The sequence below is a fragment of the Cibotium barometz genome, chromosome 16 (assembly GCF_041138505.1).
Source record: "Cibotium barometz isolate CiBa-2024 chromosome 16, ASM4113850v1, whole genome shotgun sequence".
NCBI classification, from domain to species: domain Eukaryota; kingdom Viridiplantae; phylum Streptophyta; class Polypodiopsida; order Cyatheales; family Cibotiaceae; genus Cibotium; species Cibotium barometz.
In genome coordinates, this window is record NC_141061.1 from 57,065,276 (window position 1) to 57,209,454 (window position 144,179).

The 144,179-nt window shown below is 44.5% G+C and overlaps 2 protein-coding genes across 2 annotated transcripts; both read right to left on the reverse strand.

Moving 5' to 3' along the window:
• Positions 1-19,354: 19,354 nt before the first annotated feature.
• PIFI (post-illumination chlorophyll fluorescence increase) lies at positions 19,355-110,424 on the reverse strand. Its single transcript, XM_086810759.1, has 8 exons — positions 110,125-110,424; positions 93,934-94,045; positions 66,875-66,959; positions 66,706-66,784; positions 66,480-66,593; positions 52,143-52,255; positions 19,800-19,910; positions 19,355-19,698 (listed from the first exon to the last, which is right to left on the reverse strand). The coding sequence occupies exons 1-8, from the start codon at positions 110,225-110,227 to the stop codon at positions 19,570-19,572; spliced, it is 846 nt and encodes a 281-aa protein (XP_086666885.1). The 5' UTR covers positions 110,228-110,424; the 3' UTR covers positions 19,355-19,569.
• Positions 80,445-83,606, reverse strand: LOC147630772 (uncharacterized). The gene is made up of 2 exons (XM_086810047.1): positions 83,301-83,606; positions 80,445-83,177 (listed from the first exon to the last, which is right to left on the reverse strand). The coding sequence occupies exons 1-2, from the start codon at positions 83,343-83,345 to the stop codon at positions 82,731-82,733; spliced, it is 492 nt and encodes a 163-aa protein (XP_086666173.1). The 5' UTR covers positions 83,346-83,606; the 3' UTR covers positions 80,445-82,730.
• Positions 110,425-144,179: the final 33,755 nt, after the last annotated feature.

Genomic DNA, 144,179 nt, shown 5'->3' on the forward strand with positions numbered 1-144,179 from the left:
GTCGAGACAAAAACCTCTAAAAAACACAGGTTGCTCGTCTAAAGGATTTTTCTTAAGGGCTTGCATGCTTCTAGGACTTTGCAATGCTTCTAGGACTTTGCAATGCTTTCATAGAGCTACGAATCATGATGATTGTTGGATAGACAATAGGCAATAATTATAAAGGGAATTCTATGGCTATTTTAGTGACCTTTTGCAGCCCCTAATGAACCTATTGAGGGAATTATTGATGCGCGGCCCTTGTTGTTGGAATTGTTTCCCAGCACAAGCATTTGATTTGGAAGTTGAATTCACCATGGAAGAACTACAACATGCACTACACCATTTTGGAAAATGGAAATCCCTAGGCTAACCTAATGGTAGAATTACTCAATGAAGGAAGCACTACTCAATGTATATTATGTTAAGAAAATACATGATTTGAGATGGCTATATGGAGTGTGTGAGAGTTGCAAGAGAGAGCTATGGTGGGTGAAAGATTAAAGAAGGCATCATTAGAGTATGAAGCATAACCTTAGGGGAATAGGTGCAAAGGTCGAATCTATAATCACCAGGAGTAATACTCTCAAAAGTAAAATCGGTGTAACTTGGTAGAGAATCAAGTAGGAGAGAAATTAGGGTGAGGACATGTAGCTCATTGATAGCTTAGTTTATAGGCTAGAATCATGGAGAGAATATGGGAGCATCACATTAGTATCTTAAGCAAGATTAGGGTCACCTAATTAGATGTACTCAAAGCCTATATAATGAGGCTCATAGTCATGAAAAAATAATCCTTACGCTTTATATTATTATGTTGATTCTCTGTAATTGCTTTGCTTATTGTTAATCACTAAATCATGTGCTTAGTTAGGCTTAATCCACCATGATAATGCTTGTATTTGATTCTATCATGAACTTCAACATGGTATCAGAGCCTTGTTACTCATTTGTCTTCCGCCTGCTCTACCAACTAGACCGGCGCATCACTGTTGGAGTCTCCTGCTGCGATTTGCGTCTACTTCCGCCTACAATCATTGTCGCTCTTCCCCAATGATCTCTTACAACATGCTCTATCCGCATTTACTGCTGCGCAGCACGTCACAAAGCACACCGGCTTCCTCATCATCAGCTACATCAGCACTGTACACTACAGCTACGCAAAGGCCACAGGCCCTGTTCGTCTCAATCAGAGCATCCACAACTACCGCGGCGGCAAACTGTCCTGTAGTCGACTCCGCACGTCACCTTGTCATGTCAGCTCCATGCGCTACTTTGCCTTCCAATTGGTGCGCTACTTCAGTCAACATTGCCTTCCAATTGGTGCTCTACTTCAGTCAACATCAGAGATCAAGCATATTCGCATCAGCATCATTAAGGTATAATATGAACATGGAATCAATCGATAACCTGCTATTTCTCTCTCAATGACCTGCTTAATCAATCAAATAACTTGCTGTTTGCTACTAATGGTGGTCGATGACCTGCTGCTATTGATAGAGATCGACAACCTGTTCTATTGCTACTGCTGACAATTAAATGACTTGCTCTGCTGATGGTCAACAACCTGGTGCTAACAATACAATGACCTACTGATAGTCAATGACCTGCTGGCTGATTGTCAATGACCTACTTTGCTGATTGCCATTGACCTACTACTGTGTGACTGCCAATGACTTGCTACTACTGACGGTTGCCACATGCTGACTTTCTTGGCCAGGTTTATCTAGGAGGTCTTATTACTTAAAACATTTGGAATTAATCTTTACAGTAATCATTTATTTCTTGTAGAGCGACTAGACACTGCCTCTCTAAAGTAAGACCTTCCCTAATGGTGGCCACCAAGGTAAATTTGAAGGAAAAATCTTTTATACATGGCAGAATAAGATTAAATTTACATTAATGAGAAAGGGGTTATGGAGCATTGCCAATGGAAAGGAAAAAAAGCCTACTACTAGGGAGGGGGGAGCATTGTGGGTTATTAACGATGAAAAAGCTATTGCCATCATAGCTTTGGGCTTGAGTGATCAGTTTATCCATCACATAGATGGAAGAAACAATTCAAATGCAGCTCGGGAAGAGTTGGACACATTGTTTGGTGCTCAAGCTAAGAGCTCCAAGATCAGCCTTTTAATTCGATTCTTTAAACTAAGTTAAATAGGAGTCTCTTGTCTCTCACCTAAATCTGATGAGAAGCCTAACTACACAGCTTGCACGGATTAACTTGAATATGGAAGAAGATGTATGTATTGAATTATTGTTAAACAATTTTCCCCATGAGGACTATGGTAACATAGTCACCACCCTCACCAACTTGCCTTCCCCAACATTAGGTGATATCATTCTATCTCTTCTAGAAGAGGAAAAGAAGATCAAAAGGCAAAACACCACCAGCACCACTTTCCAAGATGAGGCCTACTTCACAAAGAAGCACTTCAACAAAGGATCTACATCAAAGTCAACATTCAAAGACAAAGGAAAGAGTAAGTGCCACTTTTGTAATAATAAGCATGGACACTTCAAGAAAGATTGCTACACCAAGAAGAGGCTATCTGCAAACCTAGTGGAGGTCGAAGATGAAGAAGAACTTCATGCTCATAAGGATCCTAACTCGTATGTAAATCATATATGCCAATTGAATCCTCTCATTTTGTAAACCAATAGACCAAATTTGGAGTGAGATCATGTTGGGGCTAGGGTGCCCAAATGAGTCTATTGACTGCCAATGCAACTGGGGTGAGTACAAGGTTAGGAGCATAGGAGTTGGTATATGTGTGATCAAGCTATGTAGCTTCCCATGGTACTACTGCCAAGGTTGAGGGTCATCAATTTGAGGGAGGGATTGTTGGATAAAATTGATGTATACATGGAAATGAGGGATAATATATGAAGCATAACCTTAGGGGAATAGGTGCAAAAGGTCAAATCTATAATCACCAGAATGAAACTCTCAAAATCAAAATCGACGCAACTCGACAAAGAATCAAGTAGGAGAGAAATTAGGGTGAGGAAATGTAGCTGATTGATAGCTCAGTTTACGAGCTAGAATCATGGAGAGAATTTGGGAGCATCTCATTAGTATCTTAAAAGCAAGATTAAGATCACCTAATCAGATATACTTAAAGCCTATATAATGAGACGCATATTCATGAATAAATAATCCTCACACTTTATATTATTATGATGGTTCTCTGTTAATTGTTTTGCTTATTATTAATCATTGAATCATGACATGCATGTTAGGCTTAATCACCATGATAATGCTTGTGTTTGATCCATCATGAACTTTAACAATTCTTTTTCCTCCATTGATGGAGACACGTATACATTCACTTACCCTACATCATCAGTGTGGCTAGAGTTGATTACATCAACATGATATGAGACATAATATGATCATAGACATCATAGAACATAATCATAGACATCATCATATCTAGAAAAGATGTTCTTTTGGAGCATCATTAAGAGTTTCTTCCACCATTACATTGGATTGTTTCTTTTCCTTTGACAAACAATTCTTCTCAAAGTGACCTACCTTGCCATATGCATTACATACAAGCTTAGGCTTGTTTCGATGTGATGACATTAGGCCATTACATGCCCCATCCTTCCACAATGGTTACATTTGACATTAGTTTTGTTTAAAAATTAGTCTCTCTACTATTTGTAAGCTTTGTTGTGTACCTTTTAGCTTCTTATCCTCTTCAAACAAGGAGGATTCAACATCTTCAAGAGTAAGATTTGAAAGATAAGTAAGTGTTGTTACCACCGAAGAAAACTCTTAAGCTATTGCATCCTTCTAGGTGCCTTGACCTGCAAGTTGCATCATAATACTCTTCATCTTACCTACATGCTCCATGAAAGTCTTTGAACTCCATATCAAGCCCACAGAACTGAATTTTCAACTTTATTTCTAATTTTTTTGCCCTAGCTCCAAATAGTTTTTCTAGCTTATTCGAGGCTTCTTTGGCATGCTTTGTTGGCTGATGTGATGAATGATTAAGACTTAACCCAATGATGGCCATGGCTTTTCTATCTTTATTTATTCATGCTTTGATCTTAACCTCAGTCCCTTCATTGAGCTTATCTCCATTTACTACCACCCAAAGCTCCTTTTGCATAAGTAAATACATGACTTTTGTTTACCATGTATAAGATCTTTCACTACTAAATTTATCCACGAAGATTTGGGTAGCCATGGCTCAATGAGGGTTCTTACTAAGATTTATAGTCGTATTGCAGCAGGCAGTGTCTAGTACCTTACAATAATTTGGATAAGATTTGGCTCATATTTGGATGCTAATCAAGATTAAGATTAGTAATCACTCACTAATCCCAAGAAAAAATGTTAGTAACTTTAAGTAGTCAATCATGATAGTTGTACTCAATAATGAATGAAGACGAGGTTAAGCTTCTGGTACTTGGGATTCACACTTTTCATCAAGGATTAAGAGAGCGAGTAAAACCTCAATGGAAAGAGAGGTGCAAACCTGGATCTCCCTCTCCACGCCACCACTCAAAAAATCGAGACCAGTAGTGTGTCAAGTACCTTCGAAAACACCGGAGGATGGCTGGGATTTGACCAATTTTGTGCAGGCTTGATGTAATTTGAATTTTTTCCAATTTTCTAAGTGCCAATGACTGTAGCATCGATTTCGACCAATTTTTGATGAATTCCTTTAATTCTTTCGATGTGCATGGATGCCCTAAGGTAGAGAGAACCAAGGCGTTCAATGGCAGCCCCACTATATGAGCTAGTGGATAAGGTCGCTTGTAATTGGTGAGTAGTTTAATTGATCTTGATAATACTACTAATACTAAGACTAATTATGCAATGGTGAGCTTAGCTCTATTACCAAGTTGAGAAAATATATGATTTGAGATGGCTATGGAGTGTGTGAGAGTTGCAAGAGAGAGCTATGGTGGGTGAAAGATGAAAGAAGGCATCATTAGAGTATGATATCAACACTAATAGAGGTGATTACGGTATAAGACAAGACTAATCAAAACATCACGACTTGAATTAGTGAGAATGACATACAATGCTTCATTTTCATCAACGTGGGGTCTTACATACATATCTCCAAGAGATAAGGACACTTTTGGTCTGCATGCTTGTCCACATGCTACTTGCCTACATCTACATAAATGCTACACATGAACTTTTCCCCACATGCATTGACCCATACACATTATTCTCACATACATAGAACCATTCATAATATCCCAAATCCTAAGGTTTCTACCCCCACATAAATCATAGATAACATAAACCTACATGGCTTGACATGCACATATACAAATTACACAATGGTCTTTCAAATATTTGGTCTCTAGGTAAATCAATGGGACAAGGTTTCCCCCTAAGTGCATTGCTCTATGTAATAGCCACTCATCCCATGCTCTTAATGAATAAACAAACTCCTTGCAAAGAACAAGTTACATGGCATATAGATTTCGAATGTAAATCACTTTGTTAGCCAAGCTTATGTAGATGACTCGTTTTTATTTCCATGCAATACTCAAGATGATGTTAAAATAATTATGGATGCTCTGGATCTATATGGTCTTGCAATAGGCCTGAAAATTAATTTTGCTAAGTCCAAGCTTCTACCGCTTAAGCATTGTGATTGGCACTCTATTCTTTGGCAGGGACAGATAATCTCACCAAAACAAATGGTCAGACATCTTGGGGTATCCTCTAGGCTAAGTCCAAGCTTCTACCGCTTAAGCATTGTGATTGGCACTCTATTCTTTGGCCGGGACCAGATAATCTCACCAAGACAAATGGTCAGACATCTTGGGGTATCCTCTAGGCTGGAATGTCTCTCTGAAAGTGAAAATAACAATGGGTGTTGGACAAGCTAAATTTCAAACTTCAAAATTGGAAATTATCTACATGGTGGTTGTACATTAGATTGAGAATAGTGCAATCCATTTTAATGGCTTATATTCAGTTTCACTTGCCTCTTGTTCCTTGGTCTTTGGGGCAGATTTGGATAGTTTCATGTCTACAACATTCGCATGTTTAAGGCGTACTAACGTGGACAGAAAACCGATCAGGCTACTCAAAAAACATTTGGTATGTACTCCAAGAGTGCATGATGGCCTCAATATACTGAATTTACACTTTCATGTTATTGCCAAGAAAGCTTCTCTTCTTTTGAGTTTCTTGGAGCAAAAACAGTCATGGACTTTAATGTTATCAAATCTTGTTGCAACAATGAAAACTCTAACCTTTGGGATGATTACTCATGTTGAAGTTATATTTAGATGCTTAGAGGTGTGCAGTCCTGGATGCCCGTTTTCTACGAAATTGATTCAAGGCTAGCAAATTCTGGTGGCCTAAATGAAATATTCTTGTAGACCGCATGATCAAGGCAACTCCTTTCGCAAAGAGAGCATCTATTGGAGTCATGCATTTCTACAACCTCTTGCTCTTTTATAGCCGAGAAAGGCTTATTTCCTTTCCACCAACGCAATCAGACATGTTGAAGATGTGGTGAATGATAGGGCCTATGTACTTTCTTTCCACAAGCTATGACACTTTATAGTCTAGGTCTACATCATAGACCGATATGGCAAACCATAGCTTCTTTACTACATGATTCTCAACCTATACCTCCTCTGGAATTGAGTCATAGCCTAAAAGATTGGATATTAGTGTGTCAAAATGCAAGCTACCGTGTGATGCCCTTTCATAATCTAACTGCAACCAGTGGATACAAATTGCTTCTTCCTCCACCTTGGATACAAGCTCATGGAAATTCACTATGGCACATTAACAAGTCTTGGCGTCTCTTTCGAAGATCTAGAAGAATAAATTACCCCTCAAACAAAAAAGTCTTCTTGCCTCATTGGTGATTTATTGGTTGGTAGTTTTCTAGCCAAAAGATGTATTGCTCTTGCATCTTGTAGAAGGTGTTCACATCCACGTGAGATGGTCTGTCGTTTTCAATAGTCTTGTCCCCATTCTCGTGCTCTTCTAGACAAATTGTCAAGACACCTTTGTGTGAGATTTGTGGACAAATATTTTGGCAGATTATTTTAGCTATTTGGCAACATTGCCAGAATTTGACACTTTCATTGCGTGCACTAGATTTTGGGCCCTATGGTCCATTTACCATGCAAGAAATCACATGATCTTCACAAGTTATTTCTTGTTTAGCTTTATTCAAGAGATTCCTTCTTTCATCTCTTAGGCATTCTTTCGACCTTGGAGATCTTCCCTTGCATTAGCTCCAAGTGCTCTTTGATTGCTTTTGAATTTTATTTGTCTCATAGTTGGACAGCTAGGCTTGTAACTTACCTCATGTTTTTTGTATTTTAATTGTGGGTTCTCTCCTCCACTTGGAGGTTTCCCACTAGTACTATAATATATTATTTTAAAAAAAACTATATATGTGTACTTATATGTGTATGCATATATTTGTGTGTGTGTGTGTGTGTGTAACCGTTTAACATATATTTATGTGTATGTATGTGTGTGTGTGTGTGTGTGTGTGGCCGTTTCAATCAAGCGTTTCAGTTAGCACTTGTTGAGGGGTGAAACGTTTCAGCGTTTCTTGCTCCTTTTTAAGGTGAAACATTTTGGGACTGAAAGGTTTCGCGGTGACGCTGGTACCAATTGCTCTGTGTGTGGCAGTGGCGGCTATGATTAGTTGCTATAAGATGTGACCCGGATACATTTGTAGTTCCGCTTTGTACACGGATTGTAATTCCGATTGAAACCTACTCTTCCTTTCTACCTCTAGAACATGCATAAATAGAGACACCTCCAAAAGCACTTTCTTAAACTTGTGCACATATGCATTCACCATTTCACCTTCATTCTGATTCACCCAATCCCACTTCATTGTCATCTCATTTAATGCATTGGGAGGCAAGAACTAGGCATAAAACCTCTCCTTAAACTCGTCCCATGATCTAACAGGATTTGGAGAGAGCTTCTCAGTAAGCCACCAATGACCAGTAGTACCTTCCATAAACATGCTTACATGCCAGATCATGGACTTGTAAGTGAAATCCTCATCACTAAAAGCAATATCAAACCAAGCAATAAGAGGAAGTTTCTTTGATGCATTATATTCCCCATGATATATATCAAACTTCAGAGATTTATCTCTGACTTTGAAGTCACGAAAGTTTGATGCATTATCGTGTATCTCAACATGTTTTCCTGTATGCATGTCCATTGGGACAACCCTTGTGACTAGCATCATTTTGGGAACAAAAGGCGATGCATTGGACATATAAACATGTGCCCTATAAGCTTTAGGCATGTCTTTTCCCTCAACATACATTGGTGCATTCTCATCCATAACTTTTGTCTCACGAGTACGCTCGAGGGCATGAGTAGCATGCGAGATACACGCAATACCCACACCAACAAAAAATTACACATTTTTAGCCGGCAATGGCATTTGACATACACTATGACCACTGCCATAAACATTACATCCTCTCACCAGCTACATAAGGTACACCTGCAAGGCATAAAGTTGCGATGGTCTCTAATTACATGTGTTGCTTGTTTGTGCATGCACATTTTCAGCCCGGTAATGGCATTTGACATACATTACGACCACTTCCATAAACATTGCATCCTTCACGGGCTACATAAGGTACACCTACAAGGCACGAAGTCACCGATGGTCTCTAATTGCATCCTCTTGACATGTGCTCTTCTTCAACCACCTGTGGAGATACCAAGACATGTGGGATCGTTGCATTTTCTCCATATGCATCCTTGGTACAAGCCAAGTAACGTGCTGCAACCCTCGGTTCCAGGTGCAACACTTGAGCTATCATTGCCATGGCATGATCCATAAATGATTGAGCTTTCTTGGCCTTCAAACGATCATGTAGCAATAGATCCTTGCGATAGAACTTCAATTCTTCTTCTCGTGCGTAAAGAAGAGCTTGTATACGAGTAAGTTTAGCCCTTAAGGCTATAGACTTTTCTTCCTACATTTTCCCACATGTTTATATTCCCTAGTATGCACCACATGAGTTTGTTGTTCCTATAAAGCATTGAAGCATGCATATCATTGTCCCCGCCTCTTGTGTTGGCATCTTCAGCATTCACTGTACGGTTGTCCATAGTATTCTAAGTGTAGAGATAGCTAGTGTTCGCGCAGTGATCGTCTTTTACGATTGAAGTGAGAGAACTGTATGCTCTGATACCAATGTAATTCCACCAGTCCATGTGGAATGTTTGGTTGAACACAATGCTAATCAATACACTTAAATACATTGAGATTTAATGAACAACAAGCACAATATAAGATGTAATTTACTGAATTGACAAGAGATGCACAATTAGCCAGAGTGGCTAGACCCTCCCTCAAATAATGTATATTGATCTTGGGAGAATCAAGTAGATAGTGTCATGGGCATTTCTGACCAGAATTCAATCCCAATCATATGAATACATCATTGCAAACAATATGGTTGTCGCGGTGGTGAAGATCTTCAACTCACACTACTCTCTCAAATGCCCACGCTCCCTACCATCTGCTCACTATTGTTCCACCCACACATGGTAGAAACAATCTGCACGAGAGCACATAGGAGAAGAGAACACTACACAAGGTATGTATGTGAACATGAAGTCCTATTAATTGCTTCCATAATTGAGCATTAAAGCTTACCAGTTGCAAGTAGAGTCAATGTTAGTGGAAGTCTTCGTGATGGAAGTTTTTGGAGTGTTGAATTCTTCAATTTGTGACAATCCTTCGCGATAAAGCCTTCAAGTGGATGGAAGGAATCCTAGGAAAGCTTCCCCTCTAGTTCAACTTGAGAAAGGAAGCCTAAAATTAGGATTCTCAGCCGAAAGACCAAAACTTAACACCAAATAAAAAAGATATTTTATTAAATTTCGATCATTGGGAGTGTATAGGAGAGTGAATACGACGTGGAAACACTCTTGGAAATTTAGAAAACACACTAGCAAGCTTGGAAGGGAGGCGCTAACTTCTAGATAACGAGATGTCCACCTTGGGTGTCAAGCAGAAAGGGAAAGTGAGTTGGGAGTAAGCTGGGATAGGCACAAGGGTGGTTGCTCTCTTTGAACAAAGAGGATAACATCTAGGCGGTTGGCAATGAGTTTTGTCCACCTCGGAACATCAGTGTGTGCAAACACAAGGCTGGTCATAATTTATGAGTGAGTGTAAACACAAGGCTGGTCATAATTTATGTGTGTCCCAGGCGAGTACACGAGATACTAGACCCAATGGCACACCAATCCTCTAGGCATTTCCAAGCATGTACACACAGGCCTAAGTCGCAACGGAAAGTTAAGTCCACAATATCACATGAGTGCCATCAATTCCCTGCATAACTATCATGGACGCCAATCCAATGTATACACATGATGAAAAAGCACCAGTGGACCAATTGGGTGGCCAAATGGTGACACGAACTTGAGACATACTAATCCTCTTCCAGTCCTCTCCCTTTCGCTATGAGGAGTAGCTCAGGTAGCCCTTCATACGGAACACTCTTATCCGCCTTTAGTCCGACCATTCCCTGGGCACCCATACTCATTCATTTGGATCAGCTCTGCCTCGGCTAGGCGCAATCTATGGGTTCTTGGACTCGCTTCAGACACGTACTGCCCCAATGGTGAACCCCTCTTTTGCCTGGTTTTCATCTTCACAAACGAATTCCACAATGGCTACATCATGAAAAAAAAATCTCCAGTAGTTGAATCTATAGTGCATGGCTATAACTCCATAGTAAGCACAGGTGAGTGATATGTGACCTCCAGAACTTCTAGCAGCCATCTCATCCTCATACATACTCCATAGCATTGTTTCCTTCTGGCGTAGCTTGTATCATCTTAGGCATTAGCAACAAATCTTGTGATGCTTCAATAGTTGGGTCCCTGTAAGTCAAGCAGTGATGTAGACTTGGTTCACGGAAGCCTTGAAATGGGCATTTGGCTAGCCATTGCTGGCTGCCTAGCTGTATGCAGCCTTTGTAGCAATCGTCGGGAGACATGGAGCCACTGCCTTTGAAATTACCCGACTTCGCAATAGGTTTGTTGGATATTGTGCTTGTTCATCTTGGATCCCAACACCCAATGTTTCATCAACTAGGGGATTATTGCATTACGGAAATCCTCTATGAGGAAGGTGGTGTGGACCGAGCACTACAACTCACTCATTTCCAGATCATCCCCAAAACCAACTCCTCAGCCTTCGCAACTGTGCGGACCCTGCATACCCACAACCATCAGAGGCAGGACGCTATGTAAGCTTTTATAGAAGATTTATCAAAGATTTTGCTAAAATAGCCATTCCTTCATATGAACTTACAAAGCTTACAAAACATGATGTTAAATTTCAATGGGGACCGAGCATTAAAAGGATTATGTGATATCCTAGATCTTGAAGAGGTGGTCATTAATGCTCTTACTCTTAAGGCACTCAAGATGGGATGTAGTCTTTCATGTCCATGTAGAGCTATTGGAGTTGTACTAGCACAACCCGAAACCTTGGATGCTTCAGGTCTACATCTTGGAGTTACACTCGTGCAACCAACCAGGGGGAACCTTGGATTTCCCATTTTACTTTGCAAAGTTCTTGGATCATGATAGCAGCAACACAGCCTAGGGCAACCAGTGCAGCGATGTCATTGAGGATTCCCCTGCCTTGCCCACTGAGAGCACACCTTCATGGATAACTTAAGGGCTTGACAAAAAACTCGGAGTGCACTTGGAGCAGTGCTGGGGCACATTTCTGCACTTGGAACCTGGGTCCCTCCCACTCCCCACCCTCCCCCACCACCCCACAGCCAACCATGGACAAAGCCCCCTCCCTCCTGATATTTGTTTCTGATACCTCCTCAGAAGGTTGAAGTCCTTTCTCGAGACGATGCCTTTCTTACTTTTGGAATTTCTTTTCTTGGAAAAAAAAAAGTATAATTGCAATGAGATTATAACAACACTCAACAAGCTTTGAAAACACATGCTCAATCTGATGCATTACCCCAAACCCCACTACTGTTGCTCTCTATGACACTAACTAAGTTGGACATACTTGAGGCTCTTCACTTAATTCCAACTCCACAAGAAGTCCCAAACTTTTTCTGGTGGGCCAAAACAAAAGATTAAGCCTCACACCCAGAGACGCATTCACTTGCATGCACGTGGCATTTACACATGTGAGTAGCATCTACATGTGAATGGCATGCATTGTCAATTCCATGTAAATGATCTCAATGGCTCTCTCACTTGCATGTTTTCAAATGGCTTTCACAACTAAGGTCTTTTATGCTTATAAGGTCAAGACAAGGTGGATTCTCTGCTACATTACATTCAACATCCTAAAAACACTGGAGCAACTGCTCGCTGAAGCTTTCGCAAACCCCCCCCCCCCCCCCCCCCCCCCCCCCCCCCCCCCCCCCCCCCCCTGCTCGAGCTGCCTTCGCCCTTCCCCACCTGCTCGCACACCCCCTCCCCGCCTTCGAGCCTTCACCTCTCCCCGACTGCTTGCACCCCCCCCCGCACCCCTATGCTTTTCGCGCCCATCGCCCCCCCCTCCCCCTTTTCGCGCCCATCGCCTGCCCCCGTCTCCTTCACGCCCCCTGCTCTCCCCTTCCTCAACGTCCTGCCCACCTGCCTGCCCCCGCCCGCCCTCCCCTCTGTCTTCCGCCCCTCCCCCTCTTCCCCTCCCCGCTCCACTTTTTCGTGCAGCTTGGTTCTTGCAGCAGGACCCTCCGTCTTCGCTTCGCCCTCGACTCAGCTTCAGACTCTGATGGAGGTTCCTCCCGCCCCACCTCAGAGGGACTCTTCCGCAGCCCCCTCGCCCGCCCCTGAGGATACCCCCATCAGGCTTTCTCTTTCACCAGAAGAGGAAGCGAGCCTCGCCGCGCAGAGGTGGAACACCTCCAGGCACATTCCACCATTTGCCGTATAGTTGGCACTCGCCCTAGCAGAGGGGAGATCCGGGATCTTCTCCAGGCCCACCTTCTTGCAGATGTGGGCAAGATCCTGGACGTTCAGTTACTGGACCGCGGACACTACCAGATTGAGTTCGAGACAGCCCAGAGCGTGGCCCAGGTCCTAGCCATGAGTCCCCTTGACATCAGGGGCGCTCGGGCCTTCTTCAGACATTGGCAGCATGGTTTCGACCTAGCAACGGCCGAGCAGGGAGAGCGCTTATTCCATGTCACAGTTTGCTTTCCTGGACTTCGCTCGCGAGTACCTTCCGCTCCTTTCTAGGATAGGATCATTGGTGGGCTCGGTGCTTGAGACTGGCCCCACAGCAGCTTCAGTGGTGGCTAGAGCAGCTCGCCTTCCTTCGGTCAGAGTTTTGGTTCCTGACATCTCCTCCCTTCCGAAGGTCATTCAGTTACCTAGGATAGGGGGGGGATGGATCGATCAGAGAGTGGAGTTTTTGGGGCTCCCGACCCAGTGTTTTATATGCAGGCAGGTCGGCCACCTGGCCAAGGCCTGCCCTCGCAGGAGACCCCGACCTTCACCGCAGCAGCAGACCTCCGACGGCCCGCCCATAGATGCAGCTCGGCAGGCAGCCTCCGGGACACCTGCTCAGCCCACAGAGACCTCTGATTGGCAGCCTGGACAAGGGCGCCGTAGAGGGAGACAGCCACAGCAACATGCCCAGAGACCGACGCAGCAGCAAACATAGCCTCAGCATCATTGGGTTCCAGTGAGGAACAGCTTTGCTCCCCTCCAAGAGGAGACCCCAACGCAAACTAAGGATTAGAAGATGCCAGCACCCCCTCCTTCACCTCCACCCTCCCCTCCCCCGTCCCCCCCTCCCGCCTCGCTTCCACCCTCGCCTCCCACCGTTCCCGCTCCCGCATTTTCAACGTCTCCTTCCCCACCCCCCACCCCTCCTCCCCCTCCGCTCACCTCAGTTCCCCGGGAGGCGCTAGCAGTACCCTGGCGCTCACCTGCAGTCCGGCGGGCACTAAGCACCGACCTTGCTCGTGCACCGCAGAGGAGACCTACCATGCCGATTCGTGCTTTACGGATATGCTCTATCCGCAGTCGGCTGAGTAGTCTCGACACTAGACAGCGCTCGGAGGCCTTCGACTACTCCTTTACACGCCTTTTTGAAGCGGAGGGCCCCCATGAGCCAGCACCCATCAGAGTTCATGTGGCGATACCTCCGGCCCGAGGGGAGGAGGCACTCCTCCTCCTTCCCTCTTTGCGGCACTAGCGACCGGGAGTGGACTCTGGATCTCGCTCTTAGTATTTTGCGGACACAGGCAGTTGAGTTTTCTCACCATGTGAGCGATCTGAAGATGACAAACGTGATAGGCCGACTCTGGGAGTTGGCACATTTCTTTGATACCGGGAGTGCGGATGCCTCCGGGAATCGACATTTGGTGGTTCGCATAGTGGCAGACCTAGCGCGAGACCCTGGCTATGTATGCATACATGAGGTTTCTCTCTCCGAGCGGGAGGCAGTCCCTATGGGACACAGCCACTGGCGCCTGGTCCGAGACACTTGCAGCACACCGGGTGGGCAGATTCATAGCCGCTCGGATGTGGATTACTCTCCATCCAAGCCGCTTGAAAAGGCCCACCGTATGGCTAAGACAGCCTTCACCTCAGCAGGTCATCCATGAGGATCATCTCATGGAATGTACATGGCCTTGGCAGCGCACACTATGTGCGTTATCGTAGTTGCTTGAGGCAGGAGCTTCAGAGATGCCTGGTTGGGGGCAGTATTGATATTCTGATGATGCAGGAGCACCATTTAAGTGAGAGCAAGATTCGGAGATATGGTTCGGTGATGCCTGGTAGATGGGACACATTTTGGTCTGCAGGTTTTGGCCCCTTGGGTGGGCAGGGAGAAGTATGTATGGTCATTGCGGATGTATGGCGGCAGGCCATTGTGGATCGCGGGGTCATTGTGCCTGGTAGAGTGCAGTATGTTATTCTGAGGATGCACGATGAGCACTTTGGTGTGCTCAATGTCTATGCACCCAATCATGCTAGTGCCAGAGCAGAGTTCTGGACCCTTGTTACAGATGCATTGCCCGAGGCCGCACATTGGTGTGTCGGGGGAGACTTCAACATGCTTGAGGACCCGGCCGATAGGGTGGGAGGCAGTCATGTTACAGTGCACGGCACGGAGCTTGCAGCTTGGGAGCGATTTTGTATGACACTGCGGATCACTGATGCATGGCAGCATGAGGCTTTCTCCCGTTCTCAGGACAGTCTGAGTTTCTCTCGCTTGGATCGCCGGCAGGGAGGGACTAATCTATCACGGATTCATCGCTTCTATGTGGGCGACAGGTTCGGGGAGCGTGGTGGCTCCGTTGGCATTCTTGCTGGCACCTCCTTTTCAGACCATGCGCCAGTTATATTGACACTTGAGGAGAGGACACGGGAGACCAGCTTGCAGTTGAGGATCCCAGAGAGGATACTTACAAACCCTAGTCTTTTTGAGGGCATTGAGAGGATATGGCATGATAGCCAGAGCTCTGACCTGGATGCAGCAGGCCAATGTGCCCAGGGACTCATCGAGCTCAGCTCTTTTTTGCACGCTACAGCCTTGACACGACTGGGAGAGACACGAAAGCGGGAGCGTTGCTTGAGACGTAGCCTTGCTTCGCTCCAACGTCTTCAGGAGTAGCTGCCTACATGTGAGTGGGTGGCGTCCCAACTGAGCCAGGCACGCCAAGAGGTTAGAGAGGCAGAGGAGCAGAGACACGAGTTCTACTATCATCGCCAGACCTCTCAGTGGACGCAGCTTGGTGATAGAGTGACTGGGGAGTTTTTTGAGATCACCGGACCTCGCCATGCTTGAGCAGGAGTTCGTCAGCTCAGGAGGCAGGACGGATCATTAGCCACTGAGCCCGGGGAGATTAGAGCTATTGCCACTGAGTTCTATAGAGACCTGCTTTCAGCGAAGCCAACCACGAAGGCACGTGATGCTTGCAGACAGACTGTGTGGGACCATGTGCAGAGGAGGGTCACGGATCGTATGCGCACACTTTTGGGTGAGCCCCTTTCATAGCATGAGCTTGTTGAGGCTTTGAGGTTCCTTCCGCGTCATAGTTGCCCTGGGGAGGATGGATTGACGCCTGTCTTTTTTATGTGCTATTGGGACCTTTTGGAGTCAGGCCTCCGCAGGGGTTTTCAGCATGTTTTGGACACTGGGGTGATGCCCAAGAGTTTTTCAGAGGGCTTGATCTTTCTTATCCCCAAGGGGGAGGGAGTGTCAGATGATATTCGACAGTGCAGGCCTATTACGATCCTCAATACTGTCTACAAGGTCCTAGCAAAGGCCTTGAGTTTTAGGATCCAGCCCTTCCTTGGGAATTTGATTCATGCTACCCAGACAGGATTCGTCAAGTAGCGCAGTATCCTTGACAACATTTTCACCTTCTGGGAGGTGACGGCCTGAGCTAGATTTCTCGGTGAGGACTTGGTCGTTATGCTTCTCGATTTTGAGAAGGCATACGATAGAGTCGATGGGGTTTTCTAGAGGGCACTATGCTTCGCCTGGGTTTTGAGCCAGACTGGATTCGAGGAGTGGCGGCTCTATTCCACAGCTCGTAGCCAGGTGTTGATGGCAGGAGGACGGGGGCCGAGTTTTGAGCTAAACAGATCAGTCCGTTAGGGATGCCCTCTCGCCCCGTTCCTTTTTCTTTTCTTTGCAGAGGCTATGAGCATGTATCTGACAGCAGAGGAGGTTGGTTTGCGAGGACTCTAGTTTCCAGTCCGGGGTGAGGACCTGCTCGATTCTGAGTTTGCTGATGACACGGGATTGTTTCTGCATGGCCAGGAGGCCAATCTACAGAGGGTAGAGCAGTCGCTACACGTTTTTGGTGTGGCTTCGGGAGCATTGATCAATTGGCGCAAGACAGTGGCTTTTTGGATCAGTAGCGCTCCTGCTCCGGCATGGAGCCCAGACCCGGGTTTTAGATGGATTCCTCCTGGCACAACAGTGCGGTATCTGAGATGCCAGATTGGACTTGATTTGTCACCTGAGCAGCAGATCGCCCCGCTTCTTCTGAGCATTCAGAAGAAGCTTTTATATTGGAGTACAGCTCGGCTATCCTTGGCTGGGAGGGTGGTGGTGACAAATCAGGTGCTTTTAGCGTCTTGCTGGATTTTCTCGAGCTCTTGCATCAGCCAGGTACAGAGGCTGATTAGGAACTTTCTTTGGTCTGGGCGGGATGGTCAGCCAGCCCGGGCTAAGGTTGCTTGGGCATTTATTACTCTTCCGCTTGCCCAGGGGGGCTTGGGCATTATAGATCCAGCTGATCAGAGTAGAGCCTTGTTGCCGAAGCTTATTGTTCGGGGGCTGCTTCCAGGCGCTGAGCCTTGGAAGGAGCTTCTTTTTCAGCAGCTGCAGGCCAGAGCTCCCCCAGCAGGGGGCACTTGGGTACCAGAGATGCGGTGGATCTTCACAGAGATGAGGAGGACAGGCCTCAGTAGAGGATGGGAGGACAGATTTGCCTTGAGTAGCCTGCGAACTTGGGAGTTGCTGAGACCGGGGCTTTCCCAGAGACCTCCCACTTGTGATGAGGAGCGGGCCAGACAATCTAGAGCCCCGCGGTACGCACAGAGCAGGGTCATATGCTGGGTTCGCGGCCTCGTCTAGCCTGGGGACCATTGGCGGCAGGCCCAGCACGCAGTTTTGGAGATTGGCAGGCCTTTTGCAGTCTCCCGGAGGAGATCCAGGCGGAGAGGCTGAGTCACTTCAGAGGGGGGCTGATTATGAGGGATGACATTCAGGAGGCACTCACTGAGGAGTGGTTCACGTCTTTCGAGCCAGCGGCCCCACGGTGGATGAGAGCCTTTACACAATTGGAGATCCTGATTGTTGTCAGAGCTTGCACTGAGGATGGTAGATGCCTCTACTATGAGATACAGGATGAGGGCAGACTTCAGAGAGTTGAGGCCGAGTCGCCTTTGGTTGCAGAGTGCATCTTTAAGAGGCTACGGGTAGTGGCCGCCGCTTCTCGGAAGTGGCATATTGATCCAAACCCTGCAGATGTGGACTCCGATTGGCGCATATGGGCATATGCTGCGCGCCCCTTGGCCCGGCTTCAGTGGGACCTTGGCGAGTACGAGTGGCATGATCCTTATGCGTCCCCCGAGGCCACAGAGATCACCTTTTTCCAGTACACTGTTCGTTTGGGAAGGCATATTTTGACTGCGAGGAGGACGGTTTTTCCAGCTTCATCGGAGCACTGGCGGCTTCAGGGACTCTCACAGGAGTTCCTGGAGGATTTTTAGACCAGGCTCTGGGCTGGCAGACAGGCACGCAGGATCTTGGCTTTCCAGTGGCTGGTTGCCCACAGGGGCTCTGCAATTGGCACCTGGCTTGTCTTCAGTGGCCTTCCGCCGGCCTGCGTCCGATGCGGCCACCCATTGGAGACACAGAGACATTGCCTATGGGACTGTCCACAGGCGCAGTAGATTTGGCTGAGGATGCTGTGCATTTTGGCCCCCCTCTCTCCAGAGGGCATGTATACGTGGGGGGCCGCTGCTTGGTCGACTTCGTCAGGGCCAGCTCTAAGATACGAGACGGAGCAGGGCAGCTAGGCCATTAGATTCATTGGGGGCCAGCCTCGCCTTGTTCCTTCACCGGATTTCTCGACAACCGGCTGGACACAAGAGAGGGATTTACGATGGGAGCTCCTCAACAGATATGGTTCACCTGGAGAGCCCGTTGTTTCAGGGCTTTTGAGGGAAGACTGGAGCCACCAGCAGAGACTGTTCGGCCTATCTGGCAGGAGTTGATCCACACCCTGCGAGGACAGTTTGACCGCATCCGGGGCGACTCGGATCAAGCGATCTTGCGGTGCCAGGCCTTCCACACCATTGGCGCAGCGGCCCTTTCTATACTCTACACACGGGTACCCCCTGCTGGCACTACAGGCCACCTGTTTGGATTTTCCCCCCTCCTATTGTATGATATAGCCTCTCAGTTATTTGTACTTTTCTACACCTAGGGAGAGTCTCCCTAGCAGCCTTGATTGGATCTCTACTCTGCCTTCTTATGAGCAGGAGAGGTGTTTTAAAGCCCAGTGGGTTTTTTATAACTAACGAAAGGATCTTTTCTCGGGGGGGAAAAAAAAATCCTAAAAACACTAGCCTTCTGTCATGGATCTCGGTCGATGGAAAGCAGATCTGAACCGTGCAATCAATCTCTGCTTCTACCAAGGAAAATGAAGCAAATTTGTACACGTCAGGTTTGACAGAATTGTTCTTGTGCTAATAAGTTGTCAGAAGGTCATTTGCCTTCCGCAGAATACATTTCAGGAATTTCAAACTTTTTGCAGATTGTTGACATGACTGTCACCGGTTGTCTTGCCTAGCTCTGTTGTAGCTGTCTTCCCAAGGCCGACTTGTCACATGAAGGAGAGATTTGCATTACTTGCACTATCATGCAAAAGAATCCCACTAGAAAAATAAAAGGTTGCTGGTTAGGCTGTGATAACAGTTACAAGGATCCAATGTGCATTATAGTATCCTACTTTTTGTAGGTTAGAATTATATTACATGACGCACAGCATTGGATACAGTCCCTATCTGCAGTACAGCATCTCTTATGTACACAATGTATGCAAGCCAAAACTCAAGCCCTCTCATTCATCATCAGAGGATTCATCAGATATGTATGGGCAAGAGCCATCATCAACATTCGCTAAAGGATTGTAGAAGGGACTATCTGGGTCCGTACACCCAGGCACAATATCAAGGTCACACCGGTTGCCCTGTCAGCACATGCATTAGAAACAAAGATTGATAAAAATTTCAGCTCTGTTATGGTAGAAACCTCGTAAGCACAAAAATTTTTGTAACACTAAAACCATACCCCTTCATGAATCAAGCTTGCAGGGAACACACAGCGGTCCTCAACAAAAGCTGCATCAGGATAGATTGCATTGTCACAGGCGCCAACTTCAGACAGTTCTTTTGCAATGCCCTGCCAGTACAGGACAATTAACATCGTGCCCTCATGATTCCCATAAATATTGCCATTATACTACTACAAAACCGAACTCTGTAGATTAACTAGTCTTAAAATTCTTCAACAATAAGTTTCTCCAACTCCAGCATGTTCAAGCTCACAATTATCAGGACTCTCGCACTCATTGACCCTTTGGGTCCAGGTCCAGCAAGTTCAAGCTCAAAAACCCTTGGGGTCTTCAGTGGAAATTAACCCTCTCTCTCTCTCTCTCTCTCTCTCTCTCTCTCTCTCTCCGTGTTTAGTTTTCACGTTCTTTTTTAGTTTTTCTATTGCACTGTACACCCATGGTATCGTTGTACTATTCATGGTCTCATAGGCCCTTCGGGTGTTTTGTAGACGTTTATATATCTTTCTTTCTCTCTCTCTCTCATGGACTTGCAATTATGTATTTGACTCATAGGTCATTTTAGCATTCTGTAGGCGTCAATCTCTTTCTTTTTTTTTTCCGTGAAATGGTGTTTTATATTATATGTAAAAATGTACATCAGCCACATGGCTCACACAGAACCTATGGCCCCAAAAAAAACCCAACAAAAGATCCTCTAAAGGATCATGACCATGCAAACCTATACACTAATAAGAAAGCCTCCTAGCCAAATAAGCATCCCAGATAAAAGCATCAAAGGTGAGCCAGCCGAGCCGCCGTAGACCATAACGAAATAACATCTGCATCCAGTAGCTGAGCTGAGAGAAGAGAAGAAAACTGCCAAAGCAGCAAACCGCGGATACGTAGAATGTGCCCATGTATTCCAAACAAGGAATCAAAGATGAACCCATTCCGTGTAGTCCAAATATGCCAAAGTCCTATCCATCTAAGGAAATGGAATATCACAAGGTGATTGTCCGAAGTAATGACTTGAGGACAAATCCCAAATATCCACTGATGAGCCGAAACAGTAGACCTCTCTACTGCCTCCCAAATGCGAGAGACAAAAGACCAAATCTGACACGCCACTGGACAACTCATGAACAGATGCATAACTGTTTCAGTGCATGTCATGCAAAAGAAGCAAGAGGCCAATGTAATTTTACGACGGCTGAGCTGATCCCGTGTAGGTAACCCTCCCACCAACATCCTCCAAATGAAAACCTTACCTTGGTAAGGGAGTTTAGACTGCCAACCACGCAAAAGAGTTTTCTGCCACCATGATTTAGACTTGTGCAATCCCCACACCTTATTGGCCTTGACTGAAACCCAATCTTTCTCTGATACGAGCTTATGATAGACCTGGTTAGCTGAAAGTGATATCAAGTCACCAGATTTACATAGTGCCCAATCAAGCCAAGGCTGATCTACACATGGCCGAGGCAATGGAGTGAAAGGCTCAACTGCATGCATGATGTCAACCCATAGTGGCTGAAATGTCCAAGGAACCTTAAAGTGCTGCCGAATACGACGAAACGAATATGGCCTGTCACGACCTGGTATCACAGCATCTCGGATTCTAACCAAGCCTAACCTGACCATGCGGTTGAGTCGTATGCGTGAAGCATCTCTGTCTGGCCAAACAATGACACGCGACTCCACAAATGTTTCGAACTGCAAAGAGTTCAAAAGTAGTCTTTCATGACCAGGATCCCACCAAGTCAATAGTAGAACTTCATGCCAAGAAAGAAGAATATGTGATAAAATGTGAGATGAGCGAATACGGACAGGATGAGCCGCATTCACAATGTCCCACCATGAAGCCTGCACACGTGTCCGTCCATGTGACAATCCCTCCAACTCAATCAAGTCACGAGCCATGAATACCCAAGGCTGCTCCTGCAAACACATATCCTGAAAAAGCGCCCACCTACGCGCCACCATATGCAAGCGGACATCCAGTAAAGCAACCCCACCCATTCTTTTGGGCGTCGTAATGTGATTCCAAGCTATCCATGTTTGACCCATAATATTTCCTTGCCTCTTCCACAGCATAAACCGAATGGGAGCAACCAAACGGAGAAGAGATTTGTGTGTCCAAGGTAGCAAAGGCAAAAAATAGGAAATCATGCTAAGCATAATAACCTGAGCTACCTTAACCCTCACGTGTATAGGCCACCCTTGAGCTTTCCAATACACAAATTTATCCGAGATCCGGGCAGAAATCCAAGCAAGAAGCGCTTGGGGGTCCACATCCACACCCACCGGATACCCAAGATGACGAACAATGTCTCCTGTATGCACCACACGGCCTTGCCACCCTAATGTCTCAAGATCAAATTCCGTGCACACAATGAGGGCTGATTTTGTTGAATTTATTTTCAGCCCAGAAGCCAATGCAAAATTATTCCAAGCTTCCATTGCTCGATCTATATTGGCTTTTTCGGCCCTGAGAAACATAAAAGTATCATCCGCAAGGGCTTGAGCAACCAATTGCTTGCCATGAGGGAGATGCAAACCAACCACTTCACCATGCGATGCCATGGCATCTAGGCGAGATAACATAGGATGAGTGGCAATGGCAAAGAAAAGAGGGCTAAGAGGACAACCCTGCCGGAGAGAATGGGTGAGAGAAATACCATCCGAAAGTCCTCCATTGAGCATAATCCGCGTGATAGAGCCAGAGCCAAGTAAATGCACCAAATTAGCCATTTTGGGACCAAAGCCCATGGCTGTCATTAACTGAGAAAGGAAAGACCAGCTGACATGATCAAAAGCTTTTTCAAGATCCAGCTGCACCATCACAATCTCTTGCTTCTTTGCCTTGGCATAATCCACTCCAATTTGAACATTAAGAATATTATGCAAAATATTCCTACCATGCACAAATCCATATTGATATGGATGAATAAGAGTAGAAAGCACCTTCTACAAGCGATTGGCAAAAATCTTTGTAAAGATTTTATACATAATACCCATAAGTGAGATCGGGCGCCATTGAGCCAAAGAAGTAGGCGAAGGGACTTTGGGCAACAAACAAAGTATGCCCAACTTCCAATCAACAGACATATATCCCTCATCCCAAACCCTTTGACAAATAAGCGTCAAAGGCTTTGCTCGGCAGGCATATATCCCTCATCCCAAACCCTTTGACAAATAAGCGTCAAAGGCTCTGTAAGCTGATCAGCATATTTTCGGAAAAACTCATTTGTCAAACCATCCCAACCAGGGCTCTTTCTCATGGGAAGTTTGGAGAGAACAGCTTCCACTTCCCCTTGAGTAACAGGAGCATCAAGCTGAACCGCCACATAAGGGTCAACTTGATATCGTACTTCAGCAAACAATGACTCCCTTGCAGCCACGACAGCTGGCGAGACATCCTCTCGAGGAGCAAGCAAATCTTCATAAAACCTGATGCAATGCTGAATAACCTCAAAAGGTTGAGTAACAAGGTTGCCTTGGGCATCCATCAGCCTAACATATTCTCACGCATATGTTTTTGATGCAACTTATCATGGAAGCGATGAGATTGACAGTTAGCATCCCGCAAAGCATCAAGACGTGCAAGTAGTTTAAAGTGAACATATTGTGCTTCCTGCACCCTAGATAGCTCCTTTTTCAGCCATTCTATGGCATCCACAACTTCAGCATCCATAGAGTCAGTAAACATGAACGCCTGCAAGCCCTTTAAAAGCGACTCAAGAAGAGCCACATGCTGTTTTTGTATAGAGACATTAGCAAGACCATAATGCCGCGCTAATTTCCGAGTGTTGGTAAGGAACACTGGCCAAGCATGATAATCAGCCATGGACACTCTTGTGGAGAAATGTCGTATCAACTAACGCATATAAACATCAAAAACTTCATGCTCCAAAAAAGTGTGATTTAAGCGCAAAGGCAAGCGTCCCAACAAGCCTCTATATGCATCCACAGGATGATAGACCATTTCAAACACAAGCGGCCAATGATCCGAGAAAACTTGTTGCTGATCAACCATCATAGTAAGAACCTCTGGCAAAAAGAGATCTTGATGTAAAATATACATCCTATCCAATCTAGCATAAGTGCCCCGAAACTGTTGTGAGGCATAAGTGTAACCCCTTTCATCTCGATGCAACCAAGACCACATGTCTTGTTTTAGCGACCTTGCTGCAAAAGCTTCCCACGCCATTCTCTCCGGGCCATTCATTACAGAATGAGGCGACGTGGCTTGCTCCCTGGAGACACATATTAAAGTCTCCCATCACAAAGCCAGGATGAGAGATTGAAAGAGCACACAAGTCATTCCACAGCAAACGGCGTGCACAAGCATTATTTGGAGCATACAACCCTAACAACCATAAAGGCGTATCATCCCAAACAATCTGTATCACTAGAAATCTTCCATGAACATCTTGAATCACAAGAGAAGACTGAAACTGCAAACGAACAGCAAACATAACACCTGACTGCGAAGCAGGATGTCCGCTGTAGAAAACATGAAACCCTTTATATACATAGGCTTTGCCAGCCAACTTATGCTGCTTATGTTCAACTGCACACAAAACATCCCAACCATGACAAAAAGTTGTACGCCAAAGCCTGAACTGCTTTTGGCGCGAAGAAATACCCTTTACATTCCATTGTACAATTTTCATAAGCCTTCCCAGAAAAGGAATCAACAAGGCCGTGTACTAGGCCCAGGACAATCTGCCAAATCACGAACCTTTTGAAGCATTGCATTTTTAGACATGGTATTTGTGATCTCAGACTGCCCTTGGAGTTCTCGAGCACGTGCCGAAGGGTAATGACCATCCCATGGCGAGATGACCTCACCCTTCGAACCAAACACAAGAGGCAATTGTTGTTGTGCTTCTTTTGTTAGGCGACTTCTAATAGGATAGAGTTCTACTCTATCCACCCCAAGAGCCCCTGTACCCTGAGAAAGTTGGCCTCCCGGCCTCTCAATCCTGGTCTGTTGCTGGGCACCTAAACCCAAAGGGTGACGAGCATATGTATGTAAGGGCCCCTGATGAGTACGCAAAGGCCCCCACCAAACAGCATCTGAGAAACCCCCCCGTGGGGCAACAAATCGTGTCTTTTTACCACGTACTTCCACCCATGGCTGCTCAACCTCATTCTGAACATCCACATGTACATCCATGTGCTGGGCATCATGTAAAGGAGCATCATGCACGGGCAACTGCCCATCAACGATATCCTTGGTAGCAACAACTTGTTCTTTCTTAGGACATTCGGAGACAAAGTGGCCCATCTCACCACATGTGAAACAATGGCCAGCAAATGTATCCCACCTCAATTCATACATTAAAGGTTGCAGCCCAGCCATATTGACACGCAAATGTGTCAGCCTAGGTCTCCCAGTATCCCACAACATGCATAGACGATTTCGGTTTCTAGATGTCATTCGAGGCACCACCAAGACATCACCGATACCTCGAATGAAACCTGGTAAAACACGCCAAAACATTGGTGGAAATTGTTTCACTTCAACCCAAACTGGGCAAGCCTGGCGCAACATATCTTGTACTCTGCCATAGGCTTCCACGGAACCACATGAACCAACTGCCTATCCAAAAAGAGTGGCACCTGCTCCAAGACTGCCCTACGGGCTTCCGAAGTGTGAAAAAGTATTTCATAAAAGCCTCTCGGACCATCATAAATCTCCTCAAGTACCTCAAGCGACACCAAGCGGCTCAACCATGCTCTAAGACGACGCAACGACGGCATACGCCCAATAAAGAAGCAGATAGCAGCACGATCATGAAAATCTGCTAGCTGTTGTAGCAACAAAGGAGTCTCCATGCATACATCAGCCACACCACCATTATCTACTGCAACCATTTGCACGCTATTTGCCTTCACATATTCTTGCAGAAGCTCACCAGTGATCTGCAGCAAACGTGCAAACTCCGGAGAAGGTACCTGAGAACTTTCCTCTGCATTCTCTCCAACATTCACCGGAGTGTAGCTTGCATCAACATCAAGCCTTTGACGTTTTTGTTGCTCCGAGGCATCTAAAGCATAACCCACATCCTTCTCGATCATCTCCTCAATAAGATCCATGTTAAGGCTATTGGCAGCCATGCCACCAACAGCAGCAACGGGGTCATCCAAATCCATGTACAAAAGCAAAGAAAACCCGTTCTCTCAAACCCTAATTCAGCACTTGAAAACCATGTTAAGGCTATTGGCAGCCATGCCACCAACAGCAGCAGCGGGGTCATCCAAATCCATGTACAAAAGCAAAGAAAACCCGTTCTCTCAAACCCTAATTCAGCGGCTGCAAACCCTAATTCAGCAGCTACAAACCCTAAATCCAACTCTCTCTCTCTCTCTCTCTCTCTCTCTCTCTCTCTCTCTCTCGTTCACAAAACAGGGGATATGCTCGATCCGAGCAACTACAGGACGGTTATGGTTGGCCACGTGCTGGCCAAACTCTATGGTGCAGTGCTGGAGCAAGAGCTTAGCTTATATGCTGAGCGAGCAGGTTTACGCTCATCAGGGCACGCAGGCTTCAAGAGAGCTTTCTCTACCACTGACCATGCATTCACTTTGAGATGTATGATTGATCAGGCCAGAGTGAGGAAGAGAAAGCTCTATTGCTGCTTTGTGGATTTCCGCAAGGCATTTGACACAGTACCACGAGAGAGGCTCTTTCAGCGCCTGCAGTCTCTTGGCATACCAGCAGATATGACATGGGGCATCTATGCATTATATGAGCAGGTTTTTGGGCGAGTCAGATGTCCAAGAGGTATGTCCGAGACTATTGCTAGCACCATTGGTGTGAAGCAAGGATGCCCACTTTCCCCCACGCTATTTGGGTTATACATTGATGAGGTGGCTGACTTCATTACACGGGGAGGCGGAGATGGAGTTGATTTAGCAGGTACCTCAGTACATATTATGCTCTATGCTGATGATATTGTATTAGTGTCTGAGTCTCCAGGTGGTCTACAGCAGCATCTACATGCACTCGATGATTTCTGCACACAGAGGGGTCTTACTGTGAACCTTGGGAAAACCAAGGTTATGGTCTTTCATACATCGAGACAGGGCAGGAGTCAGCTGACATTCACTCTCGCAGGATGCCAGGTGGAGGTGGTGACATCATACGTGTACCTAGGGGTTACCTTCTCTGCACAGCAGCCACACGCTTCACCATGGGTTCAGCAGCTAAAGCTAGATTGACACGGGGATATGCAGCATTGGCTATGCTAGAGACACAGTGCCACCAGGCGCATTTTCAGGAGCCCCGGACGAAGGGGTGGCTATTTGACACATTAGTCACACCGGCATTGATGTATGGAGCAACAGTATGGGCGCCAGGCCTTGCTACCCATTGGTGGACACAGATAGAGAGACCACAGGCCCTCATGATGGCACGCATGATACGCAGCAAACCATCAGTACCTCATGACATTATCCGAGCAGAGTTTGCAACGCCTCCTATGATGGTAGAGGCCATATTTCAGACTATATGCCTGCTAGACAGATTCAGAGAGATGCCACAGGACAGATTGTCATACAGAGCTTTTGAGGCATCTAGACAGTTGGCTGAGGCAGGAGACAGAGGATCATGGTATGCACAGGTCACACATTGGTTCTCACAGCATGGCCTAGACATGGATCATCTACCACCATTCCAGTATGACAGGGATGCACCACATATCCGTCTTTCTCATAGTGAGAGGAACAGAATATTGAGACAGGATCTATGGAAGCTCTATACACGAGAGACATGGATATCGCCTACACAGCCTCTTCCACCGAAGATGCTATACTACAGAGATCACTCCATGAGTATCACTGATGATGGATTTATAGAGAGGCCTAGATACATGGAGGGCTTTTTACCACACGGCTCCCGAGTGGCTATTGCTAAGCTCAGAGTTTCATCACACCGATTGGAGATTGAGACTGGCAGAGCAGCACGGATCCCCCGAGAGGAGAGGGTATGCAGATTGTGCAGAGAGGAGGTGGAGAGTGAGGAGCATTATGTATGCAGATGCAGAGCATATACAGCCGTCACAGAGAGAGATCCCATTTTATTCAGAGAGCCACATTCCCTACGCCAGATCTTTGAGGCAGCAGACCAGCGCATACTCGGGAGATACATTCTAGACATACAGCGCCACAGAGAGACATTATTACAGGCTCAGACAGCTCCAAAGGGGGGGCGACAGACACAGATTACTACATTTTTTCAGAGATCCATCCCCCTCCCAGCCCCTACACGGCAGGGAATTACTCTCCAGAGAGCAGAGCCCGCAGGAGACAGAGGACACCTGGCTTTCGGACACCACGCCTATACCAGAGAGAGATGACAGAGATCAGAGCTCAGTTTCACAGAGAGGGTGCGGAGCGACTGGCTCGCTTCAGAGCACACCCAGGCATGTTCTTCAGGGAGCTGTGGACACCCCCTTCATTGATGTATACCATTTTATACCCCAGTATGGTACAGGATGGAGCTAGCTAGGTTGCATATCATGATTGTATACTCCATGCATATAGCTTTGCATTCTCCTAGTAGTAGAGCTCCATCCCCTGCACACCCATATTCAGCTTTTTTGTTCAGTACTTTTTCATTTTGTTGGGATGACAGAGGATACCCCATACAGGTACTCCGATTTGTCTCATAGGTCGAGTTCGGTCTTTTGGAAGACGTTAATAAAATCTCAATCTCTCTCTCTCTCTCTCTCTCTCTCTCTCTCTCTCTCTCTCTCTCTCTCAGGAGAGAGAGAGAGAGACGAAGGGGTGGTTATTTGACACATTAGTCACACCGGCATTGATGTATGGAGCAGCGGTATGGGCGCCAGGCCTTGCTACCCATTGGTGGACACAGACAGAGAGACCACAAGCCCTCATGATGGCACGCATGATACGCAGCAAACCGTCAGTGCCTCATGACATTATCCGAGCAGAGTTTGTTGCGCCTCCTATGATGGTAGAGGCCATATTTCAGACTATATGCCAGCTAGACAGATTCAGAGAGATGCCACGGGACAGATTGTCATACAGAGCTTTTGAGGCATCTAGACAGCTGGCTGAGGCAGGAGACCGCGGATCATGGTATGCACAAGTCACACATTGGTTCTCACAGCATGGCCTAGACATGGATCATCTACCACCATTCCAGTATGACATGGATGCACCACATATCCGTCTCTCTCATAGTGAGACGAACAGAATATTGAGACAGGATCTATGGAAGCTCTATACACGAGAGACATGGATATCGCCTACACAGCCTCTTCCACCGAAGATGCTATACTACAGAGATCACTTCATGAGTATCACTGGGGATGGATTTATAGAGAGGCCTAGATACATGGAGGGCTTTTTACCACACGGCTCCCGAGTGGCTATTGGTCAGCTCAGAGTTTCATCACACCGATTGGAGATTGAGACTGGCAGAGCAGCACGGATCCCCCGAGAGGAGAGGGTATGCAGATTGTGCAGAGAGGAGGTGGAGAGTGAGGAGCATTATGTATGCAGATGCAGAGCATATACAGCCATCACATAGTGATATCCCATTTTATTTAGAGAGCCACATTCCCTACGCCAGATCTTTGAGGCAGCAGACCAGCGCATACTGGGGAGATACATTCTAGACATACATCACCACAGAGAGACATTATTACAGGCTCAGACAGCTCCAGAGGGGGGGCGACAGACACAGATTACTACATTTTTTCATAGATCCATCCCCCCTCCCAGCCCCTACACGGCAGGGAATTACTCTCCAGAGAGCAGAGACACTTAGAGCCCGCAGGAGACAGAGGACACCTGGCTTTCGGACACCACACCTATACCAGAGAGAGATGACAGAGATCAGAGCTCAGTTTCACAGAGAGGGTGCGGAGCGACTGGCTCGCTTCAGAGCACACCCAGGCATGTTCTTCAGGGAGCTGTGGACACCCCCTTCACTGATGTATACCATTTTATACCCCCAGTATGGTACAGGATGGAGCTAGCTAGGTTGCATATCATGATTGTATACTCCATGCATATAGCTTTGCATTCTCCTAGTAGTAGAGCTCCATCCCCTGCACACCGAGATTCAGCTTTTTTGTTCAATACTTTTTCATTTTGTTGGGATGACAGAGCATACCCCATACAAGTACTCCGATTTGTCTCATAGGCCGAGTTCAGTCTTTTGGAAGACGGTAATAAAATCTCAATCTCTCTCTCTCTCTCTCTCTCTCTCTCTCTCTCTCTCTCTCTTTCAGGAGAGAGAGAGAGAGACGAAGGGGTGGTTATTTGACACATTAGTCACACCGGCATTGATGTATGGAGCAGCGGTATGGGCGCCAGGCCTTGCTACCCATTGGTGGACACAGATAGAGAGACCACAAGCCCTCATGATGGCACGCATGATACGCAGCAAACCGTCAGTGCCTCATGACATTATCCGAGCAGAGTTTGCTGCACCTCCTATGATGGTAGAGGCCATATTTCAGACTATATGCCTGCTAGACAGATTCAGAGAGATGCCACAGGACAGATTGTCATACAGAGCTTTTGAGGCATCTAGAGAGCTGGCTGAGGCAGGAGACAGAGGATCATGGTATGCACAGGTCACACATTGGTTCTCACAGCATGGCCTAGACATGGATCATCTACCACCATTCCAGTATGAAAGGGATGCACCACATATCCGTCTCTCTCATAGTGAGAGGAACAGAATATTGAGACAGGATCTATGGAAGCTCTATACACGAGAGACATGGATATCGCCTACACAGCCTCTTCCACCGAAGATGCTATACTACAGATATCACTTCATGAGTATCACTGATGATGGATTTATAGAGAGGCCTAGATACATGGAGGGCTTTTTACCACACGGCTCCCGAGTGGCTATTGCTTAGCTCAGAGTTTCATCACACCGATTGGAGATTGAGACTGGCAGAGCAGCACGGATCCCCCGAGAGGAGAGGGTATGCAGATTGTGTAGAGAGGAGGTGGAGAGTGAGGAGCATTACGTATGCAGATGCAGAGCATATACAGCCATCACAGAGAGATATCCCATTTTATTCAGAGAGCCACATTCCCTACGCCAGATCTTTGAGGCAGCAAACCAGCGCATACTCGGGAGATACATTCTAGACATACAGCGCCACAGAGAGACATTATTACAGGCTCAGACAGCTCCAGAGGGGGGGCGACAGACACAGATTACTACATTTTTTCAGAGATCCATCCCCCTCCCAGCCCCTACACGGCAGGGAATTACTCTCCAGAGAGCAGAGCCCGCAGGAGACAAAGGACACCTGGCTTTCGGACACCACGCCTATACCAGAGAGAGATGACAGAGATCAGAGCTCAGTTTCACAGAGAGGGTGCGGAGCGACTGGCTCGCTTCAGAGCACACCCAGGCATGTTCTTCAGGGAGCTGTGGACACCCCCTTCATTGATGTATACCATTTTATACCCCAGTATGGTACAGGATGGAGCTAGCTAGGTTGCATATCATGATTGTATACTCCATGCATATAGCTTTGCATTCTCCTAGTAGTAGAGCTCCATCCCCTGCACACCCATATTCAGCTTTTTTGTTCAGTACTTTTTCATTTTGTTGGGATTACAGAGGATACCCCATACAAGTACTCCGATTTGTTTCATAGGTCGAGTTCGGTCTTTTGGAAGACGTTAATAAAATCTCAATCTCTCTCTCTCTCTCTCTCTCTCTCAGGAGAGAGAGAGAGAGACGAAGGGGTGGTTATTTGACACATTAGTCACACCGGCATTGATGTATGGAGCAGCGATATGGGCGCCAGGCCTTGCTACCCATTGGTGGACACAGGGTGGACACAGACAGAGAGACCACAAGCCCTCATGATGGCACGCATGATACGCAGCAAACCGTCAGTGCCTCATGCAATTATCCGAGCAGAGTTTGCTGCGCCTCCTATGATGGTAGAGGCCATATTTCAGACTATATGCCTGCTAGACAGATTCAGAGAGATGCCACAGGACAGATTGTCATACAGAGCTTTTGAGGCATCTAAAGAGCTGGCTGAGGCAGGAGACAGAGGATCATGGTATGCACAGGTCACACATTGGTTCTCACAGCATGGCCTAGACATGGATCATCTACCACCATTCCAGTATGACAGGGATGCACCACATATCCGTCTCTCTCATAGTGAGACACGATCTATGGCAACTCTATACACGAGAGACATGGATATCGCCTACACAGCCTCTTCCACCGAAGATGCTATACTACAGAGATCACTTCATGAGTATCACTGATGATGGATTTATAGAGAGGCCTAGATACATGGAGGGCTTTTTACCACACGGCTCCCGAGTGGCTATTGGTCAGCTCAGAGTTTCATCACACCGATTGGAGATTGAGACTGGCAGAGCAGCACGGATCCCCCAAGAGGAGAGGGTATGCAGATTGTGCAGAGAGGAGGTGGAGGGTGAGGAGCATTATGTATGCAGATGCAGAGCATATACAGCCATCACAGAGAGAGATCCCATTTTATTCAGAGAGCCACATTCCCTACGCCAGATCTTTGAGGCAGCAGACCAGCGCATACTCGGGAGATACATTCTAGACATACAGCGCCACAGAGAGACATTATTACAGGCTCAGCCAGCTCCAGAGGGGGGGGCGACAGACACAGATTACTACATTTTTTCAGAGATCGATCCCCCTCCCAGCCCCTACACGGCAGGGAATTACTCTCCAGAGAGCAGAGACACTTAGAGCCCGCAGGAGACAGAGGACACCTGGCTTTCGGACACCGCGCCTATACCAGAGAGAGATGACAGAGATCAGAGCTCAGTTTCACAGAGAGGGTGCGAAGCGACTGGCTCGTTTCAGAGCACACCCAGGCATGTTCTTCAGGGAGCTGTGGACACCCCCTTCACTGATGTATACCATTTTATACCCCCAGTATGGTACAGGATGGAGCTAGCTAGGTTGCATATCATGATTGTATACTCCATGCATATAGCTTTGCATTCTCCTAGTAGTAGAGCTCCATCCCCTGCACACCGAGATTCAGCTTTTTTTGTTTAGTACTTTTTCATTTTGTTGGGATGACAGAGGATACCCCATACAGGTACTCCGATTTCTCTCATAGGCCGAGTTCGGTCTTCTGGAAGACGTTAATAAAATCTCTCTCTCTCTCTCTCTCTCTCTCTCTCTCTCTCTCTCTCTCTCTCTCTCTCTCTCTCTCTCTCGTACACGACATTTTGGTCTCATAGACCCTTTGGGTCTTTTTGAAGACGTTAAACTCTCTCTCTCTCTCTCTCTCTCTCTCTCTCTCATGGACACTGTACACGACATTTTGGTCTCATAGACCCTTTGGGTCTTTTTGAAGACGTTAATATAACTCTCTCTCTCTCTCATGATGGATTTATAGAGAGGCCTAGATACATGGAGGGCTTTTTACCACATGGCTCCCGAGTGGCTATTGGTCAGCTTAGAGTTTCATCACACCGATTGGAGATTGAGACTGGCAGAGCAGCACGGATCCCCGGAGAGGAGAGGGTATGCAGATTGTGCAGAGTGCAGATGCAGAGCATATACAGCCATCAAAGAGAGATATCCCATTTTATTCAGAGAGCCACATTCCCTACGCCAGATCTTTGAGGCAACAGACCAGCACATACTGGGGAGATACATTCTAGACATACAGCGCCACAGAGAGACATTATTACAGGCTCAGACAGCTCCAGAGGGGGGGCGACAGACACAGATTACTACATTTTTTCAGAGATCCATCCCCTTCCCAGTCCCTACACGGCAGGGAATTACTCTCCAAAGAGCAGAGACACTTAGAGCCCGCAGGAGACAGAGGACACCTGGCTTTCGGACACCACACCTATACCAGAGAGAGATGACAGAGATCAGAGCTCAGTTTCACAGAGAGGGTGCGGAGCGACTGGCTCGCTTCAGAGCACACCCAGGTATGTTCTTCAGGGAGCTGTGGACACCCCCTTCATTGATGTATACCATTTTATACCTCAGTATGGTACAGGATGGAGCTAGCTAGGTTGCATATCATGATTGTATACTCCATGCATATAGCTTTGCATTCTCCTAGTAGTAGAGCTCCATCCCCTGCACACCCAGATTTAGTTTTTTTGTTCAGTACATTTTCATTTTGTTGGGATGACAGAGGATACCCCATACAGATACTCCGATTTGTCTCATAGGCCGAGTTCGGTCTTTTGGAAGACGTTAATAAAATCTTTCTTTCTTTCTTTCTTTCTCTCTCTCTCTCTTTGTTTGCAGACATTGCAGAGTTCTCCCAAGGAGATGTTCTCTTGTTGGGTGATTTTAGTGCACGAACAGCAATCTCGAGGAACCATCCTTATTTTGGTGAGGCCTTATGGTAATTTTTCTTGATTAGATGCTATAAGTGGTTCAATCAAGGACTCTTAAGAATTTGAAGAAGAGAAGGTAGAAATTGGGAAAGATTTAAGACATTGAAGGATGGTGTATGAAGAAAAGGGGGAAAGAAGAGAGGAGAAGAAGAAATGAAAATGAAATGAAATGATATATTAATGTCTCTAAGAGGCCATAGTGGCCTATGAGACCAAAACTGAGAGTACATCTGAAGTTGGTGTCTCATCAAAGAGAACAACTAAATGAGACTAAAAAGTACAATAAACTGATTGTCCTACAGTTATAGGAACAGAACTGTAAGATTCCGAGATGATACTGAGTAGAAAATATTGGAAAATACTGAAAAATGTATATCAGGTAGATCCATGTATGCTCATCAGTAGTGTTGCCCTCTCCTTAGATCAAGTATCTCGGCCATGGGGCTGTCTAGAATGGACAGGTCGTAGAAGTGAGGTAGGCGCCTCTGATGCCGAGCAATAATGGCTCTGATCTGGCGTTGGTGAGGATGCCGTGGTCGGGATCCTGGTGGGCGTAGCTGACGAGCACGACATAAGATAACTGCTCTATCAGTGGTGACTCCCTGGGAACGTGGTCAGTGCCCTGATGGCCCAATGGAGGAGGTATCACGAGGTGTGGGGGCTGGGTTGCTGGTGCTGGTGCCGAAGAAATCTGTCAAGGTCCTCTGGCTAGGTACATCATGGCTCGGCCTCCCGTCTACCAAGAGGGTCTCTCTGTGTCTCCTGAGCTCAAGTAGAAACAATCCCAGGCATCTCTGATCGTCAAACTCCATGACCCTACGTAACAGCCCAAAACCCTCTCGGAAGAGGCAGTGATATCTCCCTCGGATCTCATAATAGACTGTACATCGGCAAATGTAGTGTTCCTCTGTCTCTACCTCCTGGTAGCATAGCTGATAAATGCGGTCATCCACGATCTGATGCACATATCGCCCTGTCTCAATCTGCCAACTGGTGTGATGAGGTCCCGATCTGTCCAATGGCACAACGTATCCCATGTGATAGGTGTACATCCATGTACGCCGGGCGGGTGATAAAATCATCCGGTGAGAGGTGTAGAAAATGGCTTTTGTAATGAGCCATTTTCGTGCCCAAGGGCTCAAGGGGGCTAGTCCATGTCCTCTCTGTGTCCACTCTGATGATATCCATCCTGATCACGCGGTCTTGCTCTGAGCGGGTGAGATCCAAAAATGGTCAATCCAAACTATACTGAAAGGGTGGTAGTGCCTCTATCCGCAAACCATGTAGGTCAAACCATGATCTCATCTGAGCGTACTAACAAAGAAGAAGAAGAGCAAGGGAGGAGAAGAGGAGAGAAGAAGAGAATGAAGGAAGGAGGAGTAAAGGTGAAAGAAGTAGCAAAAGATGGAAAAGGGAAGGAGGGAGGCAAGAAAAGAAGAGGGAAGGAAGGTGATGAGGAGGATATGGAAGAAAAACAAAAATGAAAAACTCCCAGAAAAATCGCCCGAGGAAGGGGGGGGGGAGGGGGGACCCTAAAATTTGGGCGAAACTACTATACTGGAGAGGTTGAGGTTTTTAAAAACCGTTTCAAAGTTTCGAGGTTTCAAAAGCTAGAAACATGTTTTTTTGTTACTATGCCCATGGGCAACATGTGCTTGCTCCCATCCTTGCAAATCTCTTCAATAGAGCTCTTTGTGAAGGATTTTCCCTATCTTGGACCACAAACACCATTGTTCCCATCCACAAATCAAGAGACCCATGTATCCGAAAACTGCACGACCATCACGATTGGCCACACAATGGCCAAGATATAAGGAGCAATGTTAGACCTAGAGATCAGCTCTATGGCTGAGAGGCTAGGGCACAAAGCATCACGTCAAGCAGGCTTCAGGAGGAATTTCTCCACCCTGGATCATATCTTCACTCCATGGGCCACCATAGAGGAGGCCAGGTTAGTGTTCATTGTTGCTTGGTGGATTTTCGCATAGCTTTTTATTTTGTCCCTCAATTCCACATGTTAGGACATTTGAAGGACTTGCACCTCCAACATGACATGATTTGGGGTGTGATGGGCCGATGGCCCTATACGAGGTAGAGATCAGCCGAGTTCATGCACCAGGTGGACTCTCTTGGAATATATGCAATACTATTGGGGTCAAACACGTTGGCCCACTCTCTTCTACACTCTAGGGTTTATACATTGATGAGATAGAGGCTCTTGTGGACAGCTTTGGAGGCAGAGGCTCACTACTCACTCATGTAGTGGTGCCCATATTGTTGTATGCAAATGACATTGTCTTGATTTTAAACTCAGCCGAGGGTTTACAAAGACATTTGGATGTACTCGAGAGGTTTTGCATGGGGAGAGACCTTATCAGCAACCTTGGCAAGATCAAAATCTATTGGAGTAGAGACAAAGGTAGCAAAACACACAGATGCAGCAAGCAAGAAAAGATAGAGAAGCATAAGTAGATAGATGAGAATGAGTGAAGTACACGTGAAGTGACATGATAAGGTCACTTACAAATTCACTCATAAGAGTGTGTATACACGCTCGGGGAGAAAAACCTCCTTAGGAGAGAAAAAGTCTCCTAGCCCATTATTAGCCTACATCCACATATCACTACCATATAAATGGCTACAAATCTCCGTGCTAATGATGATGTGAACATGTCTAGGGATCATGTGGCTAATCAATCCCCAAATGGCAATAGCCCAAAGCTTTGCCAAAAGCTTCGAACTTCTCTTGTGAGCGCCTTTGTGAACATATCTGCCACATTATCGTGTGTAGAGACATAAGCCAGGCTAATCTCTCTTGCAATGACCCTCTCCCTGACATAATGATAGTGTACCTCAACGTGCTTTGTGCGAGCATGAAACGCTGGGTTTCTCGCAACGACCAATGCACTCTAGCTATCAGTGATGAAGATGGAGGTGGGGACCTGTTATCCAATACCAAGATCCACCAAAAGAAGTCTAAGCCATATACACACTCCACAACCGCTATGAAGGCTGCCTTGCACTCAACTTCACAGCTCGAAGTGACCATTGTCACCGACTGCTTCTTGTTGAACCATGATATACATGAATTACAAAGATGAAAGCAAAAGCCACTAGTAACACTTGCGTGTCATAACATCCAGCCTAATCAGAGTCACTGAAAGCATGCAGCTAAATATCACTCTCCTTAGCATAGAATAGCCCAAGGCACTAAGTGCCATGTAAGTATTTGAATACTCGCTTGGTAGCCTATCCATGCTTACTTCCGGAAAGTGCATAAACCTGCTCAACTGGGAGACTCCAAACTAAATGTCTAGCCTTGTATTACATTGATGGATGCGGCACCCAACAGCCTACTGATAAAGTATGCATCAAATGGTTCACCTGCATCTTGGAGACTAAGCCGAGCACCTAGCTCTATTGGTGTAGCAACAATCTTAAAGTCTTCAAGACCAAACCGTGTAAGCAGTCATTGTATGTACTTTGATTGCAACATCACAATACGATCATCACGTTGCACAATATGTATGCCCTAGTAATGATGCAATCAGCCCAAATCTATCATCTCAAATGAGACGTGTAATTCAACCTTGAAGGCTGAAATCTTCTCCTCATCAAGACTTGCAAGCAACATGTCACCAACATCTGAAATGGTGACCAAAAACCAATTCCTACTTTACATAGAGGGTAATCTCAGTTAGACTGTTGAAAAACCATTAGCAACCAAGTATGCATTTATCTTCTCATACCATGCTCCAGGAGCCTGAATCTTTCCTTAACCTGCATACTTTAGACTCTTGTCCCTTCTGAACAAAACGACGAGGTTGAGATACACAAATCTCCCCATGCAAATCACCATTCAAGAACGCAATCTTAATAACCAACTGATATACATTACATCCATGACGTGTTGCCAAAGCAATAATACACCAGATTGTAGTCATACGAGATGTGGAGGAAAAGGTCTCATCATAATCTATGTCCTTCTCTTGAGCATAACCCTTTGCAATGCCTCGTAGGCGATCAAATGCTACCTTTTGTACTACCTTTGTGATCTCATAGACTCTTTCTCTCTATCTTGAGGCCACATACACAGTCCATGTGAGCAAGATAGAGTCAACACATCATTGAGCACACACCATACCTCATAATCCTCTGTCCCCATACACACGAGTTCATGACAGAAAGCAATCTGCACGAGAGAACCAAATGCACCCATCCACAAACATCTTGACCCTTCACCCGTCAGTTTTAGATCCAAGACATAAAGAGAGGCACCACCACATATAGTGGATATTGTGGCCCTGTACTCCATCTATGAGAAGGATGACAAATGACCGCACAAGGTCTACAAGTACATTGGCCCTATCTATCCTGTCGACAGCTAGTCTCTTACCTTTTTCATGTTATCTTGACATCCAATTAACTCAAAGATCACATGTAACAACTTTTTGGTCTCATAGACCTTTTTATGTCTTTGGTAGGCGCTAATAAGTTTACCATATTTGCCAGGTGTTTCGAAAACACCCCATATGAAACACATTTCAAAAACGTTTCATACAATTTTTCTTTTTCAGAAACATTTCATAAAATTAATGGATCAAAAAAAGCCTACTTAGTCTGGTATATACAAAAAAATACACTTTTTGTGCATACTAACATGTAAAAAGGTTAAAAGGTGCTGCAAAAACACTGAAATTAATGTAAAACACCATACAAGTGCGTGAAATAGGAAATGTGGTCCATCATCCAAGATCTATGGCAAATTCCAAGGCATACTACATTCTGCATAATAAAGAATAAAGCATCACAAATGTAATAATGTCTGAACTTTGGACTCTAGAATCTAGTCAGTCAATGTGAAAGATCAAACAGCCCCAAACCCCCCGTGTTCATACGTATGAAACGTTTCATACGGTTTCATCACGTAAGAAATGTGTTTCTATACAACTATACCTCTCTCTCTATCTATTTCTGACGCATGAACCTTTCTTTCTTTCTTTCTTTCTCTCTCTCCGGCGCATGGGAGTACCGACGAGCTAAAGTACCGAAGGTCGTAGGCGAGCAAGGTCACAGACGAGCAAAGACGCACACTCACAGATGAGTAGGGTCACAGGCGAATAGGGTCGCAGCAGCAGGCGAGCAAGGTCACAGACGAACAGGGTTGCAGGCGAACAAGGTCGTAGGCGAGCAAGGTCGCAGACGAACAAGGTCAAAGACTGGAATACAGCAACCTGCTTGCCTGAGTCTCTACAATCTGCTCGTCTGTTCAACGTGCAACCTACTTGCCTCCTCATCTACGACTTGCGACCTGCTCTCTGCGTCTTCCATCTTGTTTCTTGCGACCTGCTCGTCTGTTCAACGTGCGACATACTTGCCTCCTCATCTACGACTTGCGACCCGCTCTCTGCCCAGCAACTGCGCCTCTGCTTACCTAGTGCCTGGCTGCGCCTCTTCACCTGTTGCTGTCCTGTGCAGAATTTCCGCCTGCTGGCTGCAACAACACAGCATTGCCGGCCATTACTCCCCTTGGAGAAGCACCGTTTGGCACTAGAAGCACTGCCCTGGTCCGCCTGAAAAAGCCCTGAAGCAAACGATCTTCTCTCCTCAGTTCTGCTTCTCTCCACAGTTCTGCTCCCTTTTCCCACCCATCTTCTCTCCTCAGTTCTGCTTCGTTTTCCCACCCAGCCTTGCTCAGGCCTCCAAGGCAGCAACTAGTAGGGGAAAAAATGTCTCAACCTTTAGAGGGGGAACAAGATGGTGAGACAACCTTTCACACCCCCACGAAGGCACCAAATGCCGGAAGGAATCATGTCCCCTGGCTCACGAAGGATTACAAAGATGGCCCGACGAGATGAGGCCATTTATGAGGAGCTACAGCTTCACATAAGGACAGAGATGAACACCATGCGACAGGAGCTTGAAAAGGAATGGACCGAGCAGATGCATGCCCAAAGGAAAGTGATATACGAAACGCTGAAGGAAGAGATACATGTCCAATTGAAGGGAGAAATGCAAGCCCAAGTACGGGTTGAGATGGAATTACCCCAAGCCTTGATGCACACGGAAATTAAAAAAGAGATGAAGAAATGGAAGGATGACATGCTCCGAGAGATTGGCACAACACTTGCATCGTACGAAGGCACTTTGAAGACATGTATGGCTGACCGCGAAAAAGACATCACAGAAATGCAAAACACTTTGGAATCATGTAAGGCAAAAGTGGCAAGTGAGAAGGAAATGCATTCATGGGCTGAAATTGCCAGTGCCACAAAGAAACAAATTGAGGAAGTCAACCCATGGATTGAAGTAGTAAAAAAACAAAAGGATACACCAGTCAATAAAGTAGAGGTGATGAATGCTACATTGGAAGAGGAAGCCAAGAGATGGGCACGTGCCTTACATGTACATGTAGTTGGGTGGGAAGATAAGGGAAATCCCCAAGAGGATGCAAAAGTTCTTGCAACAAAAATTGGAGCCACTGATGTACCCATTACCGGAGCATGGCGAGTAGGCAGAGATGAAACCAGGGCGATAATATTAATCATCAGGTTTGGTGACTTGGAGAAGAAGAAGGCCTTCCTCTCCAAAAGGATGGTCCTTAAGGGGGAAAAGATTTATTTGGATGAGGACCTTACACCAGCACAGATAGCACACCGGAAGGAACACATGCCGCGTGTGCTTGAGGCAAGGAAAGAGGTGAAATGGGCGCTATACAGAGATGGCCGACTCATCATTACGGAAAGGAGGCCCGCTTGACGGTGCGTGGCCTATGAGACCTTGCGATTCACGGTGTGGAATTGCAACGGAGCCCTTAGAACAGATGCAGGATACTTTGAGGATACGTTCAGACACAGTGATATTGCTATGTATACAGAGACCCATCAATGCACAAACAAGAGGCTTCCTGACGTCCGAGGTTATAGATGGGAATCAGTTTTCCGCCCTCAGCCACGCACAGTGGGAGGTACCAGAGGATCTGGAGGAGTGGCAATACTTTACAGGAAGGAGCTTCGTGACAAAATACATGTGGTACATAGAGATGCAGATGCGAGGTACATGTGGGTCCGAATATGCAGAGAGGGGCTCCACGAGCTATATGTGGCGGTATGCTACTTTCCCCCAGCCCACTCCAGGTTTGCACCATTAGGAGAGTCGCCCTATATACCACTATATGATGATATCATGAGGTCTGCGAGCATGGGAGACATATTACTATTAAGAGACTCTAATGCACGTACAGGCACAGAGCAGACAGAGTTGTATGATACTCAAGAGGCTATGTACCGGGAGATCATGGCAGAGGATGTAGGGTTGCAGAGATCAGCACAGGATGAGGGGGAGATTACAGATTATGGCAAGCATTTTCTCACACTCGGGAGTGCACATGGGTTGGTCATATACAATGGCTTATCGAGATGGCAAGGATCAGATGCTCTCACACACTCGAACTCTAGAGGGGGAGCGAGCACAGTGGACTACTTGATGGGATCTCCTTCATTGATACCTGATGTGCAGGGTTTCTCGATTTCCAGTAGGCCCATTGGCATAGCAGCCGATCATGCAAACCTGCGTTTCACACTAGTACGTAGATCCTGCCGAGAGATGGGCCAGCCACTCATCTACCTAGGTACCCGAGATATCAATTCACACGTGAGACAGTTAGGGTTTATCGAGATGCAGTATCTGATGGCTTGTTCGCTTTAGACCCTCATAGCTCTCTGGGGACGAGATCACGAGAGGATTGGCAGGTGTACTACATGCATCCGCCTCATATGCGTTTCCCTACACTATGATCCCTTCCACCCACCCGTAACACATGGATCACACCGGTAGGCCCATTGCCTTCTACCAAGGTGGATACAGAGAACATTTTGTGTGATTCACAGCAGATGGTTTCATACAAAAGCAAAATTATCCCAATGCCTTCATGTCCCCTGCTATGAGGACAGCCACTAGACAGCTTAAGGTATCATCCCATAGATTGAGGATAGAGACTAGCAGTGCTGAGCAGATACCCCAAGAGGACAGCTTAGGGTATCATCCAATAGATTGAGGATAGAGACTAGCAATGCTGAGCAAATACCCAGAGAGGACAGGAAATGTAGACCCTGCCAGATAGGGATTGAGTCAGAGGAGCACTGTGGTTGCCAATGCCCAGTCTACTATGAGATCAGAGGAAGATTTCAATATCTATTCAGAGAGGGCTTTGGACCCTTATAGGTGAGGAGGGCTGGCTGATTGGAGCTGAGAAGCTGGCCGACTGGGAAAATACCAAATGTGCTGGGAAAAATCCCAGAAAAATATGTAAAATAGGGGTGGCCAGCCCACAATCAAGGGCCATGCAAAAGGGACCAAAAGGACACCAAAAATGGGCAGAAACTGGGGATGGATGTGCTAACATGTAGAGATAGCCAAAAAGAGTGGGTGATAAGAGGGCAGCCCTGTTTCACCCCAATAGTGCTGGAAATCTCTTGCGATGTACCTCCTGGGGCTCTCACTCGTCCAATGATGGCCAAAAAGAGTGGGTGATAAGAGGGCAGCCCTGTTTCACCCCAATAGTGCTGGAAATCTCTTGCGATGTACCTCCTGGGGTTCTCACTCGTCCAATGATGGATTCATAGAGGGCGATGATGCTCCAAACCATGTCAAATAAGACTCCACCCGGATCATGGAGTACCCAGATCAGAGGTGCCTTGGACTCTTCCTATTGGAGCTCAGCCGACACAGAGAGTCACTACTCGGAGATCCTTGCCCCCAACAGTCCTCTCAGCTCACCATCACCAAGTTTTTCCAGCCTAGAGGGGTGGATATTGGACACTCTAGAGAGGATGGGATTTCTCCTAACCCCACAAAGATCCAAGCAGTCGTAGATTAACCGGAACCCAAGACGGTAAAGGAAGTCAAAGGATTCCTAGGATTAACCGGATGGTATAGGATCTTTATACCCAAATATGCTCAGATAGCATCCCCTTTAACTAACCTTCTCAAGAAGAGTACCCTTTTTTAGTGGATTGCAATGTGTGAGAGTGCCTTTGATAAACTGAAGACAGCCTTAGTAACCAACCCTGTCCTTAAATTCCCAGATTTTACCGAATTCTTTGAGGCGTTGATCAGAGTCAAGATGTCCAAACAAATGCTTGATGACATGGACCAGCAAATGCAATCAATCCGTAAAGATATTAAGGCAGCCCAAGATAGGCAAAAGCAGTATGCAGATAAAAAAAGATCAGAGAGAGAGTTTGAAGAATCAGATATGGTCTTCATTCGAGTACGACCAAAAAGAAGTTCCTTATCTTTAGGGAAGTACAAGAAGCTCTCTCCCAGAGACTGTGGACCGTATGCTGTTATAAAGAAAGTGGGCGATCTAGCTTATAAACTTCTTCTGCCTCCCCATCTCAAGGTACATAATATATTCAATTTGCTTAGGAAATATGTACCCAGCCCAAGTCACGTACTTGATGATCGGTGATTGACTGTTTTATTCATCTCTCCCATATTCTATCACTTATTATACCCTATACCTGGCATAGTAGGATGTAGATTTTTCATCTTACTTAGAGTCTGAGATCTTAGCTTTCAGTTGTCAGTTTTAGTTTACTATTGCTTTTTCTTATTTCATCCATGACAAGATTTCATGGACAATGTATATACATCATTTTGGTCTCATAGACCCTTTGGGTTCTCTCATAGACCCATCACCAGTTTCTTCCAGACCCAGGAGGTGGAGGACACCAATATAGTGGATCTTGTGGACCCTCCACGAGCTGCTCCAGACCTCCCTCGCCCTTAGCACAGCAGGTATGGTACTCTGAGGTAGTTCAATGGCTTCATGCACATGAATTGCATACCCCCATTTCAGCACAACGTAGACTCCCCACACCTCAACCTCTCATGACACGAGATCAGCCGGATCGTCCAGTCGGATCTACTCGGCCCTACACATATGCCAAACTTGGGTGTCATCATTCAGAGAGAGAAACGAAACGCGAGATCAACAGAGCGCATTTTTTGAGACTCACCGGGGATGGGTTCACTGAGATCCCAAGGTAACATGCAGATGCACACGTCACATGCTATGTGCATCACGCGATTGGTCAACTAAGAGTATCCTCCAACCGCCTCTGAGTAGAGACAATGAGAGCCACGAACATCCCCCCAGAGGAGCAGATATGCCCTAAGGGAAGGTAGAGGCCCACTATATGTTCAAAAACCGGCATATCATGTTTTGGCATGTATTTACTCGAGCTCACCGTCATAAAGAGGCCACACTCCAAGAGACCGAGCCAGTGAGGCACCTCCCAAACCTCCATCACAAATTTCTTTGGGTCACAGCCAAGGACTAAAGTGGCCCAACAGGCGCAGCAATAGGAGCAGCTAGGTCCACGATGGCCTACACAAACACATGATCCTCTGGCCCCACGTACACGGGGTGTCAACTTGTAAGCATGTGTGATCTCTCTCGAGACGCAGACGTCCAGATCTCTGAGGCCTCATCCCTCCACCAGGCAGCAGCATATCCAAGATATCCTTCGACAACATGGCGAGCTCCGCGATGCTTTGGCTCCTTTGTGTTGTATTCTAGAGGAGGATGGTATCACTGTATGACACACATTCTCACCATGTAGCGTCACATGGTTATCTTAGCTTTTGTAACTCGTATCATACAATCTCATTTCTTTCCCATGGTTCAGATTCATCAAGGATACATGGTACTACCTTTTTGGTCTCATAGACCCTCTAGGTCTTTTGAAAACGTTGATATATCTTTCTTTCTCATATTTCTATGGATGCAATGTCTGTCACCAGGAGGTGAAACTTTTTGCAGTTGTTTTCTTTATTTACATTTCTTTATAAATATATATATTTTTCTTTTCTTTCTCTTTGGTTGCTGTTGTTTTCCCCCCGGGATCTCTTGGAAGGGCTTGGGCCATTGCAATGTCAGAATGGGTCAGCCACTGGGACTTTGGACCAGTGGTTGGCTAAGCCTGAGAACTGCATTGAAAGATGAATGACAGTGTCCAGGACATGGCCACTGAATGAGGGCATAGGCCGGTTTACACTAGTAAGTGGCCGCCACCGAAATGTGAATGTATCTTGAATTCTAAGCAAATTCTGAAGTCACCATAGTGGTCAAAGATGGTCAGGAGACCAGAAGGAATGCAAATGACATCATCCCTAAAATCTAGGAAACTGCTATTTTGGGCAGTGTCGGAATTGAAAAGTGTTCGCGTCAGTTTGTGCAGAATGTCAAGGGGACCAAAAGCTGGCAAAGAACTATTGTGAGAATGTGAACCAGTCAGGAGATTTTTGGCTTGGAAGATTGCATGTGGAAAAGGCTTAAAAATGTGCCAAGTGTCAAATTTATGTGCATTTTCCACACTGGGAAGATGGAAGCGTGGGATTTTGGGCTGAATGAGGCTCATTTGCAGCCATTATGGTGGGTTGTTTGCAGGTTAAGAGCTATTGTGGTGCACTCCCTTGCCCTGCAACTCATGTATTGAGGGTTGAGCTTGCTCCCCACAGCCTCTCTCTCTCTCTCTTTCTCTTGCAGACTATGGTAATGCTCTCATCAGATAAAATCAGGTACAGTTGTGTGAATTTCATGCTTATATGCAAAGGCTAGTTGCCTCCTTGAACATGAACCGGTGTAGTTAGTTCCTACACCAAAGCAGTGACGGAAGAGGGTAATAACCTCTTCAATACAACGCTGTTTCAGCACTGTTTAGGTGCTGTTTTTGGACTGTTATGTTGCCCGGTTGATGCCAGAATGCAGTAGGACTTTGCTAAAGTCTTCCAGGACAGTACAAGGGTTAATTTGGGCTGAAAACAGAGCTGAAAACAGGCCTGTGCAGAAAATTACAGCAAGCTGAATTGTGATGTTTTGGGCTCCATTGGGTAGTCTGATGCCTATGGAAGTGAGCCTGTCAGTTGGGACTCATTCTGAGATGTTATGGAACAGTTTTAGTGCAGTTATGCTGGCAAATTTCTCCCAGAATTTGTAAAACTCAGCTGGTGCAAGTAGAGTGCTTTGTTGCACTCGTGCTTTGTATTTTCCAACTTTTTAACAATAAATAAATACCACAAGGGGCGCCGGACTTCGGGGCCAATGTGTTGTTGAGCGAGGGAGCGAGGATTCTGTGATTGTGTGTCTGAGTAAGTCCAGGTTATTTGTGAATGAATTGCCGCTTTATGTGTCCATAGACCGGTTTTATGGTTCCGTTGCCGGGACAGGGTCCTCTTTTCTACAAGAGCCCGGACACGGATTGGATTGGGTGAACAGGAGACACACATAGTGAGGTACAACTGATTACAGGTGAGAAAGAGTACGGTCTCTTTCCTTGGATACAGGTTCCCTTAAACTTTCAATTGACAGTATGACAGACAAAGGGAAAGGCAAGCTCCCTGCCGAAGAGAGTTCCTCTTCTACTCGCAGTCAGCGTAAAGAGGTGACAGGTGCCCAGGTGTCAGCCTCTGCTCAGACGGAGCTAGTAGTACAGCCAGCCTTGTTAGAGGAAGAACAAGAACAGGAGGATTTGTTTCAGGCACAGCTTCTTAGCATGCTTGGAACTTTTCAGCAGCTAGTTAAGAATCCCAGAATGAAGAAATTTTTGCAGTCACGAACAGGGGATTCCCAGGTTGAAGCATCCCAGCATGCAGTAGAGAGGGCACAAGAACAGTTGCAAATGAGGGTAGAGCATGTTGAGCAGGCACCTGTGATACTAGCAGTGCAACATGTTACCCAGGCACAGGTACAGGCATTTAATGGCCAGGGTAGTAATGTGCAAAGAGTCATGCCGACCATTCCCCCATTCGTTGCTTCCCAGCCTGGCTATTTTGGTGGTGGGTCTGTTTTCCAGGCCATGGCTAGGCCGCCCACAATTTTCCCAGGACTGATGTCAAGAGGGTCACCAAGAATGATGCCTATGGAAGCTGTGAACCCTCTTTATGCCAATACAGGTGTGCAGCCCGGATTTCAAACTTATTTTAGTCCAGCTTTGGGGCCCCCAGCACCTGTCAGTGTGACTGAATTTTCTCAACCTAGTGGACAAAGAGCAGTAAGGACTGATGCAGAAAAGGTGCAAAAGGATTACAAAGAAGGAGGTCAAGCAGTAAAGTTTGAGACTTTCAGTGGGATGCAGGACAAATTGAAAGCGCTGACTTTCATTCAGCAGTTTGTTGCAGCATTCACTGGAGGCAACTTCACAAAGTCTTCTAAGGTGCGGAAGGCTGCTACTTTCTTGAAAGCTAACGCATTGCAGTGGTGGACCTCATTGTTGATGCAAGGACAGGCACCTGCTACATGGGTCCAATTCAAGCAGCAGTTCTCTTTTGCATGGCTGACAAACACTTTTGAAGTGGATGTGATGACAGCATGGCACAAACTGGATGCAGCTAATTGTGCAAATCTAGAAGAGTACAATAAGAAGTTTTGGGATGCACTCTTGCCAGTAACTTCTTACAGGACAGTGCCATTGTCAAAGCAAATAGAGAAGTACTGCTGTGGTTTGCCCAAAGAGATCAGGGATTACTGTATTAAGACCAATGTTTCCAACATGACTCAACTAATTGAGAATGCAAACATGGCTAATGCACTGCTTCAGGGAGGTTCAGGTGGTTTCAAGAGCACAGTGAAGAAGGAACCTCAAGGCAAAGGACAGAAGAGGCCACTGTAGGGCAAGTCATTTGAAGAGAGAAAGGCATTGATGCAAGCTGGGAAATGTTTCATCTGTGAACAGAAAGGGCATATGGCTGAAAAATGTCCACAACAGCCAACAAAAGATGCGGAGGATAAACAAGGGCCACCCAAGAAGAAGACAATGCTGAGTGCAGGATTGATACCTGACATGGTTGGTGACCAGCCATGTGATCATGCGACAGAATTGTGCAGAGCATGGGGTAAAATCAGAGATGCTACAGTGCTGATTTTCTTTGACCCTGGTGCTCGAGCCAACTTTATTTCACCGGCATTGGCAACCAAGTTGGGAATTCGTGCTGAAGAGATGGGACCAGTTGGACAGGCTGATTTGGCATGCCCTGGGCATTCAATTCCTGTCACTTCTATACTTGGCAAACTTCGCATGCATATACAGAGTTATGTCGACACAGAGGAGTTTCTTATCATGCCCTTGGAAGGATGTGATGTCCTGTTGGGAATTCCATGGTGTAATAGGAAACATGCAGTGTTGGATGCTTTCAACAGGAAAATCACAATTGTACATAGGGACAAGACTCATGTTCTGGATGTGAAGCTGAAAGGAGAGTCTCTCCCAGTTATTTCTGCTTTTTGAACCTGAATTTTGAATGACCTGTACATTTGTATTATATGTTTGGCAATGTACAGTTTTGACATTTGTTGTCAATGACATAATCAATGAATGAACTTTCAGTGCTTTGAAGTTGTATCTGTTACACTTCAATGAATGATTATACGTGTTCTGAGACTAATAGGGCCGGGACACGTGCCATCGCCCTGTGTTGCATCCGGAAACATGTATTTGAAAGGCTTGAACCTGCAATGACACAAATGGTAGTGAGGAATTCCTATCATCGCCCCGTGTCATCTGTTGACAGGAGACACATGCGATGACACTAATCACCTGGGGAATCTTGTGATCGTCCTGTGTCATCCGTTTGCATGTGGACTTGCAATCGAGGTCGCTTACTTCTTTCAAGAGGGGGGTATGTCACCAGGAGGTTAAACTTTTTGCAGTTGCTTTCTTTATTTACATTTCTTTATAAATATATATATTTTTCTTTTCTTTCTCTTTGGTTGCTGTTGTTTTCCCCCCGGGATCTCTTGGAAGGGCTTGGACCATTGCAATGTCAGAATGGGTCAGCCACTGGGACTTTGGACCAGTGGTTGGCTAAGCCTGAGAACTGCATTGAAAGATGAATGACAGTGTCCAGGACATGGCCACTGAATGAGAGCATAGGCCGGTTTACACTAGTAAGTGGCCGCCACCGATATGTGAATGTATCTTGAATTCTAAGCAAATTCTGAAGTTACCATAGTGGTCAAAGATGGTCAGGAGACCAGAAGAAATGCAAATGACATCATCCCTAAAATCTAGGGAACTGCTATTTTGGGCAGTGTCGGAATTGAAAAGTGTTCGCGTCAGTTTGTGCGGAATGTCAAGGGGACCAAAAGCTGGCAAAGAACTGTTGTGAGAATGTGAACCAGTCAGGAGATTTTTAGCTTGGAAGATTGCATGTGGAAAAGGCTTAAAAATGTGCCAAGTGTCAAATTTATGTGCATTTTCCACACTGGGAAGAGGGAAGCATGGGATTTTGGGCTGAATGAGGCTCATTTGCAGCCATTATGGTGGATTGTTGCAGGTTAAGAGCTATTGTGGTGCACTCCCTTGCCCTGCAACTCATGTATTGAGGGTTGAGCTTGCTCCCCACAGCCTCTCTCTCTCTCTCTTTCTCTTGCAGACTATGGTAATGCTCTCATCAGATAAAATCAGGTACAGTTGTGTGAATTTCATGCTTATATGCAAAGGCTAGTTGCCTCCTTGAACATGAACCGGTGTAGTTAGTTCCTACACCAAAGCAGTGACGGAAGAGGGTAATAACCTCTTCAATACAACGCTGTTTCAGCACTGTTTAGGTGCTGTTTTTGGACTGTTATGTTGCCCGGTTGATGCCAGAATGCAGTAGGACTTTGCTAAAGTCTTCCAGGACAGTACAAGGGTTAATTTGGGCTGAAAACAGAGCTGAAAACAGGCCTGTGCAGAAAATTACAGCAAGCTGAATTGTGATGTTTTGGGCTCCATTGGGTAGTCTGATGCCTATGGAAGTGAGCCTGTCAGTTGGGACTCATTCTGAGATGTTATGGAACAGTTTTAGTGCAGTTATGCTGGCAAATTTCTCCCAGAATTTGTAAAACTCAGCTGGTGCAAGTAGAGTGCTTTGTTGCACTCGTGCTTTGTATTTTCCAACTTTTTAACAATAAATAAATACCACAAGGGGCGCCGGACTTCGGGGCCAATGTGTTGTTGAGCGAGGGAGCGAGGATTCTGTGATTGTGTGTCTGAGTAAGTCCAGGTTATTTGTGAATGAATTGCCGCTTTATGTGTCCATAGACCGGTTTTAATGTCCCTTTCCAATATATAATCACAAGCTTCCACACTGACCAAACAAGAGCAAAAGAGTTAATTAGGGATGATTGGTGGCAGTTTTACATCCACATGACATAGGTTCACAACCTGACACCCTTCCATCAGAAACGGGTCCTGACATAAGACTGCTCAGTAGGCCCTTGGATTGAGGCCCGCCCCACAAAAGGGACGTGTCTCAAGACATCTCAGAGACTTGCAGTTCATGAGAATGAGGAAGCACAAAGAAAAATTTGGCTGAAAACTGCAAAAACTTCACCGTGCTGAGAAAAGAAAACAAAAAAAAGAATTTGAAAACTGAAAAAAGGAAAAAATTGACAACGGAAACAAACAAAGAAAGGCAAATTTTACATTTTTAAATTCCATAAAGAGAAGAAAATCCAATTTTTAAAAAGGAAACTTGAGAAAATCTGAAAAAGAAAAATTCAGGGTGTGAAGGCTTGAATTACGCATAATTCAACCTTTACAAATCACCCGTGAATCGACTTCACCAAATGGTGAGTAATTTGATGAATGGTGCATGAATGAATAACGCATAATTTGTGCTTAAATTAAGCGCCACATAAATCAAATCTGAGCTATATGAAAACCACTAGTAGTTATCAATGCCCTAATGACTATATACGAATATGAATGACTATATACGATGCTAATATTGAGCCCTTTTGGGCTGCATTTGCTGCTCTTGGGGCTGGAGTGGAGGTTATGAAGAAGCTGTTTATGGGAAAATGGGACAGTCATTTTAGTTGCTGCTTCAGGCTGGATCTTGGTTGCTATAGGGACCTTGAGGGCTGCATTCACTGCTCTTAGGGCTGGGGTGGAGGCTATGAAGAAAGGGGAGAGGGATTGGAGGATATTTATAGGAACACACCCCAACCCACACACACAAAAGAAGAGTCGTCCAGCCTGCTAGCAGATGTGGCCCTAAAAGGCCTATGATCGTGCCTCCATCCACATGCCAAGCGCATGCTATACAAGATAAGAGAGACACTATTTGCCATCCACTCCTGTGGCGAAAATCCCTTGTGCTGACAGCAACTTCAGCCCTAAAGAAACCTTTTCCCTTACCATCTGCGTTATCTCTTGAATGTGCAAAGTTTGGAGGTCATAGCACACATGCCGCCTGTTGCTTGCAACCTTCCACCCAATTTGTCTTTGCAACCTAAACCCTAGAAAATTGCCCTGATTGTACAGATGGCAGCCCATGCTTGCTGTAAGTTCTCCTCATCAATCCAATTTTACAAATAGAGTGGCCGATTTCGCTAAAGTTTTGTGCCAAAGTTCATGTCCAATTTCGTCCAATGAATAAAAAGGGCCCTTTTTAAACATCAGCCCCTAAGTACTGATAGGTACTGATGAATAATGGGTCCTTTCAAATAAACTGTACTGAAAAACTTTTTCAATACACTTACTAACGCCATACTACACCTGAGAATGCCAACTCTTGCCATTTCATATCTTAAACTCAAGTTCCAGCATGATCCCACCATCTTTGAATAGTTGTTCCTGCTCAGTATCAAGCCTAGACAATCTATATCCTTATTTCTTCCCCATGACAAAGAGAATGAGCCTTCTGCTTCAGAGAGAAAAGAGCTCTGTGTGGCAATCTCTACATGCCTCCTATGGTTGGAAAACTGCCCCAATTTTCATAGGAGATGAGCAGGGCTGAGACATGGGCCCGGAAAACGGCTAAAAGGTGAGAAAATATAGTACCTGAAGCTTGTAAGAAGTTCGGACTTATCAATGTTACGAACTGTATACTAGGCCATGCTAATGCTTACCCCAAAACACACACACACACAAAATAAAAAAGATGACAAACAACAAATGTTGGAATGACGTGTACACCTCACTGAAAAACACAGCAGGCTTGTTTTTCCACTTCTTTGGTATTTCAAATTTCAGTTTGTAGGGCCCATCCCACTCTTTTCCATCCGTGAAAGAAAACTCCAGGGTCAAGGCTGCATGCAAAGATCAGAAGATAAACACTTTCATGAGATAACCTGATAAAATATCTTGGTAGATGACATTATTGCATCTTACCAAGCCAACATCAAACAAGCTAAGATTAAAATGTATCCAAGCGTCCAAATAAAGAAAAAAATGATGAACAGCCAATAGCAAAGCAAGAATAGAAGAAAAAGATGGCACAAAGATAAAAATGAACATAATCGAGTAAAGGAGTAACTACACAAACAAAACAGGGCTTTTTAAGGTCATAGTTATGATGATTTAACAAACATGAAAAAAACTGTAAAGAAAGAGGAATCAAAAGATTATGAAGAAAAGGAAAGGAGATTATACTACCGTCCTACAAGGGACCACAAGGGTCAACCAGACCCCGTGATACATCAGAAGTGTCTGTGTTATGCACAATGGCATGAAAAGAAAAAACTTAAAAAAACTCGAAGTTCGAAAATTGAAACATGGTTTGTAAAGTGCCTAGCTAATAAGGTGGCTAGTAAAGTAAAGCATGATACTTATTGTTCCTAGCACTATGTGTGGAAACATCATCTGTGTACATTGAAAGCCAAAGGAAATATTAGGTAGCCCCAAAGTGAAAAGAGAACAATACTCCTTACAATAGTTTCACAAGCACTATATCCACGAGTACTACTCGACACTTAAACGTCTAGACCACCATCTCCCCGTGGAACATACTCAAAGTAATACCCCCGCTAATACACCGAAGAAAAAACTCTGGTTGTTGTCAGTACAGTCTCCAAGAAATCTATGCACTGTGAAGATACCAACTAGTATATGCTCCCAAGGTGAAGACAAACCTAGTGAGGTCATCCTCTGGTGTGTAATTGCCATCAAAAACTGCAAGTACTCCACCCAACACAAGAGGCAGATAAGAAGAGTCCTTGTCAAATCCCCATAGGATCTCCTCGTAGAACGCTCCTGGTACAAGACTCGAAACCTGAACAAACCAAACAAACGTGAAGGGGGTGCAGGCCTGACTCACCTCCCAACCTTGACAACCATGGGCAAGCCCACTAGTCTTGGCTATTCCCACCGAGCCACGAGCTGAGCTAACTAGATGGACGTACCAACCAATCTTTACCTCATGACGTCCCATACCGCCACGAAGCTACCCTCGCGGGCCTCGAGACTGCTGCCAGCCTTGGCTGCATAAAGCATGTGCACGTCTGCACTAGATCTAGACTCCTAACCATAGAGCTCTCACATAGACACACGAGACTCTATGAACTAATGACTAACCTTGGCCACCCTTTTATAGGCTCTTGGCCGGTCATCGGGCATCCACACTTGGGCGCCCTCCCGTCCATGCTTGGGAGCCGCCCATTAGTCTATCCCTAACTCAACTCACCAATCAACCTGCCTAGCTCCAAGCTTCCCCAAACCTCGAAGCTAGTCTCCCCTTCCTCTAAGAGCTCACTCCTGAGCTCACTAAAAATCGAGGGTAATTCCTCTAAAGGGTAGTCAATGTCTCCCATGTAGCGTCCTCCTCAACACGATCCTTCCACTTGATCTTGTATTCCGTGATAAGTGTATTACGCAATCATCTTTCACGAAATCCAAGAATCTTTTCAGGTTCGTGTGGAACAAATGTCATGTCCTCAACATTTATGATTTCTTTAGGAGTAACTAACTCGTCTGTTCCACCCAGTACTTCCTTAAGTCCTGACATGAAATACAGGATGAACTTTCACATGAGAAGGCAAATCCAATTCATATGCGATTGAACCAATCCGTCATGTAATACGAAATGGTCCACAGTATCTAGGGGATAACTTCGGAGATCGACCTGTCCGTAAAGTCTCGGAATCTTTCCGAACTCGCAAATACACCATCGTTCCTTCAGAGAACTCTCTGGGTGAACGATGTCTATTAGAATAAAATCTGTCTCTGTCTTGAGCACTTTTAATAGATTCTTTCGCAACTTGTAACATTTCTTGCATATCTTGCAGAAAATTGCGTACTGCATCATGCTGAAGTCCTGAGAATCCCGCTGTAACAAGTGATCTAGGTTGAAAACCATATCATCTTTCTCAGCTTGGCTCATCCTGTAAGGTGGAATACTAACAAGGTGAGCACCAGGGACCAGGTCAATACGATGATCTACTGTCCTTTTAGGTGGTAAGCCGGATGGCAGTTCCTTAGGAAAGACATCTTGAAACAAATCAAGTATCTTCTTTAGTTCTTTGCTTTCAAACACACTTAATTCATTGACATCCATAGTAGGTATGAGAAATGAAGAAAGTGGAATCAAGACACAATGGAAAGCAGTATACAAAGAAGAATCCGTTATATTACCAAAATCAATTGTATGTACAAGAGGTCTCTGAGAGGGATGTATACAATCACCTAAGAGACTATACTGGGTGTTCCTATGTTCAAAAGAAAAAGTATGACTAGGCCAATCTATCTGGACTTGAAGACTCAATCCCTAATAACAAGTCTACATGCTCTAGATGCATAATATAGCACTCAAGAGTATCTTCGTAGTACTGAATCCAGATCGGTAGCTTCTTCACCTTTCGATCCCATACTTGCCGACCTGCAAGTAAGCGTACCTCATAGGTATGATTGTTGGGTATTGTGTCAAGACCCAATTTCTGCACGAGTTTGTAATAAACAAAATTGTGTGAGCTGCCAGGGTCTAGAAGAATGTGGATTCTATGGCCATCACTTCTCCATAAACTCAGAGAAGATCATGCACGCCAAAAACTTTAGAGTTGAACAAACAATCAGGACATGAACTAGGGCGAGAAAGTACAGGAACTGACGTTCCTGTCAAAGGCAGCTAACCAGTTGTCTTTCAAAGACAACTGGTTAGCTGCCTTTGGCTTGGGTCCTGCGTTGGTCTTTGCACCTTTTGCTTCGGACACTCGTTATACATATGTCCTTTTCTTCGCAAATGAAGCAACGTCCCTCCTCCTTGAGCTTCAAAGCCTTAAGGAGACGTTTTTTCTTTGCTGGGGTCAGAGTAGAATTCTTCGAAGGTCGGTCCAAAGACTTTCCTTCAGTCGTGCTAGCCATCGGTCCGAGAACTTTGTTTTGTGCTTATTCCCCTGCTTGGTCAGGAGTTTAGACTTGGAAGAGACCATTGTATCATCATAGATCACCTGGACTTGTAAAGGGGCATGCATCTCGCTCATATTGGGATGTCAGTAATTATTTATGTTTTCTAGCTTATTTTGATTTAAAACAAAACAACCTTAGGCTTAACTTAACTACTGCACTTACTTATACTTAAGAGATAGACAATGAGGTCAATGCAATGCAATGCAGCTATATTAATCCTAATGATGAATTTTTTACAAATGAGATCTATGAATAGATCTATGCTTGCCCTAAATGAATATCCTTCTCAGGATGAGAGAGAGATGCTGAATGAAGATGATGACTGATTGTTCCCTTCTCCAATGATGAGGTCCACCCTTTGGATGCTAGCTTACCTCTATGTAGGAGGCAAGAGAATGAATGCATACTGCCTGACTGCTGTCTACTGACTGTATGCTGATTGTGATGCTGATCCCCTTTGATCCATAGGCTGGAAACGCTGAGGAGATTGGAGATCCTGAGATGATAGATTGAATGAATTTGATTGCTTTATATATAAGATTATGCTGCTGGTCGGCCACGCAACTGTTGTCGGCCAGCTATCTATGTCTTCACGAGTTATCAATGCCTAATATGCTCTTTTGTGTGCTATTGGCTGTTGCTGATAATTCCCACCACTGGTGATAATACCTAGTCGGTTGGTCCCACAGTCCAGGACCTACAAATGCTACACGCCCTAAATGCTTATGATGCCTTATGTGTTGTTGTAGGTGCTGTAACAGCCCCTTACACTGATGCTCATGCTGTGATCTATCTGCTTAATGCTTATGAATACCTAGAATGCCATGTCACCTATACACCAACTAGGTGTATACGACATAGTCACAAGGAACGGGGGACGGTAACGGGGGACGTGGACGGGGACGGGACGGGGGACGGCCATAAGTAGGGAACGGGGACGGGGGAGGGAACGGCACTCAAAAAATACTTTTTTTTTTAGTTTTTCCACCCTCAGGTAACTACGCAGGCACCGGCTAACTCTACTTTGTGAGTCCCCTCTATATGAGGAGAAGGCATTTATGAGTAGCACGGGTCACCTGATAGGTCCCGGTTTAAACACCGGATGGTGGCCGATTGTGGCCAGATAGCATGAGACGATTCTGGAGAAGGTTGGCACACTGCCAACCAAGCTACATGCATATGCGGTGAGTTATTATACACCTACTGCATATGGGCTGTAAATTTTGAGTCCGGCGGCGCGCAGTTTCACACCAACCTACTTGGGGGAAGGTGCGGAGGGGGGCGTGAGCCCCTCTCTGCAGGGGGTCCGGGGGGGAGATGACTCCCCCCGGCCCGAAGGGCCGTTTACGCTAAACTCCATGTTTGTAGCCTTGTAGCCTTGTTCTATATATAGATATTAGATAGGCAAGAGAGAGGCAAGGGCAAGTGAGAGAGAGAGAGAGAGAGAGAGAGGCAAGGGCCAAGCCTCAAGGGCCAAGGCCCAAGGCCCAAGCCTCAAACTTAAGCCTCAAGGGCAAGAGAGAGAGAGAGGGCCAAACAAGCCTCAAAGAGCCAACAAGAAATGGGAAGCGCAACGGCCAAAAACGGCAGGCGTCTCTCTGCCGTCCCCTCACAGGTCCGTCCCTCACCGGCGTCCCCGTCCCTGCGCCGTCCCCGTCGCCGTCCCCTGTGAGAAACGCGCCATGGGGGACGTCCGTCCGTCCCCGTTGCTGGTCCGTCCCGAATCGGCGTCCCCACGTTCCAAGCTGCCGTCCCCTCCGTCCCCTATGACTATGGTATACGACATTCCCCTCTGCTAAACTGTTGCTAGGTGGTACACCTGACAACCTTTCGACTCCTCTGTTGATCCTCCTCCACTGAAACAACTGCCCCACTTTGTCTTCTTCTACCGGGACTGAGGTCAATTATAGAAGTTGAATCCAAAGACCTCCACTGCGGGAACTGAATGGCAAATGCTGATAGATCTGCTTGGAAAAACCTAAAACACCACTGACCTGTCTGTGAAATCTTTTCACACACCATCTCCGCCGTTCATGAACCTCTAAACCTCGTGAGGTGATGTTGGAGCAAACTTCCATCTTCTTATGTGGAAGAGAACCCCTTGCTGGTGCCAGTTGAAGCCCAAAACTCTATTTGCTCCTTTGATGATGGATGTCATTCTTCCCCAGAGAACTCATGGGTAAATCATGTATGCCTTGCAGATGCAAGATGCTAGACTAACTGCTAGGATGACTACTATGCTGATGTAAGCCATGTGCAACCCTGTGTTATGCAAGAATGCAAATGGCTGGGTTATTGATGCATACCTAAGGGGAAAACCCTAAGGATGGCCTGCAAGATCTTGAGAACTGGATTTAACTTGACTTACAGAATGACTTATGGAATAAACATGAACTAAGGCTGGTTACCCTGTAATGCTCTGATACCAATATGACATGCGAGGGATTGATCATAATAAAACAACCTTGGGCTTAACTAAACTACACTTAAGAGAAAGACAATGGTGTCAATGCAATGCAATGCGGCTATATTAATCCTGATGATGAAATGTTTACAAATGAGATCTCGGAATAGATCTATGCTTGCCCTAAATGAATATCCTTCTCGAGATGAGAGAGATATGCTGAATGAAGATGATGACTAATTGTTCCCTTCTCCAATGCTGAGGTCCACCCTTTGGATGCTGGCTTTCCTTTATGTAGGAGGCAAGAGAATGATTAAATGCTACCTGAATGCTGTCTACTGACTGTATGCTGACTGCGTTTCTGATCCCCTTTGCTCCATAGGCTGGAAACACTGAGGAGACTGGAGATCCTGAGAAGATAGACTGAATGAATTCGATTGCTTTATATATAAGATTAGGCTGCTGGTCGGCCAAGCAACTGCTGTCGGCCAGCTGTCTATGTCTTCACGACTCATAAATGCCTAATATGCTCTTTTGTGTGCTGTCAGTTGCTGATAATTCCCACGATTGGTGATAATACCTAGTCGGCTGGTTCCACAGTCCACGAACTGAAAATGCCACATGCTCTAAATGCTTATGATGCCTTATGTGCTGCTGTAGGTGCTGTAACAGCCCTTTACGCTGATGCTCATGCTGTGATCTATCTGCTTAATGCTTATGAATCCCTAGAATGCCATGTCACCTGTACACCAACTGGGTGGTGTGCACGTGACACTGGAAGATATACAGACTATTATGTCACCTTTTTGAACAGAACTCTACACCGTCTCTCTCTTCTATCATGTCTTAATCATGTTCATTCAGCATTTTGTTCTTAATTAGGCTTAGGGCTATTGATCAGTACAGCAAGGCTTCCGCGCATGCAACATCCATACATGACAACAAGTCTATTTGGGAAAAATTGACAAACTAGAGAGAGGAGTGAAAACGACTTGCAAGCAAAGAAGTGCAGTGGGTGGGTGGCTAGAGGACCCCAAAGGTCTATGAGACCATGAGAGAAATGAAATGAAATGAAATGTTATATTAACGTCTTCAAAAGGCCATAATGACCTATGAGACCAAAAGTTACATCATGGTGGATCTGATACAATGTCTGGATTAAAAAACCCCAGAAAATGAAAAATAAAGATGATACTACTGGCACCTAGAAAGGAAACTGGAACTGGAAGGTAAACAGAAACCCTTATAGGGTGTGAATATAGTGAGGGGGGAAACGCTATGGAGGTGAGTGGAATATAGTGAGGGGATACAATATCATGTGGGACGGAGGGGTACACTATGGAGGTGCCTCCATCTCATATAATATGTGCCGCATCGGACGCTGGCGGATCTCCTCAATCTCCTCTGTGGTCAGCACCCTGACTGGGTGTCCCGCATGCCTCGCAAGAATAATCCGAATCCACCGCTGCAACCTCCGTCTATGCTGGGATGCCCTCCTCCGTAGTCGTGGGCGTCTGGACCACCCAAGCTCAATCGCACGATCAATCAGTGTACTTCTGGTGTGGGCGGTATCCATGTCCTGCTGTTGCTGTGGTCCATCTGGCGCAGTGATGGCTGGACTAAAGAAGTCTGTAATGTGCCTCTGAGTCTGGCTCTCTGTGCGCCTAAGCAGGCCATCTCTATGTCTCCGCAGCTCAAGCAAGAACAATCCCAAACACCTCTGGTCCTGGTACCCCATGACTCTAGAAAGTGGTCCAAAACCCTCTCTGAATAAACAGTGGAAACGACCACGTATCTCATAGTATGCAGTACAATGGCATATATAATGCAGCTCTGTCTCTGGCTCCCCATGGCATACTCAGCATATCCTGGCCTCAGCTTGTATACCTCTATATCGGCCAATCTCAATCTCAAGCTGGTGTGAGGATGTGCGAATCTGACCAATAGCACATCGTACTGCATGAGACAAGTGTACATCCATGTAACTGGGTCTGATCACAAAACCATCTGCTGTGAGCTGAAGAAAATGCTCTCTATAGAAAGCCATCTTCGTGCCCAGCTTCTCACTCGGCTGTATCCATGTCCTCCTAATGTCCAGCTGAACTAAATCCTGACGGATGAGTCTGGTAATCTCTGTCCGTGTGAGAGTGAGAGAGGGTGCCTCCAGAGAATACTGGAAGGGAGGCAATCTGTCCATGCTAAAACCATGTGCCTGGAACCAAGATGTCATCTGTCCATACCAACAAGCCGTGTCTCCTTGTAAAGCTAACTGTCGGGAGGACTCCAGGGCGAGGCGTGCATATCTGTCTCGAGGGAGATCCCACAAGCCATGTATGTAGGAGACTGATCTCGTAAGAGCCTCAATCACCAGAGGGGCAGCCGCCAGCTCTGCTCGAATAATCTCATGAGGTACCACGGCCTTGGCTCTAATAATCCTAGCAATCATAGATACCAAAGGCCTCTCCATACCTCTCCACCCGCCTGCGCTGTGATGGCCCATTGAAGGTCCCCATATCTGCACTCCATAAAGCATAGCTAATGTCACACTAGTGTCAAAAAGCCAAAGTTTCGTTCGAGGTTCCTGAAACTGAACCTGCGAACACATCCTCTCCAAACCACCCAGGGCTGCATGTGCTCTAGTCAATCTAGTCTCTGTTGCTCTCCTCATCGAAAACACTGGCCCACTGAATACTACCCCAAGATATGTATATGCATCTGTATACTCCACAATCTCCTGCCCATATGTAAATGTGGAAGCTGATCGCCTAACCCACTGTGGCGTGGTGTTAAACACCATAACCTTGGTTTTGCAAAGGTTAACAAACAATCCACTATCATGTGCAGACTCATGTAAAGCATCCACAGAGAGAGAGAGAGAGAGAGAGAGAGAGAGAGAGAGAGAGAGAGAGAGAAATAAAATGAAATGAAATGATATACTAACGTCTTCAGAAGGCCAAAATGACCTATGAGACCAAAAAGGTTACAACAATTGGTGGATCTGATACAATGTCTGTGTAAGAAAAGCTAAAAATAGCTAAACAACTAACTGAAACTGAAACAACTATGAGGAAAAGTACGGTACTAGGAGCTCCTAATGGATAACATCTCGGAGGAAAACTCCAGCAACAAAGGTAAGCATCATACACATCACTATCCAAAGATGTCTCTCATCGGTCGATGGCGGATATCCTCAATGTCCTCCATGGTGAGTACTCTAACTGGACGTCTCCCATGCCGTGCTAGTATGGTCCTGATCCTCTATTGTAGTCTCCGCCGGTGTCAAGATGGGCCTCTCATCTTGGGGCCCTTGGACCGCCCTAGCTCTATAGCCCAATCAATCAGTGTACCTCTGGTGCGGCTATACTCTGGGGCTAGCTGCAATGCCTGCTGGCCTGACTGCTCAATCTCTGGTCGAAAGAAGTCTGTAATCTGCCTCTGTAGGTGTCTCTCCCTCTCTGATCCCCTCCCTCCCTCTCTATGTATACGAAGCTCCAGCAAGTATAATCCGAGGCATCTCTGATCCTGGTATCTCATGACTCTAGAAAGTGGTCCGAAACCCTCTCTAAACAGGCAATGAAAACGGCCTCGTATTTCATAATATACTAGACAGTGACATATGTCTCTGGCTCCATCTGGCACAGCTGACAAATCCTGGCCTCAGCTGGTACTCCTCTGAATCTGCCAGTCTCAATCTCTAGCTGGTGTGAGGATGTGCGCATCTGACCAATAGCACACCGTACCCCATGAGAAAGATGAGTATCCATGTAGCTGGGTCTAATCACAAACCCATCCTGCGTGAGCTGGAGAAGATGATCTCTATAGAAAGCCATCTTCGTACCAAGCTCGTGTGTCGGCTGTATCCATGTCCTAGTGTCCAGCTAAATCAAGTCCTGCCTGATAAGTCTGGTAATCTCTGCCCGTGTGAGAGAGAGGGAGGGTGCATCCAGGGAGTACTGAAATGGAGGTAGCCTGTCCATACTAAAGCCATGCAGCTGGAACCAAGCGGTCATCTGTGCATACCAACATGATCCGTCTCCCTGTGATGCCAACTGTCGTGAAGACTCCAGGGCTAAGCGAGCATATCTGTCTCTAGGGAGAGCCCAAGTGCTATGTATAAAGGAGACTGATCGAGTGAGTGCCTCTACTACCAATGGGGGGGCAGCCATCTCTGCACGGATAATATCATGTGGTACGGAGGCCTTGGCCCTAATCATCCGGGAAATCATAGAAACCAAGGGCCTCTCCATACGTCTCCATCCATCAGTGCTACCAGCTCCGCTGTGGTGATCCACTGAGGGTCCCCATATCTCCACTCCATACAGCATGGCTGAAGTGACCAAAGTGTCAGAGAGCCAGAGCTTTGTTCGAGGTTCCTGAAACTGAACCTGCGAACACATCCTCTCTAGTCTCCCCAATGCTGCATAAGCTTTGGTCAATCTGGTCTCCGCTGCTCTCCTCAAGGAAAATAGTGGGCCACTAACACCAAGGTAAGTAAGTATATGCATCTGTATACTCCAGTGTCTCCTGACCATATGTAAAGGTGGGTACTGACCTCCTAACCCACTGTGCTGTGGTGTTAAACACCATCACCTTGGTTTTACCAAGGTTAACAGACAATCCACTGTCCTGTGCAAACGTGTGCAATGCATCCAAATGACGCTGCATCCCCTCTGGAGAATCTGAGATCAGCACAATATCATCAGCATACAATAACAGCGGAATCCATGTCCCTGCTAGTTGTGCTCCTCTGTCACCCTCCCGTTCTACATAGTCCGAAACCTCATAAGGTGGGAGAAAGGGGGAAGCCCTATTTCACCCCAATAGTGGAGTGAACCATCTCAGATATACCCTGAGTAGTACGTACCTGCCCCACAATTGTCCTGTATAAAGCCATGATTCCCCAAATCAGCTCTGTGGGCACTCCCATCTCCTGCAGTCTGCGCATCAATCTGGCTCTCGGTACTATGTCAAAAGCTTTGCGGAAATCCACAAAGAAACAATAAATCCTCTTGCCATATAATCTGCCCTCCTCAATAATAGCTCTGAGTGTCAAGATATGGTCAAGAGTGGAGAAACCTCTCCTGAACCCTGCCTACCCTGATGCACGTATGCCCTCTCTCTCTGCCCATCTACTCAACTCCTACTCAAGGATAGATGCATATAATCTAGCCAATGTGTGACCAATCATGATGGTACGATAATTCCCAGGAAGCATGGGATCCCCTGACTTGAAGATAGGCACAATCGTGGACATATTCCAAGTCTTAGGAAAACCCTCACACATGGCTCGGTTAAACATCATAGCAATAAGCTCTGCAAGCATATCTCTTGCATGAATAAAGTGCTCTGCTACCAAACCATCATGATCATATGCTCTCTCAGTCCTCATCCTGTCAATAGCTTTCCTTACCATCTCAGCAGTAAAGAAAGCACATGTCTCTGGGCATGGCTCCGATGGGTCTGGCGGGGGCGGCTGTCCTGGTGCTGTGTACAGGGATGCTGCATACTCACCCCAAATCTCTGTGGAGGTAATGGCTGGTGATGGTGAATGCTCATGGAATAGTCTCCATGCCTCGCCTGAGTCCTGACTCATAAATAACTGATACAAATCCCTCTCTAACTGAGCACGATAAGCCCTCTTCTTCCGTCGCACTAGGTGCCGGAAGGTAATCCGTGACGCATATAATCTAGCCAATGTGTGACCAATCATGATGGTACGATAATTCCCAGGAAGCATGGGATCCCCTGACTTGAAGATAGACACAATCGTGGACATATTCCAAGTCTTAGGAAAACCCTCACACATGGCTCGGTTAAACATCATAGCAATAAGCTCTGCAAGCATGTCTCTGGCATGAATAAAGTGCTCTGCTACCAAACCATCATGATCATATGCTCTCCTAGTCCTCATTCTGTCAATAGCTTTCCTTACCATCTCAGCAGTAAAGAAAGCACATGTCTCTGGGCATGGCTCCGATGGGTCTGGCGGGGGCGGCTGTCCTGGTGCTGTGTACAGGGATGCTGCATACTCACCCCAAATCTCTGTGGAGGTAATGGCTGGTGATGGTGAATGCTCATGGAATAGTCTCCATGCCTTGCCTGAGTCCTGACTCATAAATAACTGATACAAATCCCTCTCTAACTGAGCAAGATAAGCCCTCTTCTTCCGTCGCACTAGGTGCAAGAAGGTAATCCGTGACTGTCTGTGAGTGGTAACACCCATGAGCACCTCTCTCTGTAATCTGATTCTCATCTCTCTGCACTCCTCATCATACCAACTGTTCTAGGGCATGTTCCCAGATCGTCTCCATGTAGGCTGACTATGGGGATATGCCTCTGATGCTGCAACATGAAGCGTCTCTATCAATATCTGAGTGGCTTCATCTAATGGCCGTCCCGGCTCCTCGGCACATAAGCGTCTGTATATCTCATCCGTGTACACGGTGTCAGTCTCCCTCGTAAAGGTATAACGAGTGTGTGTGGAGACCTGTCCCAATGGAGCGATGCTGAACTGAAATGTGAGAGAGTTATATTAACATCTCCAAAAAGAGAGAGAGTTATATTGACGTCTTCAAAAGACCCAAAGGGTCTATGAGACCAAAATGATGTGTACATAGTGTCCATGAAATCTCGCCATGGATGAAATAAGATAAAGCAACAATAAACTAAAACTTAAAAGTGAAAGCTAAGATCTCAGACTCTGAGATTATACAAGATGAAAATTCTAGATCCTACCATGCCAGGTATTGGATACAATAAGTGATGGGATATGGGAGAGCAGAATAAAAATAGTCAATCAACCCTATATGACAGGTAGAGCGCATCCATGATGTCCATCCTGGGTGATACAAGAAGGATACAAATGTCGATAGTCTGCTGGGAGGATGAGGCTACTCAATGGCGACCCAGGGTCTCCTGATTCTAATGAGCTGGGGGTGGTCAGGGTCCGACGGGGGCATCTAGCTCTTTGGAGTGTGCGTGCCTGATCTGATGTGACTCCCATTGGTCTGCTGCCATCAGGCACTATGGCATAGGCTCCCATATTCACTGTGGTGGGCTCTAGTGCCTCCCTATCCACCCCTCTAGGCTAGAAAAAATTGGTGAGGGTAAGCTGAGAGGAGGGCTGTTGTAGGCGAGGATCTCTGAGTAGTGACTCTCTCCATCAGCAAAACTCCAATAGGAAGAGTCCAAGGCACCTCTAATCTAGGTACTCCATGATCCGGGATAAGGGTCCAAAGCCCTCTATGAATAGACAATGAAATCTCCCTCTGATCTCATAGTAGACTGGGCACTGGCAAACATAGTGCTCCTCCAACTCAACCCCCGTCTCACAGAGTCTACATGTCCTGTCCTCTCTAGGCATCTGCTCAACTCTGCCAGTCTCTATCCTTCGTCTATAGGATGATACCCTAATCTGGCCAATGGCTGTCCTGATAGCATGGGACATGAAGGCATTGAGATACCTTGAAACCATCTGCAGTGAGTCTCAAGAAATGATCTCTGTAGTACTACATCTTGGTAGGCAATGGTCCTACCACTGTGATCCGTGTGTTACGTGTGTATAGCCCTAGTAGATCGTATCGGATCACCCGGTTCCTGTCCTCATATAAGGCAATGATAGCCCAGATCATGTCAAACCAGGCCCCAAAATGCTCTTAAGCATTGTAGGAGATGGGACCAAGGCACCGTAACAAAAGCTTTGTGGAAGTCCACAAAGCAGCAGTATAGTCGGTGTCCATCTGCATTGGCCTGCTCGATGATAGCCCAAACGTGAATATGTGATCCAACATGGAGAAGGTCCTCCTAAACCCAGTGTGCTGAGCTCAGACTCAAGTATAGATCCATAGAGCTTTGCCAAGATATGGCCGATCATGATGGTTCTGTATTTATTAGGATCCATGGATCTCCCGCCTTACCAGGTGGGGGGAAAGCCCACTGAGAGGGCCCTATTAAACATATGGGATAGGAGGGGTGCCAGCGTGTCACTTGCATAGGAGACGTGCTCAACCATAAGCCCCTCATGATACTGTGATCGGCCATTCTGAAGCCTGCGTATACTCTTCACCACCATGTGTCATGTGAACAAGGTGGATGTGGGAGGGAGGGGGGGTTTGTGGAGTATAATGTGTGTGCATATGAGTGCTGTCTGAGATGGGGGTGGGTAAGCGACGTTCCTGGATCCTACGCCAAGCCTCATCAGAGTTCCTGCTCAGGAAGAATTGGTATAAGTCCTCATGCTATTTACGACAATGTGAGAGAGAAGGCCTTGGCAAAACATTACTTAAAGCAATCACACGTTCTGGTATAAAAGCTTGCAAGGAAAACGTCAAATTGGAAATCCATAGAGATTCCATAAAAAGGAGTCACTAAAGGTTTCCTTTATGTTATATAGTGAAAACTACACTCAACAATAGACTCTGAAAATGTCTCCTTCTTTTAGTGTCTCTTTCATCATTTATGGTTTTTGGCTATGAATAGCCAAAATCTGAAGGTTGCTTTTCAGCTTGCAAAGCTCTACATCTTTTTTTTTTAGACTTATTATATTAAGGTGCCAGAGTCCAAACCTTGGACCTGCACATGGGCAGGCCTAGACATTAGTAGAGCCCGCTTGCAAAAGCTCTACAACTTTATTTTGAATCCATAACCAAATGTCTAAACTGTAAGGTTTTTATATTCATGAATGAAGTATCATCTTGTGTGAAGCATTGTGAAGTCAAAAGTGTACTGACCGTGTAAGGGAACATTGATTTTGATGGTAAAAAAGGGTGCACAATTTGGACCCCTCTCTCTTCTTGTCATCACTCTCGGTTCCCCACCGCACATGATAGGCTGATTGAAGCCACCTAGAAACAACATATCATTACGCACTGCCTCGTAAGAAAAAGGAGAATTTTCCAAGCCTATGTTCTGTTGCGCTTTGAGTCCTCAAAATGAGAATAGGATAGGTTGTCATACCATTGAAAGCGATACCATATTCCAAATTCGGAACAAGCTTGCTCGCCACCGGATTAAAAAAGATGGTGAGGGACTCTCCCTTGAATAAAAATGGGTAAGGAGAGATGGAATCTCAGTCGAAGCATTAACAATGTTAATAAATAACATGTCAAATCCAATATAAACTTACAGAAGCAGGTGGCCTTCCTGTTGTAGTTTCCCAAAAAACTGGTTCAAGGCCCATCTCAAACTCGGTCCATCGAGGCAAAGTGTAGCTGTAAGAGTAAATTTTTTAAACGAGTTCAAACTTAACAAGTCCTTTTCTCAAAGAACACATCTACTGTATTAACAAGTAGAGATCAATTTACAAACTTTACATGTTCTTATCAAGGACAAACCTAAGAATGCACATTAGGCACATTACAAGAATGTTACTAGTCCAAGCATATGAATTGAAAAAACATCTGCTTTGCCCACACGTGCGTGTATATCCTAGTGGTGAGGAGTTAAGACTCCCTCGATATACACACGGGTTTGAGACCCCCAAGCCTAAATCCACAGTGCACACTAGTCTTAACTAAAAATATAAAGCTCTCTCAAAGAAAAAAGCTTCTTTGCATAAAGTCTTCTGTTTCAAATAGAAAGACCCTGGACTCGTTTTAAACTTAAGATCCCAGAGCACAGATTGGAAGGTTGGTTTCTTTTTTGCAAGACATTAATTATGAACAAAACAATACTCAAAGATCATCCTAACAACAGACAAGATACATGTAACCAGTCTGAGATTTAATAAGGTAGGGCATTTGAGCTTCACAATTAAGAAACACAACCAATACCATTCATTTTTTCTCTTGGGGGTTTAACATGGTGGTATATTTTACATCAATCCTTGAGCTTACTTACCATTAAGATCTTTAAAGCAATGTTGGCTATAAAGGGGGAGAAAGTAATGATACAAGAATTTGATTTACGCACCATGTTGGAGAAGATCGTTATACTAAAAAACATGAGGCATGAAAGAGGATTCCATAAGCTCGGTATTTCAAACTCTGGGTCAGGAAGAACAAGATTCGTCCCAAGCCTGTTTGGCTGTGGTACACGACCGAATATGAGGGATAATGTGGCACTTGCACGAAAGTGCAATCAATGCATGCGCTTGTGCATCTCTGTAATCCCACCTGATTTGCTCCACAGTGGAAGGAGCAAAAGCAGCTGCTGCAACACAGGATTCATCACCTATAGAAGTAGTACTAGTAGCAGACGTGATAGAACCACGTCTTACATCAGTGCCTGATGCATAGGTCCTAGGACCACAAATTTTTTGCAACAAGTGTGTGGTGCATCATGTATGCCCACATAGGATAGTTAGTGCCATCCAACTTATCTTCGGCAGACAGCATACGAAACGGATCATTAGTGTTCCCAGCCATATGCACACAAAGTGTACATCAAGGGCAAAGTAAGAAAACCAAATCTGTGAGACTGTACAGAAACCCTAAATCAGCAGGCTGACAATGTTGCGAAGGTGAGGGAGTGAACAAATGTGCACGAGAAAGTCTTGCAATTGGCAGATGGCAAACCCTAATGGTGAATAGCTTCTCTGATACCAATGTTGGGGTTCGGGGGAGCTTGTCGGAATGCACAGCGGAAATATGAAACAAATGCAGTAGAAAGAAGAATGCGAGAGAGAGAGAGAGAGAGAGAGAGAGAGAGAGAGAGAGAAGCTGTATAAATTGTACTCTATACACAAGATCCAGTACAAAAAATGAGCGGGGGACCATGGGTGGTATTTATACCACCCACTAGTGCTGGTCGGCCAGCCTAAAGGCAGCCGACAGCAGACTGCATGTCCACAACCAGTAAAAATAGCAAGTCGGCCTGCGTAAGCCAGTCGGCCAGCACACTACTACCCCGCAACCATAAAAATAGGGGAAAAAACACAAAAATATGGGAAAAAATGGAGAGAACTCCTGGGCGGGCACACCCACAACAGAGGCCCTCAGTGAGTACTATGGTACAGACAGGAGATGATTGCTAACACCCCCTCTCAGCTCCTGGATGTGTAACCAACCCCAATGAGCTGGAGTGCTGCCGGAGCATAGCCTGAGGTAGAGACTTCGTGAAGAGTTCCGCCGTATTGTCCTCCGTCTAACAATAAACAAGCAAGATGTCACCAGCCAAAATCTTCTCACGAACAAAGTGATATTGTATCTCTATGTGCTTGGTCCGGGCATGGAAGACCGGGTTCCAAGCAATAGCTATATAGCTCTGGTTTTCGCACTGGATGACCGTGGGTTCCTTCTGTGGAAACCCAATCTCACCAAGCAACCTCCGCAGCCACACAACCTCACAAGCAGCACGCAGCCCGGTACTCTGCCTCTATGGATGACAAGGCAATGGTTGGCTGCCTCTTGCTACCCCATGAAATAGCACCTGCGCCAAGGGTAAATCCGTAGCCTGATGTAGATCCCCTCATGTCTGGATCTCCTCCCCAATGTAAGTCACTCCAACCTTGGAGTCTAACTCCATCCGTCGTTCCCCCTCTAGTGTCATAGAAGAGTCCAAGATCCTTTGTACCCTGCAAATACCACAAGATCCGCAATCCTGCGTCCCAATGAGTCTTCAAAGACGTCTTCATGAATGAGCTCAACAACCCCACCGAGAAGCTCAAGTCCAATCTGGTATTCAGCAACCAAATCAATGAACCAAACCGCTTCTGATACAAGGAGGCATCAACCTGCTCACAAGGATCATCAACTATAACTTAGGTATGCCAAGTCCTGGGAACCTGCTGAAGACCATACAAGGCCTTCCGAAACCTGTAAACCACCCCCTATGAACCCGGAACCTCAAAGCCTAGAGGCTATTCAACAGACACCTCCTCCCACAAGTCACTATCGACCGGTTGCATGGCTGTCCTACAACTCCCCCGGGAAAGACCTTCCTCATTTGCAGTAGGCTCTTTGTCCGGAATGATACGAGACATCAAAGCATAGTTCACCTGTAAAGGATTCTCTAACTGACAAACGCAAGATTTGGAATGTTCCTACCTACCCCTGCCAACATCTGGCAAGCCATGCACCATTTAGTTCTGGAAAGCCTGCCGCCGCAGTGTGTCCACATTCAAGTGGTCATGGACGAAACTACCACAAATCACCCAACTAAGAACCTGTAAGAGAGAGTTAAGAGTTTGTAGATCCCATCCTCCACTCCGCCTTCCCATACAATCTGGCCTGTTACTTTGTCTGGTAGAGCAACAAAATACTCATCAAACTCCACCCGTACGCCAATCTTGCAAACCTCATGTTCTAACCGCTCCCTACAGGAGGCCTAACAAATCGGAATATAAAATACACATATTTTAGATTACTTAACTAATTCAAGCAATAGACAGTCTAGCAGATCACGCTCACTGAAGCTCTCGCCCCCCCCCCCCGCTCAAGCCTGCTGCCCGCCTTCGCCCTCGCCCTCGCCTTCGCACCCCGCCTGCCTGCCTGCCTTCGCCCACGCCCTCGCCCTCGCCCTCGCCCTCTCCCTTCGCCCTCTCCTTCGGTCCCCCCCCCCCCCCCCCCGGCGTCCCGCCCTTGCCTGCTTGCCCCCTCTTCCTTTCGCGCCATCCGCCCCCCTTTCGCACCCTTCTCCCCCCTGCCTGCCCCCCCCCCTATCGCGCCCTTCCCGCTGCCCGCTCCCGCTCCCGCTTCCCCTCGCCTCCCCCCCCCCCCCCCCCCCCCCCCCCCCCCCCCATTTTTCTCTCTTCTGTCATCCGCCCCTCCCCGCTCCGCGCTTCCCCCCGTTTTCGTGCGGCTTGGTTCTCGCAGGTCCCTCCGTCTCCGCTTTGCCCTCGACTCAGCTTCAGACTCTGATGGAGGCCCCTCTCGCCTCACCTCAGAGGGACTCTTCTGCAGCCCCCTCGCCCGCCCTTGAGGATACCCCCATCAGACTTTCTCTTTCGCCAGAAGAGGAAGCGAGCCTCGCCGCCGCAGAGGTGGAACGCCTCCACGTACATTCCACCATCTGCCGTATAGTTGACACCCGCCCCAGCAGAGGGGAGATCCGGGATCTTCTCCAGGCCCGCCTTCTTGCAGATGTGGGCAAGATCCTGCGGACACTACCAGATTGAGTTCGAGACAGCCCAGAGCGTGGCCCAGGTCCTAGCCATGAGTCCCCTTGACATCAGGGGCGCTCGGGCCTTCTTCAGACATTGGCAGCATGGTTTCAACCCAGCAGCGACCGAGCAGGGAGAGCGCCTATTCCATGTCACAGTTTGCTTTCCTGGACTTCGCCGCGAGTACCTTCGGCTCCTTTCCAGGATAGGATCATTGGTGGGCTCGATGCTTGAGACTGGCCCCACAGCAACTTCAGTGGTGGCTAGAGCAGCTGGCCTTCCTTCGGTCAGAGTTTTGGTTCCTGACATCTCTTCCCTTCCGAAGGTCATTCAGTTACCTAGGATAGGGGGGGATGGATCGATCAGAGAGTGGAGTTTTCGGGGCTCCCGAACTAGTGTTTTATATGCAGGTCGGCCACCTGGCCAAGGCCTACCCTCGCAGGAGACCCCGACCTTCACCGCAGCAACAGACCTCCGATGGCCCACCCACAGATGCGACTCGGCAGGCAGCCTCCGAGACACCTGCTCAGCCCACAGAGACGTCTGATTGGCAGCCTGGACAGGGGCGCCGTAGAGGGAGACAGCCATAGCAGCATGCCCAGAGACCGACGCGGCAGCTAACACAACCTCAGCATCATTGGGTGCCAATGAGGAACAGCTTTGCTCCCCTCCAAGAGGAGACCCCAATGCAGACTGAGGATCACGAGATGCCAGCGCCCCCCCCCCTTCACCTTCACCCCCCCCTCCCCCGTCCCCCCCTCCTGCCTCGCTTCCACCCTTGCCTCCCCCCGTTCCCGCTCCCACATTTTCAACGTCTCCTTCCCCACCCCCTTCTCCTCCCCCTCCTTCCCCTCCGCTCGTCTCAGCTCCCCAGGAGGCCCTGGCAGTGCCCTGGCGCTCACCTGCAGTCCAGCGGGCACTAAGCACCGACCTTGCTGAAGAGGGAGAGTTAGGGTTTCATGTGGGAGACACACACAGAGAAGAAGTGTGGGGATAAGTCAACTCACAGTATGAGTGTGTGACTCCCCTATCACACGTGTATATTTTCTCTAGTACACATAGTGCACTTAGTACATTAAAAGTACTAAGTGTACTATGTACTATAAAACTTATGGGCTAGTACACACTATAAGGGTGGGCATAATGCCTTTACCCCAACAACCTCCCACTTAAAGGCAAAGTTCCCTTAAATGAAGGAAAAGAAAAATCAGCATGTACATGATAATATACAAGGCCATATCAAGGCTGAAACTGGCCTCATCCAATGCCCATCAAGTGTCTGCAATGAGCAAATCGCTCTGGAGGCAAACTCTTTGTCAACAGATCAGCCGGGTTGTCATCCGTATGAATCTTGACAAGCTGAATCAGCTTGTTCTCTATCACCTCTCTGATGAAGTGATACTTCACATCCACATGCTTCGTCTTTGCATGAAAGACAGGGTTCTTTGCCAACTGGATGGCACTCTGACTGTCACAATGCAACAATGGAATATCTCCTGTATAATCCAAATCAACCACTAACCGAGATAGCCATAATGCCTCCTTGCAAGCCTCTGTGGCTCCAATATACTCGGCCTCTGTAGTAGATAAGGCAGTGCACTTCTGCATCCTGGATATCCATGACACAGCACCTCCTGTGAATGTAAACACATAACCGGCAGTAGACTTCCGGTTATCTGGATGACCGGCATAATCCGAATCCGTGTAACCATGCACTAATGCATCCTGTTTGCCAAAGCAGATGCACATATCTTGTGTGCCCTTCAGGTATCTCATGACACCTTTCACTGCTTCCCAATGCTTCTTGCCAGGTTTGGCCATGTATCTAGTAACCACTCCCACTGCAAATGCAATGTCCGGCCTGGTAGCAACCATGGCATACATGAGACTGCCACAAGCTGAAGCATACGGAATCTTGGCCATATCAGCCCTGTCACTATCCGACTGTGGGCTGTCCATAGCACTGAGTTTCACATATGGAGGCAAAGGAGTACTAGTCTTCTCCCGCCCTTCCATATTGAACCTTTGCAAAACTTTGCCAATGTATTCCTTCTGAGACAAATACAACACATGCTGATTTCTGTCCCGAAGTATCCGTATACCCAAAATGTGATTTGTATCACCCAAATCCTTCATATCAAAGGTCTGATGCAACCTCTTCTTCAAGGCATCCATCTCTTTACGAGATTTCCCGGCAATCAACATATCATCAACATATACAAGATGAGGATCAATAGACTGCCATCCAAAGCTTTCTTGGTGTATAAGCAGTGATCTATGTCACTCCTCCTGAAATCTTGGGATTTCATGAATGTATCAAATTCATGATACCATTCCCTTGGTGCCTGTTTGAGCCCATAAAGACTCTTTTTCAGCTTGCATACAAGCTTCTCTTTCCATTCACTGCATAACCCTCTGGCTGTTGCATATATATCTCCTCATGGAGATCACCCTGAAGAAAAGCAGTCTTCACATCCATCTGAATCAAATCCAGATCATCATGAGGTAACGCAGCATGTGACAACATAGAACGGACCTTCTCCTGAATGGTCCTGTTCATCCTCTCTGCTGTCCCGTTTTGGAGGATCATAAGGAGAAGAGAGCTCCCTCTTGATGCCTTTAGCATCACAAAAGTCCTGAAACTGTTTGGACATATACTCTCCACCATTGTCGGAACGCAAAGCCTTCAGTGTTTTGCCAGTTTGATTCTCAACATGAGCAACAAACTTCTCAAACACTCAGAATGTATCACTCTTCAGACGAAGAAGATAAACCCACACCTTGCGTGTGGCATCATCAATAAAGGACAAAATATTTTGCCCCTCCCAAAGAAAGCTGAGGCATCTCACATACATCTGTATGCACAAGCTCTAACTAAGCATCTTTCTGTCCAAGGGCTTTCTTGTGGGGGCACTGGAGTTGCCTGCCATATATACAATGCTCACAAAACTGAAAACTTGAGAACTTTAGAGAAGGCAAGTAACCAAAACGAGACAATTGCTCCATTCCTTTGACACTCATGTGTCCCAACCGGCTATGCCACATAGAGATTTCCGGCAGCTCGGTTGCATTTACATTAGCATGGTGACAAACATTAGCATGCATCAAGTAAAGAGTGTCCCCCTTAGAGCCTCTAGCAACAACCAGTGAGCCCTTACTAATCTTCCACTTTCCACCACCAAATGTGGTAACATAACCAACATCATCAAGCTGTCCAGTAGAAAACAAGTTCTTCTTGATCTCAGGCACATGCCTGACATCATGGAGCATAAGCTGTGAGCCATCTGAAAACACAAGCCTCACATCACCTCTGCCGAGAATCTGGCATGCATGGTTGTCACCCAAATAAACTACTCCTTCATTGCCAGCAGTATACCTGACAAACAAGTCTCTGCAACCTGTGACATGAAAGGAGGCACATGAATCAATGATCCATGAGAGCATACCATGACCATCTCCTGCAAGGAGTGAATGGGCATCAAGTGAAGACATGAATAGGACTTCATCCTCACTGTCACCTGCATGTGACACATTGACTTCTTCAATCTTGACTCCACTTTTGCCCTTTGGCTTTGCATCTTTGTCTTTGTCTTTTCCTTTGCCCTTTTCCTTTTGATCATTCTTCCATTTGTAGCATTGCTTTTTGAAATATCCCTTCTTGCCACAATAATGGCATTCCAAGTCCTTTTTGGAGCGGGACTTGCTCCTTCCCCGTTCTTGGCTTTTACCCCTTTGCTAGGATCTCCCACGTGCATTCATTGCATTTGACTTTCCAACAGAGTTGTTCTTCCTGTTCATCTTCTCTTGAAGGAGAGCACCCTCCACATCTGCATATGACAGCATAGCATTTGAATTACTAGTGGCTGTCCTGAATGTGTCCCAACTCTCTGGCAAAGTGCATGAGAGAAAGGTGGCTTTGAACTCATCGTCCATTGCCAACTTTTGATTGATGACCTGGCTGACAACACCATTAAACTCATTTAGATGGGCTGTCATAGACGCCGCCCCTTCCTTCATTTGAAGACCTATGAGTTTCTTCAACCAATACACTTTGCTTGAGGCACTTTGCTGGGCATACAAGTCCTGCAATCTTTGCCACATTCCCCAAGCTGTCTTCTCTTCACGTATGCTGAAAAGTAAAGTGTCTGACACAGACAACATGATGGTGGATCTTGCCAGCTCATCCATATCTTCCCATTCTTCAGCAGTAAGAGAAGCGAGCATTACACCCCTTTCTTTGATGGGCTTGTGCTGCTTCTTCTGGAGCAACACATTATAGCACTGGGTTTGCCAAATGTCATAATTATGTGAGCCTTCAAGCTTTTTGATGTGAAGCAATGAAGAGCTCTCACCTGTAGTTGCCATAGCAATATGCAACCTTTGACATAGTCAATGCCTGACTCCCTGCAAGATGTGCAAACACTGCACCAAAGCGCACAATTTTCACGGTTGTTCTCCCAAAGTTTCTCCCACTGCGGAAGCACGAATGCAACTCTCCTCCCACTGAATGTGATAAAATCACCAAAATCTGGTTGCTGCAGATTTATGACAGCACCTTAGATGTGCTCTGTTCCCCTTCCAAAATGCTGTACAGCAGTACTAAGTGCTCACCAATGATGTACCAAATCTGTACCGGCAAGTATAGCAGCTGAAAATGAGTCTTTTCCTCACTCAAATCAATGTACAGCCATGCCAAAACTTGTACAAAGTTGTACCAAATCTGTACCAGCAAGTACAGTAGCAATAAATGCTCTCCTGGCTGTCCAAAATGAGTGAAAATCAGACCTTGACAGTCCTCACCACTGCATACAACAGTCCCGGACAGAAATTGAGCAAAAGCTCCTTGACTGCAAGTGGATTTCTGAGGGTTCAAGGCATAAAAGTCTTCCATGCTGCTTTGCCAAGTTTGACAAGCACAAAATCTTGAAAAGCCCCTTGATTCAAGATCAATTTTTGATCATGAATGGTACATTAATGCACATGCAGGCATCCAGAGTCTTCACAATGCTTCCCCCTGGCCACATATACATCCAATACATAAAAGCTCCTTGATTTACTGGCACATTGTGTGCTTGACAGGCATCAACACATCGCCCAAAGCATCAAATGCCAGTGCCTGCATGCAAATCAATCCAATTGGCACAAAAGGCCCTTTGATTTGCACTCCAATTTCCTGCAATTTTGCCCCGAATGTGAGATTGCTCACATCATACAGCATGTATGAATGCCCAATGGCACAATTACATCAAAAGCCCCAAATGTTGACACCCAATTTCCTACAAATTGACCCGGAATGTGACCAATGTCACCCAATGTTGCCAATTTTGCTCAAAATATGAGCCATTTGGACCTGTACCTGCTCAATTGATGATAATGGACATGCAAATCCCAAAATTGAAACAGATACCTTTGAAAATTTCTGATTTTTGTTGCAGAAAAAAGGGGGGGGGGGGGGGGGTCGTATTTCAAGTTCTACGGGCTTCTGATTTCTGTTGTTGCAGAAAAAGGTTTCTTGCAGGGCTCATGCGTGCTCCAGGTGAAGCGCGGGTGCGCGCGGGTGGCCTGCCGCAAGGAGGGCATCCACCCCAAATTATGAGCTGCTCGCTTGCAAATCTGCGCCAACACTCTCAGTGCCGGAGGGCCTTCACGGAATCACAGCGAGAAGAATCGCCCTTGTCCAGCCCCAGCGTGGCCTGTACCTGCGTTATCACTTTCTGCATCTCGTTCTTGTAGTCCTCCTCGATGTCGGCCAACACCCACGGTGTCTCTGACAGCAGGTACAGCATCCCGGCTATGCCAGACAGAGAGGCCATGGACCGCCTGCGCGGCAGGAAACAGGGGCGCCATTACCGGAAGAAGATGACAACGAAGATGCAGAAGTTGCGTGCGTAACGGATATGGACGAAGAGGGCAGGATAGGCGACACAAGCACAGAGGGCTTCGGAAGAGGGGAGATGAAGCTTGAACACAGAGAGATGGGGCGACGAATGGATCTGGAGCTACCGGAAGTTCATTGGCGACGACAGAGCTACAGTGTGCCGGACGGGGACTGCAGATTGACGTAGGAAGCTGCTTGGCACCAAGAACTCCACGGGGAGGGGGGCTATAACCTTGCTCTGATGAGGCAGAGCTGCAGAGGCCATGAACTGTGTTGTAGGCTCTGATACCAGTCGAAGGGAGAGAGTTACGGTTTCATGTGGGAGACACACACAGAGAAGAAGTGTGGGGATAAGTCAACTCACAGTATGAGTGTGTGACTCCCCTATCACACATGTATATTTGCTCTAGTACACATAGTGCACTTAGTACATTAAAAGTACTAAGTGTACTATGTACTATAAAACTTATGGGCTAGTACACACTATAAGGGTGGGCATAATGCCTTTACCCCAACACTTGCTCGTGTAACTCGACACTAGACAGCGCTCGGAGGCTTTCGACTACTCCTTTACACGCCTATTTGGAGCGGAGGGCCCCCATGAGCCAGCACCTATCAGAGTTCATGTGGTGATACTTCCGGCCCGACGAGAGGAGGCACTTGATTCAGAGGTGGCCTTCTCCTTCCCTCTTTGCGGCACTCGCGACCCGGAGTGGACTCTGGATCTTGCTCTTAGTATTTTGCAGACACAGGCAGTTGAGTTTTCTCACCATGTGAGCGACTTGGAGATTACAGACATGGTAGGCGACTCTAGGAGTTGGCACATTTCTTTGATACCGGGAGTGCGGATGCCTCCAGGAATTGACTTCGCATAGTGGCCGACCTAGCACGAGACCCTGGCTATGTATGCATACATGAGGATTCTTTCTCCGAGCGGACGGCAGTCACCATGGGACACAGCCACTGGTGCCTGGTCCGAGACTCTTGTAGCACACCCGCTGGGCAGATTCGTAGTCGCTCGGATGGGGATTACTCTCCAGCTTCAGAGATGCCTGGTTGGGGGCAGTATTGATATTCTGATGATCCAAGAGCACCATTTGAGTGAGAGCAGGATTCGGAGATATGGTTCGGTGATGCCTGGTAGATGGGACACTTTTTCGTCTGTAGGTTTTGGCCCCTTGGGTGGGCAGGGAGGAGTATGTATGGTCATTGCGGATGCATGGCGGCAGGCCATTGTGGATCAGGGGGTCACTGTGCCTGGTAGAGCGCAATATGTTATTCTGAGGATGCACGATGAGCACATTGGTATGCTCAATGTCTATGCGCCCAATCATGCTAGTGCCAGAGCAAAGTTTTGGACCCTTGTTACAGATGCATTGCCCGAGGCCGCACATTGGTGTGGGGGAGACTTCAACATGCTAAAGGACCTGACCGATAGGCTGGGAGGCAGTCATGTTACAGTGCACGGCACGGAGCTTGCAGCTTGGGAGCGATTTTGTATGACACTGCGAATCACTGATGCATGGCAGCATGAGGCTTTCTCCCATTCGCAGGACAGTCTTAGTTTTTCTCGGTCGGATCGCCGGCAGGGAGGGACTAATCTATCACGGATTGATGATCGCTTCTACGTGGGCGACAGGTTCGGGGAGCGTGGTGGCTCCGCTGGCATTCTCGCTGGCACCTCTTTCTCAGACCATGCGCCAGTTATTTTGACTCTTGAGGAGAGGACACGGGAGACCACCTTGCAGTTGAGGATCCCAAAGAGGAAACTTACAGACCCCACTCTTTTTGAGGACATTGAGAGGATATGGCAGGATAGCCAGCGCTCTGACCTGGATGCAGCAGGTCAGTGTGTCCAGGGGCTCATCGAGCTCAGCTCTTTTTTGCACGCTACAGCCTTGACACGGCTGGGAGAGACACGAGAGCGGGAGCGTCGCTTGAGACGTAGCCTTGCTTCGCTCCAGCGCCGTCAAGAGCAGCAGCCTACATGTGAGTGGGTGGCGTCCCAGCTGAGCCAGGCACACCAAGAGGTTAGAGAGGCAGAGGAGCAAAGACACGAGTTTTGCTATCATCACCAGGCCTCTCAGTGGACTCAGCTTGGTGATAGAGTGACTGGGGGGTTTTTTGACATCACCGGACCCCGCCATGCTCGAGCAGGATTACGCCAGCTCAGGAGGCAGGACGGATCGTTAGCCACTGAGCCCAAGGAGATTAGAGCTATTGCCACTGAGTTCTACAGAGACCTGCTTTCAACGGAGCCAGCCACGGAGGCACGTGATGCTTGCAGACAGACTGTGTGGGCCCATGAGCAAAGGAGGGTCACAGATCGTATGCACACAGCTTTGGGTATGCGCACAGCTTGGTGAGGCTTTGAGGGCCCTCCCGCGTCATAGTTGCCCTGGGGAGGATGGATTGACGCCTGCCTTTTTTATGCGCTATTGGGACCTTTTGGAGCCAGGCCTCCGCAGGGGTTTTCAGCATGTTTTGGACACTGGGGTGATGCCACAGAGTATTTCAGAGGGCTTGATCTTTCTTATCCCCAAGGGGGAGGGAGTGTCAGATGATATTCGACAATGGAGGCCTATTACGATCCTCAATACTGTCTACAAGGTCTTAGCAAAGGCCTTGAGTTTGAGGATCCAGCCCTTCCTTGGGGATTGATTCGTGCTACCCAGACAGGATTTGTCAAGGAGCGCAGTATCCTTGACAACATTCTCACCTTCTGGGAGGCGACGGCCCGAGCTAGATTTCTTGGCGAGGACTTGGTCGTTAGGCTTCTCGATTTTGAGAAGGCATACGACAGAGTCGACTGTTTTTTTCTGGAGGGCACTATGCTTCGCCTGGGTTTTGAGCCAGACTGGATTCGAGAGGTGGCAGCTCTATATTACACAGCTCGTAGCCAGGTGTTGATGGTAGGAGGACGAGGGCCGGACGGGGGCCGAGTTTTGAGCTGACCAGATCAATCCGTCAGGGATGCCCTCTCGCTCCGTTCCTTTTTCTTTTCTTTGCAGAGGCTATGAGCATGTATCTGACAGCAGAGGAGGTTGGTTTGAGAGGACTCCAGCTTCCGGTCCGGGGTGAGGACTTGCTTGATTCTGAGTTTGCTGATGACACGGGATTGTTTTTGCATGGCCAGGAGACCAATCTACAGAGGGCAGAGCAATCTCTACAAGTTTTTGGTGTGGCTTCGGAAGCATTGATCAATTGGCGCAAGACAGTGGCTTTTTGGATAAGTAACGCCCCGCCACTAAAACTGCTGCTATATAAGGCTTCCTGGACAAAGCATCTGCCACTAGATTCTTCTTTCCCGGAGTGTGTACAATCTGAAAATGAAACATGGAAAGCAAGTTTCCCATTCTCATTTGCTTCTCCGAGAGCTTTGTTTGAGATAGAAAATATCTCAAGCTTTGGTGATCTGTCTTGACTACAAATTCAGCCCCAAGAAGTAATGTTTCCATATTTTTAAGGCATGGATTACAGCCAAGAGCTCTTTTTCATAAATGTCCAAATGGATCTCGGTATCATCCAATCGACGGCTTTTATAAGAAACTGCATGACCCTCTTGATTTAGAACAGCTCCTATACAATTCCCACATGCATCACATTCTACCATGACTGGCTTTGAGTTGCAAGAAGGCACCTTGCTCATTCGAAGTCCATTGAAAAGTGGCTTTCTTCTTTGTAAGATCATGCAATGGCGAGGCAATCTTGGTGAAATGTCTTATGAATCGCCTATAGTATGAACACAACACTTGGATGTACATTTTTTATGAAGAGTTTATGCTTTCGCAACTCTTCAAACACTGTAGCCAAATGAGTCTTATGCTCCTCCTCATTCTTGGAGAAAACCAAGATATCATCAAAGAATACACCTGTGAACTTACAATGGGGTCGAAATATCCTGTCCATCGTACGGTTGAATGTTGCCGGGGCATTGGTAAGGCCAAAAGGCATCACCAAGAACTCATACAATCCAAAAGCTGTCTTGAATACAATTTTATGGACATCCTGGGGTACCAAGAATCTGGTGGTAACCACTCTTCAAATCTATATGGTTGAACCAAGCCAAACCATCAAGCTTATCCAAGATGTCATCTATGCGTGGGATTGGAAACCTGTTCTTGATGGTGAGCTTGTTTAGAGCTCGATAATCCACACACATGCGGAAAGATCCATCCTTCTTTTGCACAAGAAGCACAGGAGAACAAAAGGGTGAGGAGCTTGGCTAAACCAAACCCTTCTCTAAAAGCTCATTAACCTGCTTCATGATCTCCTCTTGTTGTGCGGCACTCACACGATATGCAGGTTTGTTAGGTGGGGAACTACCTGGTACAAGATCTATGCGATGATCCTCGGGTCTCTCAGGAGGTAGCTCTCCTAGCAATGCATCAGCAAAACAATCTTTATAAGCATTAAGAAAATTCAACCTTTCTTGAGTCAATACATCCACATTCACATTACTGCGTTCAATTTTGTCACGAACAAAAACCAAGTACGTGGAAAGACTCTTTTTCATTGCCTTATTAATTTGGATGTGAGATACAACTGGGATAGAATCCCTTTCCTTGCCAGCATCAATGACATGCATGCGACCTCTATGCATAAAGGTGATCCTGTTGGTTTTATATTCTTTGCGAGGCTCAAGCCTATGATGCCAAGGCTTGCCAAGTAATACGTCACATCCATTGCGAGGGGCAATCAAGAAATGCTCATGATCCAAATAACCCTGTATATGTATGCGCAACTTTCCAATAAGAGGAGTGACCTGCACCTCTTTGCCAACAAAAGTTTGTCTCTGCCTCAATTTGGGGTCCCATGTCTCCAATCTCTATGCCCAAGGCGGCTGGCCATCTGTGTAGAGAAGAAGTTATCTGTTGCACAATCATCAAACATGAATAAGCCGGGCTGATCCTTGATTTGTCCCCAAGCTTTGCATACCACTCTCTCTTTGCCATCATGCTCAGTGTTACCCTGCACATCAGGTATGGCATGCACATTTGCCTTGGGTGGCTTGTCCTCGTGCTTTTGCTTGCAGGTAGGGCATTGCCTAAACATGTGCTCTTTACTACCACAAGAAAAGCCTTACCCCTCTTTGGCATATTGCTCCCTTTGCTCGGGGGTCAAGCCAAACTTATTCTTCTTTGGTGCAATGTCTTTGGATGGGGTACTTTCAGCTTTACCACCCTTTTGGGCTTCCCGAAAGCTCTTTTTAGGTGGCTGTCCACCTTTTTGCAGGTTTGAGACAGCCCTCTCTTTGCCCTTAGAACCTCCCTGATCCTGCTTAATTTTAAGCACCAATTGCTCCAAAGCAAGAGCAGATGCTATGAGCTATTGAAGAGTGTGTTTCGGGTGCAATTCGATGCCCGAACGGTAAGCTGGTTGCAATCTGGAGCGAAACTTCCTCTTCCTTTCATCTTTAGAGAGTTGCATAAAGGGAGTTACCTCAAGCAAGACTTTCCAAAATTTGTTGACATATTGCTGCACACTCTCATTGTCTTTTTGTTCAAGTCTATTCCACTTTTGGGTGAGAGTTTTCTCGGCATTTGGAGGCAGAAATTGTGCATAAAATCTGTCCTTGAATTCTTTCCAAGTCCAAATGGGATCTTTGGTGGTCTTTTCAATGATCCACCAATGGGCAACTGTCCCAAGGTGGTACCAAACGTTATGTACTGTACGGATCCGTACGTACTGTACGTTGCTTGGTACGGAAAAAAAATTAAGGTACGTAAAAATACGTACCATTGGTAAAAATACATAAAATCTCAAAAATTTCAGCCACCTACATAAAATTTCAGTCCATGTCCACATTGACATATAAAACTTTCGAAATAGAGACACAACAAGGTCACAAACCTACTAATTCAAAAGTGAGAAATCAGAATCACAAGTCGTCAATCATACTTAATAAGTTAATCGTACTTAATACTTAATACTTATTACTTAAGACAAGTCACATTGTCACAAGTGAGTCGTGACAACTCACAATTCACATCAAAAAATGATGAAATTTGAAAATGAGTCTATGAATAATGACAAAATGTGCCATGTCCATACAACACCAAATCAAAACTCATCATCCGATGAGGATGATGACCCTGGAGAATCAAGCATATAACCCTCCGTGATGACATTGCCCTCATCATCATACTCGGGCCCTGTCATCATGGACACAGGTGGGTGGACTGCCTCAGATGTCCCTGTCCCTGCCTCTGCATCATCCTGCTGGGTAGTGTGAATGAGGCGAACGGCCTCATTCGCACGTGCTCGAGGAGTCTGAATAGGCAGCTTCCCTCTCCGGGCGCCTCTCCGGCCAGAACTCTCTGCATCTGCAGGTCCCTCATGTAGCTGAATTTTATAAGCCCGGGCTCTCGATCTCGTCACCCACTTGTCTACACTCTCTAGCTCTCTATGCAGGAGGCAAAGAATCTCATCCTGCTTATCTCTCAACCGTTGCTCTGCCTCATCAATGGTGGTAGGATCTGGGACCAGCTTGACACGTGTTGGATCCACCTATTCAACGTAAAACCAAAGAGAACGCGGAGTGTCAACGACTCAACTGTGTGTATACTATAGTATAAAAGCTATGTAAATGGGAGGCCAATCCCCATAAGAGAATGAATAGGATAAACTCACCTGTTTTGGGGTGCCCAAAGCATGATAAGCTCGTACGAGCTTCATGTTGGCCCTACAATAGGCGAGTCTCTCTAGTTGAGAGGTGCTCAAACGATTGCGTATCTTTGTATGTATGAGTGAGTAAGCGCTCCAGTTGCGCTCACAAGCACCTGCTGAACAATCCTGCACTCCAATTCAAAAAAAGTGCTTCATTCATGTGAGCTCGGCAATTCCCAACAAGCTTCACAAGACTAGTTCATATGGCATAGTACATACATGATATACATACCTGAGATAGCACTCGCAGAGCTGTATCTGTAAGCTGTGGAAGACCCTGTATTCCATAGTTTTGCCACCAAGTAAGAGGAAGCTTGGTGGCCTCTGGTATAAGAGCAACAGCTCTAGCAAATGAGGGTCCCAAGTTGTTGACCCAGCTGCAGAGCTCCGCATCAATCTCCAATTGCTGCTCCACATCATACATACTATTAATGTACCTATCTCGTAAGGTGAGCAGCTCCCTATCATGAAAGAGAAGTGGCGTCTTGTAGAAAGGATGGAGGAATGCAGTCATCCCATGAATGGGGCGACTCATATACCCCCATCGATAATCCACAATAGCCAATATATCATCTCGGCTACAAGAGTAAAATAAATAGAGAAGTGGAGCAATTAGTAAGTCAAGACTCAAGAATCAAGATTCTGTAATCGGCCATCAAGAATCAAGATTTTACTTACCAATTCAAAAACTGGCTGCAAAGCCACTAAGAAATGGCACAACATATCCCATGTGATAGGTGTACATCCATGTACGCCGGGCGGGTGATAAAATCATCCGGTGAGAGGTGTAGAAAATGGCTCTTGTAATCAGTCATTTTCGTGCCCAAGGGCTCAAGGGGGCTAGTCCATGTCCTCTCTGTGTCCACTCTGATGATATCCATCCTGATCACGCGGTTTTGCTCTGAGCGGGTGAGATCCAAAAATGGACAATCCAGACTGTACTGAAAGGGTGGTAGTGCCTCTATCCGCAAACCATGTAGGTCAAACCATGATCTCATCTGAGCGTACCAACAATGAGTATCTCCATCCTCTGCCAACTGTATGGATGAGGTCAATGCCAAACGGGAGTACCTCTGCTAAGGGAGCTCCCATAGCCGCTGTAAAAAGGTAACTACCTGGAATAGGGCCTCAGTTACTACTGGTGGGGCACCCAGCTTAGCCTGAACAATCTCATGTGGTACTGATGATTTGCTCCGAATCATGCGGGCAATCATCATAATCAGTGGTCTCTCCATTTGCCTCCATCCCTCATCTGTCCCTCTCTGAGATTTGTGATGTATACTGGGTCCCCAAATTGGAGCTCCGTACAGGAGGGTCGGTGTGACAAGCGTATCAAATAGCCACAATTTGGTGCGTGGCTCCTGAAACTGTATATGTGCACACTACCTCTCAAGTGCCCCAAAGGCAAGGTTCACTGTCGATCTCTATCCGCACAGAAAGCCTGTAATGCATCCAGGTGTCTCTGTAGTCCTCCCGAAGAGTCTGAGATTAGAACAATATCATCAACATATAACAAGATGGGTATCAACACCCCTGCCAAGCAGGCCCCTGGGCCTCCCAATCTGTCTACATAATCAGAGACCGCATCAATGTACAGTCCAAAGAGGGTGGGTGATAGCGGGCATCCTTGCTTCACCCCTATCGTGCTGGTCACCCTATCAGATAGTCCGCCTGGAGCTCGGACTCTGCCTGTCACACAGACTCATACAAAGCATATATCCCCCACTGCATATCCTCGGGTACCTCAATGTCATGCAATCTGTGCATAAGCCTGGCACGTGGTACGATATCGAAGGCTTTGCGGAAGTCCACAAAGCAGAGTATATCCTTCTCTTCTATGCCCTGCACTCTTCAATAAGCGCCCGAAGTGTCAGTATGTGATCCAAGGTAGTAAATCCTCTCCTGAAGCCAGCCTGTCCATGTGCTCGATGACCACGCCTCTCTGCCCATCGGCTCAGCTCCGACTCCAATATAGAGCCATATAATTTGGCCAAGTAATGACCAATCATGATCGTCCTATAGTTGCTTGGTACCATGGGGTCCCCACTCTTAACGAGTGGTACAATGATATGCTCTGTCCAGCTTGTCGGGAAACCCTCACAAATGGCACGATTAAACACATGTACGATGAGCGGAGCCAAAGTGTCTCGTGCATATGAGAAGTGCTCTCCAACTAGCCCATCATGATCCTGTGCCTTTCCATTCTGTAACCTGTCTATCGCATCTAGCACCATCCGCATAGTAAAAAAGGTGCTACTAGGCGGTCTAGCTCCCATTGGAGGGGGGGTGGGGGGCTGTCCTGGTGCATCATATAGCTCTCTAGCATACGTATGCCAAAGTACTAGGCTGTCTCTCCTGAAACATCTTCCATGCCCTCTTGCTATCCTTCCCCAGGAATAGTTGGTAGATCTCCTCCTCTAGCTTAGCCAAATAGGTTCGTTTCTTCCTCCGCACAAGGCGCCGAAAGACCATCCTGGCCTGTCTATGTGTGTGAGACCCAATGGCAATCTCACGATGTAGCTGTGCCCGTGTCTCACGACACTCATCATCATACCAAGTGATTTGTGGGGCAGTGCTGCGGGGGTGGGTGGAAGGGATCATAGTGCAGGGAAACGCATATGAGGCGGATGCATGTAGAACACCTGCCAATCCTCTCGTGATCTCATCCAGAGAGCTATGCGGGTCTAAAGCGAACAAGCTGTCATGGCCCTGTGAAAATGGAACAGCACAAGTGTGGGCATGGTGGTTGCTGAGTCAGAATATTGAATGATTCACATGGGGGGTGCCCGGACAGAGTTAATGATGTGTGGACATCCCTAGGTGTGAAGGGGGGAACTAGAACATTAGAATTCTAATGTTTTATTAAAAGTTGCCCCTAGGCCTTAGTGGCCCCTAGGGAACTTTAATAACTTTTAAAGTTGGGGCCCTAGGATTATTATGGGGAGGGGGCCACTCCACTTTCGGAGTGTAAGCTTCTCTCTCCTCTCTCTCTCTCTTCTTTTTGGGGAAAAAGAAACGTGGAGCATAGGTACTCTTGTTGGGAAGCATGGAAAAGCTAGAGGGGAGCAAGTCGGCTGCTGCAGATCTTTGGGGCTGCTGTTTTTCTGTGCAAACCAGCCGTACAGCTCTGTACGGACAGGTTGCTGCAAGTACTCCCTCTAGTACAGGCTACGCACGGGTGTTGCTGCGAGTATCTCTGCTGGAACAGGCTGCGCACAGGTTCTGAACTGCTGCTGCAGATTCTGTTGCAGGTACAGCTGTACGGACAGCTGTACGGACAGGACAGAAACAGGCGGCACTGGACAGTACTGCTGTTGGCGGCGCTGGACAGATCTGGTACAGGTTGGCTGCGCAGGAACAGGCAGGTACAGATACTGGCTGTAGGCGGCGTATGCAAGGACAGCTTCTGGCACGTGTTCCGAGGCAGTACAGACTGGTACAGTGCTGTTTTTCAGGACTGTACAGACAGGTACAGCACTGAGGTGGATACAAGGAGGAGGGTACAGACAAGTACATACACACGTGTGAAGCAGGATTGTGGAAACAAGTGCCTACAAGTACAGATTGGTACCGTTATTTCCTCCAGTGCAGATACACGGGCTGATTTTGGTAAGCTCCACATCTGTTCATCTATCTCTCTTTCTACTGCTTTATGTCTGTTGCAGATTTGAGAAATCTGGCCCCTTGTGAGAGGAGGGGTATGGCAGATTGACAAGGGTGGAGACAGAGGTTGAACAGTACATGTATGTATGAGCTGAGATGTTGAATCATGTGCTTGAGTTATGCCAGATGTATGCTCATGGCTGCCCTGCTTAGTGGTCTTGGCTGATCAGAGGAAGGCACAGTGTGTTGCTTTGAGACACAGATCTGTGTGCGTGTATCCTCTGTGCTAAGAGGTATTGTGGGCCGTCAGATTGGACATACAGGTGTAATCTCTTGGCTGATTTTGGTTGTACTCAGCCTTTCATACTTTTTGAAATTGAATAAAGAAATACCGCAAGGGGCGCCAAGCTTTGGGGCCAACAGGTGTCGCTTTGTTTTCAGATTTGGGCACTCTAGCCCCAATCTTTTTTTCTGTTTTCTTATCTAGACTACAAGTGGACGGGTGACGGCTAGTCTACCGCACTCTGGTTTCTATCAAAGGCCGGTTTCAAGGTTCCGTTGCCGGGACCAATCATCAACTTTCTAAAGGGGATGAGCTTGTGGTTGCCTTGAAGAAAGCCATCGCTGAAAAATTCAGCAAACATGTCTGATACAGAGGATGAGTACTTCTATCATGAAGAGGAAGAGCAAGAGACTTCTCCTGAGAGAGATGTATCTGAGGATATTCATGCAGGAGAACAGGCTGCAGATGTTGAGCCATATGAGGATGTAACACAGCCAGAAGATGTGATTGGTAAAGAGGATGATGATGCTCGGTTCAAAGATCGTTTGGCTAGTGTTATGGATGTATTTATGCAGCTCACACAGAGTGAGAGATTTGCTGAATTTATGAGATCCCGCACATAGCCCGAGAAAAAGAAGAAGAAGGTTCGTTCTAAGAATCTTCCACAAGGTCATAGTGGTGCCATCCCACAGGAACCATCTTTTGGCCAGTTTCCGAACATGCAGCATGCTTATGGTGCAAACTCTCAGAGTTCCTTCTATGGACAGCCACCTATTCCTCAGCAGAATATGCATCTAGGTTATTTTGGTGGTGGCTCGGTGTTCCAATCTATGATTGGGGGTTACCCTCAGGGAGGCATGGGTATGCACGGGCCTTTTGGAGCTAATTTTCAGCCTGGTATGCAGGGGAATATGTATGGTGGTATGCAGTGCGGTATGCAAGGAAATATGTTTGGAGGCATGCAACCTGGAATGCAAGGCAATATGTTTGGTGGTATGCAGCCAGGTATGCATAATGGAATGTTTGGAAACATGGCTGGAATGTATGGTATGCCTGGTGTGGGAATGGGAAATATTGACCCAATGATGGGCATGAATGTTGGGGGCAGCAATCTTGCGAAACCACTTCCATATGACAATCTAACGCCTATGGGAAAGGCGAAGGATTACAAGGAAGGGGGAGCTGCAGTGAAGTTTGATACATTCAATGGGGCCAAAGATAAATTGAAAGCACTTACCTTTTTACAGTAGTTTGATGCTGCTTTTTTTGGTGGGAATTACACACAGTCCTCTAAGGTGAGGAAAGCTGCCACTTTTCTCAAGGGCAATGCTTTGCAGTGGTGGTCTACTCTTCTTTTGCAGGGCATAGCACCCACTACTTGGGTACAATTTAAACAGGTTTTCTCTTCCGTATGGCTTACATCTACATTTGAGGTGGATGTTATGACTGCATGGCACAAATTGGATGCTTCAAAGTGTGAGAATTTGGAGGATTATAACAAGAAGTTTTGGGAAGCTTTACTCCTAGTGACTTCTTACCGTGCAATGCCATTGTCTGAGCAGGTAGAGAAGTATTGTTGTGGGCTGCCCAAAGAGGTGCGAGATTATTGTATCAAGACTCGAGTAACAAACATGTCACAGATGATTGAAAATGCTATGACAGCTAATGCGTTACTCACTGGAGGATCATCTGGGTTTAAAGGCAGTAAGAACATGAGCAAGAAAGCTGAAAAATCTGGGCATGCTTCTCGTGATGCTAAAGGGTCTTCAGAGACAGTATAAGAAGTTGCCAATGCCCAAGAGGACTTCTGAGGAAAGACAGGCTTTGAGAGATGCTCGGAAATGTTTTTACTGTACTGAAGAGGGGCATATGTCATTCAATTGTCCCAAGAGAAAGTCCCAAAAGGACTCTGACAATAAAGGAGAGCCCAAGTCAAAGAAACCAAAACCTTCTGCGAGGTTAGTTCCTAATCTTGTGGGGGAACAGCCAGATGGTGAAGAGACAGAGTTGTGCAGGGCATGGGGCAAAGTGAGAGATCAGAATGCCTTGATATTCTTTGACACAGGTGCTAGAGCCAACTTCATTTCACCAGATTTGGCTGGCCGATTGGGGATTCGTGCAAAGGAGATGGGGCCGTTACATGAGGCTAATATGGCTTGTCCAGGGTATGCAGAACCCGCCTTGAAACCGGCCTCTGGTAGAAACCAAAGTGCGGTAGACTAGCAGTCACCCGTCCACTTGTAGTCTAGATATGAAAACAAAATAGATTGGAGCTAGAGTGCCCCAAATCTGAAAATAGAACGACACCTGTTGGCCCCAAAGCTTGGCGCCCCTTGCGGTATTTCTTTATTCAATTTCAAAAATATGTAAGGCTGAGTACACCAAAAACCAGCCAAGAGAATACACCTGTATATCCAATCTGGTAGCCCACAGTACCTCTTAGCACAGAGGATACACACACACAGATCTGTGTCTCAAAGCAACACTCTGTGCTCCCCTCTGATCAGCCAAGACTATTCAACAGGACAACCTTGAACATACATCTGGCATATCTCATGCACATGATTCCACAACTCAGCACAAGCATACATTCACTGTCCAATCTCTCTGTTTCCACCCTTTTCAATCTGCCATACCCCTCCTCTCACAAGGGGCCAGATAGCTCAAATCTGCAAACATAAGCCAATGGAAAGAGAGATAGATGAACAAGTTCAGAGCTTACCAAAATCAGCTCGTGGATCTGCACCGGAGGAAGTAGTTGTACCAGTCTGTACTTGCACACTTGTTTCAACAACTCTGCTTCACACGTGTGGGTGTACCTGTTTGTACCTTCCTCTCTGCATCCACTTCAGTGTTGTACCCAACTGTACAGACCTGAAAATCTGTACTGCACCAATCCGTACACCCTCTGAACACGTGTCTGAATCTGTCTGTACGCTGAGCCTCATCTGATACATCCTCAGGCACATCCCCACGGAAAGGTCTAAGGAGACTCACGTGAAAAGCATTGTGAATCCTCGAGTGATCTGGTAGCTTCAAGGGATAGGCTACCTCACCAATCTTTTCCAATACTTGAAAAGGCCCATAATATCGCATGCTCAACTTAGGGAATAAGCGCTCTTTACCCTTCATCTTCTTGAGTCTAGCCTTTTCAAAGCGCAAAAGAACCCAATCACCCAACGCAAACTCTAAATCACGTCTGTGACAGTCTGCGGCTTTCTTTTGCTTCTGCTGAGTTTTCTAGAGTGCCAACTTAACTCTCCGATAAGCTTCATCCATACTCTCCACATACTGATCAGCCTCAAAAATCTTATCCTTTGTGTGCAAAATGGGTGGTACCTTCTTAGGTCCAATCTGCAGAAACTTCCAAAAGCAAGCGTGTTATGGTTATATCCGAGCATGCGCAAGCTTGCATTATTACATCAGTGGCTCAAACACATCCTGCCTCTCCGATTCCAGCCTCCGTGTCTACTCACGTATTGACACTAATTGGCTCTATTTCTGGCTGTCCCATTACCATCCTAATTGACAGCAGATGTTCTTAGCCGAATGCCTCAAGCCTTAGCAATGGCGATTTCTACAGTTCAAACCGACATTCCAACAGCTTTTGTGGATCATTATGCAGATGATCGAGATTTTGCAAATGCTTTTCGAGTGATTACAACTCCACACTCTAGTCCTTCTGATTTGAAGATTTATGCAGCTTATTCTCTTCTCCATGGCTTATCATATTATCAGGATCGCATTTGTGTCCCTCATAACACAAGTATGCGTAAACTCTTGGTAAAGGAACATCATGAGGTTCCTTATGCAACTCATCCAGGTATCAACAAGACATATCGATTGCTGACAGCTTCTTATTATTGGCCTCAAATGAAGCAAGATGTTATAAAGTTTGTTACAGCATGTTTTTCTTGTCAACAAATGAAAGCCAGTAGACAAGCTCCAGCTGGTCTCCTACAACCACTTCCAGTACCAAATGAACGTTGGGAAAGTATCAGTATGGATTTCATTACATCTTTACCTCGTTCTTCAAAAGATAATACACAGATAATGGTGGTGGTCGACGGATTGTCCAAGATGGCACATCTACATGCAAGAAGACAGCTCAAGCTCCATATATTGCTTCATTATTTCTTCAGTAGATTTTCAAGATGGGTTGCCAAAGTCTATTATTTCAAATCGAGATCCTAAGTTTACAGGACATTTTTGGACTTCACTTTTTAAGTCACTTGACACAAATTTATTGTTCAGTTCAGCCTGTCATCCACAGACATATGGCCAAACTGAAAAAGTTAATCAAATTCTTGAAGAGATTCTTCCACATTATATTCAATATTGCTTAGCATCTTGGAAAGATTATCTATCATTGATGGAATTTGCTTACAATAATTCTCATCATACCAATAGGAATGAGTCCTTTTCAAGCCGCTTATGGTCATACACCAGTTGTGCCATCAAACTTTGTTCTTCAACACAAGGTGGCATTAGCAGATCAGTTAGTTCAAGAAATGCAAGATGTTCTTCTTCAAGTTCCAGATCAGATGATTCGAGTTCAAGAACAATATCAACAAGCAGCTAACCGACGTCACCGACATGATGAATTCAAAGAAGGTGACAAGGTTCTTTTGTTCATGGCTCCTCATCGATATAAAACAGTGAAATCAGTTTTTCCAAAGTTGCGACCACGTTACTATGGTCCTTTTCGGGTTATTAAGAAGAATTCTCCTTTGAGTTATAAGTCGGAGTTACCACTTTCATGGGAAAAGATTCATCCGACTTTTCACATATCATGGATCAAGAAGTTTTCACAAGGAGATTCTCCCATTCCAGATATTTCAGATTATGTTCCAGAGATTGAAGATGAGCATATGATCTTAATCCCAGAAAAGATTCTTGATGTACGACAGAAAGAAACTCGGCAGAAGATTATTACAGAATTCTTAGTACAATGGAAAGACTTGGATGATTCAGATTCAACTTGGCAAAGTGATGAAGATCCACAACAGTACCCAAAATTACTTCAAGAGTTCTTTCATCAACAACAGTCGCTTATATAACCATGGATCTTATTTTAAGTGGGAAGTAATGTCACGATTGTGACTTAATTACCCATTATTACTCTTAATCATTGAAAGGACACCAGTGAAGGGTCACACCTTATCACATGGGTCATCATCACAGAGCACGTCTCTTCAAAGGGACTCATCTATTGATTAAAGGACATACCACTACGTCCAAAAGACAACTATTCATTCAAGAGTACACCCTTTCGTCAGGGATGTGCCTCTTCATTTGTACCTCTTCAGGCCCTATTTAACAAGGCCTTGTGTCTCAATGATACAACACAGCTTTCCGCTCTCTAATTATCTTTAGTTCTCATATTCAATTATGTCTTAATAAACTAGGAAATGGGGTCGGCCCATTCCGGCCCCCATGTGGAGCCAACTTTTCCTTCTATGGCAATTCTCCTTGATTGTGTTGTGATTGGTGTTGGTACTAAGGTTTTAATTTGTGATTGATACCTAAGTGGTTGCAAGAAAAGTGCATTGGGTTACAATCAGGCTATACAGTGCTCCTGCATGACCTATGAGCCGCCCTAAAGGTTCTCTCACGTGCAACAAGGAGTGCGTATGAGGTCTGTCTAGATGGATCTTATGGACTCTGCCTCCATTGCCTCGCTGCATCGTGCACGCCACATATGCCATGCTACAATGCTGCTGATGAGCTCCACCTCTGGTTGGTGAATGTAAGTAATTTATGGTGGTGTGTGGACCTGAGCTGCCACAATCCGATAATACGCCAACCCGTTGAGGGCCTGTTTTAAGGCCATTTCTTCTCATTTTTAACTACCACCCTTTGAGATCTCACGTATTCCCTCAACATAGCAAAGATGTAGGGATTGCTGTAATACAAGTATTTCCACCTGCACTGTGGTTGCAGCAAATTGTAGATTATTTGCAGAACGTTATGTTTAATTATTCTAAGTGGTTTAGATTATTTGCAGAACGTTATGTTTAATTATTCTAAGTGGTTTAGATTATTGCTGCATGTTTTGAGTGAATATGCTAGTCATCTGTTCTTCCTTCTTTTTCTCACAAAAAATTAATTGCAAATAATCCTTACCATCAAAACTTTGCTCACCTCCCAAGGACTTACATATAGCACCCCTCCCCTTAAATGGCAATGCAGAAGGGAATGAGGGCCATGATAATAGAATCCGTATTCTTATTCTAAATATTCAGTTATGAAGCAAGTGTCTATCGTGTCTTCATTCACATATCCATCCCATCTGGGAGTTGGGATGGCTTATTCCTTCATGCTTACTAATAATCAATTTCTTCAAACTTATTCTAAATATTCAGTTATGAAGCAAGTGTCTATCGTGTCTTCATTCACATATCCATCCCATCTGAGGAGTTGGAATGGCCTGGTGTGTAGGGTGCAAGATTACTTAGATGCTCAAGGTGATAAGAGTGAAAACAATTTCAAAGCGCTAGAAAGGACAGTAATTAAAACTTGCAATAATGGAAATAGGAATGCAAGTATGACTTCAAGCTTAATCCTTGTGATGATGAACGTAATAACCATAAACATGCCTTTTGATGAACAATTTCTTATTGTGAATAGCCTGATTCAAATGATTATCACAATTATGCTTTCCTTCCAATACTTCCATGAAATAATGGAATGATCAGAAAAAGTACTTACAACTTAACATCAGTGTCCACCGTTGCTGTTGCATGTGCTTTACCTCGCCCCATTGAACCTTGTCTTTGAGGCTCCATAAAGATTGATGGAAACAAACGAGACCCCCCAAGACCTGAAATCCCAAGCCACTTATCAAATCTCTCTCTCTCTCTCTCTCTCTCTCTCTCTCTCTCTCTCTCTCTCAGACATTGTATCAGATCCACCAATTGTTGTAAACTTTTTGGTCTGATAGGTCATTTTGGCCTTCTGAAGACGTTAATATATCATTTCATTTCATTTCTCTCTCTCTCTCTCTCTCTCAGACATCCATGGGACCACACATCTGAGGATGGCAGTCTAGAACTGCAACGGGACTTTGTGGTCAGACATTGGGGAATTCATGAAGACTTTCACAGTCTTTCAAGGAGAAAATTTGGCATTTTTCCTGCTTTTCCCTCAAAAAATCTATTGGCTCCATTACCTAAGAGGGCTAACAGTGGGCTTATAGTTTAATTGGTTGAAACGTACTGCTCATAACGGTACGTTCTTCTTCTTTAGCCTCAATTTGGAGCTTGAGCAATCTGTTTTTCTCCAAAATTGCTTGGACGAAGTCGTCACTGAAGTGCGGAAGCATTTCTTTGGTGGTATCTTCTTTGTTCATATCTCCTAACCGCCATTTTACTATCCACGGGATGCTCTCACTTTTGTGTAGCTAAGTTGGGTCACAACCTGTAGCTCTCATACCAATGTAGGATGCAATAGGTTGACCGTTGTGACCCGCAACAAAGCCTTCTTTAAACGTGTGAGTTTATGCAATCTACTTTACTTAAGAGAGAAGAGTTGATAGAGAAGATGAGAGTCGACACTATATTGGGTCGCCAATTACCCACTGAAAGCTGTCCCCCCCCCCTCCCCCTACAAGCAAGAGTTTGCTTGATTTACTTTGGAGAACTTGGACGATGATGTGAATGCTGACCGTGGGCTTCCAAACGCAAGGACGCGGAAGACCGTACAATGGCTGAACCATATGCTGGCACAATAGCACTGTAGAAGACTATGAAGCCATATTTTGCAAGTCTTGATCTGCCGAGGATATGCACATATGCTGGCTGAAGAAGAGAGGATCTTCTATGCTACCTAGGGGATGAAGCACGGGGTGCTTGAAGGCTGAGTTGTATGCTCTAGAAAAACCCGAAGGCTTTTAGGCATACATGCTCACTAACTGCTCCATGAACTTCTGTGAAATGAGATGATTTATGCAATGATCTATGGGCTCCTTATATAGTGACACATGCTGCTGGTCCGTGAACATATGCTGCTGCCGGCCAGAATTTAATGCCCATGACTGATGAAAATAAGCATTTAATGTCCCCAAGGCGGTAGCCTAGTGGATAAGACCTTGGACTTCCTACGAGAGGTCTTGGGTTCAAATCCTCTTGGGACATCTTATACTAAGGGTGTGTTCGCGTGCAAGTGGGCACGTAGGCAGCCATTCGCACTCCTTAGGCCATCATCGTTCGATCGTCATGGTGCTTGCTTCCACTTTCTCTTCAGCGATCCTGCGGCAACAACACTATGCAATGCTTGCCCTTTGAGCTCACGCTCTCGATCAGGGTCGATGGTTGCCATGGACATTAAAGATCATGATTCGACTTACGATGCCAGTTCTACTAAAGTTGTGTAGGATGTTCACTCCAATCGGCCGAGCGGCTAACTTGTGCGGTTTGTCCCGCGGCTTGTCCACTACCTATAAAGTGGCCAATATTTGGAAAGGGTGGTACCCCCTTGTGTACTCGGGTGTATGTGTGTTTAGTATGGTGTGTGTGTGTGTAGCCGGGTGAAATTCCCATGTGCGACTAGGAATGCAATAAGACCTCATGAAAAAAAAAAGCATTTAATGCTTGAGCATTTCACACGTGTGACAATTTGCTAATGTGGCATACCCTGATGCTGGCCAACTGGTATATGCTACTACCAATGACTGTTTACAGCCCATAAGACTAGCCAACAAGAGGTATGGGCTGCCTATGATGCATAGCATCCCATGCAAGGCATATACCATGCCTTATGGCTGGCCCCATCCCATGCAAGGCATATACCATGCCTTATGGCTGGCCCATGTACTTATACCTCTACGTGCCTTTATATGCTTTGTGTATGCACCTACAGGACTGCCCTAACCTCACATGACTTATATGCTTTGTTCTCCAAGCGGGTTAAGGGACTATCCCTAACAACTAAGGCTAGGAGACTGACCTATGTAGCTCGTGCCCTACATGTCCCAGACTAGGGCTCACAATGGGGCCACAGCATATGACAAATGTTCCTAAAAGGGTACCACTAATGTACAATGTTACGCTGAATGCTGAGCTAGTGTGTCACATAGCACCGCAGTGCAGGGTGCATGTGACATCAGATGATTCGAGTTCAGGAACAATATCAACAAGCAGATAACCGGCATCGCCGACACGATGAATTTCAAGAAGGTGATATGGTTCTTTTGTTCATTACTCCTCATCCGTATAAAAGAGTGAAAAAGAGAGAGGAGAGAGAGAAAGCTGAGTATTCGGTATATTCTATAGTACAAAGGGATCTGAGTGCTCCAGTGTTTGCGGTCCTACCTCTAGGGATCCTCCAGAGACAGAATAAATGGTGTGTGATAAGAGAAAGCAATGCCTCCAAGCGCGCCAAGGAGGCTAGCCTGTAACAAATCCCTGAGCTGCCCCCGAGCTGGGCGGCTACCCACAATCTTGCATACCAAGGTGGAGGCCTCTAAAGATGTGCTGTTGTAGAGGTCCACTTTTGAAAAAGAGAGGCAAGGGATAGCGGCATCGATCGGGGATGATGGAGCGGCTGCCATGGAGTCCTCCTGGGGGTTCAAAGACCAGAAGTTGCCGAAACTTGCTGAAATGGAGACTACCCGTGTGCAAGAACTTGCAAAGGAGAAGCGTTGAAGGGGAGGGCAAGCAAAGGGCGGGAGAAAGTAGAGAGAAAGGGCTGCAACGGGACTCGAAGGAGGGGGTGAGACGAAATGAAGGCAAAGGAGGAAATGGGGCAGCTGGCAGGGGGCGGCGGGGTGGAAGAAGGGGAGGAGGTAGAAAGGGAAAAAACTGCAAATGCCCGCCCCGGGAGGGGGAGGGGGGGGGGGGGGGGGGGGGGGGGGGGATGGATGGGGGAGGGGTGCAAGAGAATGGGAAGGGAGGGCGAGTGCAGATGGCGGAAAAGCCAAAAAACAAGGGGCGGCGGGGTGGGAGAAGGGTTGGAGGCGGAACGAAAGAAAACGGCCAGGGGCGAAGGAGAAGGGGAAGGGAAGAAGAGTGCGTAAGCGGGCGGCTAGGCAAAGAGGGGAGAGGCGGGGGCAGTGCGAAGGTGGACAAGGGGAGAGGGCGCAGGTTCGCGAACCCGGGGGGGGGGGGTTGCTCTTGCTCATGCTCGCCAGCTTCTTCTGTCAAACATCAAGAATCTTCTCCGAAATGAAAATCATATGTTCATCTTCAATCTTTGGAACATAAAAAGGAACATCCTGTACAATAGAATCTCCTTGTACAAACTTCTGGATTCATGATATGTGAAAAGTCATATGAATTTTTCACCACCATGAAGGTGGTAAATCCAACTTATAACTCAAAGGAGAGTTCTTCTGAATAATCCGGAAGGACCATAGTAACGTGGTCATAACTATGGAAAAATTGTATGCGTTTTGCATCAAGCATGTTCGTTTAGGGCTGAAAGAAGACTCCTAGAGCTTCCGCATGTGACATTGTCATTGGGATTGCCCGAAAGCTCAACAGGTTTGGCAGTGGATTCCCCGCATCTTCACTATGGACAGGGCCTCTTCCTGTACTATTACGTGGGGCATTGTTCCTTGAGCCTTGGGCCAATGAAGCCGAGATTGTCATGGCTTACAATGAGAAAGGTGGGGGACTAGCCCTTCAGGTCTCTCACCTATTGGTCACTGGACTCCTAGTTCAAGCCAGAGGGGGGAGATTTATAGCAGCATTTCTACATGGCACATCTGGAGAGCTCAATGCAGCGAAGCCATCAAAGGCACCCACACCCCGCCAGCAGAGTCCATCAGGAGTATCTAGCTCGACATCATTCATACCCTCCACAGCCAATGGGTGAAGCCTCCTAGTGGTTCTGACTTATGCCTAAGCGTCGGGAAGCCTTCCTGAGACTTTGGTAACCTAGTCCTTTTCTCAGAGATAGTGGTGGTGAGCCCACTTGGCACTATAAACCACTTGTGTGGTTATTCCCCCCCCATTGTATAAGATAGTCTTCTCCTCATAGTGCGGCCAACCGAAGGCGAAGTGCATCCTTCCCTCTTTTTGTTCTTTGATCCTCGCTCCATACATGGAGGTGAGTTTGTACTTAGCCTTCTAAGGCTGTTTTTTTGGTAACTAAAAGAAGGATCTTGTTTCCAAAAAAAAAAACATTATTACAAAATTCTTGGTACAAAGGAAAGATTTGGATGATTCAGATTCAACTTGGTAAAGTGATGAAGATCTACAACAGTATCCGGAATTACTTCAAGAGTTCTTTCGTCAACAGCAGTCGCTTATATGACCCTGGATCTTATTTTAAGTGGGAGGGAATGTCACAATTTGTGACTAATCCATCGCCAATTACGGCCTATTCCTGATTATTAGTGAAGAGAGACTGTTCAAAGGTTGTGCCCATTGCAAGGGTTATTATGAAGAGGCATGTCCTATCCAAAGGATACGACCCTTTGCCCTAAAGACACAACTATTCATCTAAAGACAACTCTTTGATCAAGAGCCACACCCCTACGTTCGGGATGTGCCTCTACACTTGTACCACTTCAAGCCCTATTTAACAAGGCCTTGTGTCTCAATGCAAACAACACAACTTTTCCCTCTAAGCATCTTAACTTTTAGTGTTATGTCTCTGATTATGTCTTATAAACTAAGAAGTCCTCACAGATCCATGACACGCACAGAGGTTTTGTTCAGGATCGGAGCATTCTGGACAACATCTTCACCTTTTGGGAGGCGACTGCTTCGGCCAGGATGCGGCAGCAGGACCTCATAGTGCTACTCCTTGACTTCGCAAAAGCGTATGATTGGGTAGATTGGAGCTTTCTGGAGGGCACTATGAGCCGGATGAGATTCCCCATGGAGTGGATCCGTGGGGTTTCAGGACTTTACTCAGTCTCTCACAATTAGGTTCTCATTTAGGGAGAACGTGGCGACAAATTCCCCCTTTCCCGCTTGGGCCAGCACGGCTGTCCTCTAACACCTTAACTTTTCCTATTCGTCGCCGAGGCCATGACCAATTTCCTCGCAACCCACGAGACAGGGCTTCAAGGATTGCATCCCCCCCTCCATTCACAGGAGGAGCTGTTGGACTCAAAGTTTGCAGATGACACAACTGCTTTCCTTTCTAGAGATGTTGGGAATCTCCAGTGATTCGCTGAGGCGACCGAGATCTTCTGTCGTGCATCAAGAGCACAGATCAGCTGACACAAGTCATGTGGTTTTTGGGTAGGCTCTCCACCTGCCCCGACTTGGCGCCCAGTTGAGGCTTTCCAGTGAATCCCAAGGGGAACTCTAGTTCGCTATCTCGGATGCCAGGTGGGCATTGACATCTCTTTGGTGCAGCAGCTCGCCCCTCTTCTTCTGAGCATTAAGAAGAAGCTTTTGTATTGGAGTTCTACAAGGCTCTCCCTAGCTGGTAGAGTGGTGGTGGCGAACCAGGTCCTTCTTGCGACCATGTGGTCCATCACTTCTTGTTGGGCATTCTCTCGAGCATGTATTGCCCAGGTGTAGCATTTGATCTGGAACTTCATATGGGCCGGCAGTGGACAAGAGGCCTACTAGGGCCAAGGTGGCATGGAGAGCGATCATTCAGCCACGACGTAGAGGGGGGCTAGGCATCATTGGCCCTACTATTCAATGCCGCGCCCTACTGGGCAAGCTGATTGTTAGAGAACTCCTTCCCGGTGGTGAGCCTTGGAAGGACTTCCTCTTGGCCCGGATTTCAGCCCAGACCCCGAGTCTATGGGGCCCTTGGCCGCAAAGTACCAGATGGATCTTTGCAGAGATGTGGGCCCGTGGATTCAGCCTAGCTTTTGATGAGGACATATTTGCATCCAGTTTACTTCGAGCTTGGGATCACCAACCTTAGGCAAGTAGCTCCAGTAGCCTCAGAGGAGCGTCTCAGGCAGCCATTGGTCTGGAACCCCCTAATCCGTTTACACAGTGGCTATATGTTGGGGGCCAAACCTCATGTATCATGGGGTGCGTTGAGCATGGGACCTGCCAGGTCCCTTGGAGATTGGCTAGCACACAGACAGTTACCCCCGGAGTTTCATCAGGACGTACTCAGCATCGACATTGACTCTGCTATCCCTCAAGAGTAGCTGACCCCTATCCTAGACCCACCTCCCCCTCTGTGGCTAGGCGTGTTTACCAGGCATGATATTCTTTTGGCAGTCCATGAAGCAGACGAGGGCAGTGGTTTGCTCACTTTTTCTATTGGTTCACATGGCAGATTAGAGAGATCCGAGCCCCCCTTGGAGGATTTCAGTGGTTACACCTTACAAAGCGCAAGGATGACTGGATTTCAGGCGCGGAAATGGCACATAGACCCCCCACCCACCAAGGTGGCTAGGGAGAGATTATGGCAGCTATGAATATGGGATAGCCATCCTCTCACGCGCCTCTAGTAGGATCCGGGAGAGTGGACTTGGCATGACCCTGTTGACCAAGAGGAGACATTTTATGCCCCCTTTTTTGCATATACAACGCAGCTAGGCCATAGGATTCAGATGCCAGACATTGATGGCACCCCGGTGTGAGGTAGATATGTGATGGCCTCTATAACACCACCAGCAGACACAAGAAGAAATGAAAAGGGATCAGAACTAGGGGACACTAAGATCCCAGATCCAAGGGCACCAATCAGCTCTGCTCCTATCCGCAGGCCTCCAACCAACACTTTGGGACAACTCAACACACTCCAAACTAACTCGACTGAATTCTCTGGCTGACACTCCCAAGTCGGTTCTGACCTCCAACACCTATGATCTTCATCCTATATGCCACAACTGACCTCAGCTAACATCCAACTGACCAAAATCCTCACCAGCTGACACACAGCTGACTGTAAACCGAATCAGATGGCTGATGCTGACTCCGATCTGATATGAATCCTCCATGCTCTCCTATATTCCTCCAGCATGAGCTAACAACAAACTCATAACCCTGAAATCCCACGGAACACTTTGCTGACCCTCTGCCGACCTTCTGCTGAGTCCTGACACCTGTATGATTGATCTGTCTCAATCAGACCCGACTGTCTCAATCAGACCCGACTGACAGAAACAGACTAAAAACTGACTCAAAAATCTTCCTCTTGTCCCCAATGAGATAAATGCCCTCCAGGCTCTCCAACCTTCCTCCAACATCAACTAACCTCAAGTTGTTACCCTCAAAACCTCTCTGAACCAGTCAGCTGCTGTCTGCTAACACCTTGCTGACTCAAATCTGACTGTTCTGACCAAACTGACTCTGTCGACTTAGACTTCCTCTCCTTTGTGTCCGCTGAAACCCTTAACCCCTCAAAACACTCAAAACACTCAAACCTCACAGGATCCAACACTATAGACATTCAACTCACTGCAGCTAACTCACAGTTGACTCTGGATCCTCATTCTGCCTACAAACGAGTCTGTCTGACTGCTGACAGTCCTCAGACTATCAGATCAGACTCACAAACACTTCCCTTAAACCAAGACAAGCCAAACCAAGTCCTCTACAGCTTCAGCTGACTTCATATGACACTCAACTGACCTTGTCCGACTCTGTACCTTCTCAACTGATGCTGATTGAGTCAACATTGACTTAGCACCAGCTCACCAAACACCAAACTGACACACACAGGTGCTTCATCTCCACGAACTCTATCAAAACTCCTCATTCACCACAACAGAAGCATTAAAACAAAAGACTTTGCATCAATTCACAACTGATACAACCCAAACTCTCTGATTTCATCATATAGACAAAAAACACTTCAGCGTCTCAACAGCCCTAAGACCTGGGGTATCAATAGAAAAGAGAGAAAGCAACAAGAAAAAGGGGGATCCATCTTAGAGGCTCGTCTCAATAAGAGCTCTTCAAGCCTTTTCTTTCAATTTCACAAGAACAAACATCTTTGAACACTGCAGCTACCCTCTGCAAGCTTCCACCATCAAACACAACAGAGAACAAACTGAGCAAAGCCTTGGGCTGGACCAAGTTGTAACAGAGATGCAGCTTCAGAGGTCCTAGGGCACTAACCATCCTACAAGATCCACTATCTCCCTTGCATCCTTTGCTCTGGCTAAACCCAAGCTTTCTCAATCCAATCTCGCATCGTCTCCAAACAAAACAGATCCCAACGGGCTTCCTCGGAGCTGCTACACAACCACAAGATCCTTTGGCTCTCTCCACTCTCTCGTCTCTCACAATTGCACCTCCGGTCTTACTCCTATTCCTCTCCTACACCTATTGCGCATCCCCGTCAACTACCCCGCAACCATACTACCCATGCAGCAGTTCACTCCTCACTTAACTGCAGTTGGCAACAGCTGGCTCACTAGTTGCAGGTGGCCATGCAACGACCCCTTCCTCCCTAAGGTTCCATACATATCCGTCCGGTTTATTCAGCTCCTATGGTTGGGGCGGACACTTCTATTGAATCTTTCTTTTTTCTTCATGTCGGCGCATTTCCACTCGGCTGCCATGCATTGCTTTTATCACCTAAGATCCACTTTCCTCCATCATATGTACATTAGCTTTACCTCTACACCCTGTTTGGATTGGTCTCAGGATTCTCCTCACAGAGCGGCCAGCTGGTGGGGAAGTGCATCTTTTTCCACCCTTTGATCCCCACCCTGTACATGAGGCGAGGTTATATCTAGCCCTTCGTGGTTGTATTTGGCCCATCGTGGCTGTTTTTCATTAACCAATAGAAGAATCTTTTTCCCAAAAAAAAAAACTCATTGCAGATTCTCAAGGGGACTACAAAAGCACATGGATGCTTTATAGGATTTTTGTACTTGGGCTCTCAATCAACCTTTGAAAAACCAAGGTTATGGTATTCCACACCTCCTACCCAGTTGCACGTCATTTACATGGGTAGCAAGGTTGAGGTGATGCACTCATATGTCTATCTCAGAGCTATCTTCATTAATCCACGCTTCTCTATGAGACATGCAGCAGAGGATAGACTCACTAGAGGATATGCAGCTTTAGCCCTATTGGAGAGGCAGTGTTTCTAGGCACATTTTCGAGAGACAAGGACGAAGGATTGGCTTTTTGGTACCCTAGTCACCCCGGCATTAATGTATGCAGCTCCCTTCTGGAGCACCAAATTTATCCCCGGCAGATTGGCAGTGCATAGAGCATCCTCAGATTATGAAGTTATCACAGATGATACGCAGAAAACCATCTATCCCCCACCAAATCATTCAAGCAAAATTTGTTGCGGCTCCTATGTTGATGGCAACCCTATTCCAAACAATCACTTATATACACAGGGTGAGGGGGCAGGTCGCTCCACCACAAGATACAAGGTTACATAAACTAACAGCTAAAAGGGTGTATATCAAACTTCTTGCTCCTCCTTGGATCGTGGATCATGCTAATGCACTTTGGACAATGCACAAAACAGATAGATGGTGGGGTGCTTGTTTAAGGAGTAGATGGAAAAATGGTTTGCCACTGAAAGAAAGACTATTCCTTTGGAGATGCATTGTGGGAGTTCTACCTGTCCATGTATTCTTGGAAAAGAGGCACATCGCTATGGCAAGATGTCACCGTTGCATGCTACGCGATGAGACAGTTCCTTTGGAGATGCATTGTGGGAGTTCTACCTGTCGATGTATTCTCGGAAAAGAGTCACATCGCTATGGCAAGGTGTCACCGTTGCATGCTACGTGATGAGACAGTGCCCCATTTGCTATGGTATTGTCTCATGCCCTCCTCGACAAACTATCAGGGCATCTTCGCACATGATTCCCGAGAGCTCAATTTGGGAAGACATTCAGGCTTTTCACTCAGATTCCACAACGATATACCAACTTCAGGGTATTCTTCGCATGGACTACCTTTGGGCACTGTGGACTACCTTTTCACCTCACAATGAGGTTTCCCACAAGTAATATTAGAATTACTAGAAGAAAAAGCGTTCCGGTTCCCGTTCCCGTTCCCTAATCCCTAATCCCTATAAGTTGTTCCCGTTCCAGACGGCATGGGCCGTTCCCATTCCCGTTCCCATTGCATTGTGACTATGATTGAAAGTAACCAACGGATGAGTACAAGTACGGACTGCAACTATCGAGTGAACAAAAATCTAACCTTTCTCTAGACTAGAGTGTGCTTGCCTGAAGCTACATGCTCTATCTCTAGTCAACAGTCCAGTAGCCAACACAAACGGATTGCTGAGAAAGAAAAAATTCTATTGGCCATATGCTCTGATACCAACTGTAAGACTACTAGTGTTGTGAAAGTGCTAATTAAAAAAAAAAGACATGCGACAGAAAACTCACAAACACAATCACAAGGTAATCCTAACCTAATCCTTGTATTAAATACAATTCTAGTTGGCTAACTTTGCAATATTTGCGCTTTGCATTAATTGCATTCACACACTGTAACACGCAGAAGCTCTCGGAGTCTTCTTTCAGCCCTAAACACCACTTAGAACATGCTAATGCAAAAACGCAGACAAAAGGGGGAGAGAGAGAGAGAGAGAGAGAGAGAGAGCTAGAAATTCAGTATATTCATATGGTACAAAAAGGTACCCAGTTCTACAGCCATAGGCTGCCTTCATAAAAAGGTGTAATCACCCAAAACAGTCCTACGTAAAGGACCCACTCCCTAATGGAGTGAATGATCATAACTAGGAGCAAACACGCCTATTTATAGGCTCTTGGACAAATAGAGTGCTGGCCGACTGCTGGTCGGCCAGCCAACTAGTCTACAAATTCAGAATTGATGATGCGCTTGCAGCCACCTTTGCTCTGGTACAGCCGACAGCCCTTTGTTTCAACCAACAGCTCCTGTGTGCAGCCGAGAGAGCATCCAAGTCCAACCCCTTGCCAATCTGCACCTCATGCTCCAAACTTCCTGATTCTAATCTGTTTTTTTTTATTGCCCCTTCAGGATTAGCTCCAGACAATGTTCATTGCAATACTTGCACATGATATCCCCCTCTACTAAACTTGATGACGGGATTCCAACTTGTTCTTGGATGACTGTCATCATCCCATTCTTTTTACCGAAATCCCTCTGTCATCCATCCATCTCTGGCAACCCTTTTCTCTGAAAACCCGGCCCGGCCTCCAAAACCACTCTCACTCTGAATAAGATCTATGCATATGTTCCATCTAGCCCCCAATCCATTCCTGCCCTGACTCTGAACACTGTCTTGGTCTTCATTCCTCAGAAATGAGTCTGGCACTCTCACATCACCCCTTGGAGGATAATCCTCCCTTGGGACCGTTGCCTGAAAACCTATCTGGCTCACAGGACTGCCATCCCCTCTCGCTTTGTGGAACACCACCAACAAACCTCCTGGGAGATCTTCCCGATCTTGTGTTCCTTGCCTTGGGCTTCGTACCCATGCACTTTCTTGTACCTTGGACCTATACACAATCATATGGGACTAAATCAGTGTTTAGCTTTGCTGAGCCTGATGCTCTGATACCAATGTAACATGCGTTGCGGAAGCGTGTTCATGATTAACGCTAAGCAAAGAAGATAACGCTAATCCTATGTTTAGCAAAGACACAAAAGAGAAGGAGAGAGAGACCTAATCTACTGTATATTGCCAAAACATGCTATATATACAATGATCTTGCTGGTTCACGCCTTCATGATGCATACCAAAGATCCTTGCAACCCTCTACTTGCAATCGAACAAGAGAAGCTCCTGCTGATCCACCACTGTGTCCTTGCTGCCTTGCAGACTCTGACAAATGGATCCTCTTGATCTTTGAATGATGATTCTAATGAATGCTAATGATCCTATTTATAGAAAAAAGGAATGAATTCGTAATCAAGTCGGTTTTGCCTATTTTTCCCACAAAACATTGTCTAAACAGTCATATTTTGTGTCCAAACTATGCCCAAAAGGTGTCCCAACCATTGGGCTATGTCTTGGGCACTTCTGGGAGCTTGTAGGACTGCAAAATCTGCTCTAAATCTACCCCTAAATCTGCCCATATATTTACTAATGAGAATATACATGTCTATGAGCATTGGGATGAACGGATGCACATGACATCCCCTTTTGCTAAGCTTGGAGCACTGGGGTAATCCATACACCTTTGCTCCGACTCCGTTCTGGTCCAATTGAAGATTTCACTTCATATCCATCAGCTCAATCCCCAAGCTCTCTAACTTGGTCTTCAAGTTCTCTGGCTTGGTCTTTGGATCTTCTGAAAACTCCTCTGAAACTGTCGAGATGACCTCATCCTCCTCCAAATAGGATTTGGAGAGATCCACCTCCTTGGAAACTATCGGGTTGACCTCATCCTCCTCCAAATAGGATTTGGAAAGATCCACTTGCGCGATCTGTGGTTCTGGTTCTGGTTTGGCTTCTGGCTCTAGCTTTGACTTTGGTTCTGGATCTGGCATGTGCATCCCGAGTAATGGCACCTCCTCGGAAACACCTCTTTCTGTGATCACATCTCCCGAGAACTCTTGTCTTAGAAGCTCTCTTTTCGTTGGGTAAACGCTCTCGATCATGGGCTACTTCACAACCCTAGGTGATTCCTTCTTGGCCTTTGTTGATGCTGCCATGAATTGTGCACATGTCTCCTTGAGCTATGTCCATCTTTGCTCGTATAGAAGTGGGCCTTGACGCGCCTCTTCTTGAAGCTCTTCTATGAGTTGTTGCCTAAACTTGGCCCCAATGATGATTTGTTCATACTGAGCATAGCGTTCTTGTTCCCTTTTGTATCATTCATCTTCCCGTCCCCGATGACTACAAAGTCTTGAGAAAGTCATCGTCCATTGCCTCTGAACTCATGATATTATTTTGCTGTTTTTTCTATTGTAATCAACCAAAAAACCGTAGCTCTAGAGTTCTACATGCTTTCTAAACTCCCTAGGATCATGCTAGGCTGAAAACTAGACTTTCTAGCACTATACTATGCTGAAAATGAGCAAAAAGCTGATGCAAAAACATAGATTTAATGCAAAAACGCAAACCCTAATCTTGCTCGTAAACCCTAAAATGCAAACCCTAATTTCAAAAACCCTAATGCAACCGACAGAGCATCCAAGTCCTTCTCCAAGTCCAACCCCTTGCCAATCTGCACCTCATGCTCCAAACTACCTGATTCTAATCTGTTTTTTTTTATTGCCCCTTCAGGATTAGCTCTAGACAATGTTCATGGCAATACTTGCACATGACATCCCCCTCTGCTAAACTTGATGATAGGACTCCAACCTGTTCTTGGATGACTGTCATTATCCATTCTTTTTACCGAAATCCCTCTGTCATCCATCCATCTCTGGCAACCCTTTTCTCTGAAAACCCGGCCCGGTCTCCAAAACCACTCTGACTTTGAATAAGATCTATGCATATGTTCCATCTAGTCCCCAATCCGTTCCTGCCCTCACTCTGAACATTGTCTTGGTCTTCATTCCTAAGAAATGAGTCTGGCACTCTCACATCACCCCTTGGAGGATAATCCTCCCTTGGGACCGTTGCCTGAAAACCTATCTGGCTCACAGGACTGCCATCCCCTCTGGCTTTGTGGAACACCACCAACAAACCTCCTGGGAGCTCTTCCCGATCTTGTGTTCCTTGCCTTGGGCTTCGTACCCGTGCACTTTCTTGTACCTTGGACCTATACACAATCATATGGGACTGAATCAGTGTTTAGCTTTGCTGAGCCTGATGCTCTAATACCAATGTAACCTGGGAGTCTTCTTTCAACCCTAAACACCTGCTGATGCAAAAATGCAGACAAAAGGGAGAGTAGAGAGACAGACACACAGAGAGAGAGAGAGAGAGAGAGAGAGAGAGAGAGAGAGCTAGAAATTCAGTACATTCATATGGTACAAAAAGGTACCCAGTTCTACAGCCATAGGCTGCCTTCATAAAAAGGTGTAATCACCCAAAACAGTCCTACATAAAGGACCCACTCCCTAGTGGAGTGAATGATCATAACTAGGAGCAAACACGCCTATTTATAGGCTCTTGGACAAATAGAGTGCTGGCCGACTGCTGGTCAGCCAGCCGACTGGTCTACAAATTCAGAATTGATGATGCGCCTGCAGCCGCCTTTGCTCTGGTACAGTCGACAGCCCTTTGTTTCAACCGACAGCTCCTGTGTGCAGCCGACAGAGCATCCAAGTCCTTCTCCAAGTCCAACCCCTTGCCAATTTGCACCTCATGCTCCAAACTTCCTGGTTCTAATCTGTTTTTCTGGTTGCCCCTTCAGGATTAGCTCCAAATAATGTTCATGGCAATACTTGCACATGACACACACCTTGACATTCAATGTGTTTCTTTGGGCAATGAATCATGAGCTTTAATGATGGTTGAGAAAGATCCATGACTTCAACTCCTATGTTTGATATGAGCTGACTATTCGAATCTTCCACAAAATAGGGGAAAACAAAATTGTGGCTTAAAACTAGCTAGCCTTGGACTGACTTGCATTGATTCCTACTATTCATAATGAATCTGCTACTTTTGATGACTTTTTCTATCTCGGCTGCTCCCAAAAGGCTTGTAGAAGGTGTGTAGAATAGGGAGAGAAGGATCCCATTTGTAGAAAAAGTAGGACAGCTAAGTTTGCCAACTCTATTTGCCTAACTTTGTAATAATTGTGTTTGCATTAATTGCATTCAGACCCCTGACATTCAATGTGTTGAATGTGAATCATGAGCTTTAATGATGGTTATGAGCTGACTGTTCAAATCTTCCCCAAACTAGGGGAAAACAAAATTCTGGCTTAAAACTGGCTACAACTTCTCGAGTACCTTTATTAGATATAAAGAGAAGCTTGCTCTGATTAAAATGTCAAAATAGCACTAGCAGAAGCGTGATTCTTCGAACTACTTTGCAGCACAAAACTACAAATATATAGCAGATAGGAAGAGAGGAAAGAGAATGACAGAACAAGACTTGATTCTCTCAACCTAATCTAATGTATAGTACAAAGCTGAAACATTTATGTTTCTGTTCATGACTTGATCTTCTCTTTCTCTCTTGGCTGCTCCCAAAAGGCTTGTAGAGGGTGTAGAATGGGGAGAGACGGGTCGTAGGCCAGCGATCAACTCTAGTCAGCTAACTACATGTTAATTTGTTTTTGGTATTGACTGCATTCACATATAACCTCTTCTGTCCTTTTCTAGGTTAGGGCTCACAACGTGAGCTGATTCTCTACAAAATAACCCTAGTCCTACCTAGTGGCCTAACCCCAGCCCTAATTGGTAGCCACATGACAAATGCATCCAATACCTAAGGATGATACATGTGACAAGACGGTTTAGAAGGGTGATCTTCGAAAGGAACATAGATAGCTATGTACATAGGAGGTGAAAACCGGGGAACATGCTTTGCTCCATTGTTTAGCATACCGTGAGATTCAAGGGCATGTAGCACAAAGTCACAAAACAAAAGCAACACTAGATTCGAGCACACTAGACAAGGATGTAGCACAAAGTCGCTAAACCAAAGCAACACTAGAGCAACCACAATTACAGGGCATCCTCATTGTGACATTCATATGCTAGATGTCTCTAAGCAACCACAAATGACTGGCACTGCATATCAAAGGCATCAAACCGAGCAACGGAGACCCCGTGCGAGACACCCACTAAGACATCCCAAAATTACAGTCAGGCATGCCCAGGACACTTCTTTATCTTATTGGATCTCTAGAGGAAATTGTCGATCGACTATATAACAGCAACAATCTCTAACGGATCACAGATTTCCCCACCTTAAGGGAGACTACGGTTCCCTATTCTTATAAAACATTTTTTTAAGGTGCCTGGTCCATTATCTGTTACAGTGCTGCTATTTACAATGTACTATTTTAGGTCTCGTGGGCCAATTCGGCCCCTGCACAAGTTAAGAGTTCATTAGTACCATAACGCTTTGCGCAGAGACGCTTACCCGCTAAAGAGAATCAAGCAGTTACATTAAGTGTTGGCATAACGTTTGAATGAAGTTGCTTACAGTAATCACAACGGCTGATTCGAAACATAGCTGGTGCGATTGATGCAGCTGTGGGTCGGGTCACCGCTCCATGAGACAGTGCAGGCGACATGGAAGAAGCCATATCCGGAGGAAAGGCACCTGCCCCTGGCTAAGACTTCAGTTTGAGAACAGAATAATAAACGCTTGTTTTGCTTGCTGGCGCGAATGCAGCCTTGGCTTAGGTAGTCACCCCAGATTTTTCATAAGGTGGCTTGATCCTTAGCCACATGTAGGTTTTGACTCGGAAAAAAAACATTTTCTAAAGGCTCTTGCCTTCACGATAACCATTGAATATATATTTTTGTATAGTTATAAAATAAATAAATTATAGGAATTTGATTAACGAAAATTGTTTGCATATAGTTATAAACTATGGGATTTCTATTAAAGAAAACCATTTACACTCTAAGCTAGTCCTTTTCTTCGGTGCTAGAAAGTGTTTTTTTTTTTGCCTTCAATTATTCATAGAGCCAAACTTAAATGTGGAAGTTTTTGGACTATGGTTTATTTACTCGTATCTTCCATACATGGAAACTACCACCCACATCCCTCATGTTGAGCTCTTCAAAGGCCTTCTTGGGCTTCACACTATCCTAGTTTGAGGGCTATGTCATGGTTCTCACAAAGTGGCAGACCGCACAATTTGGAATACTTCCATGCCCATAGTCATTGACACTTTACAACCCATTGATCACATGTTCCAAGATTGCCCAAGACGAGTTGCTTTAATGCAACTGGTCTCACAAAATACAACTCTTAACATCTTGAGTGTACAAAACGAGCAATTATCCACAGTACCCTTGAATGTTCTTACATGCTTACAAGCCAAGGCACGAGAAACGGTCAAAAAGAATGCAAAAGACATTATCTCAACATGGGTAGAAGAACATGCTTTAAAGCAAAACCCAAAATAGAAAACAAAACCTTCTAAACCCGAGAAAAACAAGGGACAACAAACTATCGAAACCAAGGTTGAAGTAAAGGGTAGGGAAAAGGAGCCTATGGAGGTCATAAAGCCAAAAGGGGACATAAACCCAAAAGAGCCAAAAGCTACACATGATGCAGAAGCATCCACATCAAAATCCACCACACAAACCACAAAACCCATATATGCAACACAGGATACAAAAACCTAAAAGAAAATCCGATCTCGTCGTGGGCAAACATAATGAAAACTAACGATCCAAAGAAAGTAAGAAAATGAAACAAGTTCTAGTATGTCACTAAGTGAGGATGAAACAAGTTCTAACTCTTCACTCAATGCACTTCATAGACCAATCAAGAAACTAGAACCCATCCAACCACCCCAAATTGAAAATCATGATCACATGACATATGCGGAATGCAAAAAGCAAGCTCATGAGAGCATGCTTAGCTTGGTTGAATGTCTTACAGGATCATCGGTTGTGAGATTGAGTCTCATAATGCCAATCCTAAAAAAGTAACCAAAATACAAAGCCCAGAGGAGTACCGCTTCCCCTTTCATAAGGAAGACATACTCTCTACAAAAGAGTCATTCGAAACAGATTGCGTGAATTATGCGATTGAGAAAGCATGTGAGAAATTCGATAATTCCCTTACAAAATTAAAGCAGTCTCTCAAAACCTCATATGGAGGAATGCTCTTCTCTCATGGTGAAGCCAACATAACATCAGCACTTGCCCATTTTAAGAGCTCAACATGAGTTATACCAAGATATAAGGAGCTCCATAAAACATGACTGTGAGGATTTGCAAGTTTCCAAACATACCTCATTTAGAATTATCAGAGGACCAAGTGTGCCAGTGTACACATTGGGTACTCTTGAAAAAATTGAGAGCCAAAAAGAGGATGAAATTGAATAGGAATATGCAACCAAGACGGGATCTGAAGCTGAAACAAAAACTAAAACATCCATGGTTCCTTTGGAAGATGCTATCATGGTATGGTTAGATTTCCCTACCCTGCTTCCTAAGCAGTTTCTACCCTTTGGATTGGGACTGGTTCTGTTTGGTGCATGAGAGATGGGGGTTTTGAGTTAATTGTTGAGATGAATTGGGACACTTTGTAGTATCATGATCAAAGGATTTACAATATATATTACAGGACCTTTTCTCCAAGTACAAGATTTCAAAAATTTTACAAATTACTTTAAATAAGTTAACTACAAGTTAATACATCAACCTTAGAAGAAGAATTAAACGAAAAACTTAAATGAAAAAATATTTATGAACACAAGACAAAAGCATTGGGGCCAATCTGTCCCCCCATCTGTAAGACCCACAGTCTCACATATGAGTATTTCAATGATTTATTAAGATATGAAGTAGTTTGATACAATCATACATCTTCTCATTAGAGGATAAAAGAGAAGATAGAAAGAAAAGAGAGCTTCATCCAAGGAACCTACAATTCTTACAAACCATGTTTAATCTCTCTCTCTCTCTCTCTCTCTCTCTCTCATGAAATAATTAAACCATATAAGGAAAACAATAAGAGAACTAATACTCCCTGTAGACGTTTGCTTGTCTTGGCTCCCTGTATACAAGTATAGGCCTGCAACTTGCAGCCGCTGTAGCTCTCTGGTTTTTCATCAGAATATAGTCGAGTTGGTACTTAAAATTACGGAAATAAGCCTAGTCTACAACTCAACGAGGTCCGTTTCGCTAAATTCAACTGTATGCAAAAACCGACCTACTTTTTGGGATCTCTATCATAAAGATGCTATTTTTATTGTAAATTTATTTTCTTTATATTTTTCTAATTGTTTAGAGATATTCATATACTCTTATCTCTAACTATAATTTTTATTGAATAAATATAATTAAATTCTCAAGAAAGTTTACTCACATAATAATATATGCAGTACAGAAAAACAGGTGCCTTGTATGCATAATGGGGATTGGGATGATTGTAATGATTGCACTGAACACAAGGCATTTCGCTCCTCACTTGTAGAGGCATTAAGGATGGTTGGTTTTGAAAGAGCTCATCCTCTCTTAGAGATGTCGATTGAAAGCTTTTAAGCAAGGTTGCATAGAATTCACGGAATAATAATTCTGAGATCGATCTTTCTTTTGCCATTGCTTCACTTGGTTTAGATGAGGAACATCTTGTAGCATGATCATCTTCCAACATATTGTCATCTAAACGTATTGCTTCTTTATAACATTGGTCGAATGTTTCCGGGTTGGATACAATGATCAAGTTGTGTAAGCTATTTTTTTTTAAGCCCATCATGAAACATCTCTTCAATTGAAAATCGTTTAATTTTTCCTATGACTCACATTGTGAGTCCAAGAGTTTTATCCGAAGGATAAAATCTCTAATGGTTTCATTTGGTTTATGCTCAATTGAAAAGAGTTCTTTTGCTGCGCTCCACCGATCACCTTGTCTTGAAAAACCATGGATAAAGGCTGTTTTTAAGGTTCTAAAGTTGGTCTTAATCGCAAGCATCAATGTGATAAACCATCGGCTAGCTTTTTCCTCTAAGCATAGGTTTAACACATGTACCAAATAGAAGCCCCACTCATACATAGAGTCAATATCATGTCCCCCCATCAACTTCATGGCAATTGCCTCTTTCTCAACAGTGTTAAGATCTTAGATAAATAAAGTCTCTTAGAAGAATAATGACTCTTAGATTATCTTGGAGGAATATAGACTCTTAAATACTCTCTTATTATTATATCCTATGCTTTATATTGAAAATTCTAGTCATTTGCTTTGTATTATCTAGTTGTGTGTTGACCAGATCTGGGAACACGAGCAAACGCAATGCAGAAAACAATAGCACAAGATAGAGGGAGAGAGAGATAGAGGCATGCAACTCTGCTCTATATACACACAAAGAAGATCCCGTAATGATACAACAGTGGCAAGGGGAAGTGGGGCCATTTTATGTGGCCCCACTGCCCCTGTCGGCCTGCTGTAGGGCAGCCGACAGGGCCTGAACATCCACGACCAGCCATGATCACCAGTTGGCCAGCAGGGTGTCGGCCAGCTCATATGGGAGGTCGTGGACCAGAAGCAACATAATTAGCCAACAACAGCACGTCCAAATGTAGTCGGCTAGCTTTAGAGGTCCTCCTCCCACCACACACAGGGCTGCCACCCAAGCCACAGAAAAATAGGAAAAATGGGGAAAAAATACGGGGAGTGAGGAAAAATGAGAAAACACCTACAAGGGTGGGCACACCCACAACAAAGGCCCTGGTGTCTACAAAAAGATAGGAGATGACTTCTAACACCCCCTCTCAGCTCCTGGCTGTGAAACCAACCACCACAGGGAGCTTGGGTGCCGTCTGAGCAAATCCTGAGATTGCGACTTCATGAAGAGGCCCACCGTACTGTCCTCCGTCGAGCATAACTCTAGCAGGATGTCATCAGCAAGAATGATCTGTTCACGAACAATGGGTTCCTCCCAGTGGAAGCCCCAATCCTACAGAGTCCATGATCCTTCACATGCCACAGAAACCATAGGATACACAACCCTGCCTCCCAAAGAGTCATCTGCAACCAGGAAGCTCCCGTCCAATCTAGTGTCCATCAAAGAGGCATCACACTGCTCATAAGGATCAACACCTACTACTACGGTGCAGAACCTAGTCCTGGAAACTTGCTAAAGACCACGCAAGGCCTTTTGAAACCTGTCAACCACCCCCTCTTAATCTGAAACCACAAAGCTTGGAGAATGCACCTCCTTCTGTAAGTAATCAACTGCCACCTGCCTGGCTTTTCGAAAGGTCCCCATGGAAAGAACATCCTCATCTATAGGAGTTTCTTTATCCCGAATACTATGAGACATCAGAGCATAAGTTACTTGTTCAGTTTCCTCTAACTGACAAACACAATAACTACCAACATCACTACTGGAAAGTTCCTGCCAACTGCTGCCATCAACTGGCAAACTATCCACCAACTGGTCCCGGAAAGCCTGCACCTGCAGCATATCCACACTTAAGTGGCCATTACCAGACTACCACTCATCACAAACCTAAGGACCTGGGAGAGAGAGTGCTGAAAGCTTGTAAACTCCATTCTCCACTCCGCCTTCCCAAACCACCTGGCCTGTTGCTTGTCTCTCTCGGAGAGCAACAAAATGCTCATCAAACTCCACCCGTACGCCAGTCTTGCAAACCTGATGCACTGACAATAGATGAAAACCAAGTGACGGAACATACAACACCTGGGAGAAATGCCTCCCCCCTCTGCCCCATCGGGAACTATCTCCATCTTGCCCTCACTGTGATTGTAGGCCAGCCGACAGGGCCTGAACCTCCACGACCAGCCATGATCACCAGTCGGCCCACCAGCAGTAGGGTGTCGGCCAGCTCATATGGGAGTTCATTGTCCTAAAGCAACATAATCAGCCAGTATAGTAGCATGTCCAAATGCAGTCGGCCAGCTTCAGAGGTCCTCCTCCCACCACAGGGCTGCCACCCAAGCCACAGAAAAATAGGGAAAAATGGAAAAAAATACAGGGAGTGAGGAAAAATGAGAAAACACCTACAAGGGCAGGCACACCCACAACAAAGGCCCTGGTGTCTACAAAAAGACAGGAGATGACTTCTAAGAGTGTTATGTTCGACCAGTGTGGTTATTGGTCTTTGTCCAGCCGCGCCTTCAACCCAACCTTGCTAAATTGGTACACCCATATGCTTAATTGGTCTCCTTGATGTGTTTAACCGGTGTGGTTATTAGTGTTTGTCCAACCATGCCTTCAACCCAACCTTGCTAGATTGGTACACCCATATATGCTCACTCGTCGGTCTCCTTGCAGCAGCACCAACAAAAGCCCCACTCGTTTTGCCTCACACCTTTGCACCTGGCCTTTCTTACACCTCTGTAAGCTATGCCTCTCATGCTCATCATCCTCCCTTCACATAAAGAGCCCAAGCCATTCAACACATAACCCTTCTAAATTTTTTGGTCAAAGAGGGTTTCCATCTTCTCATCAACCACCAAAGGGAGTTTTGTGCCTTTAAACCCCCTTGTGAAAAGATGTTCTCCCTAGTCTCAATTCCTTGCATGGAGATGACGCTTAGTCCACATAGATTACATACACTAAGATGTAGTTGGACTTATAATGTTTCTATGCATAGAGGTCATAGTACATATTGCTACCTTACTTCAAAGTGACACATTATATGAAAGGTAATCTACATGTGGGAGTAGAGAAAAATAAAGGAACCTAAATTAATATTTTTTGCACCTTGGTGGAACAATTTGAATGTGTGGACTAGGAGATATTCCATCTTGGTTGTATTTAGTGGTGGGCATTGAGACAGTACCTATACTAGTTGGGATATTTGCATTGTGTTAGAGATTAGTTATTTGTAGGTTGAAATGGCAGGCAGTGATGTATTTGCTTTTCGACGTGAGGATAGGGTCAACGGGACCAACTACCCATTATGGTCCTATATGATGCATCATGTATTGGTTGCTAAAGGGCTTTGGAATTGGCACTGAGGCACGCCCTATCTCCTAGCGCAGTAGCATAGTACATGTACTTTGGATGGTAATACAAGTTCTGATGTAACAATGGCATTCGTCTCCGCACCTCCCATAGCAAAAGAAGCCAGGTGGGATGGCAGTGATGCACAGGCACATGCATTGGTGGCACTTTCAATAGAAAGGATGATTATTCCTCATATCCACTCATGTAAAACTACAAAGCATGCTTGGGATCATGTGTGTAACAAGGCATGAGTGGATTATTTATGCAAGCAGTTAGAGTATGAGTATATGAATGAGGGAGATTTAATGGATGAGTTTGTCACACAAGGATTAAAGATCTGAGGGGGAGGAGCAACTTGCATGTATTGATGAGGCCTATCCGGACAGTTCTTTGTATCTATTGTTCTCATAGCTCTATCGAATTCGTACTAGGATTTTGTAGGTACACTTCGGCTCATGATGAAGAGTAACCTCAATGTCCTTACTTTTGATGAGTTGGTTGCAGTGCTCTTGCAAATAGAGAAATCTCGACAAAACTGAACTAGTACATATGTGGGAGACGAAGCATTTTCTGTTAGTCAAAAAGGTAAAGGAAACGCCTTTTCTTAGGGTAGCTATAAGCCAAAGGCTGAATTAGTCTAGACTCCTAGAAAGGATGCCGAAAAGGGGGGTGATAAGCCTAAGAAGAAAGGTAAATGCAACTACTATCGGAAGCCAAGCCCTCGCTATGCTATTATATCAATAAATATAGAAAAAGGAGAAGAAAAAAGAATTATGCATGGCTATGGTGGTTGATGCATCAACACCAGGTGTGCTAAAAAGAATAAGTCAGCAAACTATGCAAAGGATGACTATGATTATGTATTGCACTTATGATCCTTATATCCCCATAATGTATGCATGTTAATGTGACAAATTAACATGTTTGGTAGTTTGATAGGGGTGCTAGCAAGCACATTACTTCTTAGCATGATTTATTTTCCTCCCTTGAGTCTTCTTCTCAAGGAGGCACAATCACATGTGCAAACAACCCCTCATATCCAGTGTGAAAGGAGCTGTAGCTATCTCTAAAGTCTTGAGGCCCCTGTCAAACATGTATATGAGGGGTGTATTTTGGGCAAGATTATGCAACAGGCATTATTCCCGAAAGATGGATCAATAAGGGCTATCCAAAAATTATAGCTTATACATCTTGCTCAAAATGGCTGGTGTACGAATAGCAAATCAGTTACTCCTTTACCTACTAGCTGGACACGTGCAGGTTCTCATCATGCCTATTATTTTGTAGATCATGCTCTCATTACTAGTATATGCAATGAAGAGGAACATGTTTCCTCTTGGAGGAAGCACGGGAAAATGATCATTTGAGGCAGGTGATGCAAAACGGGTAGAACATGGCCAGCGCCGAAGAATCTCGAGGAACTGCAGATTTTTCTTGGCATGTCGGGGTTCTACCGACAGTATGTGAAGGACTACGCGAAGATCGCAGTCCCGTTGACTGACGAGTTACAGTCAAAAACAAAGAACATTAGTTGGGGGGACGCCCAACAGAAAAGCTTTGATAAGCTCAAGGTGACCGTAGCAGCTGCACCTGTTTTGACAATTGTCGATCCAAATGAGCCGTTTGTTTTGGAAACAGACGCTAGTAATGAGGCCATTGGGGCCATACTTATGCAAAGGGGATGCCCAATTGCATTTGAAAGTAAAAAGTTAGATCGTGCGCAGCGTAACTACTCGGCTTACGAGCGAGAGTTACTAGCGATAGTTCATGCACTGAAAAAGTGGAGACACTATTTATATGGTGCCACTTTTGAGGTCCAGACGGACCATGAAAGTCTGAAATGGCTTTCAAGTCAAAATGAACTGAAGGGTAGAAAAGCTCGGTGGGCGGAGATTCTACAAGAGTTTGACCTTCAGATACGTTACCAGAAAGGTAAGTATAACGTGGTGGCAGATGCACTTAGTCGCATGCCACAGATTAATGAACTTAGTTTCACAGTCTTCAAGAATGATTTCTTGGAGTCCCTACGTGGTTTATGTGAGCATGATCCATCTTTTACAGAGGTCTGGGGCGCTGTACGCGTACGCACTTCTTCACAGACGCGACCACCTCCCTCGTTGGCACGTATTGCTAGTCCGGAGAGACTGGCCAAAGGTGCAACGGGAAGGGAAGCGAGAGTTAGTCCGGAGAGACTAGCCGTGTCTTCTGGGTATAGTTTGGAACCGGAGAGTTCTGACGTAGGCCCTTCATCACCTTTGACTGCCACGGCTTCAAAGGGGAGTGATAAACTTCGTCGGGGGGAGAAATATGCTAATTACTCCATTGACAATGGGTACTTACTCTACAAGGGTAGAATATGTGTACCAACTATTGGTGACTTTCGGGCCCAAATTCTTAAAGAAAGTCATGATAGTCCAAGTGCGGGTCATCCCGGGATTCAGAAGACCTATGCACTAGTAAAAAGACAGTTTTATTGGCCTAGTTTGTTTAAGGACGTCCAGACTTATGTGCTGAAATGCAATAAGTGCCAGGTCAATAAACATGAATGTCTTAAGGTTGGAGGACTACTCCATCCGCTGGAGATTCCTCAAGGGAAATGGGAAAGCATTTCCATGGATTTCATTACCGGTTTACCCAAGACGAGTCGAGGGAATGACTCGGTGTGGGTGGTAGTGGACAGGTTAACTAATTTCCATGGATTTCATTACCGGTTTACCCAAGACGAGTCGAGGGAATGACTCGGTGTGGGTGGTAGTGGACAGGTTAACTAAACTGGCAAAGTTTATTGTCACGAAGAAAACTATTAAAACGCCAGAGTTGGCAAAACTCTTTATTGAACATCTCTACAAGCTATATGGCCTGCCCGCAGATATAGTGTCGGATAGAGATAGAAAGTTCAACAGTCATTTTTGGAGGGAAGTCTTCAAAAAGCTGGATACTACTCTGAGTATGAGTACGGCAGATCATCCGGAGTCTGATGGTCAAACTGAAAGAGTTAACCAAATTCTAGAGGATATGTTGCGTTCTTATGTTAGTAAGAAGCAATCTAATTGGGAAGAGTACTTACCCTTACTGGAGTTTGCCTATAACAGCTCCAAACACTCAGCAACTGGATTTACACCATTCATGTTAATGTATGGATTCCAGCCAAGATCTCCAATGGCTGTAGGCCTAGAAAAGGAGAAGATTCAATCTGTCAAGGATTTCCTTGAAGATATGAATGATATGCTCAGAGCCGCACATGAGAGCATTCGTAGCGCTCAGGATCGCGCTAAAAATTATGCGGATAAAGGACGAAGAAAGGTGACCTTTGCAGAAGGTGACTTTGTATTCCTCAAGGTTCCTGCGCAGTCAGAAACCATGAAAACGGGAAAGTGTGATAAACTTTCTCCGAGATATTGTGGTCCTTTTAAAATCCTTAAGAAGATTGGGGACGTAGCATATAAACTTGAGTTACCGGAGAGTTCTCAAGTCCATCCTGTCTTCCATGTCAGTAAACTGAAGAAATCAGTTCACGGGTTAGAGAACGCAGTTTCTCCAGAGATTTTGGTGGACTTGATAGAGCCACCAAAGATACCACATGAACCTGAAAATATTCTACAGTATCGTGATAGACAGACCCGACATAAAGTGTACCAGGAGGTACTTGTTAAATGGTCAGATAGGGATGAGGAGGTAGCTACCTGGGAACGCCGTAGTGCAATTTCCAAAAGGTTTCCCCAGTTTGTTTTCGAGGACGAAAACTCTTCTTAAGGGGGGGGTAATGTCACGTAGGCTGTAATGCCTGTGACCGACGGCAGACCGGATGGCCATATCCGGGGTTCAGTGGGAGAGGACGCCCATGTGGAGTCATGGGCGGCCAGGCTAGTGTGGACGGCAGGCCACACACTATATAGCCTGGGGGATGAGGGGCAATCCTCATTCTTCCTCTATGGCTGGGTGGTGAGCCAGAGGCCGTCCCCTCTCGTGGTAACGCCTGTAGCGGCGTTACGGATATCTAACAGAAAGGCAAGTGATTGAAGTTGTACTTGGGAATACATCCTTTTGAAGCTCACTCTTGTAATCCTCATCATCACGATTAAAATCTTTTACTGAATAGAAATGGGCATGCATCTATAAGTGCCATTTGTAAGTGAACCCCTACTTCTACTCTTCTATTGTAAAATATTTCCGTTGTAGAATCTAGTTTGTGGAGTAGAGGAGTACCTTGGCATATAGGCGGAGAGGCCAAGGGGAGAGTTTTCTTGAATCTTCCTTGCCATGAGTGCCGTGGTAAAGCGGCAAGAAAGAGGATTAGGTACTATGGCGTTGAGTGAAGACTTGGCCCAAGCCCTTGCTCTTGGATTTCAAACTTGAGTAAGGGGGTTGGAAGAGCTTGGCTGGGAGATCGGAAAGCTTCAAACCACTACGTTGATGTCCAAGTGTTCTAAACACGGATGCATTTTGGTGGGAAAAGATTTGGCAAGCAATTGCAAGTGAAATTCAATTGATTTTATATTGAGATTTTGTTATAAATACAAAGGAGGTGCTGTCAATTTTTTTTGCAAAAAGCACATATGCAAGGGACTTGAGGTTAGATTTGGATTCCCAAGATACAAATTGATGTGGTGCATGCCTTTGAATGTGTTCGAGACATTACCAATGCAAAGGGGAAGTGTGGATAGCGATTGGAGACAATCTTAACACTTTTTTCGCTACGTTGCTAAACCCTAATTCAGTCCTAGAGGGTTGGGGCTGTTTTCAAGGTGTTTACATAGTTTCATTCTACTCTCCAAGGACTACGTTCAGAGCCCTCAAGTGCTCCATTCTGGCTTTGTTTTACTTCTCTAATCAGCAAGTCTCCCAGCAGCAAGGCAAAAGTGGTGCCCGGTAAAAAAAGAGAATTAAGTTGGAGATTTGAGCATGTTGGGACATTGTACATGCCGTTAGCTCCCCGATAAACTAAAGGGCTCTTGATTTTTGCACCATTTACTTGGTTAAACGGCTATAGTTGATTGGTCAAAGGAGTAAAAAAAGAGGATTGTTGCTTGAATTAATTTGGTCAAGACATTGACATGGATGCGTAGGGCTTGTTTAGAGAATTCCATCAAGCTAAAGACTTCCAAAATTAGCCTTCGTTTGATCAAGATTTGGTCACTTTTATGTTGAAGTTGACTTTCAAAAAAAGTCAAAATAGAGAAAAGTACAATGCTGACCAAGTCAAAGGCAACTACATAAGTGGATAAAGAATTGAAATGCCTCTCTATAGAGCTGAAGACCATTCAATTTGGAGTTTGGGATCCCTTCTAAAAGTCTTCTGAGCAATTGAGATGATGTCGAAGGCCAACTCAACAAGGGGAACTACAAGGAAGCTCTTGAGTATGAAGCAGGCACATCGGGGAAGCAAGACAAGAAGGAAACCAAGTTGACTTTTCCAAAAAAGTCAAAATAGAGAAAAGTACAAAGCTGACCAAGTCAAAGGCAACTACATAAGTGGATAGAGAATTGAAATGCCTCTCTATAGAGCTGAAGACCATTCAATTTGGAGTTTGGGATCCCTTCTAAAAGTCTTTTGAGCAATTGAGATGATGCCAAAGGCCAACTCAACAAGGGGAACTACAAGGAAGCTCTTGAGTATGAAGCAGGCACATCGGAAGCAAGACAAGAAGGAAACTAGGTTGCTCAAGGCACTATGCAAGAAGAAATTGGTGGCAACACCACTGAAGGGGTGCATCAAGAGTAAATGTTCCACGATACCTAAAGAAGACGGGGACATGAACATAAACAACATGGTCCATCTAATGCAAACTATGATTGAAAGGATCGACCAAAGATTTTAGTTCATGGTGGACAAGTTTGATTCTATGAGCAAGGAGTTGCATGATGGGAGCACAAACTTGAGGCAAGATGCAGATAAAGGTAAAGAAGCTTACGGTGGACCTATGTTGTATCCATATGTACCAAACACTTTTCGACCAATGGGGCCACAAGCTTATGGATCTTTTGCGGGACTTGCACAAACAAATGCATTGCATACTCCTCAAGTTAGTATGTCATGAGACCCTTTAATCTTCTTGAAGAGAATAATAAAAAAACTCATAAATTATATCAAATATTAAAATAACTACTTGAATTAAATTGAACATTAAAGCATATAACAAAACATAAGGCAAGAGAAAGAAAAACATCACCATCAACACAATCAACACCAGGCTGGGTGCAATCTTCCCCCACTTGTGTGTGGCCTTCTCCCACACAAGAGTATTTTTTTTATTAGCTTCCAAGCAAAAATAGGCCATAGCCCCCAAAAATATACAAAGTGTGCTTTTAGAGAGCACGACACTCTTCCACAACAAAAATAGAGTGTCCCAAAAATTGGGGCTAGGGTAAAGCCTTTAGGCTTTAATAAATTCAACATTATGAATGTATTTTTACCAATGTATCAAAATGGAAAAATCAACTACTAAGGTTACAAGCTACGCTTGTAAGAATAAATAAGAAACATTCTCCTCAACATTATTCATCAATCCTCATAATCTTCTTCACCTGAAAATATAAGCCCAATTAACAATTAAATTAATCCCACAAATATTAAACAGGCACAAACCATAACCAACTCATGACTGCCACCAGGTGTAAGTATCCCAGGAATCACCCTGCCATACAAACCTCATTGAAATAATCATAGACGGCCCCAAGCATATGTCATATACCACACGTATTAATATTTATAGTGGTGTCACCCACGATATTAACCTAGTCGGCATGATGCAAGAGTAACTTAGGCGTCCCCAAATTACTCAAGAGGGAAAAATAATATTTTTAAAGAGGACTTAAAATATATTCTCATGACATCCCTCTTACTTGAGTTTGCAATTGCCCTCAATTGCAAGTTTGCTGGGTTTGAAAAGAACGAAGGGTCTCAGGATAAGCTCGAAAAAATTTCTCGGGTATCCATTAAATATTAAATGACCATGACTATCATTCGTCAAATAACATGGATCATAACATAGTATGCACCATGTTGAAGGGAATCATGGGTCTATTCTTGGAAAGGACAAGATGCCTCCGTCTTGGTCCTATGAATGGGGTTTCATTAATGCAAGGGAGAAATATGGACAAAAGCAAAGGCATAGTTTTGGAAGAATCAAGGGTGAATGGAAATTGGAATCATCCACACATAAGTGGACAACACTTTGATGAGATGGGTCATTATCCTTCACACATGAGTCATCACTTTGATGAGATGGGTCATCATTTTAATGGGATGTAACCTAATCGTGGTAGACCTCATCACTTCAATGCGTTTGGGAGCAATCATGTTAGACCAATGGAGCATAGACCACATGTTCATCATTGAGGTGTGATGAAGATGAGTTTAAGGGAGTGAAGGACAAGTTGACTTTTACTCAGTTCAAGGGTGAAGGCTCAACCAATGAGGAGTTTGAAGAGTGGATTGACAAGATGGAGCTTTACTTTGAAATTAGTCCTCGTAGTGATAGAGCCAAGGTTTTGTTTGCTACTTTGCATCTAGAAGGTTATGCCCATGCATGGCGGCGGCACTTGAATGCTCATGGCCATTTGATCACTACTTGGGAAGATTTCAATAATGAGATGAGAAGAACCTTTGTTTCATCCCTCAATAGACCAAGGATGGTGGAGAAATGGGATGATCTCACTCAAATGGGCAATGTCAAGGACTATGTGCACAAGTTTATGAAGTTTTCACTTTATGTGGAAGGCTTGAGTGAGGAGTACAAATTGAGGAAGTTTATCAAAGGGCTACAAAACAACATCAAGGTTGATGTGGATGCTCAAAGGCCTGAAACCATCAAGGAGGCCATGCTTCTTGTGCGGAGATCTATGAGGCAAAGTATAAACATGCTAGTGGATCAAGGCATGGATTTGGGGTTGATATTGGCACTTCAACTTTGGGCAAATCTTCAAGCGGAGTTATCACACGGGTCCTCCTAGATTCCCAACCCTCTATGGAAGGGGTGGAAGAGGAAATTCAGATTTGGTAACTCTTTTCCTCGACCTCCAAATGGTGATGGGAAGCAAGTTGGTGTGCAAAAGCATCTAATAAGAGCAAGGTTATCGGGGAAGATTGTATTAATGATTTGAAGGACAAAGGTTTGTGCTTCAAGTGAGATGACAAATGGAACAAGGATCATTGGAAGGTTTGTAAAGCCAAGAATATGACCCTAGGTATGATTCTCACCGACCCTTGCTATGAAGACATTAAGGAGGATGTGGATAAATATAAGGAGTATTTTGAAGATGCCAATAATGAAGTTGAGGTTGTAGAAAAGGATGGTGAATTCCCTTTGATCCGGGTGGATTCCCTTTGATCCGGCTGGATTAAAGAACGGAGATGTTATGTGGGATCCCACTGCCCCCTCTGCGCACCAGATTCTTGGATGGTAGCAACGGAAGTACCTTCCTCTTGCGCGGGGCAGGGTTTCTCACTCACGGCCTCGCCCTTGAATGTCCGGGCACGAGACTAGGCTGGTGGTCATTCCGAAAACCGAAACCGGGAAAACTTCCCATGCCCGAAAAGTGGGGACGATTCCACCATTTTTATTTTCTTAACGAATTTTTCTAACGAGGTCAAGATACTGAACTAATCTTTATTTGAATAAACCAGATAGAAGGGAAACTATTACAGACTTAACTTGAATGAATCAACGCTTTTTTCCTGATTGAATCAGGCACAGCCGTTGATTTATTCTTTAGAGAAGTTTTCAGGATTCTAATTAACTACTCGAGTTCTAAGCGTATTCCTATCTATCAATTTTATTATTAAATCTCTACAGATTCCAGCCTAACCCCATCCGGCCCATGGGTTAGCCACCACCCAACCACTGGAATAGTAGAACCAGACAAGTACTCACCCACCCATAATTGAATGCCTTTCTTAACTTTTGCTTTAGAATATAGATACACACACACTCCTCTTTAAACTTTAACTTATAAAACAATCCATTGACAAACAATTGGTTACACATGTCATAACTCAAAATTCCCATTGAGTCTTTGTTTCTCACAAAACAGTATCCCTCTAGACTCTCTGTTGAAACTAGCGGTCAACAACGAGATCCAGTAAATAGATTACAATAAACATTGGTTCATCATACAATATCTTCCTCGACATACGCATGGGTGTCCTTGGTGCACCGTGAGCCTGTGCATCACCTGGTCAGAACCCTCCAGGATCCTCCTTAGGTGTCCTGGCACTTCACTCAGGGACCGCTTCGTCGGCCCTTGTCCATCGTACCGGAAGCGCACCATTTTAACCATACCAAGGCTGGTCAAGACCTAGGCACGCTTTGTCGCGTGAGTTGTCCTTTGAACACTCCCCGCCAGCTGTTGCAACCGAATCACAAATTTCTATGAGGAATCATTTATCTAAAATTTCGATTTCGATAGTTTCAGTGAATTTTCTCATTGTCATCTTAGAGAATATGAAACAGTAGGATTTTCTTTCACAGAGTATTTACTTAATCATTTACCAATTTTCATGAGAATTAGGCATAGGATTAAAGAGAACTCTTATTTTGATATAAAAATAAAATTCTTTTATGCATCCTTTTATGCATAAAAATCGATATTAGTGAAAGTAACACTTTTACAATAAAAAAATTTCTTTTATGCATTATTTCTTTTATTTTATGCATAAAAATCAATAATGAAGCAAGTAATACTTTTATAATAAAAAAAATTCTTTCATGCATACTTTTATGCATAAAAATCAATAATGATAAAAGTAATACTTTTATAATAAAAAAAAATTATTCATAAAAATCAATAATGATAAAAGTAACACTTTTATAATAAAAAAAATTCTTTTATGCATCCCTTTATGCATAAAAATCAATAATGATAAAAGTAACGCTTTTATAATAAAAAATTTTCTTTTATGCATCCGTTTATGCATAAAAATCAATAATGATGAAAGTAACACTTTTATAATGAAAAATTTATTCTTTCATGCATACCTTTATGCATAAAAATCAATAATGATAAAAGTAACACTTTTATATAATAAAAAAATTTCTTCTATGCATCCCTTTATGCATAAAAATCAATAATGATGAAAGTAACACTTTTATAATTTTAAAAAAATATTCTTTTATGCATAAAAATCCATTTTGATGAAAGTAACACTTTCATAATAAAAAAATATTCTTTTATACATAAAATCCATTTTGATAAAAGTAACACTTTCATAATTAAAAAAAAATCTTTTATGCATAAAAATCCATTTTGATGAAAGTAAACTCTTTTATGCATAAAAATCCATTTTGATGAAAGTAACACTTTCATAATAAATTTTTTAATTCTTTTATGCATAAAAAAATAATCAATATGCATCTTCTATGCATGAAAATGACACTTTTAGAATATAGAAACGATAGGGATTACTCTTTTAGAATAATAAAAGATAATACTTATTTCTAATTTTTTTAAAACATTTTGTCTACTTATTTTTACTTAACAATTAACCTCAATTGGTTTTAGGCATTCTAAACTAAACAATTTTCACTTTTAAATGAGAAATAATATGAAAGTTTAATTCCAACTATTAGTTCACTTAACTAGGATAAAGAAGGGCTAATTTTAAGAATGAGAGAGAGGAAAAGCCTTTCCACAAGGCATAGTATCCATTTATCACTTCAAACAACACAAAAATTAGAAAGCATAAAAAGAATAAAGAAAAATATAAGATTTCTAACTTGCATAAATTCTTGGGAGCCTTCCTTTGGCTTGATGGTTTGAGGGTTCTACTCTTGTTTGTAACAAGAGTGGCCAACAAATCTTTAGAAGAGGGAAAGGTCAAAAACTAGTGAATTATTAAGAAATTTACAGGTCTTGGCTCTTGGGAGGAGTAGAGTAACAGTGCATAAACACTATTATTTTTCAACAAAGGGAGAGGCTTCTATTTATAGAAAAAAGTGAGCTCCTAACCAAGCAAACTGATTCTAGAATTTTCCAAATCAGTTTGGTCAATTTTTGACCATTTTTAGGTCAGTTTAGCTTACTTTTTGGAACTAGACTTGAAGTAGGAGAGAGGAGAGATGAAATATCTCAAATTTTGAAGATTTAAAACTCCATTACACATGTGAAGTAGGCGCCTCATTCATGAGGGGGAATCCCCATTGTGAGGTGTCAAAAATCCATTTTTTAAGCTTTTCCTTTGGTCCTTAGTCCACTCTTCATCTTATGTGAGTATTTACTCATTTTTGGGAGAGGAATTTCTTTATTTCTTCTATTTATATTCTTCATACATTTGGATGAATTTGATTGGCCCTTCAAAACCTTAATTTGAAATTTTTCAAAAATTTGGACCCCTAGGATAAGGCCTCTTGAACAGATTATACTTGATTTCTAATGCACCTTCTGAAAATCTTTTTGAACTTCTCTTTTGGGGGAGCTTATTTTAATAAGAAGAGATATTTTTTCATCCAAAAATATTCAAAATCTGAATATTCTCTCTAGAGCATTTTCTCTCTCTAGATCAAAATAGGTAGAAACAAGATCTTTTATATTTCTGAAGAGGGATTTGATTATAGGGGGAAGATGCTGGACATCTTAGAGGCTGGGGAGGAATCTTACATGTTGACTATGATGATGGGTTACCATTTCTTATGCGTACATATCATGATGACAAGGACAATATGGCTACCATATGCAATATCTCAAGTGATGCCTATGATGCCAATACATTAAGGTTGAAGGCATGCATTAATGGAAGGGTGGCACATGTTTTGATTAATAGTGGAAGCACACATAGCTTAATCAACACCAAGTCCATGTGTAGTCTTAAATTATAGCCCGTAATAATGGAGCAAATATGGATTGTACAAAGGTATGCAAAGATGTTGGGTTGATTCTCACAAATGGATTACACTTGCAAGGCTGATTTACTTGTATTGGATATGGGTCCCATTGACATTGTTTTAGGATGCAATTGGTTGGTAACTCTTGGGTTATTTCACATGAATTTATAATAATGGTATATGAGTTTTATGCATGGAAACTATGGGATTACATTGACCGGAACTCATGTGCCAAGTATCAAGATGATTAATGAAACACAAATCAAGAGGGAGCTTGTCATGAGAATATATTTTAAGTCCTCTAGAAAAATATTATTTATCCCCTCTTGAGTAATTTGGGGACACTTGGGTTACTCTTGCGTCATACTGGCTAGGTTAATATCGTGGGTGACACCACTATAAATATTAATACGTGCGGTATAGTGACGTATGTTTGGGGCCATCTATGATTATTTTAGTTAGGTTCGTATGGCAGGGTGATTCCTGGGGTACTTACTCTTCCTGGTCGTCATTAGTTGGTTATGATTTGTGCCTATTTAATATTTGTGGGATTAATTTAATTATTAATTGGGCTTATATTTTTAGGTGATGAAGACTATGGAAAATGAAGAGTTTACTTTGGAAGAAATGTCTTGGTTCATCATATTTAATTTTTGGCAAGCATAGTAGCTTACAACCTTAGCAAATTTTTGGCAAGCATAGTAGCTTACAACCTTAGCAAATTTTTGGCAAGCATAGTAGCTTGCAACCTTAGCAAATGATTTTTCCATTTTGAACTTTAGGAAAGATACATTTATAATGTGGAATTTATTAAAGCCTATGGCTTTACCCTAGTTCCAATATTAGACACTCTATTTTTGTAAAAGAAGAGTGCCGTGCTCTCTAAAAGCACATTTTGTATATTTTGGGGGCTATGGCCTATTTTTGAAAAGCTAATTAAATACCCTTGTGTGGGGAAGGCCACGCACAAGGGAGGGAAAGATTGCACCCAGCATGGTCTATTGAGCTAAGTATTTTAATTATGTTTTTTTTTGAATTTCAATTAATTTGATTTAGTTGAAGCTTGCAAAGCATTGGTTTTTATGGTTGAATCAATTCTTGTGAATTCTCTACTCTTCTACAAGCTATCCTAGAGTAAGATTTCGGTTGCAGTGATATCAGAGCTTGGGCTAGGAGATTTGTGGAGAAGGTAGAAAAGGGCTTCATCTTCTTAAAAATCAAGAAAGTGCAGGAATTTATCCATTGGACAGAAGGGTGCTTTGTAGGTCTTTACCCAAAGGTCCAAAAATTCAAAACTAGATCTATTCATCACAAACCCACTCACCACCCTACAAAACCATACTTCTCTATCAAAAAGTGGTTTTTCTAAATACTCAGAGAAATCAAAATCTGACCGCATGGATGAAATCCCCATAGCCAGAAACCTCATATGATTTTCTCAGAAATCAGAAAGCTTCAAGCACTAGCAAATCTATAATGGACGGAGCATGTTTATCTGTGGAAAAGCCATTAAAAAAAATTCACAAAATCCATGAGGATATAAGCGCAATGCGGGTAGCCTGCCCCGGCACAAATCGTTATTTGTTTTGATTTAAAAAAATTTACAAAGGCTTAATCCTCCATAAGCCTAATTAATCCTTAACCCAATTCTACTTTTCCCAAACCCAATGCAAGTCACATCACCTTTTTGAGCTTTTACTCCTCCTATTTTCAAATTTGAAGAGAAATTCAAAAAGGTTTCCTATTTTGAAATTTTTGGGTGCAGAAAAGTGATTTACAGGTTTTAAAAAGGCTTAAAAATTGCTTAGAAAAGGCCAAAAAATTCTAAAATTATTTTTGAAAAATTATAAAAAAATTTAGAAAATATTACAGAGATTGGGCAAGGTTTACAGGACTATTTCAGCAGGTTTCAAAGTGCAAAAAATTATTTCATCAACAATTCGACTAGCCCAAGTCTCGTAAATCATGCGGAATTGCTTGGGATTTGTTTGAAGCAACGAGGATTCAATTCAGCCATTGAACAACGTCTTTGTTCAGCTTCAAACAAGATCAAATTGCGGGAGAAAAACAAGATAAGTACTTACATTTGCTTTATTTATTTACATCAAATAAAATAAAATTTTATTTATCTACATCATTTGCACAAGCACTATGGCAGATTTTCCTATCTCGCCATCAATTCAAGAGCAACTTCTTTCTTTACAACATCAAATTGTAGAAGAGAGAGAGAAGTGTATTGAATTGGAGAGACAGCTCACGAGTCGTAGACGCAAGCATGACTCTTCGCTATCTTTTGATGATGAAGATGACACTATCCAAAGGGCTGTAAATGCTACATTGCAAGCACAAAGGTCACAAAAAAAATCCAAGATTAGTCGGAAAGCTTTCACATTTCAAAATTATGACGGAAAGAAGAATGCTAGGGTCATTCTAGCTTGGCTTAATCAACTAGATGACTATTTTTCAGGAGAAAAATTTTCAGAGAGTGATAAAATTAAATGTGCAGTCAATCATTTGGTAGACAGCACAGCTTTATGGTGGAGTGTAATAAAGCAAGGTCGTGACAAGCCAGATTCTTGGAAAAGATTTCAACGGTTGGTTAAAAAGCACTTTTTACCCTCATAATTCAAGTCTAAAGTTAGGCACCAATGGGACACTTTGCATCAACTTGAAAAAGGAAACTATGTCACAGTATGTAGAAAAGTTTTGGAATACTTTATTATAGGTGCAGGTTATGGAGAGAGTCAACGAAAAGAGGAAATTCATTTCGGGCCTTAGATGATCTACCATTAGGGCCGATGTGAATATGTTTCGACCTCATTCGCTATCTACTGCAATATCTTTGGCAACTAATTCCGAACGCAAAAATGGTTTTCCTAAAGAGATTAAAGCACATGAGGGTACTTCTTCTAAACCATTTACTAAATCTTTTTATGCTCCAAAGAAGATGTATAAACCAGGTTATGACAAAGGCAAGGACGAGGTTAAAGGCAACATGAGTACCAATAAGAAAGTCAATGGTGGAAAACCGAAGGTACCTCCTATCAAATGTTTTAAGTGTCACAAAGAAGGACACATAGCCTCGAATTGTCCGGAGCATACCAAGAGTTCGACACCAACAGCAGCAGCCGCTCGGGTCAATATGATTGAAGAAGACGACCATGAAGAAGAATCATTCAAGCAAGAGGGTAATTCCGATCCAGACTTCTCAGAACAAGAGGTAAACCTCATGTTCATTCTTTGCTTAAAATAAAAGGAACAATAAATGGACATGAAGTTGTTATTTTGCATGATGATGGTAGTACACATGATTTCATTTTTGAAAAGGCACTTAGAGCATTAAATCTTTATTCTTCACCTGCGCACTATAAAGTCAAAGCAGCATTTACTGGAACAAAGTATAATTGCATGCAAGAGGTGAAAGGTTTGGATTTATGCATCAAGCCTTTAATAGAAAAGAGGGATTTCTTAGTTGTACCTTTACAAGAGTTAGATATAATTTTGGATATGCCTTGGAGACACATGTACAACCCTATTATAGACTATGACACTCATAGCATTTGTCTAAGGAAGGACAATGAAAATATTTTCCTCCAGTGTCTAGTCAAAGGAGAAATGAGTCCTTTGTTGAGTCACACTCAAGCAAAGAGAGCTCTAAGAAAAAGAGAGAAGACTTATATGGTATGGGTTAACCAGCTTGATGCTGAGTCTGACACATCCAAAAGTCCAAAGTTTGATCTTTTTATCTCCAAATTTAGTGACTGTTTTATGGAAGATCTACCTCTAGGATTACCTAAGTCTAGGCCTGAGGATCATAGTATTGACTTATTGCTTGGAAATTCTCCGCCTTGTAAAGCTCCCTATAGAGTCAACAATTTAGAGCAAAAAGAAATCCAAAACCAAATCGAAGACTTACTAGAGAGAGGCCTTATTCAACCTAGTAGTTCACCTTTTGGAGCTCCAGTCCTTCTTGTTAAGAAGAAGAACGGAACTTTTCGAATGTGTGTAGACTATCGTGCATTGAATAAGATTATTGTCAAGAACAGATATCCCATTTCTAGGGTAGATGATCTTCTTGACAAGCTTAGAGGATCAAAGGTCTTTAGCAAGATTGACCTAAAGTCTGGGTATCATCAAGTTCATTATTATAGGAAGTTCATCAAGAATTTTGCTTATATTGCTCATCCTTATGACTGAACTCCTTAAGAAAGCTACAAATTTCAATTGGACTGAAAAGCAAGATAAATCTTTTGCAACGCTCAAGAATGCTTTAACACAAGCACCAGTTATAACACTACCTGATTTTCCAAGACCATTCTTTATAGTAGTGATGACTGATGCTAGTGGCAAAGGATTTGGAGCTGTTCTTATGCAAGACAACCATCCTATTGCTTATCAGAGTAGAAAGCTTACGCTTGCAGAGCAAAATTATAGCACATACGACAAGGAATTAGCAGCAGTAGTGCATGCTTTGAAAATCTGGAAGCATTACCTAATGGGTTTCGAATTTCTTATCAAGAGGGATCAACAAAGCATTAGGCATTTGCTTTCGCAACCTCTTATTTCAGATAGGCACATCAAATGGGCATCTTTCATTCAAAGTTTCCAACCTATGATTCAATACCAACCTGGAAAAGAAAATGTTGTTGCCGATGCTTTGAGTCGAAGACCAAATATCAACAACATTTCCATTACTGAAAGTGAACCATTTGTACTTATGAAAGAAACTTATGAAGTTGATCCAGATTTTTCTAAAATATGGATCAAATTGTGTGAAAACAATTGGACACCTCAAGGAAGTTATTCTCATAATGATAGCTATCTTTTCTTTGAGAAAAGATTGTGTGTTACTCAACCTTATAAATAACTTGTCTTGGAAGAGATGTACCAACCACCATTTGTGGGACATAGAGGAGTTTTCGCAACACTTCAAGTAGTTTCTCGAGAATTCTTTTGGCCTCATTTAAAGAATGATGTAGCTAAATTTGTAGCTGGATGTAACATTTTTCAAGCAATTAAAAGCTACAAAGGCAAAGAATATATTTTAAGTCCTCTAGAAAAATATTATTTATCCCCTCTTGAGTAATTTGGGGATGCCTGGGTTACTCTTGCGTCATGCCGGCTAGGTTAATATCATGGGTGACACCACTATAAATATTGATACGTGCGGTATAGTGACATATGTTTGGGGCCATCTATGATTATTTCAGTTAGGTTCGTATGGCAGGGTGATTCCTGGGGTACTTACGCCTGGTAGTCATGAGTTGGTTATGATTTGTGCCTGTTTAATATTTGTGGGATTAATTTAATTATTAATTCGGCTTATATTTTTAGGTGATGAAGACTATGGAAAATGAAGAGTTTACTTTGGAAGAAATGTCTTGGTTCATCATATTTAATTTTTGGCAAGCATAGTAGCTTGCAACCTTAGCAAATGATTTTTCCATTTTGAACTTTAGGAAAGATACATTTATAATGTGGAATTTATTAAAGCCTATGGCTTTACCCTAGTCCCAATATTAGATACTCTATTTTTGTAAAAGAAGAGTATCGTGCTCTCTAAAAGTACATTTTGTATATTTTGGAGGCTATGGTCTATTTTTGAAAAGCTAATTAAATACCCTTGTGTGGGGAAGGCCACGCACAAGGGGGGAAGATTGCACCCAGCATGGTCTATTGAGCTAAGTATTTTAATTTTGTTAAGTGTTTGAATTTCAATTAATTTGATTTAGTTGAAGCTTGCAAAGCATTGGTTTTTATGGTTGAATCAATTCTTGTGAATTCTCTACTCTTCCATAATCTATCCTAGAGTAAGATTCAGGTTGCAGTGAAAGGGTTTTTATGGTTGAATCAATTCTTGTGAATTCTCTACTCTTCCACAATCTATCCTAGAGTAAGATTCTGGTTGCAGCGAAAGTCAAAGGGTTTTTATGGTTGAATCAATTCTTGTGAATTCTCTACTCTTCCACAATCTATCCTAGAGTAAGATTCTGGCTGCAGTGACTTTCACTGCAGCCAGAATCTTACTCTAGGATAGATTGTGGAAGAGTAGAGAATTCACAAGAATTGATTCAACCATAAAAACCAATGCTTTGTAAGCTTCAACTAAATAAAATTAATTGAAATTCAAACACTTAACAAAATTAAAATACTTAGCTCAATAGACCATGCTGGGTGCAATCTTTCCCCCCCTTGTGCGTGGCCTTCCCCATACAAGGGTATTTAATTAGCTTTTCAAAAATAGGCCATAGCTCCCAAAATATACAAAATGTGCTTTTAGAGAGCACGACACTCTTCTTTTACAAAAATAGAGTGTCTAATATTGGGACTACGGTAAAGCCATAGGCTTTAATAAATTCCACATTATAAATGTATCTTTCCTAAAGTTCAAAATGGAAAAATCATTTGCTAAGGTTGCAAGCTACTATGCTTGCCAAAAATTAAATATGATGAACCAAGACATTTCTTCCAAAGTAAACTCTTCATTTTCCATAGTCTTCATCACCTAAAAATATAGGCCCAATTAATAATTAAATTAATCCCACAAATATTAAACAGGCACAAATCATAACCAACTCATGGACTACCAGGCGTAAGTACCCCAGGAATCACCCTGCCATATGAACCTAACTGAAATAATCATAGATGGCCCCAAACATACGTCACTATACCGCACGTATTAATATTTATAGTGGTGTCACCCACGATATTAACCTAGCCGGCATGACGCAAGAGTAACCCAGGCGTCCCCAAATTACTCAAGAGGGGATAAATAATATTTTTCTAGAGGACTTAAAATATATTCTCATGATAGAGCTAAAGACAATGGGATGCATATATGTTTTACAGCTTTGCAAAGAAGAAAGCAATGAACAAAAGGGTGAGGTTATGCATAAAGCTATGAAGGAATCATTGAAGGAGTGTGAGGATGTGTTCCAAATGCCAAAGTGCTTGCCACCAAAAAGGGAGGTGGATTATGGAATAGAGCTTGAGCCGCATACCAAGCCCGTTAACAAACCACCTTATAGGTTGTCAAAAGTGGAGAAGGATGAAGTGGCAAAGCAAGTGAAGGAGCTTATGGACATGGGATGGGTTACTCCTAGCCAATCACCTTTTGCATCACCCGTACTCTTGGTCAAGAAGAAGGATGGCACTTTTTGCGCATGTGCGTGGACTATAGGGATTTGAATAAATCTACAGTCAAGAATAGATTTTCCATTCCACGAATTGATGAATTGCTTGATGAGTTGAAACGTGCATGTTTCTTCTCCAAGATTGATTTGAGATCGGGCTAACACCAATTGAGAATCAAGGAAGATGATGAGTACAAAATGGCATTTCAGAACAAGAGAGGTCTCTACCATTATTTGGTTATGCCATTTGGGTTGTGCAGTTCACCAACATCATTTCAAGCTTTAATGAACAAGGTGCTTGGACCTTTTCTCTACAAATGGGTGCTTGTATTCTTTGATGATATCTTGATATATAGCAAAGGGGAGAAGGAACACTTAATGCATATAAGGGTTGTTTTGGATGCTTTAAGAGCCAACAACTTATATGCAAAGGAGAGCAAATATACAATTATGGCACAAAAGGTTAAGTACCTTGGATACATAATGAGCAAAAAAGGCATTATAGGGGATTCTAAGAAGGTTGAGTGTGTTAAGAATTGGTCCACGCCTACAAATACCACTCAATTAAGGGGATTCTTCGGCTTGTCATCATTTTACAGGAGATTATATAAGAGGTATGCTCAAAAAAGGCATTATGGTGGATCCTAAGAAGGTCGAGTGTGTTAAGAATTGGCCCACGCCTACAAATACCACTCAATTAAGGGGATTCTTGGGCTTGTCATCATTTTATAGAAGGTTCATTAAGAGGTATGCCCATAATTATTTGCTACATTTTGAACTTCGTATTAATGGACTTATCTACTACAAAGGCAAAGTCTACCTTGTGCCTAATCAAGCTACGAGAAGAGGGTCCTAGAAGAGATACATTCTTCTCCATTATTAGGGCACATGGTTTTTCAGACCTTTGAGGAGGTGCGAAAGAGTTTTTATTGTAAATGAATGTGGAAAGATGCGTATACATTTGTGACAAGTTGCTTACCTTGTCAACAAAACAAGGATCCCACGCATAAGCTTGGTGGCTTGCTTCAACCCTCCTTCAGCCTTTGCCTATTCCCGATGGTGGCAAATGGACACACATCTCTATAGATTTCATCACGGGGCTTTTTCATACAAGGAGGGGATGGGATAGTATATATGTGGAGGACGTTGTTTGAGATCATGGGGACTGTTTTGACACCTAGCACTGCCTATCACCCCAAAACCGATGGACAAAACTGAGAGGGTGAATAAGTGGGTGGAAACTTACTTAAGGCACTATTGCATGATACGCAAGGTGTTTGCTCCTTGCAGAGTTTTCTCATAATAGCATGCATCATGAGAGCATTGGCATGTCACCTTTTGAGGCACTCTATGGGTACAAAGTGAATATGCCAATGATGGTTCAAAAGCAAGAAGGGGTGATTCCTAATGCAAAAGAGGAGATGGAAAAGTTGGATGCACTCTTACAACAATGCAAAGCTAATATGAAGCAAGCTCAAAAAAGGATGAAACATTATGCTAATACTCATCGGAGGCCATTGGTGTTCATGGAGGGTGAGTGGGTATTCTTGAGGATTCCCAAGACAAGAAATGGAGTGACACAAATACCAAGTTAGCTCATCGCTACTATGGGCCATACAAGGTGGTGAGGCGTGTTGGTGAAGTTGCTTATCAATTGGGACTTCCATCAACCTCAAAGATTCATGATGTATTCCATGTATCACATCTTAAAGCTTACCTTGGGCTGGAGGTATTTGTGCAAGATGAATTACCTCTAATGAATGAGGAGGGGATGATTGAGTATGTGTTGGAAGTGATTTTGGATACAAGAGAAAGAGTTCATCACACAGCCGTACATTAGTGGAGTACTTGGTCAAATGGCGAGGGCTATGCAGGCTTTTAGCCCACTAGCCACAAATTTCCAAAAATCTATTTTGTGTGGTTGGACACATTTAATGTGTGCACGCCCCAAGTCAAAGATTCTAGGAAAACCCCCTTTTGGATGAAACCAAAAAGTGAAATTGTAAACAGTAAATAGTAAAAGTGAAACATAAAAAATAAAAAATAAAAATGTAATTTAAAAAAAAAGATAAAAGTGAAAAGAGAAAAGGTGAAGGGGGAGAGGTAAAAGGTCCGGGGGGGGGAGGGAAAGAGTATAGAAATTCTTTGGAAAGTTCTTGCACAAACTTGCCTATTATATGTTTTAGGCTCACACATCTCTCCAGTGTCATTGTATAATTTACATGTGCGATCATCGCTTGTCTATGAAAAGCATGCCATGGGATTAATATTGCAAACTATATTCTTAGATTAGGGTTTTGCATAAGCCTAGGTGGCCGTGGTTAGCCATGGACCTATTTTTTAAGTATGGCCGTCCAAGGTGTGAAGGATATGGACCAAGATAAGGGTCATTATGTCTAGTGATCATTCATTCTTTTATGCTATTCCATAGAGTGCTCTTCTTCTCTATACTCTTATGCTATTGCTTTCTTGTTTGTCTATTGCATGTTTGAGCTATTTTGTGCTTGCTTGCATGTGTGTGAGAGAGTGAGTGTGTGATTGAGTGAGAGAGGAGGGTCGAGCTTCCATTGGAGAGTGGCGGGTGGCATTGGAGTAGAGCTTGGAGGGTGGCTATGCGGCAACAAGCTATCCTACAAGAATCCAAGCACAAGCAATCAACGAGGTGAATGAAACATCCCATTAATGCAATGGTGGGCTAGGTTGTGATAGATTAACCTGTCGGTTTGAGGTGTTTATGCTTCTGAGTGTAGTGAGGCAAGGCCCCATGACATTGGCTAGTTCCCTGCACTCTTTCTATGGTGCAAGGGTTTCCCACAAATGGCACCACTGTCAGGGAATAGCCCTACCGCATAGCCACAATGCATTTGGAATGCGTGTGTGTGTATCTTTGAATTTTGTTTTAATTGTGTTTTCTGTTTTTGCATGAAGGGTCAAAACGAATAGATGGAAACGTGTCCATTGTGTGGCAATGTTTGCATTCTAGTTAATTTTTACATTTTTTGCAAATACCACATTTTTTTATAATTTCTACACTATGTTCAAATTCATGCATATTGTCCAATTTCTGCTTGTTTTTCATTTTCTAAGTGTTGCAATTAGCTCATTTAGATTCACATTTCAATTGCAAATCCAATTTCCAAATTCTACATTTTCTAGTTTTTGCATGTTTTTTCAATTTCAAAACTAAAAACAATCAAATTGAGCATCAAATGGAAAGAATTGGGTGAAATAGATCGTAGAATTGGTTTCCTAGCATAGGGTTTATACCAATTTGGACTGGGTGAAACCAAAAAGTGAAACTGTAAATAGTAAACAGTAAATAGTAAAAGTGAAAAGTAAAAAATTAAAAGTTAAAAGTTAAAAGTAAAAAAATAAAAAAAAAATGAAAAGTGAAAATGGAAAAGGTGAACAGGGAAAGGTAAAAGATTTGGGGGGGGGGGAGAGAGTATAGAAATTTTTTTGGAAAGTTCTTGCACAAACTTGCCTATTATATGTTTTATTACGCTTAGACACCTCTCCAGCGTCATTGTATATTTTACGTGTGCCAACCGCTTGTTTATGAAAGGCACACCATGGGATTTATATTCGAGACTGTATTCTTAGATTAGGGTTTTACATAAGCCTAGGTGGTCGTGGTTAGCCATGGACCTATTTTTAAAGCATGGCCGCCCAAGGTGTGAAGGCTATGGACCAAGATAAGGGTCATTGTGCATAGTGACCATTCATTCCTTTATGCTATTTATGAGAATGCTCTTTTGCTCTAGTCTCTTATGCTATTGCTTTCTTGTTTGCCTATTGTATGTTTGAGCTATTTTGTGCTTGCTTGCATGTGTGAGAGAGAGTGAGTGTGTGATTCACTGAAAGAGAAGGGTTGAGCTTCCATTCGAGTGTGGAGGGCAGTGTTGGAGTGGAGCTTGGAGGGTGGCTGTGCGGCAACAAGCTCTCCTACGAAAACTTGAGCACGAGCAATCAACGAGGTGAGTGACACATCCTATTTATGCAATGGTAGGCTAGGCTATGGTAGATTACCCTCTAGATTTGAGCTGTTTATGCTCTCGAGTGAGGGTAGGCAAGGCCCCACAACAGTGTCTATTTCTTGCATTCTGTCTATGGTGTAATTGCTTCCCATAAATGGCACCGCTACCAGGGAATAGCCATACCGCATAGCTACAATGCATTTGGAAAGCGTGTGTGTCTATTTCTTGCATTCTGTCTATGGTGTAATTGCTTCCCATAAATGGCACCGCTATACCAGGGAATAGCCATACCGCATAGCTACAATGCATTTGGAAAGCGTGTGTGTGTATCTTTGAATTTTTTATTTTAATTCTATTTTCTATTTTTGAATGAAGGATAGAAATGAATAGATGGAAATGTGTCCATTTTGTGGCAATGTTTGCATTCTATATTTCTCTAATTTTTTACATTTTTTGTAATTTCTACACTTTGTTCAAATTCCTGCATATTGTCCAATTTCAGCTTGTTTTTCATTTGTTGTGAGTGTTGCAATTAGCTCATTTAGATTAATTCCTCTTTCACATTTCAATTGCAAGTCTAATTTTTGAGTTTTACATTTTCTAGTTTTTGCATGTTTTTTCGATTTCGAAACTAAAAGCAGTCAAATTGAGCATCAAATGGAAAGAATTGGGTAAAAACAGACCATAGAATTGGTTTCCTAGCATAGCGTTTATCCCAATTTTGACTCCTTATGTGGAGAAATTAGAATAATAATAGAAATTAGGGGAGGATTTGGCGCACACAAAAATTTCTATGTTTTATGTATTTTTTACAGTTTTGCATTAGTGTAATTAACACCTGTTAATTACACTTAACCCTCTTCCTAGTTTGGGGCATCTTGATTGGCTAGCCACATTGAATGCATACAGGCATATGTGGCTGGACGCATTTAATGCGTGTAGGGCCCAAGTTAAAGATTCTAAGAAAACCCCCTTTTCGGTGATACCAAAAAGTAAAACCGTAAACAGTAAAGATTAAAAGTAAAATGTAAAAAATAAAAAATAAAAAGTAAAAAATAAAATAAAAAAAGAAAATAAAAAATGAAAAGTGAAAAGGTCAACGGGGAAAGGTTGGGGGGGAGAGTATAGAAACTTTTCGAAAAGTTCTTGCACAAACTTGCCTATTATATGTTTTAGACTCAAACACCTCTCTAGCGTCATTGTATATTTTACGTGTGCCATCATCACTTGTTTATGAAAGGCGTGCCACGGGATTAATATTGGAGACTGTATTCTTAAATTAGGGTTTTGCATAAGCCTAGGCGGCGGTGGTTTTCCATGGACCTATTTTAAAGGTATGACCACCCAAGGTGTGAAGGCTATGGACCAAGGTAAGGGTCATTATGTATAGTGACCATTCATTCCTTTATGTTGTTCAAGAGAATGCTCTTCTGCTCTATACTCTTATGCTATTGCTTTCTTGTTTGCCTATTGCATGTTTGAGCTATTCTGTGCTTGCTTGCATGTGTGAGAGAGAGAGCGAGGGTGTGATTGAGTGAGAAAGGAGAGTTGAGCTTCCATTCGAGTGGGGAGGGCGGTGTTTGAGCGGAGCTTAGAGGATGGCTGTGTGGCAACAAGCTCTCCTATGAGAATTCAAGCACGAGTAATCAATGAGGTGAGTGACACAGCCCGTTTATGAAATGGTAGGCTAGGTTATGGTAGATTAACCTCTCTGTTTGAGTTATTTATGTTCTCGAGTGTGGTAGTGAGGCAAGGCTCCATGACAATGGCTAGTTCTTGCATTCTTTCTATGGTGCAAGGGCTTTTCATAAATGGCACCGCTACCAGGAAATAGCCCTACCGCATAGCCACAATGCATTTGGAATGTGTGTGTATTTTTGAATTCTGGTTTAATTTTGTTTTCTATTTTTGAATGAAGGATAGAAATGAATAGATGGAAATGTGTCCATTTTGTGGCAATGTTTGCATTCTAGTTGATTTCTACATTTTCTCCATTTTTGCATTTTCTGTAATTTTTGCACTTTGTTCAAATTCCTGCATATTGTCCAATTTTAGTTTGTTTTTCATTTCCTGTGAGTGTTGCAATTTATATTAATTCCTCTTTCCCATTTCTATTGTAGATCCAATTTTTGAAGTACGTATTTTCTGGTTTTTGCATGTTTTTTTCAATTTTGAAAGTAAAAACAGTCAAATTGAGCATCAAATGGAAAGAATTGGGTAAAACAGACCATAGAATTGGTTTCTTAGCATAAGGTTTATCCCAATTTTTCAGAAAGTTCTTGCTCAAACTTGCCTAATATATTTAATGCGTGTAAGCTTTTAGGCCACTAGCCACAAATAGGAAAGGTAATAGGTCGAGGAAAACAAAACGATTTTAGAAAATATTCAAAAAGTTCTCGCACAAACTTGCCTATTTTTGGTTGGGGGTGGTACTCGGGCTAGCATCACCCATTAGCTAGTGTGTTAATAGTAATGCTTGGTCGACTTAGGTCTTGGGCTTCGTCTAAGGAACCACACAAAGATGTGGTGTCACCTAGTCCTAGCCTAAGATCTTCTTGTATGCTTAGGACCATCCCTTCTACAAATGTAGAATCCATCATTAGCTCGTCGGAGCTTTCAAGTCGTGTTGTTGGGGAAGTTTCAACCATTCAAAGCTGGTTAGTGCAATCAATTCTAGGCTTTTTTGGGTGCTCGAGAGAATGATAAGGTTAAGCCACAAGTGCACTTCCCTCAGAGCATTTATCTCTAAGCACTTGTCTTGTTGAATGACCTGGTAAAACAAGATCAAGTGGATGATTTGACCTTAAGCTAGGTGGTATCAAGAGTAGAGCAGGGTCATGAAACCAACTAGGACCACCTCATATAATTTTGTAACAAGATGCCAATCAGATTGAAGACATGTCACTCTACTTCTTATAGCAATCCGCCTACACATGCCCAGGTTTACCACAGTAAAAATAGCCTTGTGTACCATTATGCTACCTTTGTCAATTATCACGACCTCAAAGAAAGGCTTGATTGAGACGAAAACCAAGTCGGGTCATTAGCCACACAATGCTCTCGGATGAGTTTCCACAGAGTTTGTATCAGACCATTCAAAATTGTGGAGCAACTGGCTTGTACCTGCTGGCAATCGCCATGTATGGATGCGAGCGCATTGTAGGTACAGTTGGCCTTGTCGTCCACATGATGGGTTTAGTGTTGCAGTAATAATTACCTACTCCATCTTATTCCTCTCCCTTTCTTGCGCTTGTTGCTGTACTTGGTGGTATGATGGCTGCCGTTGTGTGGTGGTGCATTGCTGCCCAGCGCCACAGCTCTGCCTTTGGTCCTTCCACTACAGTCGTGTCTATAACCGCCTGACGTTGCCGTTTGCTCACAAAAGCTTTCTTTGTCATGTGGATTCCTCGTTCAAGTTGCCAGTTATGCTTCTTTTTGTAGACCCCAAGCTGCCCCTTTCTCGATTTTTAATACTGGATTGCCTTCTCTCTCTCTCTCTCTCTCTCTCAAGGGTGCTGCTCTACTACACGTCTTAGGACTGCTCCAATCTCTTTTCTATAAGGTTATTGTAGTCACCATTCTTAATACCTTTAGCTCTTATATGAGCTTCAAAACTCCATATGAGCATCTCCCATAACAACCCACTAACATGGCTTCGATGAGCTCCACCTTGAGCTCTATATGCACCAATCTCCATAGTGAGGCTCAATGTGACCACTCATTAGGCCACTATGGGCTCCTAATTGAGCTCAAATATGTATGCCTTTGCTTGTTGCATACATCGTCTTCAAGGGTGCTTCTCCATTTTGGAACCACAAGGTGCTTAAAAAGCTGAAAACTTGAGGCATGTTTCCAATTTTGACAATTTGAGAGTCTTGACTCTCTCTTCTTTTTTTTTTTTTGTAGAAAACCAGAAATTTTCATGCAACAAACCCCTTTGCTACATATATCAACGCTCAAATTTTGTCGATTCATGTGTACACACATGCAAATAGACTAATTGGCATGTTGCGGGACACAATGGTGGGGTTGGTTTCATCAAAACCCCATGATTTTGTGCTCAATTGAGCATTTTGTTTTTCAATTTTCTTGATAAAAGAGTATAAAATTAAACAAAAATTAACAAAATTGACTAAACAAACTTGAAATTGCAAGGATTAAGAGTAACAAGAAGTGGTTAGAAACATGAAATTGATGTAAAAAACAACAAAAACACATGATTTTGGGAGATTTTTTGTTCGCTAGTAACCCAAATCAAGCATGCAAGCAATGCAAGGATGCTTGGCAAGAGATTGGTGTCCTGGCAAAACGGAACCATTTATGTCGAGCCTTTCGGCCACTCAATGGGACTCTTCTCTCATACCTTGGGGAGCCTAAACTCCAACCCAAACCCAATATGCCATGGGAAACATGCAATGCATTAGCAAAGCAACTCTCACTTACCTCTACTCGTTTGCTTGAATCGAGGACTCCTCATGGTAGCTACGTCAATGTGGAAGCACACCAAAGTAGCTCAACAAAGCTGAATCCCATTAGACTTTACAAATCAAGAGTCACAGAATACCCAATCTACACAACCCTCAAAAGGAGCACTTGAAAAACAAATGCATGTCATAGTGCCAAACTCTATAGCAAATCTAGAACCTCAAGAGACATGCAATGACCA

Coding starts and splice junctions, on each gene's coding strand:
- LOC147630772 (XM_086810047.1), bottom strand. CDS start 83,345: ATGAAGCTCGTACGAGCTTATCATGCTTTGGGCACCCCAAAACAG. Junction 83,178..83,300: donor CTTTGGGCACCCCAAAACAG/GTGAGTTTATCC, acceptor TACGTTGAATAG/GTGGATCCAACACGTGTCAA.
- PIFI (XM_086810759.1), bottom strand. CDS start 110,227: ATGGCTTCTTCCATGTCGCCTGCACTGTCTCATGGAGCGGTGACCCGA. Junction 94,046..110,124: donor AATCAGCCGTTGTGATTACT/GTAAGCAACTTC, acceptor TTGGGATTTCAG/GTCTTGGGGGGTCTCGTTTG. Junction 66,785..66,874: donor CAGGAAGGCCACCTGCTTCT/GTAAGTTTATAT, acceptor TTTTTATTCAAG/GGAGAGTCCCTCACCATCTT.